The sequence below is a fragment of the Cherax quadricarinatus genome, chromosome 89 (assembly GCF_038502225.1).
Source record: "Cherax quadricarinatus isolate ZL_2023a chromosome 89, ASM3850222v1, whole genome shotgun sequence".
In the NCBI taxonomy this organism is placed as follows: Eukaryota; Metazoa; Arthropoda; class Malacostraca; order Decapoda; family Parastacidae; genus Cherax; species Cherax quadricarinatus.
The window spans coordinates 9,251,257-9,373,152 of NC_091380.1; the positions used below are offsets into that span (position 1 = coordinate 9,251,257).

The 121,896-nt window shown below is 39.9% G+C and overlaps 3 protein-coding genes across 8 annotated transcripts in view; 2 read left to right on the plus strand and 1 right to left on the minus strand.

Moving 5' to 3' along the window:
• Positions 1 to 45, minus strand: part of LOC128697229 (uncharacterized) — a 68,187-nt gene extending 68,142 nt beyond the window's left edge. For both annotated transcript variants that reach the window (XM_053788821.1, XM_053788820.1), the window contains exon 1: positions 1 to 45. This exon is cut by the window's left edge and continues 211 nt beyond it. The gene's annotated coding sequence lies outside the window, so the exon portion shown is untranslated.
• Positions 46 to 6,134: 6,089 nt separating this feature from the next.
• LOC128697231 (cell division cycle 20 protein fzy) lies at positions 6,135 to 37,964 on the plus strand. Of its 5 annotated transcripts, none has more exons than XM_053788822.2 (13): positions 6,135 to 6,255; positions 8,389 to 8,580; positions 10,627 to 10,734; positions 11,186 to 11,294; positions 12,574 to 12,691; positions 15,604 to 15,703; positions 21,456 to 21,584; positions 23,005 to 23,157; positions 25,664 to 25,881; positions 26,518 to 26,652; positions 30,273 to 30,398; positions 35,608 to 35,725; positions 36,536 to 37,964. In XM_053788822.2, the coding sequence occupies exons 2-13, from the start codon at positions 8,445 to 8,447 to the stop codon at positions 36,712 to 36,714; spliced, it is 1,629 nt and encodes a 542-aa protein (XP_053644797.1). In that variant the 5' UTR covers positions 6,135 to 6,255; positions 8,389 to 8,444; the 3' UTR covers positions 36,715 to 37,964. The 5 variants fall into 5 exon arrangements, with proteins under 5 accessions (XP_053644797.1, XP_053644801.1, XP_053644800.1 ...); XM_053788826.2 differs by having other exon boundaries at positions 12,592 to 12,691; XM_053788825.2 differs by having other exon boundaries at positions 10,627 to 10,722.
• An 8,928-nt stretch (positions 37,965 to 46,892) lies between these two features.
• On the plus strand, positions 46,893 to 121,263 carry Cand1 (Cullin-associated and neddylation-dissociated 1). Its single transcript, XM_070104165.1, has 20 exons — positions 46,893 to 47,015; positions 53,040 to 53,209; positions 55,061 to 55,274; positions 57,333 to 57,625; positions 58,389 to 58,551; positions 62,751 to 62,900; positions 63,586 to 63,694; positions 64,082 to 64,221; positions 77,984 to 78,144; positions 80,287 to 80,492; positions 82,006 to 82,160; positions 82,901 to 83,161; positions 85,278 to 85,446; positions 86,460 to 86,596; positions 89,441 to 89,601; positions 91,642 to 91,840; positions 101,384 to 101,641; positions 115,770 to 115,958; positions 117,789 to 118,033; positions 120,449 to 121,263. Exons 1-20 carry the CDS (start codon positions 46,974 to 46,976, stop codon positions 120,717 to 120,719), a joined length of 3,693 nt encoding a protein of 1,230 aa, XP_069960266.1. The 5' UTR covers positions 46,893 to 46,973; the 3' UTR covers positions 120,720 to 121,263.
• Positions 121,264 to 121,896: the final 633 nt, after the last annotated feature.

Here is a 121,896-nt window from a genome sequence, read left to right on the forward strand (position 1 = left end):
TTAAATCTCCACAAACCCCGGGACCGAGCTGTTACACTCCGCCATTTTCGTTGCTCTCCTCCAATACATCTTATCAATTTATTTAATAATAATTCCAGGTGTGAACAACATTTTCATTATTGCAATAATAATTTCTTTTCAACTTTATAAAAAGTATGTTTTACTTAGTTAACTGATTACCATTAAAAAGAATAAATTATAGGGGATGTTGGGTCCTCTATGGCATAACATCTTTTAAAAGTCACATAAACACTATACATTACGTTATAAATATTATTATATTTTTCAATTATTTCATTAATTACAGGAAAAAACATAGAAACAATTCCAGACATACAGTCACTTTGGTGTTTACCTGGAGAGGGTTTCGGGGGTCAACTCCCCCGCGGCCCGGTCTGAGACCAGGCCTCATGGTGGATCAGGGTCTGATCAACCAGGTTGTTACTGCTGGACGCACGCAAATTGACGTACGAACCACATCCCGATTGTTTAGGTACTGACTTTAGGTGCCTGTCCAGTGCCCTCTTGACGACAGCCAGGGGTCTTCAAGACAGCCAGGGGTCCTGAAGACAGCCAGGGGTCCTGAAGACAGTCAGGGGTCCTGAAGACAGTCAGGGGTCTTACAGACAGCCAGGGGTCCTGAAGACAGTCAGGGGCCCTGAAGACAGCCAGGGGTCCTGAAGACAGTCAGGGGTCCTGAAGACAGTCAGGGGCCCTGAAGACAGCCAGGGGTCCTGAAGACAGTCAGGGGTCCTGAAGACAGTCAGGGGTCCTGAAGACAGTCAGGGGTCTTACAGACAGCCAGGGGTCCTGAAGACAGCCAGGGGTCCTGAAGACAGTCAGGGGTCCTGAAGACAGTCAGGGGTCTTACAGACAGCCAGGGGTCCTGAAGACAGCCAGGGGCCCTGAAGACAGCCAGGGGTCCTGAAGACAGCCAGGGGTCCTGAAGACAGTCAGGGGTCTTAAAGACAGCCAGGTGTCTTGAAGACAGCCAGGGGTCTTCAAGACATCCAGGGGTCCTGAAGACAGCCAGGGGCCCTGAAGACAGCCAGGGGCCCTGAAGACAGCCAGGGGTCCTGAAGACATTCAGGGGTCTTAAAGACAGCCAGGGGTCTTGAAGACAGCCAGGGGTTCTGAAGACAGCCAGGCGTCCTGAAGACAACCAGGGGTTTTGAAAACAGCCCGGGGTCCTGAAGACAGCCCGGGGTCCTGAAGACAGCCAGGGGCCCTGAAGACAGCCAGGGGTCCTGAAGACAGTCAGGGGTCTTAAAGACAGCCAGGGGTCTTGAAGACAGCCAGGGGTTCCGAAGACAGCCAGGGGTCTTGAAGGCAACCAGCGGTCCTGAAGACAGTCAGGGGTCCTGAAGACAACCAGGGGTTTTGAAGACAGCCCGGGGTCCTGAAGACAGCCCGGGGTCCTGAAGACAGCCAGAGGTCCTGAAGACAGCCAGGGGTCCTGAAGACAGCCAGGGGTCTTGAAGATAGCCAGAGGTCTTGAAGATAACCAGGGGTCTTGAAGACAACCAGCGGTCCTGAAGACAACCAGGGGTCCTGAAGACAACCAGGGGTCCTGAAGACAACCAGGGGTTTTGAAGACAGCCCGGGGTCCTGAAGACAGCCCGGGGTCCTGAAGACAGCTCGGGGTCCTGAAGACAGCCAAGGGTCCTGAAGACAGCCAGGAGTCTTGAAGACAGCCAGAGGTCTTGAAGATAACCAGGGGTCTTGAAGACAACCATGGGTCTTGAAAACAGCCAGGTTTCTTGAAGACAGCCAGGGGCTTTGAAGACAGCCAGGGGTCTTTAAGACAACCAGGAGTCTTGAAGACAACCAGGGGTCCTGAAGACAGCCAGGGGTCCTGAAGAGAGCCAGGTTTCTTGAAGACAGTCAGGAGCCTTGAAGACAGCCAGGGGTCTTTAAGACAACCAGGAGTCTTGAAGACAACCAGGGCTTTGAAGACAACCAGAGGTCTTGAAGACAACCAGGAGTCTTGAAGACAACCAGGGGTCTTGAAGACAACTAGGGGTCTTGAAGACAACCAGGAGTCTTGAAGACAACCAGGAGTCTTGAAGACAACCAGGATCTTGAAGACAACCAGGGGTCTTGAAGACAACCAGGAGTCTTGAAGAAAACCAAGGGTCTTGAAGACAACCAGGAGTCTTGAAGACAACCAGGGGTCTTGAAGACAACCAGGGGTCTTAAAGACAGCCAGGGGTCTTGAAGACAGCCAGTAGTCTTGAAGACAGCCAGGGCTCATGAAGACAGCCATAGGTCTATTGGTAATCCCCTTTATGTATGCTTGGAGGCAGTTGAACAGTCTTGGGCCCCTGACACTTGTTGTGTTGTCCCTCAGTGTACTCGTGGCGCCCCTGCTTTTCATTAGGGGAATGTTGCATCTCCTGCAGAGTCTTTTGCTTTCGTAGGGAGTGATTTTCGTGCGTAGGTTTGGTACTAGTCCCTCTAGAATTTTCCATATGTATATAATCATGTATCTCTCACGCCTGCATTCCAAGGAGTACAGGTTCAGGAACTTCAAGCGTTCCCAGTAATTGAGGTGTTTTATCGCAGTTATATTAGCCGTGAAAGTTCTCTGTACATTTTCTAGGTCAGCAATTTCACCTGCCTTGAAAGGTGCTGTTAGTGTGCAGCAATATTCCAGCCTAGATAGAACAAGTGACCTGAAGAGTGTCATCATGGGCTTGGCCTCCCTAGTTTTGAAAGGTCTCATTATCCATCCTGTCATTTTTCTAGCAGATGCGATTGATACAATGTTATGGTCCTTGAAGGTGAGATCCTCTGACATGATCACTCCCAGGTCTTTGACGTTAGTTTTTCGCTCTATTTTGTGGTTGAAATTTGTCCTATACTCCGATGAAGTTTTAATTTCCTCACGTTTACCATATCGGAGTAATTGAAATTTCTCATCGTTGAACTTCATATTGTTTTCTGCAGCCCACTGAAAGATTTGGTTGATGTCCCCCTGGAGCCTTGCAGTGTCTGCAATGTCTGCCTGGAGCCTTGCAGTGTCTGCAGTGGAAGACACTGTCATGCAGATTCGGGTGTCATCTGCAAAGGAAGACACGGTGCTGTGGGTGACATCCTTGTCTATGTCAGATATGAGGATGAGAAATAAGATGGGAGCGAGTACTGTGCCTTGTGGAACAGAGCTTTTCACCGTAGCCGCCTCAGACTTGACTCTGTTGACTACTACTGTTTGTGTTCTGTTTGTCAGGAAATTATAGATCCATCTACCAACTTTTCCTGTTATTCCTTTAGCACGCATTTTGTGCGCTATTACGCCATGGTCACACTTGTCGAAGGCTTTTACAAAGTCTGTGTATATTACATCTGCATTATTTTTGTCTTCTAGTGCATCTAGGACCTTGTCGTAGTGGTCCAGTAGTTGAGACAGACAGGAGCGACCTGCTCTAAACCCATGTTGCCCTAGGTTGTGTAATTGATGGGTTTCTAGATGGGTGGCGATTTTGCTTCTTAGGACCCTTTCAAAGATTTTTATGATATGGGATGTTAGTGCTATCGGTCTGTAGTTCTTTGTTATTGCTTTACTGCCACCTTTGTGGAGTGGGGCTATGTCTGTTGTTTTTAGTAACTGTGGGACGACCCCCGTGTCCATGCTCCCTCTCCATAGGATGGTAAAAGCTCGTGATAGGGGCTTCTTGCAGTTCTTGATGAACACGGAGTTCCATGAGTCTGGCCCTGGGGCAGAGTGCATGGGCATGTCATTTATCGCCTTTTCGAAGCCATTTGGCGTCAGGATAACGTCAGACAGGCTTGTGTTTACCAAATTCTGTGGCTCTCTCATAAAAATTTCATTTAGATCTTCGACTCTCAGTCTGGTTAGCGGCTTGCTAAAAACTAAGTCATATTGGGACTTGAGTAGCTCGCTCATTTCCTTGCTGTCATCTGTGTAGGAACCATCTTGTATAAGTAGGGGCCCAATACTGGATGTTGTTCTCGACTTTGATTTGGCATAAGAAAAGAAATATTTTGGGTTTCTTTCGATTTCATTTTTGGCTTTTAGTTCTTCCCGCGATTCCTGACTCCTATAAGATTCCTTTAGCTTAAGTTCGATGTTTGCTATTTCTCTGACCAGTGACTCTCTATGCATTTCAGATATATTGGTCTCTTTTAGCCGCTCTGTTATTCTTTTCCGTCGCCTGTAAAGGGAGCGCCTGTCTCTTTCTATTTTACATCTACTCCTCCTTTTTCTTAAAGGAATAAGCCTTGTGCATACATCGAGTGCCACCGAGTTAATCTGTTCTAGGCATAAGTTGGGGTCTGTGTTGCTTAGTATATCTTCCCAGCTTATATCGGTTAGGACTTGGTTTACTTGGTCCCACTTTATGTTCTTATTATTGAAGTTGAATTTGGTGAATGCTCCCTCATGACTAATCTCATTATGTCGGTCTGGGGCTCCGCGCATACATGACTGAACCTCAATTATGTTGTGATCTGAGTATATTGTTTTTGATATGGTGACATTTCGTATCAGATCATTGTTAGTGAAGATGAGGTCTAGTGTATTCTCCAGTCTAGTAGGCTCTATTATTTGCTGGTTTAAGTTGAATTTGGTGCAGAGATTTAAAAGCTCGAGTGTGTGTGAGTTTTCATCAGAGCTGCCTCCTGGTGTTATTACTGCAACAACATTATTTGCTATTTTCCTCCATTTTAGGTGCCTTAAGTTGAATTCCCCCAGGAGCAAGATGTTGGGTGCAGGAGCTGGCAGATTTACCAGACAGTGGTCAATTTTCAACAACTGTTCCTGGAATTGTTGGGACGTTGCATCCGGAGGCTTGTAGACTACCACAATGACCAGATTTTGGTTCTCGATCTTTACTGCTAAAACTTCAACTACATCATTTGAGGCATTTAGCAGTTCTGTGCAAATAAGTGACTGCGATATGCAGGCCACTAACACTCAGGATGTGACCCACACGGTCACACCAGTCCACTAACACCCAGGATGTGACCCACACCAGCCCACTAACACCCAGGATGTGACCCACACCAGTCCACTAACACCCAGGATGTGACCCACACCAGCCCACTAACACCCAGGATGTGACCCACACCAGTCCACTAACACCCAGGATGTGACCCACACCAGTCCACTAACACCCAGGATGTGACCCACACCAGCCCACTAACACCCAGGATGTGACCCACACCAGTCCACTAACACCCAGGATGTGACCCACATCAGTTCACCAACACTCAGGATGTGACTCACACCAGTCCACTAACACCCAGGATGTGACCCACACCAGTCCACTAACACCCAGGATGTGACCCACACCAGTCCACTAACACCCAGGATGTGACCCACACCAGCCCACTAACACCCAGGATGTGACCCACACCAGCCCACTAACACCCAGGATGTGACCCACACCAGCCCACTAACACCCAGGATGTGACCCACACCAGCCCACTAACACCCAGGATGTGACCCACACCAGTCCACTAACACCCAGGATGTGACTCACACCAGTCCACTAACACCCAGGATGTGACCCACACCAGTCCACTAACACCCAAGATGTGACCCACACCAGCCCACTAACACCCAGGATGTGACCCACACCAGTCCACTAACACCCAGGATGTGACCCACACCAGTCCACTAACACCCAGGATGTGACCCACATCAGTTCACCAACACTCAGGATGTGACTCACACCAGTCCACTAACACCCAGGATGTGACCCACACCAGTCCACTAACACCCAGGATGTGACCCACACCAGTCCAGTTTGAGGTCATCAGCCTTGAGTCGAAGTGTTTAGTCCATCAGTCTTGACATTTGGAAGATTTATGCAGTGTTGTCTTTGCTTTCATAACCTTTATTTAATTATAGTGTATATGTTTCTTTAAATATTATTTAACCATAAAACAATAACATGAATTTCTAATATTTTGAATTTCCCGCGAACATCAAGCGAGCATCACAATAAATTACCCTCCCCACTTAAGAGCAATTTATAAAATATATAAACTAAAAGTTCCTAAGTTAGAGATAATAAATAAACAACATAAAGCAACCTACAGTACAATTTTTAATAAATAATAATTTTTAAAGTTATAATAGGTTTTGAGTTGATTGTTTACAACAGCTGGTGAAGGTTGATGGAGGATCATTTAAACAGTTGCTCTGCTGCCTCTCCTACGTTATTATCTGGAATTACCTTCACTTGAACACAGTTTTTGGTTTATTCTGATTGTGTTATATAACAAGAGGTTTGTTAATATTTACAATAGTTTGAATGGTAGTTTGTGGTTTATTTAAACCATTATAGTCGAGGTTTAAGTATAAACCTGACGTATGATGATTATTTAGTTATAATTTATGGATGATTGTGATTGTTTTACACAACAGTAATTGTGTAAATATTTACAATAGTTTGAGTGAGGGTTTATGGACCTCCCCCCAGGCGCTGCATAATCATACGGGTTTAACGCTCCCCCTTTATTATAAACGAAGGATCGTAAGTTTAAGTACAGTTATTATTATTATTATTAATAATTAATATTAATAATCCAACAACAGTAACTCTTATAGTTAAAAAATTGTTATTGATGAGTTTTACATATAACCCCAGTCAAGGTAGGGTCCTTGATGCTGGTGAGGGGCTCTTGATCTAGGTCCCTTAAGGTAGGTTCATTGATGCTGGTGAGGGGCTCTTGATCTAGGTCCCTCAAGGTAGGGTCCTTGATGCTGGTGAGGGGCTCTTGATCTAGGTCCCTCAAGGTAGGGTCCTTGATGCTGGTGAGGGGATCTTGATCTAGGTCCCTCAAGGTAGGGTCCTTGATGCTGGTGAGGGGCTCTTGATCTAGGTCCCTCAAGGTAGGGTCCTTGATGTTGTTGAGGGGCTCTTGATCTAGGTCCCTCAAGGTAGGTTCATTGATGCTGGTGAGGGGTTCTTGATCTAGGTCCCTCAAGGTAGGTTCCTTGATGCTGGTGAGGGGCTCTTGATCTAGGTTCCTCAAGGTAGGGTCCTTGATGCTGGTGAGGGGCTCTTGATATAGTTCTCACAAGGTAGGTTCCTTGATGCTGGTGAGGGGCTCTTGATCTAGGTCCCTCAAGGTAGGTTCCTTGATGCTGGTGAGGGGCTCTTGATCTAGGTTCAAGGTAGGGTCCTTGATGCTGGTGAAGGGCTCTTGATCTAGGTTCAAGGTAGGGTCCTTGATGCTGGTGAGGGGCTCTTGATCTAGGTCCCTCAAGGTAGGTTCCTTGATGCTGGTGAGGGGCTCGATCTAGGTCCCTCAAGGTAGGCTCCTTGATGCTGGTGAGGGGCTCGATCTAGGTCCCTCAAGGTAGGGTCTGATGCTGGTGAGGGGCTCTTGATCTAGGTCCCTCGAAGTAGGTTCCTTGATGCTGATGAGGGGTTCTTTATCTAGGTCCCTCAAGGTAAGTTCATTGATTCTGGTGAGGGGCTCTTGATCTAGGTCCCTCAAGGTAGGTTCCTTGATGCTGGTGAGGGGCTCTTGATCTAGGTCCCTCAAGGTAGGTTCCTTGATGCTGATGAGGGGTTCTTGTTCTAGGTCCCTCATGGTAGGTTCCTTGATGCTGGTGAGGGGCTCTTGATCTAGGTCCCTCATGGTAGGTTCCTTGATGCTGGTAAGGGGCTCTTGATCTTGGGAATTGGATCTGTGCTCCAGTTCCCTTTATTTAGCCTAAATGCCTGCTATCCCCCGCCACATGTGCTGTGTAGTCCTACGGGTTTAGCGCTCCCCCATGATTTTAATAATACACAGATAACCCGCTCATAGGTGAAAGTTTATATTTCAGTTCCACTTGGATCATTTATTATCCCTTAAACTGTCCAAACAGATTGACGTTCACATCTGTAGTGCTCCAAAAGTAGGTCTACGTTTTTTTTACATATTTTCAAATAAAAAAAATGTAGATAAGTTTTTTACACTTTTTCAAATGTAAAAAAAAAAAAATTACTTTTTTTTACATACTTTCAAATGTTGAAAAGCGTAGATCTACGTTTGGACAGTTTAAGGGTTAACTAGTCACACTGTGACTAGTTAATGGTCCAGGTTGGGTTAATCCTTAAACTGTCCAAACGTAGATCTACGTTCGTTTGTGTAGTGCTCTGAACGTAGATCTACGTTCGTTTGTGTAGTGCTCTGAACGTAGATCTACGTTCGTTTGTGTAGTGCTCTGAACGTAGATCTACGTTTTTTCTACATTCTTTCTTATGGGGAAAATCAAGGTCAGAGCGCTACGCGTGAAGACGTAGATCTACGTTTGGACAGTTTAAGGGTTAAAACAACATAAGTTACATTCTCTTACGTGTATTGTGTATTGTTCCACTTGTGGTATTGTGCCTTTTTATTTTTCATGAGTTTCATTTATTACAGATATTACATCGGGTTAGCCGCTTACGAGGATTGCACTTTTATTGCCCAGCAAAAACATGTCCCACCTGCAGTTTGAGGCTAACCTGATCGAAGCGGTGAGGATGGATGGGGAGTTGACACGAGGTCCTCCACCTCGGTGGCAGCGGAAGGCACTAGAACAAGGGTTGCAGTCACTCTCCATTTCTGAGAATGGTATGTTTGTCACTGACATGCGCTATTTTTTCAAATTTGAAAGAATCTTAAAGTTTTTCTTTTTGCTTTCATGAATTTTTGAGCAACAGTGAATAAAGTTTGGGAGCATCTCTCAAAATTCATAGAACAAACCTCAAACCTTAAGAACAAATTCTGAAGTTGAATAAGCCTCAAACCTCGAGAATAAATTCTAATTAATAAGCCTCAAACCTTAAGAACAAATTCTAAATTAATAAGCCTCAAACCTTAAGAACAAATTCTAATTAATAAACCTCAAACCTTAATAACAAATTCTACAGTTAAATGAGCCTCATTTGTAGAGCAAAGATTTTTCCAATTAACAATTAAATTTTTGGTCAGTACATTCGAGGTTTCCAAATCTATTAAACTGCTATAACACACACGATGCCTAAGAAAGAAATATGTGGGTGGATTGAATTTAACCCTTTGACTGTCGCGGCCGTATATATATGTCTTACGAGGTACCGTGTTTGACGTATATATACTCATAAATTCTAGCGGCTTCAAATCAAGCAGGAGAAAGCTGGTAGGCCCACATGTGAGAGAATGGGTCTGTGTGGTCAGTGTGCACCATATAAAAAAATTCCTGGAGCACACAGTGCATAATGAGGAAAAAAAAACTCCGACCGTTTTTTTTAATTAAAATGCCGACTTTGTGGTCTATTTTCGTATAGTATTTATGGTTGTATTCTCGTTTTCTTGGTCTCATTTTATAGAATGGAAAACATATTATAGAAATAGAGGTGATTTTGATTGATTTTACTATAAAAAGAACCTAGAAATGGAGCTCAAAGTAGAGGAAATGATTGATTTTTGCCAATGTTCAAAAGTAAACAAATGATGCCAATTTCCAATAAATGTCCAACTAGCCATTCTAATATGCAGTCATGAATGGGTTGATGTTATTTATACAATTATTACAGTATTGCAGTAGTCTGCATAATAGTAAGTCTTCAATTTTTTGTTTGAATAAAAATTCAAAATAGAAAGCAAGAGTAATATCAGAGGGGCCTGGAGACATGACTGATGAGCAAAGAAAATGTTATTTTAGAGCCAGGAATGTCTGCATTGTTCATTCTGGACCTTATTTTGAAATTGTCATATTTTTTAGTTTTCGTGAAATTGGCCAAATTACAAATTTCTGACCACATTATTAGGTAGTTGAAATCGGTAAATGGTCAGTTTCTTGTACTCAATCGATAGAAAAAATGGAGTTCTAAAGAAATAGCTATGAGTTTGGGCAACTGGAACAATGGAATTAGCCGAAAATAGGGCTCAAAGTGGGCGAAATCGCCGATTTGTAAACAGCGCCGAGGTCATTAACTTTGCGAGAGCATAATTCCGTCAGTTTTCCATCAAATTTCGTTTGTTTGGCGTCATTACAATCGGGAAAAGATTCTCTATCATTTTATAAGAAAAAATAATTTTTTTTTTTTTTTTAAATTTTGCGACACCAGGAGACACCTCAGGATTGGGGGTTGCGACAGTCAAAGGGTTAATCTACATTTCTAGAAAGCTTACAATAGGTGTCACGTAATGGAAACGGGTGACAAGAGAAACAAACCACATGAAAAATATGCACACCACGGGACATCCATGACTGTGTTTAGTGCAGAAGTGTTGTGGAGGGCTGCGTGTTAGTCTCAGTACCTATAATCATACTTTAATTTACAACTTTTGCATTGTATATATGTTGGTAGAATTACCGACAGTATGTAAAGTAAAAGGACACAAGTGCCACAATAAAATATCACATTAGTTGCACTTGTGTCCTTTTACTTTACAACTTTTGCATTGCATATTGCAAAGTGTTTTCCCGTTATATGTTGAAAGCATTTTTCTTCCCTTTTCAAATCCCAGAAGGTAGGTTCCTTCATGCTGGTGAGGGCTCTTCATCTAGGAAATTGGATCTGTGCTCCAGTTTCCTAAATTGAGCCTGAAGGCCTTCCATTTCCCCCAATAGGTGCTGTATAATCCCTGTGGGTCTAGCACTCCCCCATAATAATAATAATTCCTTTTTGAAAGCATCTGCAGGACTTTTAAATATATCTGGAGTAAGCAGTCCATGGTCAGCTAAAACTCCACACAGTGGCTCCTTCGTAGATAAAAGCCCTGGTAGGGGTAAGTCTCCAGGTAAATATTGATGTACTTAGTAAAAATAAATGGTAGCATGTTGCAATGTAGTAGATAATTCAAGTATAGCACTGCAATCGGTAGTTTAAATTTCCCTATCTACTGTAAATCATGTTTTATTTTTCCTTATCAAGCACGTAATATTTGTAAGTTAACCATTCAGCTAAAATTGTAGTTTGAATATTAACAATGTAGTGAAATTGACAGTTATAAAATTTATTTGTATACTGTAATTAAATTATTAATGTCCACCATATAGCTTTGCTGAGCATATTTCTCCCACATTTAGTTTGCAAGTAGATGAGTCTCAATGTCTCTAATACATGGTTTTTAAAGATTTTGTTGTAATATGTGACCAAATTCCTTCCCATTTCTGTGATATAGGACTTTTGTGTGGTTTTTTAAATGATTTTGTTGTATTGGTTGGGTTCACAAAGATTATATATGTCAGGCAGAGGTAAATCCCCTGGACGTGCAATTCCCAAGCTGTCAATACGAGGTCCAGGACAAAAAACACCCAGCCGCAAGACGCCCTCGACTCCACTCAACCAGCAGGACAGGTCAGTTAATAGAATTATAATACATTGGACCATCTTTTATGTGATGATTGGTTATTAGACTTCCAACTTTGTCTGGCAGTCTTGTTCATTTTGGCACCGAAACCAACACTGCAAAAAAAGAGAAATGTAGAAAACAGGGACAATAAAAAGATGTAGAAATGTGGTGAATCTTTCTCCTTCATCTCCCTCCATAGCGGCTAGATAATAGATGAACTACTGTACATGTAAAAAACTTGTTGTGTGAAACCTGTTTAAGCATTTTCTGTGTGTGTGAGAGACCTAATTCATGTCTGCATAAATAACTCTTACAATTGTAACCAGATATAAGCTTGTAAACATTTCATTACCACTATAGGAGGGCCTCGCTTATCCCTTTCGGGGTGGGTCCTGTTGTAGTACAGCTTTAAAGCACGGGTCAGTCCTATTGTTCTACGCCATGAGCTCAGCTCACTCAGATAAGCTGTGAGCGGTAAATTTGGGCCTAGATATGAGAGAATAGGTCTATGCAATAAATGTACACCATATTAAAAAATCCTACAACAAGCAGTGCATAATGGGGAAAATAACTGCGACAGTGTTGTTGGTTTAAAACAGCGACTTTGCGGTGTACATATTTTCATATGGTTTTTATTGTTTTATTCTCGGTTTCTTGGTTTCAATTGATAGAAGGGAATATATGTTATAGAAATAGAGATGATTTAGATTTGTTTCAGGACTGAAAGTAGCTTGAAATTGAACTCAAAGTAGTGGAAGTTTTCGATATTCCAAAGTACGCAAATTACGTCACTCATCCAATATGTGTCAACTGGTCTGTCTAATGAGTTTCCACAAATGCGGTGACATTATTTATACAATTATTACAATAATGTAGTGGTCTGCATAACAGTAACAATAATTTTTTTATGCGAATAAAAATTCAGAATGGAAAGCAAGCGTAATATAGAAGAGGCCTCAGGACATGACTAATGAAAAGAGGAAATGTTGTTTTAGTGTCAGGAATGTCTACATTGTTTATTTTGCATCCTATTTTGAAATTAGCAAGTTTTGAATTTTGTGAGAAATTGGCCAAATTACCGAATTCTGATCACTTTATTGGGTAGTTGAAATAGGTAAATTGGTGATTTCTTGTGCTCACTTGATAGAATAGAAGGAATACTAGTGAAATAGCTATGAGTTTGGTCGACTAGAACAAAGGAATTGGCTGAAAATAGGGCACAAAGTAGATAAGTACATCATTGTAGGATTGCAAATGCCATGAAAGATATTACAAATTTTTCAGATTTATCCCCAACCGCAGCACGACAGATGTGGAGCGATCACACCACCTGTTGGTAACCAGTATGGAGGCTTCTGGAGGGGAAAAGCAAAGCGATGATGACGAATTGTCACTCCAACAGGTTGGCTCATCTTTGCTTCCTGTAGTCTTGTAGCTGCGAAAGTGATTTTATATTTAATTGTTATGTTGGCATGCATCTGGCAAGACAGTGATGGAGTGAGTGATGATGAAAGTGTTTCTTCTTTTTTTGGGGTCACCCTGCCTTGGCGGAAATTGGCCACTTTGTTAATTAAAAAAAATAATGATTTTTTACATTGCATGGACTGTATTTTCATTATCTTTTATATAAATATTTGCTATGTAACTGATTTATTTTTAACACCAAATAGAACAGTAGGTCAGTTGAGAGGAATCAGCTGTGTAAATGCTACCAACCCACGAGGTCTGGTTTCAGACCGGACCGCGGGGGCGTTGACCCCCGAAACCCTCTCCAGGTAAACCTATCACACAAGTATGACACAGAAGCCTTGCAAATATTTTGCCCACTGGTAGGATTGCCAGCCTTTCTTTTTATTTTTTTTCTTACAAACTCTGTGGCCCAGAGTACAGTGGACCCCCGCTTAACGATCACCTCCAAATGCGACCAATTATGTAAGTGTATTTATGTAAGTGCGTTTGTACGTGTATGTTTGGGGGTCTGAAATGGACTAATCTACTTCACAATATTCCTTATGGGAAAAAATTCGGTCAGTACTGGCACCTGAACATACTACTGGAAAGAAAAAAGTTCGTTAACCGGGGGTCCACTGTATATCTGAGCTGTGAATTTTCTTGTAAATGTCGTATAAAAAGTCCAGTATAAAAATCAGGAAATTTTTTTATTTTTTATTTTTTTCAAATGTTTTAGAGCTAATATTAACATAACCCTTTTTGGTTATGGTAAGAATTAATATTTATTGGTACACTAAAAATTCATAATGTGCGAGGGTCTTATGTATATGTCAGTTTTTTAGGTATTTGAAAAATTTGATGTCTATTTTCTGGTCACTGTTTTAAGTAGTTCGAGATAGTTGCTAGTTGTTGTATGGTGAATAGTCTTAAGATTAATGGGAGAAGCATAGCATTGATAGTACAGGTAGGATTCAGCTTTGTGAAAAGGATGATTGCTTCAACCATAGGATAGTTTGAAGGATGATTGTATAAACCGTAGAAGTGCATGATGGATGCTTGAATCATTCCTAGGATGATACGGAGAATGCTTCTAGTGTCATCTATTGGATGGCTTAATGCATTCTTGCTTACGATATACTTGCAAGTGCTTCCTTATTATCTTCATTTGTTTTACTGAAGCACTGGTCTTTTCTCAAGAAAGTAGGGTAACCCAGAGGAAAAAAACACTAACCCTAACTTTTTTTTAACTATCTTTGAAAGACAAAGACATCACGGCACAGTGGTACCTTGAGTTTCGAACACTCCCAGCTCGAACAATTATGTAAGTATTTTTTTTGTAAGTGCTTTCGTAAGTGTATTTTTGGGGGTCTGAAACAGACTAATCTAATTTACATTATTCCCTGTGGGAACAAATTCGTTCAGTATCGGCACTCAACCTTCTGGAACAAATTAAGTTCGTAACTCGAGGTACCACTATATAATATTGACCTACTAAACTGTAATATCCATAACAGATGTTAGACTTATTTTTTCAGTCATTTGTGATAGTGTATATGGACTTCAATAAGGCTTTCAGTAAAGTTCCACACCAGAGGCTATTGAGGAAACTTAAGGCACACGGAATAGGAGGAGAAATTTTTTCCTGGGTAGAGGCATGGCTGACAAATAGGCAGCAGAGAGTTTGCATAAATGGGGAGAAATCAGAATGGGGGCACGTCACAAGCGGTGTTCCTCAGGGGTCAGTGTTGAGCCCGTTGTTGTTCGCAATTTACATAAACGACATAGATGAGGGAATAAATAGCGACATAAGCAAATTTGCTGATGACACCAAAATAGGCCGTCCAATTCATTCTAATGAGGACACTAGAGCATTCCAGGATGATTTGAATAGACTGATGCAATGGTCGGAGAAGTGGCAGATACAGTTTAATATTGACAAATGCAAAGCTCTAAATGTTGGACAGGTAAATAACCATGCCACATATGAACTAAATAATGTAGATCTTAATACTACTGATTGCGAAAAGGATTTAGTAGTTCTGGTTAGCACTAATCAAAAACCAAGACAACAGTGCATTAGTGTTCACAATAAAGCTAACAGAATTCTTGGCTTCATATCTAGAAGTATAAATAATAGAAGTCCTCAGGTTGTTCTTCAACTATATATATCCTTGGTTAGGCCTCATTTAGACTATGCTGCTCAGTTCTGGTCACCGTATTACAGAATGGATATAAATGCTCTGGAAAACGTACAGAGGAGGATGACAAAGATGATCCCATGTATCAGAAACCTTCCGTATGAGGATAGACTGAGGCCCTGAATCTGCACTCTCTTGAAAGGCGTAGAATTAGGGGGGGATATGATCGAGGTGTATAAATGGAAAACGAATAAATAAAGGGGATGTAAATAGCGCGCTGAAAATTTCCAGCCAAGACAGGACTCGCAGCAATGGTTTCAAGTTGGAAAAATTCAGATTTAGGAAGGATATAGGAAAGTACTGGTTTGGTAATAGAGATGTGGATGAGTGGAACAAACTCCCGAGTACAGTTATAGAGGCTAAAACGTTGTGTAGTTTTAAAAACAGGTTAGATAAATACATGAGTGGGTGTGGATGGGTGTGAGTTGGACCTGACTAGCTTGTGCTGCTGGGTCTGGTGCCGTGCTCCTTCCTTGAGTGGAGGTGGCCAGACTGGGTGGGTCATTGGGCTAATCCGGGGGGGGGGGACATGGACCTGCTCCGCATGGATCAGTAAACCCGTTGCAGTGTTCCTTCTTTCTTATGTTCTTAACTTATGCATGAATGCATTAAAATATATTTTTATAGACTGATATTTTTTGATGTGGTATTAAAAACTTTGCAGAAAGAATACCAGGAAAAGATGACTGAGAATCTTAATGATGGCCAACCACCAAAGATTAGAATATTATCCTTCAAGAGTAAGGCACCTCAAGCAAAGGAAGGCAAGTGGACTAGTATTGTTGTTTCATAATTCACAGAATACTTAACACTACTTTGTTAATGCCATTCTTCTTTACACTGTAATGAATATACATGTATATTTTTAACATGCTGCCGTCTCCCACTGAGATTTTTTTTTTTTTTACGTTTAGTAATTTATACAAAAGGGGTTACTAGCCCTTTCGTCCTGACATTTTAGTCTCCTTTTACAACACAAATGGCTTACAGAGTAAGACTTTTACAACACAAATGGCTTACAGAGTAAGACTTTTACAACACACATGGCTTACAGAGTAAGACTTTTACAACACACATGGCTTACAGAGTAAGACTTTTACAACACACATGGCTTACAGAGTAAGACTTTTACAACACACATGGCTTACAGAGTAAGACTTTTACAACACACATGGCTTACAGAGTAAGACTTTCACAACACACATGGCTTACAGAGTAAGACTTTCACAACACACATGGCTTACAGAGTAAGACTTTTACAACACACATGGCTTACAGAGTAAGACTTTTACAACACACATGGCTTACAGAGTAAGACTTTTACAACACACATGGCTTACAGAGTAAGACTTTTACAACACACATTTCTTACAGAGTAAGACTTTTACAACACACATGGCTTACAGAGTAAGACTTTTACAACACACATGGCTTACAGAGTAAGACTTTTACAACACACATGGCTTACAGAGTAAGACTTTTACAACACACATGGCTTACAGAGTAAGACTTTTACAACACACATGGCTTACAGAGTAAGACTTTTACAACACACATGGCTTACAGAGTAAGACTTCTTCCCAACTTCCAATGGAGTATACTAAATAAAGAATAAAGATTATTTCTTTTCAAAAGTTGCAATGTTTAATTACGATTTTGATTTGTTAAGTACAAAGAAAGTCACTGTCATGCTGGGATATTTCAGGCAGACTAATCCTAGTACATAATAACTACTTGAGTCTAGACAAGATCAGAATGGTTAACTTTTTAATAAATCTTTGTTTTATCAATATTAATGTGAGGTAGTCAAGGTGGAGGCTTATAAGAATAATTATCTTGGAGTTGCACATAATAAAAATAATAATACCATGGTTCAAACATTAATATTTTATGGATTGGCAGATGTTTTAATAGACTAGAGTCGTATAATAATTGGGAGAGTTGCTTCAAACTGATTACAAGTTGTTTTGGTTAGTATTTAGAGATGAGATGATTTTTAAGTAACAAAAAAAGGCACAATACCGTGACTGGAACGATATTTGTGTATGATTTTTAAGCATAGCCCTAAATATGTATGTAGCCAGGGGATCCTATACCCGTTCAGGTAGTGAATTCCAGATCTTTGGGGATTGCATTTTTGCATAGTGAGAGACTGAAACGAGGGATGTCGAAGAATACCTTGTACAAGAAGATACATAGAGGTCCTGTATTAAATTAAATAATGGAGTTAGATCTGCTAGTGAGGGCCTCTAGCAAGGATATACTACATCTCTCACTTTCATGTTTAAAAGTGGGTTTTTCTGCACCTATTACTTATCTGACACATCTTTAAGTATTTTAGATTGGGAGAATAAATTTTTAAAACCATTGTGGTGAATTATCGTAAATCATTGTTAGGCAAGTTCTTTCTTTCAACACACCGGCCGTATCCCACCGAGGCGTTAGGCAAGTTGTTTTAATTTATTATGATCAATACCCTGGTTCCAATGAAGCTTAAGTAGTAGCTGGCTCTTGTAAATTATTGCTCAAAATACTTTAGGGATGTGATTTGTTTCCTAGTGAGTAAAAGTATTTGTGAGGAGGAAGTATGTGAGAGCCTGTTAGACATTAGTGAGTGGAGGCAAGGAGCTTTTAAGACTTCTTGTGCTGTTGGAGTGTGAGTAAGGTAACATTTATGAAGGAATTCAGGGAAACCAGTTAGTTGGTCTTGAGTCCTGGAGGTGGGAAGTACAGTGTCTGCACTCTGAAGAAGGGATGGGGATATTTGCAGTTTTTGAACTGGTATCGGCACACCTCTGACAAGACGATGATGGGGTGACTGATGGTGAAAATGTTTCTTCTTCTTGTGTCGCCCGGTCTCAGTGGCAGACGGCTGGTGTGTTAAAAATAAATAATGATTTAGTGACTGTAGTACAACCAAAGACTTGTGAGATGTATATAGACAGCGACAAAGCAAAGAAAGTTTGATTATGGATGTAAAATGAAAATGACAATGGCTAGTCATGCGTGATTTTTATGCATTTTACCAAGTTATGAGATTTAAACAGAGGCATTTGTTTTCCCTTCTATATGAAATGTTTTGATTTAATAACCCTAGAGAAGGTTTGTAATAAAAACTAAAACAGGTACATTATTGGAATTTTTTTTTTTTTTTTTTTTCAACAAGTCGGCCGTCTCCCACCGACGCAGGGTGACCCAAAAAAGAAAGAAAATCCCCAAAAAGAAAATACTTTCATCATCATTCAACACTTTCACCACACTCACACATTATCACTGCTTTTGCAGAGGTGCTCAGAATACAACAGTTCAGAAGCATATACGTATAAAGATACACAACATATCCCTCCAAACTGCCAATATCCCAAACCCCTCCTTTAAAGTGCAGGCATTGTACTTCCCATTTCCAGGACTCAAGTCCGACTATATGAAAATAACCGGTTTCCCTGAATCCCTTCACTAAATATTACCCTGGTCACACTCCAACAGATCGTCAGGTCCCAAGTATCATTCGCCTCCATTCACTCCTATCTAATACGCTCATGCACGCTTGCTGGAAGTCCAAGCCCCTAGCCCACAAAACCTCCTTTACCCCCTCTTTCCAACCCTTTCGAGGACGACCCCTACCCCTCCTTCCTTCCCCTATAGATTTATATGCTTTCCATGTCATTCTACTTTTATCCATTCTCTCTAAATGACCAAACCACCTCAACAACCCCTCTTCTGCCCTCTGACTAATGCTTTTATTAACTCCACACCTTCTCCTAATTTCCACACTCCGAATTTTCTGCATAATATTTACACCTTAAACAGGACATCTCCACTGCCTCCAACCGTCTCCTCGCTGCTGCATTTACCACCCAAGCTTCACATCCATATAAGAATGTTGGTACTACTATACTTTCATACATTCCCTTCTTTGCCTCCATAGATAACGTTTTTTGACTCCACATATACCTCAACGCACCACTCACCTTTTTTCCCTCATCAATTCTATGATTAACCTCATCCTTCATAAATCCATCCGCCGACACGTCAACTCCCAAGTATCTGAAAACATTCACTTCTTCCATACTCCTCCTCCCCAATTTGATATCCAATTTTTCTTTATCTAAATCATTTGATACCCTCATCACCTTACTCTTTTCTATGTTCACTTTCAACTTTCTACCTTTACACACATTCTCAAACTCATCCACTAACCTTTGCAATTTTTCTTTAGAATCTCCCATAAGCACAGTATCATCAGCAAAAAGTAACTGTGTCAATTCCCATTTTGAATTTGATTCCCCATAATTTAATCCCACCCCTCTCCCGAACACCCTAGCATTTACTTCTTTTACAATCCCATCTATAAATATATTAAACAACCATGGTGACATTACACATCCCTGTCTAAGACCTACTTTTTCCGGGAAGTATTCTCCCTCTCTTCTACACACCCTAACCTGAGCCTCACTATCCTCATAAAAACTCTTTACAGCATTTAGTAACTTACCACCTATTCCATATACTTGCAACATCTGCCACATTGCTCCTCTATCCACTCTATCATATGCCTTTTCTAAATCCATAAATGCAATGAAAACTTCCCTACCTTTATCTAAATACTGTTCACATATATGCTTCAATGTAAACACCTGATCTACACATCCCCTACCCACTCTGAAGCCTCCTTGCTCATCCGCAATCCTACATTCTGTCTTACCTCTAATTCTTTCAATTATAACCCTACTGTATACTTTTCCTGGTATACTCAATAAACTTATTCCTCTATAATTTTTACAATCTCTTTTGTCCTCTTTCCCTTTATATAAAGGGACTATACATGCTCTCTGCCAATCCCTAGGTACCTTCCCCTCTTTCATACATTTATTAAACAAAAGTACCAACCACTCCAACACTATATCCCCCCCTCCTTTTAACATTTCTGTCATGATCCCATCAGTTCCAGCTGCTTTACCCCCTTTCATTCTACGTAATGCCTCATGTACATCGCCCACTCTTACATTCTGCTCTTCTTCACTCCTAAAAGATGGTATACCTCCCTGGCCAGTGCATGAAATTACCGCCTCCCTTTCTTCCTCAACATTTAAATGTTCCTCAAAATATTCTCGCCATCTACCTAATACCTCCCTCTCCCCATCTACTAACTCCCCTACTCTGTTTTTAACTGACAAATCCATACTTTCCCTAGGCTTTCTTAACTTGTTTAACTCACTCCAATTTTTTTTTTTTTTTTTTTTTTTTTTTTTTTTTTAACAAGTCGGTCGTCTCCCACCGAGGCAGGGTGACCCCAAAAAAAAAAAGAAAGAAAATCCCCAAAAAGAAAATACTTTCATCATCATTCAACACTTTCACCACACTCACACATTATCACTGCTTTTGCAGAGGTGCTCAGAATACAACAGTTTAGAAGCATATACGTATAAAGATACACAACATATCCCTCCAAACTGCCAATATCCCAAACCCCTCCTTTAAAGTGCAGGCATTGTACTTCCCATTTCCAGGACTCAAGTCCGACTATATGAAAATAACCGGTTTCCCTGAATCCCTTCACTAAATATTACCCTGCTCACACTCCAACAGATCGTCAGGTCCCAAGTATCATTCGTCTCCATTCACTCCTATCTAACACGCTCGTGCACGCTTGCTGGAAGTCCAAGCCCCTCACCCACAAAACCTCCTTTACCCCCTCTTTCCAACCCTTTCGAGGACGACCCCTACCCCTCTTTCCTTTCTTTTCGTTCATCAATATTGGTTAGGTTTGATTATTAGGAGCCATGCCTAGAGTATACCTGGAGAGGGTTTCGGGGATCAACGCCTCCACGGCCCATAAGACTGAAGCAGTAAAAGGGGCCCTTCTGTACTGTGGCTATAGCAATTCACACTTAACCCACAAATTGTCATTCAATTTGTGAGTTACAGTCCATCCCAGACTATAAGCAAACCATGACTAATAAGATGGATGGATTGAAACACAATTTGGTTTTTATCTCCACTATGTGAGACAGTTGAGACTCAGATCAGGTAGCAAACTGGGGATTTGCTACCAACACTGGGTAGTATATTCATATCCTGTTCATACATTATTTCTCTAGTTCTAAAGCTGTTATGATTGTATCAACTCAACATTTTATATATCTAAGAGTAGAAAAACTTTCAGAACATATCAAAGGTAAAGAAGGCTATTATAATGTAATTAGTACCTTGTACTCTAATTTATGGATTACAGTGGACCCCCGGTTAACGATATTTTTTCACTCCAGAAGTATGTTCAGGTGCCAGTACTGACCGAATTTGTTCCCATAAGGAATATTGTGAAGTAGATTAATCCATTTCAGACCCCCAAACATACACGTACAAACGCACTTACATAAATAAACTTACATAATTGGTCGCATTCGGAGGTAATCGTTATGCGGAGGTCCACTGTATGTGTCTTTAGTAAGCAGGTAAAATGATGAAACCAAAGGTTTTCCCCATAATGCAAACTGATCCATATTTTCTCCACAGATCACGTAAATAACCTCAAGGTGTTGTACAGTGCAGGAAAGGTAGCTGCACCCAAAGCTGCATCCACACGACACATCCCTAATGTTCCCGAGAAAGTCTTGGATGCACCTGAGCTCGTAGATGACTATTGTAAGCTATTTTCATCTCTTATTAGCCCTTAAATGGTCCAAACATATATATACGTTTTTTCAACATCTGAAAGTACGTAAAAAATGTAGATCTTTTTTTTTTTGTTTTACATGTGAAAACGTGTAAAAAAAACTTTTATCTACATTTTTTTTTGTTATATTTGAAAATATGTAAAAAAAAGTAGATCTACTTTTGTAGCTACGAATTTGAACGTCGATCTGTCTGGACCGTTGAAGGGTTAAATAAATTTCATGCAGTATAATACTGATACACCATTGTTTGTGTTTATTATTCGTGTATCCAGATTTCTTTTTGTTTATGCAAATAGTTGGTAGGTATCAGTATCGGCTTGAAGTTGAGAATCTGTGTTAGTGGATATTGGCTCGTCTTGATGGTATCAGTACGTATTAGCAAAAATTTTAGTGTTGTCCCATCTCTGTCTCATACACTGTTGTATTCTTGATCACAATGTTAGCTGTGATATTATCCAAAATGCTGTAAGTAATTTACATTTGTATACCATGTACCTTCTTGAAGTATGCAGCACCAGTATGGAACCCACACCTGAGGAAGCATGCTAAGAAACTGGAGAAAGTGCAGAAGTACGCAGCAAAGTTTGTTACTGAGTTAAGAGGCATGAGCTATGAGGAGAGACTAAGGAAATTGAATCTAAAGACATTGGAGGACAGGAGAACCAGGGGTGATATATCATACAAAATACTCAGGGGAATTGATAGGGTAGACAGGGACAGGATATTTGTGAACAGGGACAACTGGAAATTAAAAACATAGTTAAGCCACAGGGATGTCAGGAAGTACTTCTTTAGTCTCAGGATGGTTGGGAAGTGGAATAGTTTCAGTGATGTAGTGTTGGCAGGCCCCATAATTGGTTTTAAGAGCTGGTATGATAGGGGCCATAAAATTAGGAGGAAGCAAACCTGGCAAGTTGCAAGGCTAGACCACAAGCCCTGCAACCACATACAGGCAAGTACTTGTGTTTGTGATCATGTCCCAGCACCATCAGTCTTCACCCCTCCCTTCTCTATGCTTCTGCTTATGAGAATTAGTACATAGTCCAGTAAATCAGAGTTGGCTAATTGCCTTTCTTGAAATGTGCTCTTGCTTTTACTAAACTGATTTTCCTATTTTTTGTAACATTTGTTGATGTTTAGAGGATCATAACATGAACACAAAAATAAAAAGATGAAATGTTGTTGCAAACTTAAAAACTTTTAGGGGGAATTATTTATTTACTTTTCAAACCCAGGTAGCAATAACTACAAGGTATCTTGACTCGTGAAATCATAATGACATGATTGCAAACGGTGGCTTATGCGCTAGCCTGGAGTTTTACAACTCAGTCGCTACGAGTTCAATCTCCGCCCATGGTATGATTTACAAGGTAGCTTTTTCTTCTCAGATCTCCATCTGCTGGACTGGAGTATAAATAACCACTTGGCAGTTGCACTCAGTAGCTCCATCTACATCTGGAATGCAGGAGATGGCTCTATCACCCCCTTAGCCCAGCTTGATGACCCAGATTATGTGTGCTCATTATCCTGGATCAAAGAGGGTGAGTCTGTGTGTAAGTCTGACAGGAAAACCACTGAATTTGTATAGGTAAACCTCTCTATATGCAACTGATGAGAGATTCTGCATGGTTTTCACTTCCATAAAGACAATAATTGGATTTTTCTGAAAGGATAAAAAGGCACAATACTGTGACGAACTGTACACAAATAACTTGCAAGCCAGTCAGACTTTTATTTGATTTTCCTGTTCAAGCCAAAAAATTTCTCATGCATCCACCAAGTTTTTAATTTGGTCTTTTTACTGACTTTAGAGTAGGTAATTTGCTAACTTTGTGTTGAACCATTCAGGGAAACTGGTTATTTTCATATAGTCGGACTCGAGTCCTGGAAATGGGAAGTACAGTGCCTGCACTTTAAAGGAGGGGTTTGGGATATTGGCAGTTTGGAGGGATATGTTGTGTATCTTTATACGTATATGCTTCTAAACTGTTGTATTCTGAGCACCTCTGCAAAAACAGTGATAATGTGCGAGTGTAGTGAAAGTGTTGAATGATGATGAAAGTATTTTCTTTTTGGGGATTTTCTTTCTTTTTTGGGTCACCCTGCATCGGTGGGAGATGGCCGACTTGTTGAAAAAAAAAAGTGTTGAACCATACTTATTCATTACTACCCCCCCCCCTTTTTTTTTTTAACAAGTTGATCGTCTCCCACCGAGGCAGGGTGACCCAAAGAGAAAGAAAAAAAAATCCCCAAAAAGAAAATACTTTCATCATTCAACACTTTCACCTGACTCATACATAATCACCGTCTTTGCAGAGGCGCTCATATACAACATTTCAGAAGTCCCTCCAAACTGCCAATATCCCAAACCCCTCCTTTACAGTGCAGGCATTGTACTTCCCATTTTCAGGACTCAAGTCCGGCTAACCGGTTTTCCTGAATCCCCTCGCAAATTATTACCCTGCTCACACTCCAACAGCTCGCCAGGTCCCAAAAACCATTTGTCTCCATTCACTTCTATCTAACACGCTCACAAATCCTTGCTGGAATTCCAAGCTCCTCACCCACAAAACCTTCACCCCCTCCCTCCAACCTTTTCAAGGACGACCCCTACCCTGCCTTCCTTCCCCTACAGATTTATACGCTCTCCAAGTCATTCTACTTTGACCCATTTTCTCTAAATGACCAAACCACCTCAATAACCCCTCTTCAGCCCTCTGACTAATACTTTTAGTAACTTCACACCTCATCCTAACTTCCACACTCTGAATTCTCTGCACAATATTTACACCACACACTACATCTGTGAAAAATGACTAACTGTCGTAAGACACTACAGTCTCTAGGGAGGAGGTTTATCCTTTATATTTTATAAACAAACTATTCCATTTTCAGTGTTGTCTTTGACAATGAAGAGTTAAACTTTGTCGCAGTTAGCCAGTCGTGATGGCAGCTTGAATTTACTGAGATTATCTTGCATGGATAAGCTGAAAGAAACAGTAGTAATCTCTGATCAGCAAGTTTCACAGCTAATTTTTAAGAGATTCCATAAATTATTGTTCCAGTTGGGTTACCCAGCATCCTCGACAGTCATGATTCATTTTTTTTTTTTTTTTTTTTTTTTTTTTGAATAACTGATTTAGCTCTCAAAACCTTCATTAAATCCTAATCTGTTTCAGAATGCATGTGAAGATTACCCCCTTTTATTTTTGTTTAATTTTGTATTTCTTACCCTCAGTTTCAAATATTTTTTTTAATTTTGTTATTTGTTCTTAAGTGGGGTGGAGGATCTACCAAAATCCTAATATGTAATATTTGTCTTTTGCATTGGTAAGTCATTGGAAAGCCTTGATCAGATGACCAGAAATTTCTGCTAAGTCAATCATACTGTATGACTAATAATTGCATTAGGAGAAACTGGTTATTTTTGTATAGCCGGACTTGAGTCCTGGAAATGGGAAGTACAGTGCCTGCGCTCTAAAGGAGGGGTTCGGGATATTAGCAGTTTGGAGGGATATGTTGTGTATCTTTATACGTATATGCTTCTAAACTGTTGTGTTTCTGAGCACCTCTGCAAAAACAGTGATTATGTTTGAGGGAGGTGAAAATGTTGAATGATGAAAGTATTTTCTTTTTGGGGATTTTCTTTCTTTTTGGGTCACCCTGCCTCAGTGGGAGACGGCCGACTTGTTAAAAAAAAAAAAATGATGATCTTGGTCCACAGTGCCTCGCTAACACAATTGTCCAGCTCTTCATTCTTCCTACTCTCTGGTAAATTTACGAATTCTTGTTCCAGTGCCACAGTGGTCCTTAATTGCAGTTTTTGTACTCACGGCAATGTATGTTTTACGTTTAACTTTACAAGGAAAAGAATGGTTCAAATAGATGGAGCTTTTTTTTTGTTTATCTCCTAGAATTTAAAAGGGAATTTGTGTAATAGATTAGTGCTACTGAATGTATTGCACAATCTTCATGGGACACGTCCAGTGTGGTAAAATGTGACTTCTGTTCCGTGCAAGAAACCATTAAGTTGTTTATTTTACACAGGTAATGTTCTGGCCATGGGATTAAGCTCTGGTTTGACGCAGCTCTGGGATGTTGGGCAACAGAAGCTGGTACGCACCATGGGAGGCCATTCAAATCGTGTCACTACTCTCTCTTGGAATTCGTATATTCTTTCATCGGGGTCTCGCTCAGGACAGATTTTCCATCATGATGTTCGTATTGCAGACCACCATATTGCTACGCTGGTTAGTCACACACAGGTTAGTTGATCAAAGATTATTAAGGTTTTTTGGATTTAATTGTCTTCACCACAAAACGAATATTGCCTTAAAGCGAATCACAGCCTCTATTTCACTTGCTGGTACATATAAAAGCCTAAAAACATGTTTACATTATCATTTATTAAATGTACAGTAGTGCTAAGCCTAAAAGAAATGATGCAGCAGGAAAAATACACTTGTAAAAATATATTTTCGGTGGTGTCACCACCGAAAATGATAAACATGAATATGGCTGAAAAGCACTGTATTAGTGAAGCATTTTAAAGCAAAACACTGTATTAGCAAGGCGTGTCTGTATTAACAAAGACTTATACCCAGTATTATTGTGCTAATTTATAGTGCCTCTTTAGTTGGAATCCAGCTGATGAAGTCGTGTCATGTGGTGTAGAGGTAACGGGACGAGATATGTTGCAAAGATACTTGGTCCAAATCTTTGTTAATGGTGGTTTTGTGACATTTAAAGGTGAAAATTGAAGGAATTTAAGCCCTCGGCAAATGCCTCTTGCATGACAGTGATAGTGTGCAAGATGGTATTTCTTATCTTGGGTCACCCTACCTTGGTGGGAGATGGCCAACATGTTGATAAAGAAATTCATAATATAATTTTGTCACCAGGAAGTATGTGGTTTGAAATGGTCTCCTGATGGCAGAGTTCTGGCCTCTGGTGCCAATGACAACCAAGTGAACATCTGGGAGCAAGGTGCCACTACACCTCTACATACCTTCACTGATCATCAAGCTGCCATCAAGGTGAGAACAAGCACACCCACTTGTTTTACTTGCAAAACAGATGGATTACTAAAATAGATGGATTGCTATTGTATTCATTTATTTTGTCTACTGTATGCTGTGCTTACCTGTTTAGTGAAAGCTTGAGTGTAATTTCAGTTGGCTACTATGTATGCAATAGGAAACGTGAACATTTGCCCTACTTAGTAACCTCTTGTAGTGATTCGACAAGCCCTCCTCGGCCCTCTGAATTATACCTTTGGTAACTCACGCTCCATAGTCTAATTTCTATGCACCAAATTCTATGCCTAATATTCACACTACACATTGCTCTCAAACATAACATCACCACTGACTTTGTCGTAAATGCTGCAATATTTTAAGCATTCCTCACCCATAAAAAAGTGTTAGTACTTCTCTGCTATGGTACATTACTTTCTTGCCTCCCTAAACAAACTTCCATGGGTATACTCTCACTGTAGCTGCCACTAAATAATGACTTGAGTCCTGGAGATGGGAAGTACAGTGCCTGCACTCTGAAGGAGGGGTGTTAATGTTGCAGTTTTATAACTGTAGTGTAATCGTGCCACTGGCAAGACAGTGATGCCATGAATGATGGTGAACGTTTTTCTTTTTCAGGCCACCCTACCTTGGTGGGAAATGGCTGATGTGTTGATAATAATAAAAAAATATATATTTGTTGCCTTTCTAAAATCATGTACCTCTAGAAATCTACTTGACACTTTTCTTATCTACTTCATCTAGCACACTGTCACTGCACTCTGTAATCATATCTTGTGTACTTTTTTTTTTTTTTTTTTTTTTCCTCAACAAGTCGGCCGTCTCCCACCGAGGCAGGGTGACCCAAAAAAAAAAGAAAGAAAATCCCCAAAAAGAAAATACTTTCATCATTATTCAACACTTTCACCACACTCACACATTATCACTGCTTTTGCAGAGGTGCTCAGAATACAACAGTTTAGAAGCATATACGTATAAAGATACACAACATATCCCTCCAAACTGCCAATATCCCAAACCCCTCCTTTAAAGTGCAGGCATTGTACTTCCCATTTCCAGGACTCAAGTCCGACTATATGAAAATAACCGGTTTCCCTGAATCCCTTCACTAAATATTACCCTGCTCACACTCCAACAGATCGTCAGGTCCCAAGTATCATTCGTCTCCATTCACTCCTATCTAACACACTCATGCACGCTTGCTGGAAGTCCAAGCCCCTCACCCACAAAACCTCCTTTACCCCCTCTTTCCAACCCTTTCGAGGACGACCCCTACCCCTCTTTCCTTCCCCTATAGATTTATATGCTTTCCATGTCATTCTACTTTGATCCATTCTCTCTAAATGACCAAACCACCTCAACAACCCCTCTTCTGCCCTCTGACTAATGCTTTTATTAACTCCACACCTTCTCCTAATTTCCACACTCCGAATTTTCTGCATAATATTTACACCACACATTGCCCTTAGACAGGACATCTCCACTGCCTCCAACCGTCTCCTCGCTGCTGCATTTACCACCCAAGCTTCACATCCATATAAGAGTGTTGGTACTACTATACTTTCATACATTCCCTTCTTTGCCTCCATAGATAACGTTTTTTGACTCCACATATACCTCAACGCACCACTCACCTTTTTTCCCTCATCAATTCTATGATTAACCTCATCCTTCATAAATCCATCCGCCGACACGTCAACTCCCAAGTATCTGAAAACATTCACTTCTTCCATACTCCTCCTCCCCAATTTGATATCCAATTTTTCTTTATCTAAATCATTTGATACCCTCATCACCTTACTCTTTTCTATGTTCACTTTCAACTTTCTACCTTTACACACATTCTCAAACTCATCCTCGAACTTTTGTAATTTTTCTTTAGAATCTCCCATAAGCACAGTATCATCAGCAAAAAGTAACTGTGTCAATTCCCATTTTGAATTTGATTCCCCATAATTTAATCCCACCCCTCTCCCGAACACCCTGGCATTTACTTCTTTTACAACCCCATCTATAAATATATTAAACAACCATGGTGACATTACACATCCCTGTCTAAGACCTACTTTTACCAGGAAGTATTCTCCCTCTCTTCTACACACCCTAACCTGAGCCTCACTATCCTCATAAAAGCTCTTTACAGCATTTAGTAACTTACCACCTATTCCATATACTTGCAACATCTGCCACATTGCTCCTCTATCCACTCTATCATATGCCTTTTCTAAATCCATAAATGCAATAAAAACTTCCCTACCTTTACCTAAATACTGTTCACATATATGCTTCAATGTAAACACTTGATCTACACATCCCCTACCCACTCTGAAGCCTCCTTGCTCGTCCGCAATTCTACATTCTGTCTTACCTCTAATTCTTTCAATTATAACCCTACCGTATACTTTTCCTGGTATACTCAGTAAACTTATTCCTCTATAATTTTTACAGTCTCTTTTGTCCCCTTTCCCTTTATATAAAGGGACTATACATGCTCTCTGCCAATCCCTAGGTACCTTCCCCTCTTTCATACATTTATTAAACAAAAGTACCAACCACTCCAACACTATATCCCCCCCTGCTTTTAACATTTCTGTCATGATCCCATCAGTTCCAGCTGCTTTACCCCCTTTCATTCTACGTAATGCCTCACGTACCTTCACCACACTTACATTCTGCTCTTCTTCACTCCTAAAAGATGGTATACCTCCCTGGCCAGTGCATGAAATTACTGCCTCCCTTTCTTCCTTAACATTTAAAAGTTCCTCAAAATATTCTCGCCATCTACCCAATACCTCCATCTCCCCATCTACTAACTCCCCTACTCTGTTTTTAACTGACAAATCCATACTTTCCCTAGGCTTTCTTAACTTGTTTAACTCACTCCAAAATTTTTTCTTATTTTCATTAAAATTTCTTGACAGTGCCTCTCCCACTCTTTCATCTGCTCTCCTTTTGCACTCTCTCACCACTCTCTTCACCTTTCTTTTACTCTCCATATACTCTGTTCTTCTTATAACACTTCTGCTTTGTAAAAAACTCTCGTAAGCTACCTTTTTCTCTCTTATCACACCCTTTACTTCATCAGTCCACCAATCACTCCTCTTTCCTCCTGCCCCCACCCTCCTATAACCACAAACTTCTGCCCCACATTCTAATACTGCATTTTTAAAACTATTCCAACCCTCTTCAACCCCCCCACTACTCATCTTTGCACTAGCCCACCTTTCTGCCAATAGTCGCTTATATCTCGCTTATATCTACCTTATTTTTCTAAATACAAGTATTATGTATTACCAAACCTTGTTCTGTATATACGTAATTCAGTTAAGCCTCTTTGTATCATTTACCCCTTGCCTACTATGTCATCTACAAGCATTTCACTCTAACATTTTGTTCACCCACCACAAGTATTCTCTGACTTGTTGTAAACATACATTTGACAAATCCCCAGATCTCTGATGATAAATATACCATAATTGCCATAATCACTTCTCTGTTTTTCTTAATTTCAAAGGGTAAGGAGACATTGGCCAGGAAAACATAGAAAAGTATTGTATAAGGATTGTATTTTGTAAACAAAATTATGTTGTGTGTTCTGATAATGTGGTGTTGTATTTCAGGCAGTAGCTTGGTGTCCCTGGCAAAATAACCTCCTGGCTACAGGTGGTGGCACTGCTGATAGAACCATTCGACTCTGGAACTGTACCACTGGCATCTGTCTCAAGGATGTTCAAACCAATTCTCAGGTCTGCCTATGTATGAATTTGTATATCTTTTTTCTTTCAACACACCGGCCGTATCCCACCGAGGCGGGGCGGCCCAAAAGGAAAAACAAAAGTTTCTTCTTTCACATTTAGTAATATATACAGGAGAAGAGGTTACTAGCCCCTTGCTCCCGGCACTTTAGTCGCCTCTTACAACACGCATAGCTTATAGAGGAAGAATTCTGTTCCACTTCCCCATGGAGATATGAGGAAATAAACAAGAACAAGAACTAGTAAGAAAATAGACGAAAACCCAGAGGGGTGTGTATATATATGTTTGTACATGTATATGTTCTAGGTAGTAGGTTGGTAGACAGCAACCACCCAGGAAGGTACTACCGTCCTGCCAAGTGAGTGTAAAACGAAAGCCTGTAATTGTTTTACTTGATGGTAGGATTGCTGGTGTCCATTTTTCTGTCTCGTAAACATGCAAGATTTCAGGTACGTCTTGCTACTTCTACTTACCCTTAGGTCACACTACACATACATGTTTTTTTTTTTTTTTTTTTTCCAACAAGTCGGCCGTCTCCCAAAAAGAAAATACTTTCATCATCATTCAGCACTTTCACCACACTCACACATTATCACTGCTTTTGCAGAGGTGCTCAGAATACAACAGTTTAGAAACATATACGTATAAAGATACACAACATATCCCTCCAAACTGCCATATATATATATATATATATATACAGTGGACCCCCGCATAACGATGGCATCACATAGCGATTAATCCGCATACCGCTTACTTTAATCGCAAAAATTTTGCCGCGCATACCGATTAAAAACCCGCTCACCGATTTTCGTCCGAGACGCGTCCAATGTGCGCCCTCAGCCAGCCTCACATGTGCCGCCCGTGCCATTGTTTACCAGCCAGCCTCCGCGGTAACATCCAAGCATACACTCGGAATATTTCGTATTATTACAGTGTTTTCGGTGCTGTTTCTGGAAAATAAGTGACCATGGGCCCCAAGAAAGCTTCTAGTGCCAACCGTACACCAATAAGGGTGAGAATTCCCATTGAAATGAAGAAAGAGATCATTGATAAGTATGAAAGTGGAGTGCGTATCGCCAACCTAGTCAAGTTGTACAAGAAACCCCAATCAACCATCGCTACTATTGTGGGCACCAGAAAGACAATCAAGGAAGCTGTTCTTGCCAAAGGTTTAACTGTGTTTTCGAAACAAAGATCGCAAGTGATGGAAGATGTTGAGAGAGACTTATTGGTGTGGATAAATGAAAAACAGCTAGCAGGAGAAAGCGTCTCTCAAGCGATCATATGTGAAAAGGCTAGGAAGTTGCATGAGGATTTAATTAAAAAAATGCCTGCAACTAGTGATGATGTGAGTGAATTTAAGGCCAGCAAAGGTTGGTTTGAGAGATTTAAGAAGCGTAGTGGCATCCATAGTGTGATAAGGCATGGTGAGGCTGCCAGTTCGGACCACAAAGCGGCTGAAAAATATGTGCAGGAATTCAAGGAGTACATAGACAGTGAAGGACTGAAACCTGAACAAGTGTTTAATTGTGATGAAACAGGCCTGTTCTGGAAGAAAATGCCAAGCAGGACCTACATTACTCAGGAGGAAAAGGCACTCCCAGGACATAAGCCTATGAAAGACAGGCTTACTTTGTTGATGTGTGCCAATGCTAGTGGTGATTGCAAAGTTAAGCCTTTATTAGTGTATCACTCTGAAACTCCCAGAGCGTTCAGGCAAAAGAATGTCCTCAAGGATAATTTGTGTGTGCTGTGGAGGGCAAACAGTAAGGCATGGGTCACTAGGGACTTTTTCTATAACTGGTTACACCATGCATTTGCCCCCAATGTGAAAGATTACCTAACTGAAAAGAAATTAGACCTTAAGTGCCTCCTGGTGTTAGACAATGCCCCTGGTCATCCTACAGACGTGGCAGAGCGACTTTATGGGGACATGAGCTTCATTAAGGTGAAGTTTTTGCCTCCTAATACCACTCCTCTCCTGCAGCCCATGGACCAGCAGGTTATTGCAAACTTCAAAAAACTGTACACAAAAGCTCTGTTTGAAAGGTGCTTTGTAGTGACCTCAGAAACTCGACTGACTCTAAGAGAGTTTTGGAGAGAGCACTTTAATATCCTCAATTGTGTAAACCTTATAGGTAAGGCTTGGGAGGGAGTGACTAAGAAGACCTTGAACTCTGCTTGGAAGAAACTGTGGCCAGAATGTGTAGACAAAAGGGATTTTAAAGGGTTTGAGGCTAACCCTGAGAATCCTGTGCCAGTTGAGGAATCCATTGTGGCATTGGGAAAGTCCTTGGGGTTGGAGGTTAGTGGGGAGGATGTGGAAGAGTTGGTGGAGGAGGACAATGAAGAACTAACCACTGATGAGCTGATAGATCAACTTCAAGAGCAAGAGGCCAGACCTGGGGAAACTGGTTCAGAGGAGGGGAGAGAGAAATTGAAGAAGTTGCCTACTACAAAGATAAAGGAAATCTGTGCAAAGTGGCTTGAAGTGCAAACCTTCATGGATGAAAATCACCCTCACACAGCTATTGCAAGCCGTGCTGGTGATTATTACACTGACAATGTTGTGAAACACTTTAGGCAAGTCATAAAGGAACGAGAGGTACAGGCCACTATGGACAGATATCTTGTGCGAAAGAAGTCCAGTGACTCTGAAGCTGGCCCTAGTGGCATTAAAAGAAGAAGGGAAGTAACCCCAGAAAAGGACTTGCTACCTCAAGTCCTAATGGAAGGGGATTCCCCTTCTAAACACTAACACTCTCTCTCCCCTCCTCCCATCCCATCAATCATCACCAGATCTTCAATAAAAGTAAGTGTCATGTAATTGTGCATGCCTTTTTCAGTTTGTGTGTATTAAAATTAACATTTCATGTGGTAAAAAAATTTTTTTTTCATACTTTTGGGTGTCTTGCACGGATTAATTTTATTTCCATTATTTCTTATGGGGAAAATTCATTCACATAACGATTATTTCGCATAACAATTACCCCTCTTGCACGGATTAAAATCGTTAACCGGGGGTCCACTGTATATATATACACACCCCTCTGGGTTTTCTTCTATTTTCTTACTAGTTCTTGTTCTTGTTTATTTCCTCTTACCTCCATGGGGAAGTGGAACAGAATTCTTCCTCCGTAAGCCATGCGTGTTGTAAGAGGCGACTAAAATGCCGGGAGCAAGGGGCTAGTAACCCCTTCTCCTGTATAAATTACTAAATTTGAAAAGAGAAACTTTTGTTTTTCTTTTTGGGCCACCCTGCCTTGGTGGGATACGGCCGGTTTGTTGAAAAAAAAAAAAAACGTGTATGTAGTGTGACCTAAGTGTAAGTAGAAGTAGCAAAATGTACCTGAAACCTTGCATGTTTATGAGACAGAAAAAAACACCAGTAATCCTACCATCATGTAAAACAATTACGTACAGGCTTTCATTTTACATTCACTTGGCAGGACGGAATTTGTATATTATAGCCTTAAATTTATCCTTCACAGATGTGTATAATTTCTTTGGAATTGGGAATTTTTCTTAAGATTCAGAAAATATTTCACTTCTGTGTTGCTAGAGTACTACTCAGAGAGCCAAGTGCTTTACCAGGTAAACATATACATACCTGTATATTCTTATACCTGTGTTATATAACTGTACTGCCAAAGTTTTGAATAATAATCAGTGATGTCTTCAAGATACTCTAAATGAGCAGTTATGTAGGCCATTATATGTTTAAGTTCATTGTCAGTTAATTTTCATGACACATTTAAAAATAAAACATGGAATGGGTGGGGTTTGAACCCATGGCAAGTAGGTCCTAAAACTCCAGGCTGGTGCATGAACCACTGGGCCAGCTGCACTGGGCCAGCTGCACTGGGCCAGCTGCACTGGGCCAGCTGTCTACAGTAAGATTCATCTAGCTAGGTATATTTCTGTATGGGCATGGGCCACCACTGTGACCACAAATGCAAGTTTTTCAAGTGGGTCTTCCATGAGCTTGGCCGATGGTTTGTTTTTAATTGTCTTAGTATGATTTTGTGATTTATGACACATTAACAATAATACTTCTCTTATGTCTGTGGAAGTTCCTTTTCTACTTAAATTATTTATTTGATTCAGAATAAATTGTTTATTCAGTTCATTTCCCTGACTGTCGTCTTGAGTCTCCCACTGCAAAGATTGATCTTCCCCTTCCAAGTTCAGTAGACTTTGTTCCCTGGGAGGATTTGTTCAACATGGCGACTAAAAATAGGAAAGAAACTTTTTTTTTGACCTGAAATCCGTTTATGTAAGCATCTGATAGGGGATCTTAGTTGGAGGTCAAAATGTACAAACCTTATTACTAATTTTTGTCTTCCATGGGTTATATTCTTCCACTAACAAATGCTTATTACTCTTTGGTGCACCAACACTGTTCCCACTTGAAATGTAACAGGCCTTTGTTGCCCAAGTGGGCTGAGTACCTTTGTGATATACTTATCATATTTTATGGCGTCGGACTATTTTTTTCCCAAAATAAGTCAAAAATTTACTCAACATCTTGGAGGCCTAAGTATCGTTTATTTTTATTTATTTATTTTTTTTTTCCAAAATTTAGGCAATCAGAATTAGGGGAGGCATCTTTGACAGGTTAGCCGGACTTGAGTCCTGGAAATGGGAAGTACAATGTCTGCACTTTAAAGGAGGGATTTGGGATATTGGCAGTTTGGAGGGACTTCTGAACTGTCGTATCTGAGTGCCTCTGCAAAGACAGTGATTATGTATGAGTGATGATGAAAGTTGAATGAGGATGAAAGTATTTTCTCTTTGGGGATTTTCTTTCTTATTGGATCACCCTGCCTTGTTGGGAGACGACTGACGTGTTAAAAAAAAAAAAATCCTCAACACCGGAGTGTCTTATTCATCAGAAATTATTACCAGGAGATTGACTGACTAGTAGGAGGGTGATCAAGCATCTGCCACCCATTGAACTGAATGACCCATAGGTTTTCTGTGAAGTTCTGTATGCGTGGGAGATTTTTTTTTTTTTTCACAATGGTTCTCCCCCACCGAGGCAAGGTGACCTGAGAAAGAAACACTTTAACCATCATTTACACTATCACTGTCTTGCCAGTCTTGTCTTGCAAGACAGTGATATTAGTTTTGTAGTTATTAAAATGCAATAAAAAATGTACTTTCAGAAGTTCTTTGATAGATATTGTACTTCAGGTGTCCTCCATATTATGGTCATCCCACTATAAGGAATTAATCTCTGGACATGGCTTTTCCAACCACCAACTGACCCTCTGGAAGTATCCCACCATGTGCAAAGTGGCAGATCTTACAGGTGAGTTAGAAGCCTCAAACACTAACATTGCCTTTGATCCTTTAACCCGTAAACGGTCCAAACATATATACAGTGGAACCTCAAATATCGAACTTTCTTTGGTCCAGAAGGCTGTTTGAGTGCCTTTACCGAATGAATTTATTCCCATGAGGAATAATGTAAATTAGGTTAGTCCATTTCAGACCCTCAAAAATACACTTATAAAAGCACTTACAAAAATACACTTACATAATTGGTTGTGTTGGAAGCAGTTCGATTTTTGAGGTTCCACTGTATACGTTTTTTCAACGTTTGAAAGTATATAAAAAAGTAGATCTTCTTTTTGTTTTTTTACACTTGAAAATGTGTTAAAAAAAACTTTGATCTACTTTTTTTTTGTTTGAAAATATGTAAAAAAAACAAATATCTACTTTTGTAGCACAACACATGCGAACGTAGATCTGCTTGGACCGTTTATGGGTTAAAAGTTAATAACAAATTCTTTTAGTTCATCCTGTCTAAACCACCTGAGTTCTAGTGTATTTAAAAGTGCAATGTATTACTTAAAATATGACTGATTATTGATAGTCTTTTGAAATTAATTATAAAAAAGTGGGTTACCTAATTAGAGGATGTTGCCAGCTTACACATCCACACTTACAACTGGGGCTCTTAGAAAGCATTTAAAGTTTGAAAACTACCTAGCTGTACAATGTATTGTATAAAATGTACATAATTCAATGGGGAAAAAACCAAAATACAAATGTTTGGTCATGTGGAAATAATGGAGCGTTATAATTTGTATTTCATACAATGTGTGTATGTTTTCAGGTCACACTGGTAGAGTTCTAGAACTGTGTTTATCACCTGACGGGCAGATGGTGGTCAGCGCAGCTGCTGACGAGACTATCCGTATGTGGAAGTGTTGGGCTGTTGACAAGAAAGATAAAAAACAAACAAATGGCAACAAAGGTCACCCAATTTCAATGCTGGCTCGTACTATTCGTTAAAATTGTTCGGTAGATTTTATTTTTTGCTAGTTTACATTTCTAATTTGGAACTTCCTTGGATATGTAATGTATTTTAACATTGTTTTTAGTCTTGCTTCTTATTTATTTCCCCTGATAATATATGACAGGAAATTGTTACTTTGACTAGATTTACAATGTAATAATGTTGGTAGAATTACCAACAATATGTTAGGTAAAAGGACACACGTACAACTAATGTGACATTTTACTGTGGCAACCTTTCGCTCTACAGGAGCTTTATCAAGCTGTAACGGCTTGACAGAGTTCCTAGAGATCAAAACATTACCAAGAAAATGTTGCATTAATTGCACTTGTCTTTTTACCCAACATAGATTTACACTAGCAAATTTTTATTAAAAAGCCACAGAGATTGTTGGCTAGATCTGGTGGGAATATAGATTCAAGGATGCTGCTGGATTTGTGATTCCTCAGAAATTACTTTTTTCCTTAGGCAGTTATGCCAGGTTTCTGTGATAATGTAATCAATTTTTTAGTCCCAAGTCTAAATATAAATACAATAACATAAGCCTTAGTTTTTCTTGAACACTGATAGTTAGGAAAGTGGGTCGGAATTACAGTGGACCCCCGCATAACGATCACCTCCGAATGCGACCAATTATGTAAGTGTATTTATGTAAGTACGTTTGTACGTATATGTTTGGGGGTCTGAAATGGACTAATTTACCTCACAATATTCCTTATGGGAACAAATTCGGTCAGTACTGGCACCTGAACATACTTCTGGATTGAAAAAATATCGTTAACCGGGGGTCCACTGTATTTCCTATTAAGCTATGTATGTTATTAAAGACAAAAGAAAGGAAGATAGGGAGTAGATAAATGAAACATTTATGTAACATTTCGGTATCTTTATTCTGGAAATGTTTTTCTGTGCAGTGGCTTCTTCAGTCCAATACAGAGAAAGGTGGAAGATGAGTAGTAGTGTGAGGTAATCAGTCAGGGACTGATTATCTCAAACTCTTTAGTCAGGGACTGATTATCTCAAATTCCTCCTCACCTTCTGCCCTTCTCTGTATTGGACTGAAGAGGCCACTGCATAGCAAAACATTTCCAGAATAATAATACCCAAATGTTGCACAATATCAGTTTCGTAAACCATTTATTCACAAGATAGGAAATAGTTGCTCCTTCCCTTGCAATTAATAATCATTTCCAGCAAGAAAGATGCACATCTTTAAGAAGGTTGAAATTACACTCTACGAAGGCATCCCAGGGTCTTAACATTCAAGGTATAACTTAATCATATTATATATTATATGCCCTTATATTCTTTACGAAGATTGTAGAGAGTTTATAATTACCTAATTGAGTGTTTTGCTCAGTATCAGCACTGAGAGGAATTTGAGTAGTTATACCTTGAGAATATTAATTAATGGACACTCGGGTCTTTAATATATGTAGTAGGGAATACAGTGGACCCCCGGTTAACGATATTTTTTCATTCCAGAAGTATGTTCAGGTGCCAGTACTGACCGAATTTGTTCCCATAAGGAATATTGTGAAGTAGATTAGTCCATTTCAGATCCCCAAACATACACGTACAAACGCACTTACATAAATACAATTACATAATTGGTCGCATTGGGAGGTGATCGTTAAGCGGGGGTCCACTGTACGTATTTGGTCTATTTTTCCTCTATATAGTGTTTAATGAATACATGTGCAGAGTTTCTTCTTTTTTTTATGTATTTTTACTAAAATAAATTTTTAATCATTATTATTATTATTATTATTATAACCCAATGTCTTTGAAATAAATTTTTTCTTAATTCATTTGTGGTTCTCACGGTTTTCCTCTTACCTTTATTTTCACTACTGCTTGTTCACATCCCGTCAAGGAAGGTTCCTTGAGGGGAACTGGATCTGTGCTTCGGTTTCTGGAATTAAGCCTGAATACCTTCCACAACCCCCCTGCAGGCACTGCATAATCCTACGGGTTTAGTGCTCCCCCTTGATTATGTTAATAATAATACTGCTTGTTTAGACAAGGGTTCGCTCAAACACCGAGGTTCCACTGTATTGTGTGAGGTTTAGGTAATGTAATTAGCCATGCTCAGACACTCACCATTCAGCTGTCAGAATTCATATGTTTGAACCTAATGGAGTTATACATTGTTTATTATTGTACAACCTTTGGATTCACAGCATTCAAAGGAAGCCGGGTGCCTTGATGTTACCAAGGGGTTCTTAATCCAAGGGAATTGAACTGCCCTTCCCATTCTTTGATGTACTCTGTTTGCCTTCTATTTCCCATGTGCTGTGTGATTTTTGTGAGTTTCTCTCTCTCCCAGGTATGCAGTAATAAAATTGAGAAGAAAGTTGGGGGTGAAGGCAAAGGTATCAACACAGCTGGAGAAATAGTTTTATAATAAGGGATGAAATGTGCCGGGATAGTGTGACTAGTGGAGGTCAACAAAGGTCAATTCCTAGTATTGTAAATCAGCAAAATTATTTACAAAGAGGTAGTAATTCCTACAGCCACTTACAACTTTAAAAAACATTGATAGCATAAATGAGGATGATGGGGCACCAAAAGTTAAGCTGTGCTTGTGTAGCTACAAATAGGTAATAACATTTTCTTGTTTTCAATTGTTGCAAAAAATAGAGAACACAAACTAGATGATGAAACAAGGTTTTAACCCTTAAACTGTCCAAACGTAGATCTATGGTTACATGCGTAGCGCTCCGACCTTGATTTTCCCCATTTGAAAGCATGTAAAAAAAAAAAACGTAAATCTACATTCGGAGCCCCCTGCACATGGACGTAGATCTACGTTTGGACAGTTTAAGGGTTAACCTGAGAAAACCAGTTATGAAGCTATGGCACTTGCAAACAACAAAAACAAGAGCATTAGTAAAGAATAAAGTCATAATAACGGGGCTGGAACACCCCACAAGGGAGGTTCCCTGATGCTGGAGAGGGGCTCTTGATCTAGAGCCCCTCCAGGTAGGTTCCTTGATGCTGGTAAGGGGGCTCTTGATCTAGGGCCCCTCAAGGTAGGTTCCTTGATGCTGGTAAGGGGCTCTTGATCTAGGGCCCCTCAAGGTAGGTTCCTTGATGCTGGTGAGGGGTTCTTGATCTAGGGCCCTTCAAGGTAGATTCCTTGATGCTGGTGAGGGGCTTTTGATCTTGGGCCCCTCCAGGTAGGTTCCTTGATGCTGGTGAGGGGCTCTTGATGCAAGGTCCCTCAAGGAAGGTTTCTTGATGCTGGTGAGGGGCTCTTGATCTAGGGAATTGGATCTGTGCTCCAGTTACCTGAATTAAGCTTAAATACCTTCCATCCTCCCCACAGGTATACCTGGAGAGGGTTTCGGGGGGTCAATGCCCTCGTGGCTTGGTCTGAGACCAGGCCTCGTGGTGAATCATTGTCTGATCAACTAGGCTGTTACTGCTGGCCGCACGCAAACTGATGCATGAACCACAGCCTGGCTAGTCAGGTACTGACTTTAGATGCCTGTCCAGTGCCTTCTTGAAAACAACCAGGGGTCTATTGGTAATCCCTCTTATGTATACAGGTGCTGTATAATCCTATGGGTTTAGCACTCACCCATGATTATAATAATAATTGACTGGAACAATATACACATACAACCCTCACATAGGAGAATAAAATCTGTAACATTACAGTCCGGCTCGGACCATTAAATAATCACCAGTTAATGGTCGAAGATTGACTGAAACGGTGTTATAAGTTTGTCTCCTATGTGTGGATTTTTTTTTTTTCAACAAGTCGGCCGTCTCCCACTGAGGCAGGGTGACCCAAAAAGAAAGAAAATCCCCAAAAAGAAAATACTTTCATCATCATTCAACACTTTCACCTCACTCACACATAATCACTGTTTTTGCAGAGGTGCTCAGAACACAACAGTTTAGAAGCATATACGTATAAAGATACACAACATATCCCTCCAAACTGCTAATATCCCAAAACCCCTCCTTTAAAGTGCAGGCATTGTACTTCCCATTTCCAGGACTCAAGTCCGGCTATATAAAAATAACCGGTTTCCCTGAATTCTTTCACTAAATATTACCCTGCTCACACTCCAACAGATCGTCAGGTCCCAAATACCATTCGTCTCCATTCACTCCTATCGAACACACTCATGCACGCCTGCTGGAAGTCCAAGCCCCTCGCCCACAAAACCTCCCTTACCCCTTCCAACCTTTTTGAGGATGACCCCTACCCCGCCTTCCTTCCCCTACAGATTTAGATGCTCTCCATGTCATTCTACTTTGATCTATTCTCTCTAAATCACCAAACCACCTAAACAACCCCTCTTCAGCCCTCTGACTAATACTTTTATTAGCTCCACACCTTCTCCTAATTTCCACACTCCGAATTTTCTGCATAATATTTACACCACACATTGCCCTTAGACAGGACATCTCCACTGCCTCCAACTGCCTCCTCGCTGCTACATTTACAACCCAAGCTTCACACCCATATAAGAGTGTTGGTACTACTATATTTTCATGCTTTCATTTTTTGTGTACCTGAGTAAAAACAGTAAATAGGCACATTTGAAGGTTTTCGAATACAGCCTCTCCTCACTTAACAACTGAGTTCTGTTCCTAAGAGTAGGTTGGTAAACAAATTGGTTAAGCAAAGAGCATACTGTGCTGGTAGTGGGTTTGTGTCAACCATCTTCACATTTTTCTTAATGTCACCTTTGCATCATTTATAACATTTTTAGTATACATATTTTTAATTGTTTATACAATAGTGTACTGTATATTTTTTAACAAGTCGGCCATCTCCCACTGAAGCAGGGCGACCCAAAAAGAAAGCACATATTGTGTACTGTAATAAACAGAATAGAGGAAATCAGCTCTAATATACAATACTTAGGTTTGCATATCGGTCAGACAGCTGGTCGTAAGTCTGAGCAGTCAGTAAATGAGTATGTCGCTAAGTGAGGCGAGGCTGTAACTATTATCCTAAAAGTTCATTTTTTAGAATCTTGGCAAATATTCATTCACAGTACTTTACCTTATAAACAAGACATTATTAAACATACAGAAGCTGTATAACCCATATGGGTTTAGTGTTTTTTTTTAATATGCAATGCTGATTTGGAATACTCATTAACAAAATAAAAACAGGAAGTACAAGAGTGGGCATTTAGACTGGTACCTGGCATTTTGAGAGAAAAGAGATATGTCGACTTACAGTGGCATCTTTGTGCTAGTCGATATAGGTACCTTGAGGGGTCCCTATATCCAAGGTTCACTGATGCCAGTGAAATTTTCTTGATCTAAGGAATTGAACCAGTGGTCCCCTTCCTTGTATCAAACCCTAATGTCTCTCATACCCCCCAGGCACTATATGACCTGTAAGAGTTTAGAGCTCCCTCAGGAGTGTAGTAATTGGATATTAAGAAATAATTTTTAGAGAAATTAAAAGCATATCTAACCAAGATAGGTGTCTTGATGCTCATGAGGGGTTCTTGATCCAAGGAATTGTAACCAATTTCCTCTTCCTTAAATCAACCCTGATTACATTATCAGGCCATGAGGGGTTCTTGATCCAAGGAATTGTAACCAATTTCCTCTTCCTTAAATCAACCCTGATTACATTAACAGGCCATGAGGGGTTCTTGATCCAAGGAATTGTAACCAATTTCCTCTTCCTTAAATCAACCCTGATTACATTATCAGGCCATGAGGGGTTCTTGATCCAAGGAATTGTAACCAATTTCCTCTTCCTTAAATCAACCCTGATTACATTATCAGGCCATGAGGGGTTCTTGATCCAAGGAATTGTAACCAATTTCCTCTTCCTTAAATCAACCCTGATTACATTATCAGGCCATGAGGGGTTCTTGATCCAAGGAATTGTAACCAATTTCCTCTTCCTTAAATCAACCCTGATTACATTATCAGGCCATGAGGGGTTCTTGATCCAAGGAATTGTAACCAATTTCCTCTTCCTTAAATCAACCCTGATTACATTATCAGGCCATGAGGGGTTCTTGATCCAAGGAATTGTAACCAATTTCCTCTTCCTTAAATCAACCCTGATTACATTATCAGGCCATGAGGGGTTCTTGATCCAAGGAATTGTAACCAATTTCCTCTTCCTTAAATCAACCCTGATTACATTATCAGGCCATGAGGGGTTCTTGATCCAAGGAATTGTAACCAATTTCCTCTTCCTTAAATCAACCCTGATTACATTATCAGGCCATGAGGGGTTCTTGATCCAAGGAATTGTAACCAATTTCCTCTTCCTTAAATCAACCCTGATTACATTATCAGGCCATGAGGGGTTCTTGATCCAAGGAATTGTAACCAATTTCCTCTTCCTTAAATCAACCCTGATTATTCTCTATAAGGATTCTCTGTAAGGATTACAATGCTGAGTTTACAGAAATTTGGTTATTGTTTGGTTTAACATGTAGTAAAATTGAGATTACAGAGTGTACCACTAGAACGCTTAGCATGGCTAGGCATTTCGGGCATACTTAGTTTTATTCTTAAATGTAAAATATTACAAATTATGAGGTAAGTTGGTATTATGGCTAAGTGACTAAATACTATTTTGTGAGTTTAGCAGTGTGAATGCTTTTGTTTTGGCACAGTACATAGTTTCAGTATTGGAGTATCACAGGATTCATTATATTAAGACTGAGATTAATATTTCTGTTTATGGTCAAATGAGTGTGCGAGTGTAAGTGTGAACCACCAGGTGGTATTCGTGAAGTTAGTTGACGGGGTGTATCAGGGAGATAAGATGTTTTCTAATGGTAGTTTTGAAGGTGATGAATGTGTCTGCATTTCTAGAGTTCTCAGGTAGGGTATTCCAGATTTTAGGGCCTTTGACATACATTGAATTTTTGTAAAGGTTTAGTCGGACACGGGGAATGTCGTAGAGATGTTTGTTTCTGGTGTTATGCCTGTGGGTTCTGTCACAACTATCAAGAAAGCGTTTAAGGTCAAGGTTGATATTAGAGTTTAAGGCCCTGTAGATATAGATTGCACAGTAGTAAGTGTGGATGTACTGAACTGGGAGTAAGTTTAGATCTTTGAAGAGTGGGGGGGTGTGCTGCCAGGGATGGGATTTAGTGATTATTCTTACTGCAGCTTTTTGTTGGGTTATTATTGGCTTTAGGTGTGTTGCTGCAGTTGATCCCCAAGCACAAATAGCATAGGTGAGGTATGGATAAATAAGCGAGTGGTATAGTGTGAGAAGGGCATTTTGCGGCACGTAGTATCGTATCTTGGAGAGGATCCCAACCGTTTTGGATACTTTTTTGGCTATATGCTGCATATGGGTGCTGCAATTCAGGTTATTGTCAAGGTATAAGCCTAGGAATTTTCCCCCCATTATTTCTGGTAATTAGAGTGTTGTCAATCTTAATGTTAATTTGTGCATCTCCTGCTCTGCTACCAAACATAATATAGTAAGTTTTGTCAGTGTTAAGCGTAAGTTTGTTGGCTGTCATCCAAGTCGATATTTTAATCAGCTCCTCATTCACAATGGTGTTAAGGGTGGCAAGATTAGGGTGAGAGATGACATAAGTCGTGTCATCAGCAAAGAGAATGGGTTTTAGGTGTTGGGATACGTTTGGTAGGTCATTGATGTATATGAGGAAGAGCAGGGGACCAAGGACACTTCCCTGCGGAACTCCAGTATCAAGTGGCCGTGTTGTTGATGCTGTGTCTTTAATGGTGACGTACTGATACCTATTAGTAATGTAAGATTTGAAATAAGCAAGCGCATGGCCTCTTATACCGTAGTGGTCAAGTTTGTGGAGTAGGATTTCGTGGTTTACTGTGTCAAAAGCTTTTCTTAGGGGTTCTTGATCCAAGGAATTGTAACCAATTTCCTCTTCCTTAAATCAACCCTGATTACATTATCAGGCCATGAGGAGTTCTTGATCCAAGGAATTGTAACCAATTTCCTCTTCCTTAAATCAACCCTGATTACATTATCAGGCCATGAGGGGTTCTTGATCCAAGGAATTGTAACCAATTTCCTCTTCCTTAAATCAACCCTGATTACATTATCAGGCCATGAGGGGTTCTTGATCCAAGGAATTGTAACCAATTTCCTCTTCCTTAAATCAACCCTGATTACATTAACAGGCCATGAGGGGTTCTTGATCCAAGGAATTGTAACCAATTTCCTCTTCCTTAAATCAACCCTGATTACATTATCAGGCACTGTATGACTTATGAAAATAAGTTAGTGTGACTTGACATATCATTCAACTGAGAGTTACAATACAAGACCTGGGACTTGATTCCTTCTTAAATAGGTAATGACTAATTACAGATTGGTAATTAACTGCAGATAGTTACTGATTACTGATAGTCACTAATTAGTGATAAGTAAGTACTAACTACTGATAGGTAATTACTGACAGGCAATTGCTCATTGCATAGGTAACTACTAATTGCAAATAAGTAATTACTAATTGCAGATACTAGGTCGACGGGAAAAAATGTACTGTATAAGACTGACACTTTCGGGTTTAGTGCTAAACGTGATGTGTGTTAACCACGTGATCAAGGACGAAATGTTCAAACAGCAGTCTTGAACACATCATAGACCCCAATGGAAATACAAGGACCAGTAAGTAAGTAAGTTTATTCAGGTATACACAAATACAGTTATATAGAATTATCATACATAGCAGCATGTGTGTAGAGAACCTGAAATAACCCAAAAAAGTCAGTCAAAGTGACTTATTTCCATTGGGGTCCTTTACCACAATGGAAATAATCCAAGGACTCCAGTGGAAATACAAGGACCACAGTGGAAATAATCCAAGGACTCCAGTGGAAATACAAGGACCACAGTGGAAATAATCCAAGGACTCCAGTGGAAATACAAGGACCACAGTGGAAATAATCCAAGGACTTCAGTGGAAATACAAGGACCACAGTGGAAATAATACAAGGACCACAGTGGAAATAATCCAAGGACTCCAGTGGAAATACAAGGACCACAGTGGAAATAATCCAAGGACTTCAGTGGAAATACAAGGACCACAGTGGAAATAATACAAGGACCACAGTGGAAATAATCCAAGGACTCCAGTGGAAATACAAGGACCACAGTGGAAATAATCCAAGGACTTCAGTGGAAATACAAGGACCACAGTGGAAATAATACAAGGACCACAGTGGAAATAATCCAAGGACTCCAGTGGAAATACAAGGACCACAGTGGAAATAATCCAAGGACTCCAGTGGAAATACAAGGACCACAGTGGAAATAATCCAAGGACTTCAGTGGAAATACAAGGACCACAGTGGAAATAATCCAAGGACTCCAGTGGAAATACAAGGACCACAGTGGAAATAATCCAAGGACTCCAGTGGAAATACAAGGACCACAGTGGAAATAATACAAGGACCACAGTGGAAATAATACAAGGACCACAGTGGAAATATTCCAAGGACTCCAGTGGAAATACAAGGACCACAGTGGAAATAATCCAAGAACCACAATGGAAATACAAGGACCACAATGGAAATACAAGGACCACAATGGAAATACAAGGACCACAATGGAAATACAAGGACCACAATGGTAATAAGTCACTTTGACTTTTTGTGTTTATGCAGGTGGGTAATTTACAATATGTATGGTAACTATATTTATGTGTACTTGTACATAAATAAACTTACAGCATACAATTGACATTAACTATCATGTAAATACGTTAGTAAGTTTACAGGTACACATAAGTACAATTATCATTCATGGTAACTTGTGTGTAAATTACCAACCAGAATAACCCTAAAGAAAGTCAGACCAAGTGACTTATTTACATTGTTACATTAGTTAGGGCTTAATCCAAGGAACTGGAGAGAATAGTTCCGTCCTCGTATCAAATTAGTTTAGCCCCCACCCCTCCAGGTTTAGCACTTCCTCATTAATTGAAATTTTTTTTTTCCAAATTTTTCAAAATTAGCGCCAGTGCGGCGGACCAATCAGAAGCCTCTGTTTTGTGGTTGTGATGAATTAAGAAATACACTTACAAAAATATTAAAACTGGCGAATAACTACTAACTAATGAATTAAACTAATTGTAATTAACACTATTGATGGCCTAAGTAATTAAGAAAGTTAAATTGGTAGTAATAAGCCACATGTATGTAATTATTATGAATATTGTTAAGAAATGCATGTCATCGGCATCGAGGAGGAGGTTGGACAGTGGCTGGATCACTTCGCTCTTATTTTACTAAATAAACCACCAAAATGGCGAGTGTTTCCTACCACATCGCCAATCTTCTGGAGAAGGTGAGCTTGGGCAGCGTGGCATGAAGAGTTGGGTAGGAGTTACTTACGTGGGAGGGAGAAATAAGCAGTAATGGAGCCCAGGAGGCAGCCACTACCAATGTTATTATTTATTGTGTTAACATCATGGCTCTAATTTATCCATTTAATTATCATAGTTACTGTTTTACTTCAGTATTTGTGGTGGATATTATGTAGATGAGGAAGTAGTGTGTGGTGGAGCTCGGGGGTCAGATTGATAGATTATCTTGCCCACTTCTAGCTCACTTACCCCTGTGGGTTTACCGCTTACCCATGAATGTAATAATAACTAAGTGTATTTAACTAGTAATTTGTGGTTAATGGCCCCTCAAGGGGGGGCGCTGTGATGCCAGTGAGGGAGGTTCTTGATCCAAGGAATTAACCCCCTCCAACCCCACACAAGATCACAACTACAATAATTATAATAAATCACTAATTTTTTTTTTGGGGGGTCACCCTGGTGGGTAATTTACATATAACAAGAGTACTTCCGCGAACCTGTACCTAAATAACGAACACGAACATATTTATTTCCTCGCGAAGCTTACGATGTTATATTTACAAATTATAAGATATTAATTATAACCCCTCAAGGAAGGTTCCTTGATGTTGGTGAGGGGCTCTTGATCTAGGTCCCTCAACCCATCAAGGAAGGTTCCTTGATGTTGGTGAGGGGCTCTTGATCTAGGTCCCTCAACCCATCAAGGAAGGTTCCTTGATGTTGGTGAGGGGCTCTTGATCTAGGTCCCTCAACCCATCAAGGAAGGTTCCTTGATGTTGGTGAGGGGCTCTTGATCCAGGTAATTGGATCTGTGCTCCAGTTCCCCGAATTAAGCCTGAATACCTTCCACCCCCCCCCCAGGAGCTGTATAATCCTCCGGGTTTAGCGCTTCCCCCTTGATTATAATAATAATAATAATACAAACTCTAACATATTAATTACAAAAAAAGCCACTAGCGTACCTGGGTATTTCGGGCAGACTTAATTCTTAATTCTGGCCCGGTGGCCTGGTGGCTAAAGCTCCCGCTTCATACACGGAGGGCCCGGGTTCGATTCCCGGCGGGTGGAAACATTTCGACACGTTTCCTTACACCTGTTGTCCTGTTCACCTAGCAGCAAATAGGTACCTGGGTGTTAGTCGACTGGTGTGGGTCGCATCCTGGGGGACAAGATTAAGGACCCCAATGGAAATAAGTTAGACAGTCCTCGATGACGCACTGACTTTCTTGGGTTATCCTGGGTGGCTAACCCTCCGGGGTTAAAAATCCGAACGAAATCTTATCTTATCTTATCTTATCTTACCATCTGTGGGTTAAATTATTATTATAATCAAGGGGGAAGCGCTAAACCCGTAGGATTATACAGCGCCTGGGGGGGGGGATGTGGAAGGCATTCAGACTTAATTCGGGGAACTGGAGAACAGATCCAATTCCCTAAATCAAGAGCCCCTCACCAACATCAAGGAACCTTCCCTGAGGGGACTGTGAGTTAAAAATTCATAGGTGGATCGGTAGCGCACTCACTCCGCACACTGGGGTTAGAATCTCCTCCGGTACGGCTGGAAAACATTCGGGACGTGTTTCCTTAACACACCTGCTGTCTATGTTCACCCATTAGTAAAATAGTTACCTGGGTGTTAGTGGACTGGTGTGGGTGGCATCCTGGGTGTTAGTGGACTGGTGTGGGTCACATCCTGGTGTTAGTGGACTGGTGTGGGTCACATCCTGGTGTTAGTGGACTGGTGTGGGTCACATCCTGGGTGTTAGTGGACTGGTGTGGGTCACATCCTGGGTGTTAGTGGACTGGTGTGGGTGGCATCCTGGTGTTATTGGACTGGTGTGGGTCACATCCTGGGTGTTAGTGGACTGGTGTGGGTCACATCCTGGGTGTTAGTGGACTGGTGTGGGTGGCATCCTGGTGTTAGTGGACTGGTGTGTGTCACATCCTGGGTGTTAGTGGACTGGTGTGGGTCACATCCTGGGTGTTAGTGGACTGGTGTGGGTCACATCCTGGGTGTTAGTGGGCTCGTGTGGGTCACATCCTGGGTGTTAGTGGACTTGTGTGGGTCACATCCTGGGTATTAGTGGACTGGTGTGGGTCACATCCTGGGTGTTAGTGGACTGGTGTGGGTGGCATCCTGGGTGTTAGTGGACTGCTGTGGGTGGCATCCTGGTGTTAGTGGACTGGTGTGGGTCACATCCTGGGTGTTAGTGGACTGGTGTGGGTCACATCCTGGGTGTTAGTGGACTGGTGTGGGTGGCATCCTGGTGTTAGTGGACTGGTGTGGGTCGCATCCTGGGTGTTCGTGGACTTGTGTGGGTCACATCCTGGGTGTTAGTGGACTGGTGTGGGTCACATCCTGGGTGTTAGTGGACTGGTGTGGGTGGCATCCTGGGTGTTAGTGGACTGGTGTGGGTGGCATCCTGGGTGTTAGTGGTCTGGTGTGGGTCACATCCTGGGTGCTAGTGGACTGGTGTGCGTGGCATCCTGGGTGTTAGTGGACTGGTGTGGGTCACATCCTGGGTGTTAGTGGACTGGTGTGGGTCACATCCTGGGTGTTAGTGGACTGGTGTGGGTGGCATCCTGGGTGTTAGTGGACTGGTGTGGGTGGCATCCTGGGTGTTAGTGGACTGGTGTGGGTCACATCCTGGGTGTTAGTGGACTGGTGTGGGTCACATCCTGGATGTTAGTGGACTGGTGTGGGTCACATCCTGGGTGTTAGTGGACTGGTGTGGGTGGCATCCTGGGTGTTAGTGGACTGGTGTGGGTGGCATCCTGGGTGTTAGTGGACTGGTGTGGGTCACATCCTGGGTGTTAGTGGACTGGTGTGGGTCACATCGTGGGTGTTAGTGGACTGGTGTGGGTGGCATCCTGGGTGTTAGTGGACTGGTGTGGGTCACATCTTGGGTGCTAGTGGACTGGTGTGTGTGGCATCCTGGGTGTTAGTGGACTGGTGTGGGGCACATCCTGGGTGTTAGTGGACTGGTGTGGGTGGCATCCTGGGTGTTATTGGACTGGTGTCGGTGGCATCCTGTGTGTTAGTGGACTGGTGTGGGTGGCATCCTGGGTGTTAGTGGACTGGTGTGGGTCACATCCTGGGTGTTAGTGGACTGGTGTGGGACACGGCCTGGGTGTTAGTGGACTGGTGTGAGTCACATCCTGGGTGTTAGTGGACTGGTGTGGGTGGCATCCTTGGTGTTAGTGGACTGATGTGGGTCACATCCTGGGTGTTAGTGGACTGGTGTGGGTCACATCCTGGGACAAAACTGACATAATTTGCGGGAAATGCTCAGCATAACAAGGAACTTTTTATATAGTAGTATGTCACTGATGTCAGCTATGGTTTGTATACCTTGTACATGTACTTGTATACCTTGTACATGTACTTGTATACCTTGTACATGTACTTGTATACCTTGTACATGTATACCTTGTACATGTACTTGTATACCTTGTACAAGTACTTGTATACCTTGTACATGTAGTGGTATACCTTGTACAAGTACTTGTATACCTTGTACATGTAGTGGTATACCTTGTACATGTATTGGTATACCTTGTACATGTACTTGTATACCTTGTACATGTAGTGGTATACCTTGTATATGTACTGGTATACCTTGTTCATGTACTTGCATACCTTGTACATGTAGTGGTATACCTTGTTCATGTACTGGTATACCTTGTTCATGTACTTGCATACCTTGTACATGTAGTGGTATACCTTGTACATGTACTTGTATACCTTGTACATGTAGTGGTATACCTTGTACATGTACTTGTATACCTTGTACATGTAGTGGTATACCTTGTACATGTACTTGTATACCTTGTTCATGTACTTGCATACCTTGTACATGTACTGGCATACCTTGTACATGTACTGGCATACCTTGTACATGTACTGGCATACCTTGTACATGTACTGGTATACCTTGTACATGTACAAGGTATATTTAGTGGCATATTTAGTAGAAAACATTTCGGTCCCAGGACCAAATCGTCTTCCATGTGTCTTTCTAAACCAACTTGTCGGTATTTATTACCAAGGTTTATACCATAATTGACAATTTTCACTCAGAATTATTGCCTTAGCAATAGGAGTTCTGTTGCTTGTGCTGGTATTAATAGCACTGTGATGAAAATGGACCAAAATGGAAATCAAGTCACTTTGACTCTTTTGGGTTATTCTGGTAGGTAATTTACAGTATGTATGATGATTGTACGTATGTCTTCCTGAACCTAAATAAACTTATTTGCTTACTGGCACCTGCAAGTGTTTGTGTTTTGACATTGGTGGGTTGTGGCTCACTGGTAGTATTTTCAGGAGACCTAGCAGTAAGTAGGAACCTTGATGTTAACTGACTGCTGTGGGTGGCATCCTGGGACACAAACAGAAATAAGCCACACTGCTTGACTTTCTTAGTTATCCTGGGTTATTAACTCTGTTAATAATAAGAATAACAATAAAGAATAAGCTTCAGGCCAAATGTGCATTGTCAGGTTCGTCTCCGCAGTGACAGTTCATCTGTATTGTCTGGTTCAACTTTCACCACTCCTGTCACTACTGTCTTAAACAATGATAAACTTTTTAAACTACAAACTCGCTCAATAATTTAAAGATCTAAATACTGTTTAGTAGTACAACCAACTAAATAAATGTGAAAATAAACAATACACAAGTTGAAAATAGAAAATAAACTTGATATTAATATCCAACACTTTCAAAGATGACAATACTTTCTCTTGAGGTTTTGCTATCATGTGACTGAAGTCGGCTGATTTACTCTGGTAAGTCACATTGAATGTCACTTCACTTGAACTTGTACTCTGTCATAATCTCCTGCTTTATGTCATTTCTTTGTGAATAATCTCTCCTTATGCTAGACAGGATGTGAAAGCCTATAAAAAATTTGATACATGCCAGCACTTTTTTGGGGGCCTGGGAAAGAGTGTCACTGGCAGTACCTGGTGGCTAAAGCTCCCGCTTCACACACGGAGGGTCCGGGTTCGATTCCCGGCGGGTGGAAACATTCGACACGTTTCCTTACACCTGTTGTCCTGTTCACCTAGCAGCAAATAGGTACCTGGGTGTTAGTTGACTGGTGTGGGTCGCATCCTGGGGGACAAGATTAAGGACCCCAATGGAAATAAGTTAGACAGTCCTCGATGACGCACTGACTTTCTTGGGTTATCCTGGGTGGCTAACCCTCCGGGGTTAAAAATCCGAACGAAATCTTATCTTATCTTATCAAGCAGACCCTTTATTAAATACGATGTTTCACCTGCAAGAAGCCTTATTCTTGATAAAGCTTCTTGTAGGGGAAATGTCCTACAGTATTTAATACAGTAAAAGGCTTTTCTTGCTGTACTTTTTTCAGCACTTGTCTGCCCCCTCTTTACTCCAACAACCTTGGGCTGAGCAGTGCCGTCTCATAATGTATAAACTCAAGTGCTTACCAGTATACTCTATACTACGTATTGTCTGTTCGTCTGTCAGTTGATGTAAAGGTTTGACTCCCAATATAACACCCACCTTAGGCTACATTTATAATCAGTTTGTTACACTTTGAGGATAAATTATACTCATTGAGTCACTTAACATCAATTATCATCTTTTTAACAGGATTCATAAGTATTAAATACAGTGAACCCCCGGTTTACAACATTATTTCATTCTAGAAGTATGTTCAGGTGCCATTACTGAACGAATTTGTTCCCATAAGGAATATTGTGAATTAGATTAGTCCATTTCAGACCCCCAAACATACACGTACAAACGCACTTACATAAATACACTTACATAATTGGTCGCATTGAGAGGTGATCGTAAAGCGGGGGTCCACTGTATTCACTGTGCATATGGCTATATTCTTTTGATAATAATGCTGGGTAGCTGCCAGTGTTAGTGCCTTAATTAAGTTCCACAATAATGCATCTGGTAGTATACTGGACTCATATTTTTTCTTTGGTATGATATGTTATATGCAGATATTTACTTACAGATGACAAGTACGGACAAAGATTACCGCTTTATGGCCACAAATGATTTGATGACAGAACTGCAGAAAGACTCAATCAAGCTGGATGACGAGTCGGAGCGCAAAGTTGTAAGAATGCTTCTTCGACTACTGGAGGATAAGAATGGAGAAGTACAGAACCTCGCTGTCAAGTGGTAAGCATTGTTGAGGTGTTCTTATCCCTTCCTCAAACCCCCCTTCCCCCCACACACACACACAGAGTACTTCTTGCCACTTAGTCATATACATTGGTACCTTGAGATACGAGCAGCTCTCAACTCGAACAATTATGTAAGTGTATATGTGTAAGTGCCTTTGTAAGTGTATTTTTGGGGGTCTGAAACAGATTAATCTAATGTACATTATTCCTTATGGGAACAATTCGTTCAGTATCATCACTCGAACAGCCTTCTGGAACAAATTAAGCTCGTAACTCGAGATACCACTGTACAAAGTTCTGTTAAAAGTCAAGACCGATGACTGTTGAATGAGAGTGAATTATTTAAGCAAGCTTAATGTTCTGAACAGTCTTAAATTAACATGTAATGGTATTGAGCATTCTTATGCCTTTTATTTTTTATAATTTGCCATTTCATTTAGTAAATTTATAATTTTATTGATGGTTTAAAAAGACACATGAGCAAACATTGCCATTTTTATTAGAAAACCTTAGTCCGAGTCTCGGAACCAAGTTATTTTCTGATATAACTGATATCAACCATATGTTGATATCAGTTACCAAGGTTTATACAGTACCACTTTTGTTAATGTTACATGCTCTGAACAGATATTAAACCCTAAATTTAAGGGACTTTGGAAATACGGGACAAAATCCTCTGGGTCAGTTCTTTGGAAACAACGGACTAAGTCTGTTGGTTACAGAATTGCCGTTTTTGTTTAAATCAGCAACAAAATTTCCTCTCCACTACAATCATCATTACTGGCCACCTGCTACCCCCTGATAGTTTTCCCAAATAGAGTGCTTATTAATATCCAAAATTTTTGATGCTGTAGAAGCTAGAATACAAATTTAAGTACAGTATCTAATTTAGTTATTGCTAATGGATGACAGAGTGGTCATCATACTGACCTAGCAGTATGAAATATAATTTTTAATAAGATTCTTGCTTAAGAAGCCTTGTTTATTTTTGTTAAAGGTAGTTTATCAAGTACAGTGGACCCCCGGTTAACGATATTTTTTCATTCCAGAAGTATGTTCAGGTGCCAGTACTGACTGAATTTGTTCCCATAAGGAATATTGTGAAGTAGATTAGTCCATTTCAGACCCCCAAACATACACATACAAACGCACTTACATAAATACACTTACATAATTGGTCGCATTGGGAGCTGATCGTTAAGCAGGGGTCCACTGTACAACCATGCTTTAATACCTTGGTGTAAAAATCTATTTGTACTCACATATATCCAGGAATATAGGTGCGTACAAATAGGACACATGTCTGTCTGGCACTCGGCAGGTGGAGGATAAAGCCTCCACCATGTCTTGCACTGAATAACCCACTTGGGTTTAGTGCTTAGCATGAATTAAAAACTTCATAAATGTTCAATTAAATGAAGAAGCTATCTGTATCCTCTGGTCTCTTTTGGTATGTGGGAGCAACACCAGGTCTGTCAGCAGGTTCAGTCATAAATATTAATTTTATCCTTGTGCTGTTGAATATGCAACTTGACCATGCTAGATGTGATTTCACAACTTTTGGTGTAGGAAATAGTGAAAGTTGCTAGTAATTAGTAATATTACCACAATACTAAGTTTTTCAGTAATTAATGTGTATAAAAATTATGCAGGACGGGTGTTAATGTTGCAGTTTTATAACTGTAGTGTAAGCATACCTCTGGCAAGACAGTGATGAAGTGAATGATGATGAAAGTTTTTCTTTTTTGGGCCACCCTGCCTTGGTGGGAAATGGCCGATGTGTTAATAATAAAAATAATAAAAAATTATGCAATATACGTGTTCCTTTTATTTTTGTAATTTGCAGTCTGGGTCCTTTGGTCAACAAAGTGAAAGAATTCCACGTGTACTCAATCGTGGAGTCACTGTGCGACCACATGGTGAGCGACCGGGAACAGCTGAGAGACATGTCCTCCCTTGCTTTGAAGACAGTCATCAATGAACTACCAGCATCATCGACGGCACTGGTGGCCAACATCTGCAAGAGAGTCACTGATAGACTGTCAGAAGCTATTGTTAGGGTTAGTTTCATGAACTGGATATTTACAAGAATTTTATACCAGTACACCTACTGCTCAGTCATTAGAGGTGTAGTGTTCAGATTCTTTTGGGAATTACCGTATTTTGCTGCCTATTAGATGCATATTTCCATAAAATGTCTCCAAAAACCACCCTGCGTCCTATAAACTGAAAGTCAGTGACGGGAGCTATAGTTTGGGGTGTGGGGTGGGTTGTAGCTCTCCCAGTTATGTATGATGTCGAGCCATTGAAACTAAAGCAAGTCTTATACGCCGCAAAATACGTACTGTAATTTGTATCCTTACATTACGTGACCTTCATGTCTTGATACAGTGGACCCCCGCCTTACGATATTATTTCATTCCAGAGGTCTGTTCGGGTGCTGTTATAGACCAAATTTGCTCCCATAAGAAATATTGTGAATTAGATTAGTCCGTTTCAGACCCCCAAAAATACATGTACAAAGCAATTACAAAAATACACTTACACAATTGGTCAAATTGGAAGCTGATCGTAAGGCGGAGGTCCACTGTACTTCAGTCCTCAACTGATGTTGTATACCCTGAACATTATTTCAAGCTTGGTTTATCCTGAGTCAAATTATTATACAACACATTACTTACATTCAACTTGCTGGTTTCTCTGTATCATAAAAGTGGCATTTTCCTAGTTTGAATATACTACAATAATTTAGTTTGTTAGATTTTATATTAACTGCAGTATATATGATAATTAATGGTGTGTTTGTGACAACTCATATAGAGTTCTTTACACCCAGTGTGCCCTTCAGAAAATGTCTTCTTAATGAGGGGCTCTTGATCCAAAGAACTGGACCTCTCCTCCCCTTCCTTAGATGAAGTCTGATTGTCTCACATTCCTTAGGTACTAAATGTCCAATACAGATTTAGCATAATCCCCACCTTCATAATACACCTAGTCTTTTACATACTTAGTTATTTTTCAACTCAACCTGAAGTTCTAGACTTAAAGGTAGAAGAGATATTATCATCTTATGTTGCAAATATATCATAAAATTTGGCAGTGCATGCAGTTTTTATGCAAGAATTGTAATTTACTGTTGCAACATATTTTATTTGTAAGATCTGTACTGCAGTTTAAAAGTCAGTCTTTTATTTTGAACAAGTAATTAAATTAATAACTATAGCATATCTTTTAGTCTATAAAATATATTAAACTTCATAGTAAACTTGGAAATATAGTAAACTTGCAAATTTAACTGAAAAATATACCTTCCAGTTTGTACATACTTTTACATCAATTCATAGTAAACTTAGAAATATAGTCTACTTTCCTGTTTGTAAACCTGAGTGGGGATAGTTACAATTTGGAGGACCATCTGAACTGTAGTATTGGCATGCCTCAGGCAAGACAGTGATGGATTGAATGATGGTGAAGGTGTTTCTTATTCGGGTCACCCTTCCTCGGTAGGAGACGACCACTGTCATAAGGAAATCTTAGCTTCTTAACTTGAGAACATATCTTTCAGTCTGTAGTCAAATTAATCCTGTACTTTATTATAATAATTTGGAAATTTATTTTCATGTTTATAAACACGTGTTATGCTCCAGTTGATGATAACGTATGTGAAGAATTAGACACATGTGCAACATCTGGGTATCTATCTTGTAGACATTTTGCTATCCATTGGCTTTATCAATACAAATTCAAGGATGTAATGGGAAGACAGTACTGTCTTCCCATTATGTCCTTTGATTTGTATTAATAAAGCCACTGGATGGCAAAACATCTACTATGAAGATACCCAGATGTTTCATGTGTCTAATTCTTCATCTTTTTGGTATTGTGTACCATGGTATAAACCTTGGTAATAAATACCGACAAGTTGGTTTAGAAAGACACGTAAGCAAACACTGTAACATATTTATTAGAAAACGTTTCGGTCCTGGGACCTTGATCACTTGATCAGAAGTGATCAAGGTCCCAGGACCGAAACGTTTTCTAATAAATATGTTATAGTGTTTGCTTAGGCATTGTGTACCATACATGTACAATGTGTGATGTTTCTATATCTTCCTCAGCAAGAAGATGTTAGTGTGCAGCTGGAGGCCCTGGACATCCTGGGTGATTTATTAGCTCGATTTGGATCTCTCCTCATTTCCTTCCATCCCAATATATTAGATGCGCTGTTGCCCCAGTTGGCATCTCCACGGCTCGCCGTCAGAAAGCGTACAATAGTAGCTCTCAGTCATTTAGTGGTGTCGTGCTCACCACAGATATATGCAAGACTCATGGACTTTTTGATTGATGAACTAGCTAAGAACACATCTATGTCTACCACAAGAACGTATATCCAGTGTATTGCAGCTATTAGGTAAGCAGTTTTCACTACTGTAGTATTTTAATATTTTGGTTTAATTTTATTCAAGATATATTTCATATGTGTCTTGCCTCATAACCTCCACCAGCTGTGATTGAACCAGGTCCTTTAAGGTGGTGTTTTACTTGTTAGTGCTTTTATCAAATTGTTTTTATAAAGCCTTTACATTTCTATATACTGTAGATGTGAAAAAGATCAGACACTGTATTTGCCAAAGATTCCATAGCTAGATTTTGCCATGTTTTGAAATGTTTGAAGGTTTGTATTGTATGTTTAACTTAAAACAGCTTGGGGATTACATAAAAGCAAATTTGTAAATACTGCTTGAAGGAAGTTGTGTTTCTATTATACATTTATGATTCTCTTAATGATGTAAGTGGCAATAACTTCTGTTACACAATTGCTAAACAAAAATGCTGGTTTCCTTATTAAATGTTTAAGTTGTTTTTGAAAAATCTTCAATGTTTGAAAACCTCCGGAATGCCTTCCAAGGTTTCTAAGTAATTCTCCCTTCAGACAAAGAATATGTTCTTTTTTATGTAAGAGAATGTTTGTGAAAAATGTGTCCTCTACTAATGCCCAATTAATATGTTCAGTAATATTTTTACTCTGGTTGCAGTCGTCAGGCGGGGGACCGGTTTGGGGAATAATTAGAGCGGGTACAATAATAGTTTTACTCTGGTTGCTGTTGTCAGGCAGGTCGCTGGTTTGGGGAATAATTAGAGCGGGTACAATAATAGTTTTACTCTGGTTGCAGTCGTCAGGCGGGTCACCGGTTTGGGGAATACTTAGAGCGGGTAATGCCACTCATTACTCAATACGTGGCAGTGGATGACGACGAGTTACGAGAGTACTGCATCTCTGCCTGCGAAGCCTTTACACTTCGCTGCCCAAAAGAGATCACCCACCATTTACCCACGGTATGTATGTGACCTTGCAGCAGTTCGGTCATTTATATATCTTGGCCATTGTACAGTAGGACCCCTGAATCTCTGGGTCCAGTTTCCATGGTTTCAGTTATCTGCAGTTTACCGTGGCCAGAAAAATAACCCTTAATTTTGCTTAATAATGGCCTGAAAGTGCAAAAGTAGTGATGGCAGTTCTGTAAAGCCTAAAAGATGCCATGAAAAAGTCTAATTCTCCACTTATTGTGCATAATTTATCAATTGAACTTCATCGAAGGTATGTATTTAACGGAAAAGCAATTTACATGTAAGGTTCACCACTAGCTGCAGCAGGTTCTTGGAACGTATCCCCCATGGATACAGGGGTCCTATTGTATATGCACTGGGGCCACAATTTAGGATGTTAATGCATTCTTGGAAATTCATAGCAAGTCTGTTTTGTACTCTGAATGAATGTACACAAAGTAAAGAGTGCATTTGGTAAAATAAAATAAAAACACATGGAAGTTCTTTTTACGCACAAAAAGAACGTGCATAAAATATGAATGCATTTAGTGAAAAAGCTTGCCAAGAATAATTATATTTATAAGTGAACTACTAGCTGAAGTGTAAATATAATTTGTAAGTACTGTACACTAGTCCCACCATCAGGTTTTATCACATGTAAGTAATTGGTCCTAAAATGGCAGTGTTGTAAAAGTGGAACACAGCAAGTCAACTAATTTGTCAGTTTACATATCAGTTGGTTACGTGTTTGTTATTCTGCTTACGTCCTCCATGATGAAAAGCAGCAGTGACTTTGCTTCAGAAATACAGTGGACCCCCGCTTTACGATCACCTCCCAATGCGACCAATTATGTAAGTGTATTTATGTAAGTGCGTTTGTATGTGTATGTTTGGGGGTCTGAAATGGACTAATCTAATTCACAATATTCCTTATGGGAACAAATTCGTTCAGTGCTGGCACCTGAACATACTTCTGGAATGAAATAATATCGTAAACCGGGGGTCCACTGTACTGACATAATCTTAACCTATTGCAGGAGGGTAGGGTTTTTAATGCAAAATTTTTTACATCTCGTTATAGGACTTGTATTTACTCTTCAAGTATTAAAGGAATTAGCAAAACAAATATTGGTCAATATTTTTTCATCAGGTTGGGGAGGATTGTAAAATAAAACATTAGTTAACAATGCTACATGGATACCTGTCGTGGCTACTCCCCTGTGGAATAATTCTGGAGAAGGGGAAACAGCATATTAATGATATAGATAATGTATCTATTTTTTTAACACATTGGCTATCTCCAACCAAGGCAAGGTGACCCAAAAAAGAAGTAACAATCTGTTCTTTTTACTTATAGTAAGTAATACAGGAGAAGCGGTTACTAGCCTTTTGCTCCTGGCATTTTAGTTGCCTCGTATTACACTGCCTCTTATGACACACAGCAACGTTTCGCCGAAACGTTGCCAATAAAGGATCACATTATACTGCTTAAGTATTTATACAGGTCTCCCTCAACATTCACGTTTTCAACTTTCACGGGCTTCACACATTCGCGAATTCCCAACCGCCAAATTCCCAGCCACCAAATTCCCAGCCGCCAAATCATATTTAAGTTTCCCGCCACCTGCGAGTCCCTACTACCCTCCCTCCGACCCCCACAACTGGCAGCCAGCCCTCCCACCACTCAGTGTGGCGAGTGTTTTGTTTGTTCATTATTTGCTATTAAACTACAGTATAAATAATGTCAACCCATTCATGACTGCATATTGGAATGGCTATTTGGACAGGTATTAGACGGTGACATCATGTGTTTACTCTTGAACACAGCAAAGAATTAAACATTTCTGCTACAGCTAATAATAAAATAGTAATAATAATAATAAATATGATATAATTGAAGAAGGAAATTGTACAAAAATACGAGGGAGTGGTTGACACATCATCAGTGTGACTTTGTTTATGCTGGAGTGAACAGTCTCCCTGCTCTTCCAAACATTTCACAATAATTCATTTTGTTTGGTGCTTGTAGATTGAGTGCGACTGGAGTGGTAGAGGCGGTGATTGAGGCAATGATATTTAATAACATACATGTTAATAATAATACATGTTATTAATAATATGTACTATTATTATTTATAACATATGTTATTCAATACATACATGTTAATAATAATACATGTTATTAATAATAACATGTACTATTATTATTTATAACATATATGTTATTAAATACCACTGCCTCAACCGCTGAGTTATTGTGAAATGTTTGGAAGAGCAGGGAGACTAATGTTCACTCCAGCATAAACAAAGTCACACTGACGATGTGTCAACCACTCCCTCGTATTTTTGTACAATTTCCTTCTTCAATATCGTATTTATTATTATTATTATTATTATTATTATTATTATTATCATTATTATTATTATTATTATTATTATTATTATTATTATTATTATTATTACTATTGTTATTATTAGCAATAGCAGAAATGTTCGATTCTTTGCAGTGTTCAAGAGTAAACACATGATGTCACCGTCTAATACCTGTCCTAATAGCCATTCCAATATGCAGTCATGAATGGGTTTACATTATTTATACTGTAGTTTAATAGCAAATAATGAACAAACAAAACACTCACCACACTGAGTGGTGGGAGGGCTGGCTGCCAGTTGTGGGGGTCGGAGGGAGGATAGTAGGGACTCGCAGTGGTGGAGGCAGTGGTGGAGTCAAGATAAGATAAGATTTCGTTCGGATTTTTAACCCCGGAGGTTTAGCCACCCAGGATAACCCAAGAAAGTCAGTGCGTCATCGAGGACTGTCTAACTTATTTCCATTGGGGTCCTTAATCTTGTCCCCCAGGATGCGACCCACACCAGTCGACTAACATACATGTTATTAACATACATGTTATTAAATAACATACGTTATTAAAGCATAACATGTATGTATTTAGTACAATTTACGACGTTTTCATGTACTTTATGATTGTTCATGGTTCAACAAGTTAAGGAGGCAGTATTGTAATATATTTCCCTACAATATATTGGGGCACCAAACATTCACGGGTTTTCAACATTTGCGAGGCTCTTGATCCCCTAACCCTCGCGAATGTTGAGGGAGACCTGTATTAACACACTGGCCATTGAATTTTTTTTTTTATTTAGTAATTCATACAGGAGAAAGGATTAGTAGTCCCTTGAATATTAGTCATACAGGCAGGAATGCTGATAGAAACTATGAGTGTTAAAATTTGACCATAAATATAATTAAGTCATTATCACCATGTAGAAAGAACGGAAAGGCACAATGCAGTGACTGGAACAATACACAGGAGAAAGTAATTTATGGTGACGTTTCAGTCTGACTTGGACCATTAACTAGTCACATACCAAACCATTGTCATTAGTTTCTTTCTCCTATGTGTGGGTTATTTGTTTTGTGTATCACTACCTGTTAAGATGAAGGAATGTAAGAAGAAACGCGGTCAATGGGTAAAAAATAGTCACTTGGGAAAGCAATGCTGAAAATGTAACTAAGTAAGCTTACTTTGACAATATGTTACTATTTAAGGTGTTTTTATTGTTACGTGAATTTTAGATTCTACTGGTGTAAATTGGTAAGAAATTGTTGAGTTACTCTCCAAAACTGGTGACTGGAAAAAGAATATCCTGGAATGAAGAAACTCGGTATAGCAAATACATCATTGCAGCTCGAGTTACCATTATAGATTACAAATGATGAGGCTTTTTTTTTTTTCTGTTGGCTTTTCAAAAATAACCCACAATTTGGAGAGGTAATTTGAGAGAGAGTTTCATGTGTGTCCTGGACCATTATAAAGTCGTGTTTACTTAATGGTCCAGGACTGAAACATTGTCTTAAGTTTCATTTGTTAATTATCACTTAGTTGTGAATTATTCCAGTTATGACAATGTGGCTTTTATTCCCAATGACTTTGATATATTTGTGACTAGAAATGGTTATTCTTAAATCTCTCAAAGTTGACACCATGTTATATTTCAGTTATCTAAGTACATGTAGCAGTGCTGTATGACCCTTGTAGGTTTAGCACTTATTTTTGATGATAATAAGTACGTGTAACTTTTACTAGTACTCAAAAACATTTCACTGAGTACTACTACAAAACCATAACATGCATGTTGACAGCTATTGATAGAGTGGTTTGACTGTTTTGATTTGGCAATTTCAGATTGTAGCGCTTTGTCTAAAGTACATAACACACGACCCCAATTATAATTATGACGATTATGAAGATGATGAGGGCCAGATGGACATGGATGAAGATGATGATGGTGAAGAGGATGATGAATATTCAGATGATGATGACATGTCTTGGAAGGTAGGTGATTTTTTATTTTGTTTTAGTGTGGTTTACTCTTATAGATTTTTTTTTTTTAACATACCGACTATGTCCCACCAAAGCAGAGTGACCCTCAAAAAAAATTTTTTTATAGATTTTCTTTTTAATTTTAGTAATTTATACAGGAGAAGGGGTTACCAGCCCCTTGCTCCCGACATGTTAGTCACCTCTCACGACACGTATGGCTTACGGAGGAAGACTTCTGTTTCACTTTCCCATGGGGATAAGAGGAAATAAACAAGAACAAGAACTAGTAAGGAAATAGAAAACCCAGAGGGATGTGTGGGAGCCTGCTGACTTGTTGAAAAAAAAAAAAAACTATATATGCTTGTCTATGCATGTGCAGTGTGACCTAAGTGTACATAGAATTAGCAAGACGTATCTGAAATCTTGCATATTTATAAGACAGAAAAACGATACCAGCAATCCTACCATCATGTAAAACAATTGCAGGTTTCCATTTTACACTCACTTAGCATAACAGTAGTACCTCCCTGGGCAGTTGCTGTCTACCAACCTTCTACTTAGGACTTAATCATTTATAAAACCTTAGCTTCTTTTGTAATAGTGAAGAGCTGTCATTAAAATATTTTTTGGTTTTGTGAGAAAAAATTGCCAGAACTGTTAAGGCAAAGCCCTGATGTCAGTTTTCCTGTGTACCCAGGTACGTCGATCATCAGCAAAATGCCTGGAAGCTGTAATCTCAACCAGACATGAAATGCTTGTGGATTTTTACAAGACAGTATCTCCACAGCTCATTACCAGATTTAAAGGTTTGTATCACAGTGTAAAGAAATTTTTTTTTTTTTTTTTTGGGGGGGGGGAAATTGCTCAGAATATTTTCATTCTTGATACACTGGTAGTTTGTAAATATTTTAATGTAAGGAACAAAAAGGCACAATACTGTGACAAAACACACATAACCCGCACATAGGAGAAAGAAGTTTACCTGGAGAGAGTTCCGGGGGTCAACGCCCCCGCGGCCCGGTCTGTGACCAGGCCTCCTGGTGGATCAGAGCCTGATCAACCAGCTTATAACAAAGTTTTGGTCCAATTTGGACCATTTACAAGTCACACTATTTTGTGAAAGTTAACAACACAGAGATAATATATGCTTGTATATGTTAATAATTAAACTTTCATTTGTTCCTTGAATGCAGAGCGGGAAGAAAATGTCAAAGTTGACATCTTCCATGCATATATGGCTCTCCTGCGACAGACTCGGCCTTCTCTGAATTTGAGCATTGATCCAGACGCCATGGAGCAGGAGGAAGGAACCATCTCCATATTGAAGCAACAGGTAACAAATTTGATCACTTGAAATATTAATTTGCTAGGAACTTGATCCGTGATGAAACTTGGGAGAAGGGACTTGGTGCACGTAAGTGTTCTCTAATTTGCTTGCTTACTGTTTTCAACTTGTAAAAGAAAGGAAGTTACCAGTTTGCAGAGCTAAAATTCCTGTAGTTCAGGAAGTTAGTATTAATACACAGTTAATTATGATCTCTCTAAGACTTTGTCTCTTTCTTTAACACAATAGACTTTGTGTTTCCTCTGTATTAGATGTACAAAAAAAATTATAGATTTCTTACACAAATAACCTGCACATAGAAGAGAGAAGCTTAGGACGACGTTTCGGTCCGACTTGGACCATTTTGAGTATGATCATTCTTAATTTTTTTCTATCTACCTTAATTTCTATCCAGTATTATTTGTATTTTTATCTTTTTACCCTTTGTGTAAATTTAGAGGAAGCTCTCATTACTGCATCTACCCAGTATTTGTAATTAATTACAAACATTAGATAAGCTTCTTCTTCTTCTTTCAACACACCGGCCATATCCCACCAAGGCGGGGTGGCCCAAAATGAAAAACAAAAGTTTCTCTTTTTAAATTTAGTAATTTATACAGGAGAAGGGGTTACTAGCCCCTTGCTCCCGGCATTTTAGTCACCTCTTACAACACACTAAAGTTTCTCCTTTTACATTTAGTAATATATACAGGAGAAGGGGTTTCTAGCCCCTTGCACTTGTCATTATTATGCTGTTCTATAGTGAGCATCTTCAGTGTGTAGGCATCCTGCTTGATACAACAATAACTGGCCTCAACCAACCATCCTGATGATTATATTTTTGTATCTTTTATTTTTATATTATAGCATACTTAGATAATTTTAACATCATTCATTCATAAGACCAGTAGGTAGATGATGTGAAGGCCTTTTTTTTTTTTTTTTTTTTTTAAAAAGTCGGCCGTCTCCCACCGAGGCAGGGTGACCCAAAAAAAGAAAGAAAATCCCCAAAAAGAAAATACTTTCATCATCATTCAACACTTTCACCACACTCGCACATTATCACTGTTTTTGCAGAGGTGCTCAGAATACAACAGTTTAGAAGCATACACATAAAGATACACAACATATCCCTCCAAACTGCCAATATCCCAAACCCCTCCTTTAAAATGCAGGCATTGTACTTCCCATTTCCAGGACTCAAGTCCGACTATATGAAAATAACCGGTTTCCCTGAATCCCTTCACTAAATATTACCCTGCTCACACTCCAACAGATCGTCAGGTCCCAAGTATCATTCGTCTCCATTCACTCCTATCTAACACGCTCACGCACGCTTGCTGGAAGTCCAAGCCCCTTGCCCACAAAACCTCCTTTACCCCCTCTCTCCAACCCTTTCGAGGACGACCCCTACCCAGCCTTCCTTCCCCTATAGATTTACATGCTTTCCATGTCATTCTACTTTGATCCATTCTCTCTAAATGACCAAACCACCTCAACAACCCCTCTTCTGCCCTCTGACTAATACTTTTATTAACTCCACACCTTTTCCTAATTTCCACACTCCGAATTTTCGGCATAATATTTACACCACACATTGCCTTTAGACAGGACATCTCCACTGCCTCCAACCGTCTCCTCGCTGCTGCATTTACCACCCAAGCTTCACATCCATATAAGAGTGTTGGTACTACTATACTTTCATACATTCCTTTCTTTGCCTCCATAGATAACGTTTTTTGACTCCACATATACCTCAACGCACCACTCACCTTTTTTCCCTCATCAATTCTATGATTAACCTCATAGTAAAGTAAAGTAAAGTAGACAGTTAACTGAAGGATAATATGCAAATTAAAACAGGCAGTTAAGGTAGGGGTTCCACAATTTGTAAACTGGATGTTTGAGCTAGGAAATTATGCTAATCAGAAAGTGCCCTGTTAACCCATACATCATTAGCCATAAATAACAAAAAAAAAGGCACATACCATGACTGGAACGATACACAAATAACCTGCACATAGAAGAGAGGAGCTTACGACGACGTTTCGGTCCGACTTGGATTATTTACAAAGTCACACTGTGACTTTGTAAATGGTCCAAGTCGGACCGAAACGTCGTCGTAAGCTCCTCTCTTCTATGTGCGGGTTATTTGTGTATCATTAGCCATATCAGAAATTGGTCAGTTGATTTTGATTCTGAATGAAGGCAAGTCAGATAATTGAGCCTCTACTGTATTTGAGTTCTGTTAATTACACAAGCCAACAAGACTGAACTGAGTTCAAAAAACAAATTGGTTACTTTAAGTTAACTTTGATGCATTGATCACGAATCTGAGCTTTAATCTCTGTCATATAAATTTATTTTTTTGAACCATATGGTCACTGTTTTGAAAAACCACACGATTAAATCTTTTTTTTAATGCGTTGGCCGTCTCCCACTGAGGCAGCGTAACCCAAAACAAGAAACATGTTCACCATCATTCATCATTTTCACTGTCATTCAACACTTTCACCATCATTCAACACTTTCACCATCATTCATCACTTTCACCATCATTCATCATTTTCACTGTCATTCAACACTTTCACCATCATTCATCACTTTCACCATCATTCATCACTTTCACCATCATTCATCACTTTCACCATCATTCAACACTGTCACCATCATTCATCATTTTCACCATCATTCAACACTGTCACCATCATTCATCATTTTCACCATCATCATTTTCACCATCATTCATCATTTTCACCATCATTCATCATTTTCACCATCATTCATCACTTTCACCATCATTCATCATTTTCACCAGTCATCACTTTCACCATCATTCAACACTGTCACCATCATTCATCATTTTCACCATCATTCAACACTGTCACCATCATTCATCATTTTCACCATCATTCATCACTTTCACCATCATTCATCATTTTCACCATCATTCATCACTTTCACCATCATTCAACACTGTCACCATCATTCATCATTTTCACCATCATTCATCACTTTCACCATCATTCAACACTGTCACCATCATTCAACACTTTCATCATCATTCAATGCTTTCACCATTATTCAACACTTTCACCATCATTCATCACTTCTTCCATTCAGCACTATCACCATCATTCAACACTTTCACCATCTTTTATCACACTCACCATCATTCATCACTTCCATTCAACACTGTCACCATCATTCAACACTGTCACCATCATTCAACACTTTCACCATCATTCATCACTTCTTCCATTCAACATTGTCACCATCATTCAACACTTACCATCATTCAGCACTATCTCTATCATTCAGCACTGTCACCATCATTCATCACTGGCATCATCATTCATCACTGGCATCATCATTCATCACTGTCACCATCATTCATCACTGTCATCATTCATCACTGTCACCAGCATTCATCACTGTCATCATCATTCATCACTGTCACCAGCATTCAACACTTTTACCATCATTCAGCACTATCTCCATCATTCAGCACTGTCACCATCATTCATCACTGTCATCATCATTCAGCACTGTCACCATCATTCATCACTGTCACCAGCATTCATCACTGTCACCAGCATTCATCACTTTCACCATCATTCATCACTGTCACCAGCATTCAGCACTTTCACCATCATTCATAATTTTCACCATTCATCACTGTCGCATTGGTATTAAAAGAGAATAACATCAAAGCAGCCGTCATAGAAAACCTGGAAGCATTCTATAACAGATGGGAAAATAAAAAGTCTGGGCTGGATGGTGCTATCGCCCTTGGTGCGGATGATGTCGTGGCTGACAGTAACTGTATGTCTGGAGGTGCTGGCCAGGTAGTCAGGAACTGTAAGGCTGGAGGTGCTGTCCTGGTAGACAGTAACTGTATGCATGGTGAAATGCTTATTAGTGGCCTCGAGGGAGACAGGAGCTGTAGTGGGGAAACTAAGTGTAGTCAAGGACAAGATAAAACCAATATTACAAACTAGTAATACCACAGGAGATAGCAAACAAGGGGACTCCACTAGCAATAGTGAGGATATATTACCAGAAACAACTAGTGAGAGCTCCATTGTTAGTACTAGTGAGGATAGGAATGAGACAGGAAAATGTGCCCCAACAGGGAATACAGTCACAAAAACCCAAGGCAAACGGAAACCAAGCCTGTGCATATATTATGCACTTGGTAAACCATACCCCCGGCCGGGATTGAACTCACGGTCATAGAGTCTCAAAACTCCAGCCCGTCGCATTAGCCACTAAACCAGCTAGCCACAATAAGATTCATCCAACTAGGTATATTTCTACAACTATTGGACCACTACGACAGGTCCTAAATGCACTAGAAGACAAAAAGAATGCAGATGTAATATATACAGACTTTGCAAAAGCCTTCGACAAGTGTGACCATGGCGTAATAGCGCACAAAATGCGTGCTAAAGGAATAACAGGAAAAGTCGGTCGATGGATCTATAATTTCCTCACTAACAGAACACAGAGAGTAGTCGTCAACAGAGTAAAGTCCGAGGCAGCTACGGTGAAAAGCTCTGTTCCACAAGGCACAGTACTCGCTCCCATCTTGTTCCTCATCCTTATATCCGACATAGACAAGGATGTCAGCCACAGCACCGTGTCTTCCTTTGCAGATGACACCCGAATCTGCATGACAGTGTCTTCCATTGCAGACACTGCAAAGCTCCAGGCAGACATCAACCAAATCTTTCAGTGGGCTGCAGAAAACAATATGAAGTTCAACGATGAGAAATTTCAATTACTGAGATATGGTAAACATGAGGAAATTAAATCTTCATCAGAGTACAAAACAAATTCTGGCCACAAAATAGAGCGAAACACCAACGTCAAAGACCTGGGAGTGATCATGTCGGAGGATCTCACCTTCAAGGACCATAACATTGTATCAATCGCATCTGCTAGAAAAATGACAGGATGGATAATGAGAACCTTCAAAACTAGGGAGGCCAAGCCCATGATGACACTCTTCAGGTCACTTGTTCTATCTAGGCTGGAATATTGCTGCACACTAACAGCACCTTTCAAGGCAGGTGAAATTGCCGACCTAGAAAATGTACAGAGAACTTTCACGGCGCGCATAACGGAGATAAAACACCTCAATTATTGGGAGTGCTTGAGGTTCCTAAACCTGTATTCCCTGGAACGCAGGAGGGAGAGATACATGATTATATACACCTGGAAAATCCTAGAGGGACTAGTACCGAACTTGCACACGAAAATCACTCACTACGAAAGCAAAAGACTTGGCAGACGATGCACCATCCCCCCAATGAAAAGCAGGGGTGTCACTAGCACGTTAAGAGACCATACAATAAGTGTCAGGGGCCCGAGACTGTTCAACTGCCTCCCAGCACACATAAGGGGGATTACCAACAGACCCCTGGCAGTCTTCAAGCTGGCACTGGACAAGCACCTAAAGTCAGTTCCGGATCAGCCGGGCTGTAGCTCGTATGTTGGTTTGCGTGCAGCCAGCAGCAACAGCCTGGTTGATCAGGCTCTGATCCACCAGGAGGCCTGGTCTCAGACCGGGCCGCGGGGGCGTTGACCCCCGGAACTCTCTCCAGGTAAACTCCAGGTAGGAAGGTTAGCACAGGCACCTCTGTGACCACAAATGCATTTGTGGTCACAGAGGTGCCTGTGCTAACCTTCCTATGGTGTAGAAATATACCTAGTTGGATGAATCTTATTGTGGCTAGCTGGTTTAGTGGCTAACGCAACGGGCTGGAGTTTTGAGACTCTATGACCGCGAGTTCAATCCCGGCCGGGGGTATGGTTTATTTGCAATCGTGTCATTACGATTTCTTAAGTTATGCACTTGGTATCTGCAGACATGGGAAATCTGGAAAAACAGATGGGACGTGCAACTTTGACCACCCTAGAAAATTCCGTGCCCATATGACAACAGGAAAATGCAAACTCCCTTCCTGTAAGCTTTTTCACCCTGAAATGTGTCCCTCTTCAGTACAGGAAAGACACTGCTATAACTTATATTGCCAGACACACCATCTAAAGGGTACAAAAAGATACAAAACATCCAGGCCATGGGAAAACCTGGGTAGCCACAGCCACTCAAGAGGGAGAGGTTTTTTAGTGCCAGGAAGGAAAAAAAACTGGCAGGAAATGGCAGAAATCGTACACCAAACCCAGTCATTTATGGAGTGGAATCACAGTCGATGGCCTCCACTCCAAACCAATAGATACAGATATTAGTGCCGGAAAAAAAAGTTCCCCCCCAGTACCACCAATACCACCAATCAGATGACATTCTTCTTTGCAAATATACAGGGTCTAAAGCCAGCAACGAACAACAAAATACCTTTCATCCGTGGACTGCTTGCAGAGGCAAATGCAATGTTTGCGGCTTTCACTGAGACCCACATAAAGGATCACTTGGACAATGAAATATGGATCCTAGCTTACAACCTATACAGATGTGACAGAGTGAACAGGCAAAAGGGGGGGGGGGGGTTGGCCTGTATATCGCAGAGTCACTTATTTGCACAGAACTGCTAAATGCCTCAAATGATGTAGTTGAAGTTTTAGCAGTAAAGATGGAGAACCAAAATCTAGTCATTGTGGTAGTCTACAAGCCTCCGGATATAACGTCCCAACAATTCCAGGAACAGCTGTTGAAAATTGACCACTGTCTGGAAAACCTTCCAGCTCCTGCCCCCAACATCTTGCTCCTGGGGGATTTCAACTTAAGGCACCTAAAATGGAGGAATATAGCAAATAATGTTGTTGCAGTATTAACACCAGGAGGCAGCTCTGATGAAAACTCACACTCACACGAGCTTTTAAATCTCTGCACAAAATTCAACTTTTTTTTTTTTTTTTCAACAAGTCGGCCGTCTCCCACGGAGGCAGGGTGACCCAAAAAAGAAAGAAAATCCCCAAAAAGAAAATACTTTCATCATTATTCAACACTTTCACCACACTCACACATTATCACTGTTTTTGCAGAGGTGCTCAGAATACAACAGTTTAGAAGCATATACGTATAAAGATACACAACATATCCATCCAAACTGCCAATATCAACTTCAATATCAATTCAACTTAAACCAGCAAATAATAGAGCCTACTAGACTGGAAAATACACTGGACCTCATCTTCACTAACAATGATGATCTGATACGAAATGTCACCATATCAAAAACAATATACATACTCGGATCTCAACATAATCGAGGTTCAGACATGTATGCGCGGAGCCCCAAACTGACAAAATGGGATCTGTCATGAGGGAGCCTTCACCAAATTCAACTTCAGTAACAAGAACATAAAGTGGGACCAAGTAAACCAAGTCCTAAATGAAATAAGCTGGGAAGATAGACTAAACAACACAGACCCCAACTTATGCCTAGAACAGATTAACTCTGTGGCACTCGATGTATGCTCAAGGCATATTCCTTTAAGAAAAAGGAGGAGTAGATGTAAAATAGAAAGAGACAGGCGCTCACTTTACAGGCGATGGAAAAGAATAACAGAGCGGCTAAAAGAGGCCAATATATATGCAATGCGTAGGGAGACACTGGTCAGAGAAATAGCAAACATCGAACTTAAGCTAAAGGAATCTTATATCAGTCAGGAATCGTGGGAAGATCTAAAAGCCATAAATGAAATCGAAAGAAACTCAAAGTATTTCTTTTCTTATGCCAAATCAAAGTCAAGAACAACATCCAGTATTGGGCCCCTACTTAAACAAGATGGGTCTTACACAGATGACAGCAAGGAAATGAGCGAGCTACTCAAGTCCCAATATGACTCAGTTTTTAGCAAGCCACTAACCAGACAGAGTCAAAGATCTAAATGAATTTTTTATGAGAGAGCCACAGAATTTGCTAAACACAAGCCTATCTGATGTTATCCTGACACCAAATGACTTCGAACAGGCGATAAATGACATGCCCATGCACTCTGCCCCAGGGCCAGACTCATGGAACTCTGTGTTCATCAAGAACTGCAAGAAGCCCCTATCACGAGCCTTTTCCATCCTATGGAGAGGGAGCATGGACACTGGGGTCGTCCCACAGTTACTAAAAACAACAGACATAGCCCCACTCCACAAAGGGGGCAGTAAAGCAATAGCAAAGAACTACAGACTGATTGCATTAACATCCCATATCATAAAAATCTTCGAAAGGGTCCTAAGAAGCAAGATCACCACCCATCTAGATACTCATCAGTTACACAACCCAGGGCAACATGGGTTTAGAGCAGGTCGCTCCTGCCTGTCCCAACTACTGGACCACTACGACAAGGTCCTAGATGTACTTGAAGACAAAAAGAATGCAGATGTAATATACACGGACTTTGCAAAAGCCTTCGACAAGTGTGACCATGGCGTAATAGCGCACAAAATGCGTGCTAAAGGAATAACAGGAAAAGTTGGTAGGTGGATCTAAAATTTCCTGACAAATAGAACACAAAGAGTAGTAGTCAACAGAGTCAAGTCTGAGGCGGCTACGGTGAAAAGCTCTGTTCCGCAAGGCACAGTACTCGCTCCCATCTTGTTCCTCATCCTCATACCTGACATAGACAAGGATGTAAGCCACAGCACCGTGTCTTCCTTTGCAGATGACACCCGAATCTGCATGACAGTGTCTTCCATTGCAGACACTGCAAGGCTCCAGGCAGACATTGCAGACACTGCAAGGCTCCAGGCAGATATTGCAGACACTGCAAGGCTCCAGGCAGACATTGCAGACACTGCAAGGCTCCAGGCGGACATGAACCAAATCTTTCAATGGGCTGCAGAAAACAATATGAATTACTCCGATATGGTAAACATGAAGAAATTAAAACTTCATCGGAGTATAGGACAAATTTCAACCACAAAATAGAGTGAAAAACTAACGTCAAAGACCTGGGAGTGAACATGTCGGAGGATCTCACCTTCAAGGACCATAACATTGTATCAATCGCATCTGCTAGAAAAATGACAGGATGGATAATGAGAACCTTCAAAACTAGGGAGGCCAAGCCCATGATGACTCTCCAGGTCGCTTGTTCTATCTAGGCTGGAATATTGCTGCACACTAACAGCACCTTTCAGGGCAGGTGAAATTACTGACATAGAAAATGTACAGAGAACTTTCACGGCGCGCATAACGGAGATAAAACACCTCAATTACTGGGAACGCTTGAAGTTCCTGAACCTGTACTCCCTGGAACGCAGGCGGGATAGATACATGATTATATACACCTGGAAAATCCTAGAGGGACTAGTACCAAATTTGCACACGAAAATCACTCTCTCTGAAAGCAAAAGACTCGGCAGACGATGCAACATCCCCCCAATGAAAAGCAGGGGTGTCACTAGCACGCTAAGAGACAACACAGTAAGTGTCAGGGGCCCAAGACTGTTCAACTGCCTCCCAGCATACATAAGGGGGATTACCAATAGACCCCTGGCTGTCTTCAAGCAGGCACTGGACAGGCACCTAAAGTCGGTACCTGATGAGCCGGGCTGTGGCTCGTACGTTGGATTGCGTGCAGCCAGAAGTAACAGCCTGGTTGATCAGGCCCTGTTCCACCATGAAGCCTGGTCACAGACTGGGCCGCGGGGGCGTTGACCCCCAGAACTCTCTCCAGGTAAACTCACTATCATTCATCACTTTCACCATCATTCATCACTGTCACCATCTTTCACACATAATCACTGTCTTTGCAGAGGTGCCTAGATATGACAGTTTAGATGTCATGCCAAACAGCCAATATCCCAAACCCCTTCTTTAAAGTGCAGACTTAGTACTTCCCATTTCCAGGACTCAAGTCTGGCTAAATAGTATCCCTGAATCCCTTCACAATATATTACCCTTCTCACACTCTAACAGCTTGTCAGATCCCAAAAACCATTCATCTTCATTCACTCGTATCTAACACACACAAACATGCCTGCTGTATGTCCAGGCCCCTTGCACATAAAACCCCACTTGTCCCCTCCCTCCATCCTTTCCTAGGATGACCCCGACCCCTCCTCCCCTCCACTGCAGATTTAACCCTTTGAGGGTCGACAGGCCCTCTCTGAGACTTGTTCTCAGGGTCAGCCAAATTAAAAAAAAAAAATTATTATTTCTTATGAAAAGATAGAGAATCTTTTCCCGATCATAATGACACCAAAAGTATGGAATTTGATGGAAAACTTAGGGAATTATGCTCTCGCGAAGTTAGTGGTCTCGATGTTTACGCATCGGCGATTTTGCCCACTTTGAGCCCTATTTTCGGCCTCAGAAATCATAACTATTTCTCTAGAACTCCATTTTTTCTATTGAATGAGTACAAGAAACCACCCATTTACTGATTTCAACTATCCAATACAGCGGTCAGAATTTAGCAATTTTACCAATTTCACACAAATTTCAAAAGATGCCAATTTCCAAATAGGGTACAGAATAAACAAGAAAGACATAACTGGCACTAAAATAACATTTCCTCTGTTCGTTAGTCACATCGCCAGGCCCCTCTTATATTTCTTTGGCTTTCCACTTTCAATTTTTATTCTTACAAAAAATAGAAGATTTACTGTTATGCAGACTGCTGCATTAGTGTAAACTCACCAGTTGACGTGTATTGGACGCTTGGCATGATTTGTTTACTTTTGAACTTTGTTAAAAATCGAACACTTCTGCTACTTTGAGCTCAGTTTCAAGGTACTTTTCATTGTAAAACCAGTCAAAATCATCTCCATTTCTGTAATATGTCTTCCATTCTATAAAATGAGACCAAGAAAACTAGAATACAACAATAAATACCATATGAAAATACAATGCAAAATCGCTGTTTTATTCCAAAAACACTGTCAAAGTTTTTTTTTTCTCATTATGCACTGTGTGCTGCAGGATTTTTTTTTTTTTATACTGCGCACACTGACCACATAGACCCATTCTTTCATATGTATGCCTACTAGCTTTCTCCCACTAGATTTGAGGGTGCTAGAATTTAGGCGTACTAGTACGTCAAAAACCCTTGGTCGTAAGCCGAACTAGTACGGCCGAAACCCTCAAAGGGTTAAGCACCCTCCAAGACTTTCTATTTTGCTCCATCCTCTAAATGACCAAACCATCTCAGTAACCCTTCTTTAGCCTTCTGTATAATACTGTTTGTAACTCCACACCTAATTCTCACACTACAAATTCTGCATAATATTTACACCACACATTGCTCTTAGACACGACTTCTCCACTGCTTCCAGCGTCCTCCTTGGTGCAGCATTTACAACCCATGTTTCACACCCCTATAAGAGCATTGGTACCACTATACTCTCGTACATTTTCTTTGCCTCCATGGATAATGTTTTTCGTCACCACAGATATGTCAGTGCACCACTCACCTTTTTTACTCCATTGATTTTATGGTTAATCTCATCCTTCATAAACCCATCTGCTGACAAATATACTTCTAAATATCTGAACACATTCACTTCTTCCTTGCTCCCTCCCTCCAGTGTGATGTCATTTTTCTTTATGTAACTCATTTGATACCCTCATCACCTTTTGCTTATGTATGTGCACTTTCAATTTTCTTCTTTTACACACCCTCCCAAACTTGTCCACTAACCTTTGCAACTTCTCTTTAAAATCTCTCATTAGCACAGTATCATCAGCAGAAAGTAACTGTGTCAATTCCCATTTTGTATTTGATTCCCCATTATTTAATCTCACCCCTCTCCCCAACACCCTAGCATTTACTTCTTTTGCAACTCCATTTATAAACATGTTAACCATCATGACATTACACATTACTGTCTAAGGCCCACCTTTACCGGGAAGTAGTCTCCCTCTCTTCTACACATGCTAACCTGAGCCTCACTATCCTCATAAAAACTCTTTACAACATTTAGTAACTTACTACCTATTCCATACACTTGCAACATCTGCCACATTGCTCCCCTATCCATATGAATCCATAAATGCAATGAAAACTTCCCTACCTTTAAATATTGTTTACTTAGGTGCTTCAATATAAATGCTTTCTTTCTTTCAACACACCAGCCATATCCCACCGAGGCGGGGTGGCCCAAAAGAAAAAACGAAAGTTTCTCCTTTTACATTTAGTAATATATACAGGAGAAGGGGTTACTAGCCCCTTGCTCCTGGCATTTTAGTCGCCTCTTACAACACTCATGGCTTACGGAGGAAGAATTCTGTTCCACTTCCCCATGGAGGTAAGAGGAAATAAACAAGAACAAGAACTAATAAGAAAATAGAAGAAACCCAGAGGGGTGTGTATATATATGCTTGTACACGTATGTGTAGTGTGACCTAAGTTTAAGTAGAAGTAGCAAGACGTACCTGAAATCTTGAATGTTTATGAGACAGAAAAATGGACACCAGCAATCCTACCATCATGTAAAACAATTACAGGCTTTCGTTTTACACTCACTTGGCAGGACGGTAGTACCTCACTGGGCGGTTGCTGTCTACCAACCTACTACCTATAATATAAATGCTTATTTTTTATTATTTTTAATTGTCTTCTATTTCCAGTTATTGTGAAATTATGAAGATGTGTATACTGGACCTAGGTAGTAGGTTGGTAAACAGCAACCGCCCAGGGAGATACTACCGTCTTGCCAAGTGAGTGTAAAACGAAAACCTGTAATTGTTTTACATGATGGTAGGATTGCTGGTGTCTTTTGTCTGTCTCATAAACAAGCAAGATTTCAGGTATGTCTTGCTACTTCTACTTACACTTAGGTCACACTACACATACATGTACAAGCATATATATACACACCCCTCTGGGTATTCTTCTATTTTCTTTCTAGTTCTTGTTCTTGTTTATTTCCTCTTATCTCCATGGGGAAGTGGAACAGAATTCTTCCTCCGTAAGCCATGCGTGTTGTAAGAGGCGACTAAAATGCCGGGAGCAAGGGGCTAGTAACCCCTTCTCCCGTATAAATTACTAAATTTAAAAGAGAAACTTTCGTTTTTCTTTTTGGGCCACCCCGCCTTGGTGGGATACGGCCGGTGTTGAAAGAAAGAAGAAAAGTGTATACTGGAGGTTTGTGGGAATATGTTAAATATAATTGCATGGGAATAAGTAATTTTTATAATGGAAGTGCTGTTGGATTGTTAGCAATGTTACTTTTATGAAGGGATACAGGGAAACTGGTTAGCTGGAATTGAATCCTGGAGGGAAGAGGTGGGAAGGTTGCATCTGAATGTGATGTTAGCACACTTCGGGAAAGATGGCAAGCAAGTGAATGTTGGTGAATGTGTTTCCTTCTTTGGGTCACACTGCCTTAATGGGAGATGACTGATTTTAAAAAAAAATGTATACCGCACCTTTAAGTGCCCTTATCTCCAGGGAAAGAATACATTTTGTAAGTTGTCCTTCACATTTTGGGATATTATGTGTAGTAATTATTATCATATTATCACACCGGCCGATTCCCACCAAGGCAGGGTGGCCCGAAAAAGAAAAACTTTCACCATCATTCACTCCATCACTGTCTTGCCAGAAGGGTGCTTTACACTACAGTTTTTAAACTGCAACATTAATACCCCTCCTTCAGAGTGCAGGCACTCTACTTCCCATCTCCAGGACTCAAGTGTAGTAATATTTGATAAAATAAGATGGCATGATCACACATCTACAAGAGAATATTACCCTGTACTTGAAGGTCTTGTCATATTTTTTGTACGGAGTTTATACATTACATTGAAAAGTAGTGTAGGCCAATCATGTATGATTCGTGGAACTTGTCTCACCCTTGCAGGTGCCGGCTTTAGTCAAATCTGTGCACAGACAAATGAAAGAGAAGAGTATCAAGACTCGCCAGGGATGTTTTGCTCTCTTGACAGAACTTGTCCAAGTATACCCAGGTGCCCTCACGCATCACATCCCAGTACTTATTCCTGGCATTCAGTTCTCACTGGGGTAAGTGTTCAGAGTTGTACTTAAAGTGACTCACGGAACTGTAATAAGATTGCAAACAAACCACGGTACTGGTGGGGTTAGAACTCAGCATAGCCAGGCTGTTAGGAGATTCATTTGTAAAACCTTGCATTTGTGATCATAGTGGGGCCCATGCTAACCTCCCTATGGTGTAAATAAATGGTATAAAATACCGACACAATGGAAATATAAACACAAATGCAGTATAATGTGATCCTTTATTGACTATGTTTCGCCCACACAGTGGGCTTTTTCAAGTCACAAACAGAACTACCTGAGGTGGAAGGAACGCGAGTATTTATAGTCCGGTTCAGAATGCTGAGGTCAGGTGAAGAATGTTGCATCTGATGATGTACCGAGTGGGGTTATAGAGTCTAAAAACTTGGGTAGCTTGGAAAGTAGAAGGTCTGCTCACAAACTTGTTCAATCTCCTTTCCAAGCTACCCAAGTTTTTAGACTCTATAACCCCACTCGGTACATCATCAGATGCAACATTCTTCACCTGACCTCAGCATTCTGAACCGGACTATAAATACTCGCGTTCCTTCCACCCCAGGTAGTTCTGTTTGTGACTTGAAAAAGCCCACTGTGTGGGCGAAACGTAGTCAATAAAGGATCACATTATACTGCATTTGTGTTTATACCTCCCTATGGTGTATAAATATAGATAGTTGGAGGGATATTATTGTAACCAGCTGGCCCAGTGGCTTATGCACTTGCCTAGAGTTTTACCACTCACTTGCCATGAGTTCAAGCCCCCACCTGTTCTGTGGTTTGTACTTGAACAGTTTGTGGTCTTGCTTTGGTAGTGTATTTGCTCCTTGTTTAGGTAAATGTTGCACTTGCTACTTGCTTGGGCAGTACACTATTCTATTTCTCACATGGGTGCTTCAAGTCTTGCTTAGGTAAGCATTGGTCATTGCTTGGGTGATCGTTCATAGTCTCTCTCTTGGATAAGTGTTACACCTCTTGCTGGGTATGTGCTTCGTTTCATGTTTAGCTTAGTACACCATTACTTTTCTTGCTTTGGTTTTTCAGTTGTTGCTTAGTGTTTAAATATCCTGCTAGTTTCTGCATTTTTCTCAACTGGGTTAGTTCTTCTAGTTTAACTTGAGTATGTTGATTCATTCTTGCTTGAATCCTACATCTGTTTATTGTTTGTCTTCACACTAGGGTAAGTATTTCTGTACTTGTGTGCATGTGTTTTCAATTTCTCACTTGGTCCACTGTTCAGTTTCTTATTTGGTCCAGTGTTCAATTTCTCACTTGCTCCACTGTTCAGTTTCTCACTTGGTCCAGTGTGTGCTCATGCTTTAGCAAGTTTCTGTACATGTTTGGGTAAATGTCTTATTTTTCACCAGCAACAGTTTCATTTGTGCTGGGTATTTTATTTCTTGCTGTGGTAAGTGTTGCAAATTTTTTTAGGTAAACGTTTAAGTTTAGTTTGAAGTACGTATAATTATTTGTTTATATTATAGATAAGTGCTTTACTTCTCTCTTGGGTAAGTACACCTATGAATAGTACATTTGCTAAAAGCTTACAAGGAATTTTTATCTGGGTTGCTTCAGTTTACTGCAGGTGTATATAAATGAACGATATTATTGTACCCATGAACGAGTGGTATTGATCAATAACAACACTGCGACTAGCCAGGGAGTTGAACTCATGCTGCTTTGGCCCATCTCATGGTGAGCGAAAGACACACAATGCTCTAGCCCATGGGACCACACACTCGATTCACGAAGTGTAATAACACTGGCCTGTGAGATTTAGGACTTGCTTGTCTTGCATTCAGGCCTCACCTGTTCCGTGATGAGATATTTGATTTTACAATACAGTATTTTTGATACAAAATGGTATTGAATTCTGAGTATAAGGTGGAATCTGTTAAAAAGTTGTAGATAAACTGCTGTAATTGTTACATTTATGTATTTTTGATATGTTAGGTCAATGGGCACAGATGCAGCTAATGTGACATTTAATTGTAGCAATAAAATGCCACACTAGCTGTCCATTTACCTAACATTTTTGTTGGTAATTCTACCATTATTACTAGTTTTTGGCAAGTATTACATTGTAAAGTATAATCTAATTTTTTTTTTTTTTTTTTTTTTTTTTTTTAGTGATAAAAACAGCAGCAGCAACATGAAGATTGATACTCTGGCCTTTGTGCACTGCCTTTTAATCCATCACAGTGGGGAAGTGTTTCACCCTCACATTAGTGAGTTGCTTCCTCCAGTGGTGACATGTGTTGCTGATCCATTTTATAAGATAACAGCCGAGGCATTGCTCGTCTTGCAACAGATCGTCAAGGTCATCAGACCTCTAGGTACGTCATGTATTTTATACAGTATTTGCAATTTTAGTTTGAAAGGTCCCATGGCTCATATGACAGTGCACTCACCTCACATACTGAGTGTGTATGGTTCAATCTCTGGCAAAGGTGGAAAAGTTCTTAGCCTATAACAGGCCAGAGCCCATGTCTTTGAGCGGATGGCTTGTCACACCTTCTGCCATAGTTAATAAATAGAGGTAATAATAATAATACATATTACACTTTGACATATTAAACATCATTTGAGCTATGGCCCTGTTGGCTGGATCTGGCCCGTGGGCTGTAGGTTGCCGACCCCTGGCCTATAAGAATGATTTGCGTAAAAAAAAAGAGAGAGAGCTCCTGAAAGTATTCACACACATGAGAGAGAGAGACTATTCTTTTATCGCAGTTAACTTGCAGTACCATTCCCAGTTTAAGGCCTGTCACTGAGAGTGTAGATAGCTGAGTGTATGCACCTCTAAGGAATTGAGTTGCAATACATATTGGCAGATAGCAATGTCACTGGAATGTAACAGCATTCTAATGACAGTCTCTTCTATTTTCCTTACTGTTACTCTTGCTTGTTTATCTTACATTCAAACAGAGTGGCTGATTTTGGGATGAAATATTAGGAAAAATAAATAGGAGAAAGTTCTTTTAAAAATGAAAAGAATTGCAAAGAGGTTGATGGAAATACAGTGGACCCCTGCTTAACGATCACCTCCAAATGCGACCAATTATGTAAGTGTATTTATGTAAGTGCGTTTGTACGTGTATGTTTGGGGGTCTGAAATGGACTAATCTACTTCACAATATTCCTTATGGGAAAAAATTCGGTCAGTACTGGCACCTGAACATACTACTGGAATGAAAAAAGTTCGTTAACCGGGGGTCCACTGTAATTGTAGTTTTTTATTTTTGAACACATTGGCTGTCTCTCATGGCAGCAGGGTGACCCTTTCCAAATAAAAAGGAAACATCCACTATCATTCATTTAATAATTCTTGTCAGAAGTGTGCGGACAGTATAATTCAAATAACCATCCAAGCTGCTACATTCACTCCCCTCTTCAGAGTGCAGGTACTGTACTTTGCACCCACCTCCAGGACTCAAGTCCAGTTCACCCATTTCCATGAATTCTTTCACAGATGTTACCTTGCTCTCACTCCATTAGCACATTACCAGTAAAAATCACTTGTCTCCAATCTGATTTTGCACACTCAACAGTCTGCTAGATATCTTAAGTGCGATGTGATTTATGGTCTTGTTACAGTGAATTTAGAAATCTGAGGACATTGTGTGATGTGAATGTTATGTATAGGAGCCTGGTTCCAGGACCTTGTCATGGTAGTGTTGACTCTGGAATCAACAACAATCAGATAGGTAGAAAAGAGGGGATTTAGAAGCTTGAAGATGGTATGATAGAAGGAAATATTTTCAAAATTTCAGCTTAATTTTTTGCATTAGTTTTGAGTTATTTCAACTGCTGTATTGTCATTTTTCTCATATTTAATTTTTCACCTAGACTTGGCTTCATCATTTGACTTCACTCCATACACTGGTGACCTGTATCACTGTACGCTGGCAAGATTAAGAGCTGCAGATCTGGACCAGGAGGTGAAGGAACGTGCTATTGCTTGCATGGGACAGATCATCTCCCACCTTGGTGATCATCTGCAGGTAAGAATATGTGCATGCATTATCTGGGTGCCAGTATTGTTGTTGTGGCTCTTTGGTGCCCCTTTTTATTTTCAATGCCAATAGCTTTTCATGCATTGGTGGGATACGATTGGTGCGTTGAAAGAAAAGAAATCTTTCATGCACTTAAAAATAGTAGAGAGCAACTACCTAGAAGGCACTGCTGTCTTCCCTTATGAGTGAAAAACAAGAACTTACCTAAATAGGTAAGTCTTCTAGCACTTACATTCAGTAGATGATGGGTAAATCTTGCCACTGATACTTAATTCAGTAGATGATGGGTAAATCTTGCCACTAACACATTCAGTATACACTACACATAAAGGATCGTCCATGTAGACATATATTTTACACATCTGAGACGAGAGTGAGTAAGATATAGTGTAATTACTTTTATATAGGGCTTTATTATATAGGGCTTTAAATATTGCAGCACATAGAAATGTGGAGACAAGGGAGATGTCATGTTTGTGAATTGGGCCACCCCACCGAGGTGGGGTGGCCCAATAGGAAAAAACGAAAGTTTCTCCTTGTACATTTCGTATTATGAACAACGTGTAGGGCAAATATCATAAAGAGTATTTGGAGCATAGAATTTAGAAGGTGGTGTGGGGTTGCCTGAAGGTATAACTCAGAGTTCTGTGGATTTTGAGTGAACTCTTAAAATATGGGATGGCAGCAGATACAATCTTTGACTTATAGATCTCTTAATTCTTTCTCAGGGCGAACTTGGGACTTGTCTACCTATCTTCTTGGACCGACTAAGGAACGAGATCACACGCCTTACCACGGTTAAGGCACTCACCAAAGTGGCAGCTTCTCCTCTCAGAATTGACCTGCGACCCATCCTTGGCGACGCTCTGCCAGTATTAGCCTCCTTCCTTCGCAAAAACCAGAGAGCATTGAAGCTGGCAACACTGACACTCCTAGATACACTAGTCACTAATTACTCTACAGCTCTCAGTCCTCAAATGCTTGATAAGGTAAAAAGAGAAAGTATTTGATGTTTGGCCATAATTTATGACTTTTTATGTCTGGTCATGATGTTTTTTATGGTAGGTGACAAAGCATAAGAATTTTTTTTTTTTTTTTTTTTTTATCACACTGGCTGATTCCCACCAAGGCAGGGTGCCCCGAAAAAGAAAAACTTTCACCATCATTCACTCCATCACTGTCTTGCCAGAAGGGTGCTTTACACTACAGTTTTTAAACTGCAACATTAACACCCCTCCTTCAGAGTGCAGGCACTCTACTTCCCATCTCCAGGACTCAAGTCCGGCTGCCGGTTTCCCTGAACCCCTTCATAAATGTTACTTTTCTCACACTCCAACAGCACGTCAAGTATTAAAAGCCATTTGTCTCCATTCACTCCTATCAAACACGCTCACGCATGCCTGCTGGAAGTCCAAGCCCCTCGCACACAAAACCTCCTTTACCCCCTCCCTCCAACCTTTCCTAGGCCGGCCCCTACCCCGCCTTCCTTCCACTACAGACTGATACACTCTTGAAGTTATTCTGTTTCGCTCCATTCTCTCCACATGTCCGAACCACCTCAACAACCCTTCCTCAGCCCTCTGGACAACAGTTTTGGTAATCCCGCACCTCCTCCTAACTTCCAAACTACGAATTCTCTGCATTATATTCACACCACACATTGCCCTCAGACATGACATCTCCACTGCCTCCAGCCTTCTCCTCGCTGCAACATTCATCACCCACGCTTCACACCCATATAAGAGCGTTGGTAAAACTATACTCTCATACATTCCCTCTTTGTCTCCAAGGACAAAGTTCTTTGTCTCCACAGACTCCTAAGTGCACCACTCACTCTTTTTCCCTCATAAGAATGTGTGAAAGTATATTTAGCTTACATGAGAATGAAAAATTGCCTTAATAAATGTGGAGGACTTTATATATTTTGATTATTAAACTGCCATTATATATTTTTTTTTAACAAGTCGGGCGTCTCCCACCGAGGCAGGGTGACCCAAAAAGAAAGAAAATCCCCAAAAAGAAAATACTTCCATCATCATTCAACACTTTCACCTCACTCACACATAATCACTGTTTTTGCAGAGGTGCCCTAAACTGTTGTGTTCTGAGCACCTCTGCAAAAACAGTGATTATGTGTGAGTGAGGTGAAAGTGTTTGAATGATGATGAAAGTATTTTCTTTTTGAGGGTTTTCTTTTTTTGGGTCACCCTGCCTCGGTGGGAGACGACCGACTTGTTGATAAAAAAAAATGTTAGAACGGTGATACTAGTGTTCTATTGTATTATAGTTTTGAAAATATTTAAAAGGTGGGATGTCTCTCTTGGATATTCTTTACTTTTAATAGTTTTCTATCCATTAGCTCTTTTATGTCTTTTTTATAGTATACTTTTGCACAATGTAGTATAAAAATTTTAACAAAATGACATATTATGTTATGAGGATTTACCCCTTTTGTAATAAAAATCGTAAAAAAAATTTTTGTTCTTTAAAATGTACTGTTCTTTAGAATGTCATTGATACAACATAGAAGCAGTTAGAGTATATTCTTTTGTCAGTGTTGAGTTTACGCATCACATTTTATTCGCCTGTATAGGTACTCGGAGAGTTGCCACCATTAATCAACGAGTCTGACCTTCACATTTTATTCATCTGTATAGGTACTCGGAGAGTTGCCACCATTAATCAACGAGTCTGACCTTCACATTTTATTCACCTGTATAGGTACTAGGAGAGTTGCCACCATTAATCAACGAGTCTGACCTTCACATTTTATTCACCTGTATAGGTACTAGGAGAGTTGCCACCATTAATCAGTGAGTCTGACCTTCACATTTTATTCACCTGTATAGGTACTAGGAGAGTTGCCACCATTAATCAGTGAGTCTGACCTTCACATTTTATTCACCTGTATAGGTACTAGGAGAGTTGCCACCATTAATCAACGAGTCTGACCTTCACATTTTATTCACCTGTATAGGTACTAGGAGAGTTGCCACCATTAATCAATGAGTCTGACCTTCACATTTTATTCACCTGTATAGGTACTAGGAGAGTTGCCACCATTAATCAGTGAGTCTGACCTTCACATTTTATTCACCTGTATAGGTACTAGGAGAGTTGCCACCATTAATCAACGAGTCTGACCTTCACATCGCTCAGCTGTGCCTCACACTTCTCACCTCCACTGCCAAGCTTCACAAATCATCTCTAGCAAACTTTCTCCAACTCATCATGCCTGATGTTATGGCTCTTGTTAGATCTCCTCTACTTCAAGGTGAGTCCTTGTTTCCCTATATGCATGGTGGGTTCAAATTGTTCATTTAGTATATTGCTCTAGGCAACTCATACAGTGTATCAATATTGGTAGACTTACCGACAATATGTTAAGTAAAAGTACACAAATGTAACTAATGTGACATTTTATTGTGGCAACGTTTTGTTCTCCAGGACCTTGGTCAAGCTGTAATGGCTTTACGAAGCTCCTGGAGAGCGAAACGTTGCCACAATAAAATGTCACATTAGTCGCACTTGTGTCCTTTTACTTAACAACTCGTACAGTAATCTACTTGATAAATTAAACACATATGCAGCACTTAGGTGTTTTTATTGTGGCAATATTTTGACACAGTGGCCTCATCAGTCGAATACTAAGAAGAATAGTGAAGATCAGAAGGAGTCTGAGGTAATCAGTCCCTCAGCCTGGAGTTGATGTAATCAGTCCATCAGTCTTGAAAAAGTTTGTAGATGAATGGTTCAGAGAACTGACATGTTGATAAATTAGACACATGTGCAACTCTTGGGTATCTTTATTGAGGAAACGTTTCACCACACAGTGGCTTCATCAGTCCATACAAAGGAGAATCTTGAAGAACAGGAGGAGAATGAGGTAATCAGTCCCTCAACCTTGAATCGATGTGGTCAGTTGATGGACTGATTGTGTCAACACCAGGCTGAGGGACTGATTACCTCAAACTTCTTCTGATCTTCATCATTCCTCTTTGTATTGGACAGATGAAGCCACTGTGTAGTGAACTGTCAGGATTTATATACAATAACCTGGTTCAAAATAGTGACAGTAACTTTTTTTTAATAATAGTTATTGTTCTTTTAAGCCTTAAACTGTCCAAAAAAGATCTATGTTCAGGTGTATAGCACTCCGACCTTGATTTTCCCCATTTGAAAGCATGTAAAAAAAACGTAGAGCTACGTTTGGAGCCCCCCGCACGTGGATGTAGATCTACGTTTGGACAGTTTAAGGGTTAAACTGACTTTACAATGTTTTTTCAGGGGGAGCATTGAAAGCCATGCAGGATCTGTTTGAATCTGTTGTACGTGCTGGGCTTCCTGGTCTTGGCTACCAGGACATCCTCAACCACCTCCTTGCACCTCTCGTCTCACCTCAGGCTGCTAATATACACAAGCAGGTAGAAAAATGCAGTGCAATATTTTTTTAAATATTCTGGCTATCTCCCACCGAGGCAAAGTGACTTGTAACAGAAGGAACTTCTTTTCACATTTAGTAATATAAACAGAAGAAGAGGTTAATAGCCAGTTTCTCCTGGCATTTTAGTTGCCTCTTACGACAGGCATGGCTTATGGAGGAAGGATTCTAGTGCAGTATTATTTTTTTTTTTTTTTTTTTTTTTTCAACAAGTCGGCCGTCTCCCACCGAGGCAGGGTGACCCAAAAAAAAAGAAAGAAAATCCCCAAAAAGAAAATACTTTCATCATCATTCAACACTTTCACCACACTCACACATTATCACTGCTTTTGCAGAGGTGCTCAGAATACAACAGTTTAGAAGCATATACGTATAAAGATACACAACATATCCCTCCAAACTGCCAATATCCCAAACCTCTCCTTTAAAGTGCAGGCATTGTACTTCCCATTTCCAGGACTCAAGTCCGACTATATGAAAATAACCGGTTTCCCTGAATTATTACTGTTATTATTTTGGATATAGGTTCTTAAGAGTACTTATTGCTAATTTTTCAGTATGAAATTAAAAGAAATTATATTTCACTATATGATTTGTTTTTTTTTAACATGTCAGCCATTACCCACTGAGGCAGGATGACCCAGAAAGAAAACAAAACTTTCAACCTGATTCATCACTTTCACCATCACTCGTACATAATCACTGTCTTTGCAAAAGTGCTCAGTTACGACAGCTTAGATGAAAATATATATTTTTAAAGTTTATAGACAGCATGTAAGCTTGGCGTTTTGTTTCATTTTGACTCTTGAAATTGTAAAACACGATTGCAAACTAACCATGGAACTGGTGGGGTTTGAACCCATGATGAGCGAGTCTTAAAACTCCAGGCCAGTAAGCCACTTGTCCAGCTGGCTCAAGTAAAATTCATCTTAGCTGGATGAATCATAGAACCAGCTGGCCCACTGGCTTACTGGCTTGGGGTTTTAGGACATTTGCCAAGGGTTCAAACCCCCTCCTGTTCCATGGTTTGCTTCATTGATTTGTACCATTTGGTAAAGCATCACTTTCTTAGAGTACATATACATACTGCACAACCACAACCAATGTAGAAGCTTTGTATGCTGCAACTTTAAGCATCAAACTGTTGGTATAAGCAAAGTGTCATATGGACTTGAATCAGCATATGCTGGGTGGCATCTCCATACCTTCCGCACCTGCATCCTGCAGGTGTAAAAGTGTTGGGTTGCAACAGCCTGCTTGACCAGGCAAGCACCAGACAAGCCTGGCCCATGGCTGGGCTTGTCTGGGAGTAGAAAGACTCAGAACTCATCAAACCATACCGCGGGTTCAATCCCGTCCGTGGTATGGTTTGTTTGCAATCGTGTCATTACGATTTCGTGAGTCAGAACTCATCAGTGGTATATCAAGGGTAAAGATATAACCTAGAACAGGTTTGAGCTTACATGATGTCTTGCTTACAGTCATCACATTCACCATAATGTGAAATCTTGGTGTATTAAACAGCTGTTCATTGGAAACTATCCACAGAGTTTGTTTCAAATTATATTTGTTCTTTCCCAGTTTTAACAATATTCACAATTAAATAGAAGTGAGATAATATTTTGGTCTGTCGTGGACTGTTATCAATTTGCAGTTGAGGAAGAAAATGGAAGAAAGCCATAAGTTACATCAGACCAAATGGACGTGAGGAGGTAGCCAAGGGCAGATCAAGTCACAAATGTTCTGAAGATTAAATCATATGATAATGTACTGTAGTCAAATGTAGTGGGGCTGTTTGTTGTGCTCAAAACTCTGGCTATCTATTGTCTTTCTTCAACAGCAATGGGTTAGTACACAGCAACTATCCTTTGAGGTACTACCATCCTGTCATATGGTCTTTTCTTTCTTATGATTAAGTAAGATAGTAGGCAAATTTTACAAACTACTACTAACATTTAATATACATTTACCTTTACTTTCCTAAGTGTTTTTAAATAGTTCTTAATACCATATATTTTTTATCCAGTTTAGGTCTGCTCTGAGACCAGACTGCAAAGGTGATGATTTCTGAAATTATTAATAAATACAGTGGAACCTCAAATATCGAACTTTCTTTGTTCCAGAAGGCTGTTCGAGTGCCATTGCTGAACGAATTTATTCCCATCAGGAATAATGTAAATTAGATTAATTAATTTCAGACCCTCAAAAATATACTTATAAAAGCACTTACAAAAATACACTTACATTACTGGTTGAGTTGGGAGCAGTTAGATATTTAAGGTTCCATTGTATAATATAACAGATATGTACACAACAGTTAGGGGACATTATTTGCTGGATAGATATCATTATGGATTAGTGGAAGGATGGAAAATTTTTAAGAAATAATTGTAAGCCAGCAGAAGGCCTCGGTCAGATGACCAAAAGCTCCAAAGGTGGGCCATCATCTGACTAAGACCCACGTCAGGAAACATTTGTCCTGTTTCATGACGAACCTTACCTAACCTAACCTAAGCTGGATTAGCACAGTTGAACTTTACTTAAATATTTACTCTACATTTTTATCCTTCTGTAAGCCATGTGTGTAGTAAGAGGTGACTAAAATGCCGGGAGCAAGGGACTATTAACCCCTTCTACTGCATAAATGAAAAGAAAACAGAAACACTTTCGTTTTTCTTTTTCGATCGCCTCGCCTCGATGGGAGACAGCCAGTGCACTGAAAAAATATATTAAGTCATGTAAAATTAATAGAATAAATCTGATTCAAAAGTCTAGGTATGGCAGGTAATAGCATTTCCAAGGTATTTACTGGCCAGATTTTTCTCAGGCTTACCACTCCATGGCAAAGTGTGTGGCTGCTCTGACCTTGACGCATCCCAGTGAGGCTGTTGGTGTTGTTGACAGATTTCTAATGGACGTCACGAATCCTCGGTCACCGACAGTTCAGTCCTTCTCACTTCTTGCCATTGGAGAAATTGGGAAACATATGTAAGTCTGGTTTTAACAGGTGGTTCCTCATTAAATGAAGCTTATTGCATTCTTAGGCATTGTGTGGTGAGATCTGAAATGTGTGTTAAGAGGGTTTATACAGTGTTATGTGAATAACTAAATTATAATGAACACTTTTCACTGCTCTATAACAATCCACATGGAGACAGTTTCTGTCTCCATGTGGGTTATTATTGAATACAGTATTATGTTTGACTGTAAGTAGAAATGCAGTAATTAGGGAAGATGGTGTAAATTATTTTCATTCTTTTTCATTTTTCTGTTTTCATCAGTGGAGATAAATGGTATAAAATACCAACACCATGGAAAACAAAAACAGGGAGTACGTGCTCCCTATATGTACTTGTGTACTTTCTGTTCAGGTAGTTCTGTTTGTGGCTTAAAGCCCATTGTGTGGGAGAAATGTAATCAATAATGGATCGCATTTTGCTGCATTTGTGTCCATTTTTCCATTTCTCTTCAACAAATCCCTACTCTTTTTATTACTTAGCAGTATTGAGGTATACATTAAATGTTGTTGTAAACTGATAATTTTAAAATTGCCTGGAAAAAACTGTGTACCACATGCAGAAAATTGCTGACGGGTAACATATTTCATTTCTGCTGCTTTTTTTATAAACAAGTTTAAGTTTAATGTTTTGCATGCATAATTTCAGACCTGACCAACATGTCATAACTTAAAAAAATGTAATATGTACTGTATGTGTAATAATGTATGCAAGGGTAATATGAGCTCCCTCTATATGTATTCCCAAGGAATGTGACCTCTTGGATGGTAAATTCACCTACACCAAGCTTAAAATTATAAACATTACTGGGTGCTTGACTAGAGGATAAAGCCATAGTGATAAGCAAAATACAGTTTCAGAACCCAGGCACAAACAGTGGCTATTAAAACATGCTGAATTTGTAAATACAGAAGTCATGGAGGTGCAGTGCTTTTACTTGAGGGATGGGCAGAGATGTTTCTATTTGAAGAGTTTCTTGATGTCTGGACACTTAGGGCAAGACAGATGTTGAATGGATAATAATGAATATGTTTCTTCTTTGGCCATCCTGTCTTGGCGAGCTGCCAATTTGGTAAAAAACTTGTGGATTTGAAAGCAGTACAGTACAAATTTATAATGGAGTATTGTAAACGCTTTTGTACATGTTAAGGAAAAGGATGCAAGTGCAGCTAATGTGACCTTTATTGTGGGAGTGTTTTGCTCTCCAGGAGCTTTGTCAAGCCTTTACAGACAATACATGGGCACAGAGAGGTGTGTATAGGTACAGAGTAGGTGTCATTGTAGGTAGTATTGGTGGTAGTAGTAGTAATGCTTGTGGTGGTGGTAGTAGTAGTAGTAGTGGTAGCAGCTGTGTGATGGCAGGGTTTATTGCAGTGAGGAGAATTCTTGCCAATACTTCAGAGATGAAGCTGGCTTTTTTTTTTTTTTTTTTTTTTTTTTTTTTGTTAGAAATAGCGATTAATGATGATGATTCAAGGCATTTATGTCAACGAAAATTAAATTCTTTAATCACTAGGCAGGTGTCATTGAATTTTATCAGGTGTCTGGCAGAATTCCAGTGTTGCATGCAGGCATTGTTCAAGTTATCGCTCCTACTTGCAATAATATGTTTATTGAGATGTGTTTCAAGGTTTCTTGTTTCACCTACATATATTTTGTCACAGTCTCCACAGGGGATAGTATAAACCCCTTTTTTGATTGGTTCAATGATTATATTATGTTTTGCACCTCACTCTGTACCTATATATACCCTCTGTGTCCCTGTATTGTTTATGACAGCTTGACAAAGCTCCTGGAGAGTGAAAGTTGCTACAATGTCACATTAGTTGCACTTGTGTCCCTTTACTTAACATACTGTCGGAAATTCTGCCAACATTATTGCAGTGGGGACGAAGATCCTTGAAACCATTAACATTTAACCATTTTTGGGGAGTGTTTTATTTTATTTAGAGTTCATAAATATGTATGCCAAATATACTTAGACTATACTAAGTGTATTTTTTTGTTACAGTGATCTTAGTGGCATCCCACAACTGAAGGATGCTGTGGTGGCATCATTCAGTTCTCCTTCTGAGGAAGTCAAATCTGCAGCTTCTTACGCCCTTGGTCACTTAAGCTGCGGCAACTTGCAGGAATATCTTCCGTTTGTCTTAACAGAAATAGAGGCTAACCCCAAAAGACAATATCTTCTTCTACATTCATTAAAAGAGGTAAATGTAACAAATTGTAGGTCTTGTGAATAGGATGTTTAATTAATACAGGATGGTGTCATGCACAAGAGTACATGTTATTTTTATCCTGCCTGCACTCTGGAGGAGGAGTGAGGATGTTGCAGTTTGGTGGATCATCTGAACTGTGATATTGGCAAGCTTTTGTCAAGATTGCTGTTGAATGAGTGACAGTGAATGTATTTCCTCTTTTTTTGGGTCACCTACCATGGTGGAAGGTAGACATTGCCTTGCAAAATAGGTTGGGATATACAGTGGAGCCTCTACTTACGAGTGCATCCACGTGCGAGTTTTTCCAGGTATGAGCAGTTGCTCGGTCAATTTTTTTCTGCTAGAAGCGAGCAAAATTTCCAGATGTGAGCGGGTCTCAAGGGAGGTTCCTTGATGCTGGTGAGGGACTCTTGCTCTTGATCTAGGGAATTGGATTTCGTTTGTTTGTTGGACTATCTTATTGAAACTTTGGCAATGTATGATGGAAAGATGCTTCTTAACGTATACCAAATTGAAAGAAATGGGACCATAAATAACGGAGTTCACTTCTCAGCCATTAGCCGCCCCTTAACGGTATATTTTCCTATGTTTTTTATGGTTGTATTCTCGTTTTTTTGGTCTCATTTCATAGAATGGGAGATATGTTACAGAAATGGAGATGATTTTCATTAATTTCACAATGAAAAGTACCTTGAAATTGAGCTCAAAGTAGCAGAAATGTTTGATTGTTGCCAATATTCAAGAGTAAATAAATGACGTCACTGTCCAATAAGTGTCCAACTGGGCAATCTAATACACAGTCACAAATGTGTCGACATTGTTTATACAATTATTACAATAATGCAGTAATCTGCATAACAATAAATCTTTTATTTTTTGTGTGAATAAAAATTCCAAATGATAAGCAAGAGGTATTATTATAAGAATACGCACATGCTAATTAATGTCTTGGATTATGTGTTGGTAGATAAAAGACTGTTGAGTAGACTTCAGGATGTACATGTTTATAGAGGGGCCACAGATATATCAGATCACTTTCTAGTTGTAGCTACACTGAGAGTAAAAGGTAGATGGGATACAAGGAGAATAGAAGCATCAGGGAAGAGAGAGGTGAAGGTTTATAAACTAAAAGAGGAGGCAGTTAGGGTAAGATATAAACAGCTATTGGAGGATAGATGGGCTAATGAGAGCATAGGCAATGGGGTCGAAGAGGTATGGAGTAGGTTTAAAAATGTAGTGTTAGAGTGTTCAGCAGAAGTTTGTGGTTACAGGAAAGTGGGTGCGGGAGGGAAGAGGAGCGATTGGTGGAATGATGATGTAAAGAGAGTAGTAAGGGAGAAAAAGTTAGCATATGAGAAGTTTTTACAAAGTAGAAGTGATGCAAGGAGGGAAGAGTATATGGAGAAAAAGAGAGAGGTTAAGAGAGTGGTGAAGCAATGTAAAAAGAGAGCAAATGAGAGAGTGGGTGAGATGTTATAAACAAATTTTGTTGAAAATAAGAAAAAGTTTTGGAGTGAGATTAACAAGTTAAGGAAGCCTAGAGAACAAATGGATTTGTCAGTTAAAAATAGGAGAGGAGAGTTATTAAATGGAGAGTTAGAGGTATTGGGAAGATGGAGGGAATATTTTGAGGAATTGTTAAATGTTGATGAAGATAGGGAAGCTGTGATTTCGTGTGTAGGGCAAGGAGGAATAACATCTTGTAGGAGTGAGGAAGAGCCAATTGTGAGTGGGGGGGGGGAAGTTCGTGAGGCAGTAGGTAAAATGAAAGGGGGTAAGGCAGCTGGGATTGATGGGATAAAGATAGAAATGTTAAAAGCAGGTGGGGATATAGTTTTGGAGTGGTTGGTGCAGTTATTTAATAAATGTATGGAAGAGGGTAAGGTACCTAGGGATTGACAGAGAGCATGCATAGTTCCTTTGTATAAAGGCAAAGGGGACAAAAGAGAGTGCAAAAATTATAGGGGGATAAGTCTGTTGAGTATACCTGGTAAAGTGTATGGGAGAGTTATTATTGAAAGAATTAAGAGTAAGACGGAGAATAGGATAGCAGATGAACAAGGAGGCTTTAGGAAAGGTAGGGGGTGTGTGGACCAGGTGTTTACAGTGAAACATATAAGTGAACAGTATTTAGATAAGGCTAAAGAGGTCTTTGTGGCATTTATGGATTTGGAAAAGGCGTATGACAGGGTGGATAGGGGGGCAATGTGGCAGATGTTGCAGGTGTATGGTGTAGGAGGTAGGTTACTGAAAGCAGTGAAGAGTTTTTACGAGGATAGTGAGGCTCAAGTTAGAGTATGTAGGAAAGAGGGAAATTATTTCCCAGTAAAAGTAGGCCTTAGACAAGGATGTGTGATGTCACCATGGTTGTTTAATATATTTATAGATGGGGTTGTAAGAGAAGTAAATGCGAGGGTCTTGGCAAGAGGCGTGGAGTTAAAAGATAAAGAATCACACATAAAGTGGGAGTTGTCACAGTTGCTCTTTGCTGATGACATTGGTCTCTTGGGAGATTCTGAAGAGAAGTTGCAGAGATTGGTGGATGAATATGGTAGGGTATGCAAAAGAAGAAAATTAAAAGTGAATACAGGAAAGAGTAAGGTTATGAGGATAAAAAGATTAGGCGATGAAAGATTGGATATCAGATTGGAGGGAGTGAGTATGGAGGAGGTGAATGTATTCAGATATTTAGGAGTGGATGTGTCAGCAGATGGGTCTATGAAAGATGAGGTGAATCATAGAATTGATGAGGGGAAAAGGGTGAGTGGTGCACTTAGGAGTCTGTGGAGACAAAGAACTTTGTCCTTGGAGGCAAAGAGGGAATGTATGAGAGTATAGTTTTACCAACGCTCTTATATGGGTGTGAACCATGGGTGATGAATGTTGCAGCGAGGAGAAGGCTGGAGGCAGTGGAGATGTCATGTCTGAGGGCAATGTGTGGTGTGAATATAATGCAGAGAATTCGTAGTTTGGAAGTTGGGAGGAGGTGCGGGATTACCAAAACTGTTGTCCAGAGGGCTGAGGGAGGGTTTTTGAGGTGGTTTGGACATGTAGAGAGAATGGAGCGAAACAGAATGACTTCAAGAGTGTATCAGTCTGTAGTGGAAGGAAGGCGAGGTAGGGGTCGGCCTAGGAAAGGTTGGAGGGAGGGGGTAAAGGAGGTTTTGTGTGCAAGGGGCTTGGACTTCCAGCAGGCATGCGTGAGCATGTTTGATAGGAGTGAATGGAGACAAATGGTTTTTAATACTTGACGTACTGTTGGAGTGTGAACAAAGTAACATTTATGAAGGGGTTCAGGGAAACCGGCAGGCTGGACTTGAGTCCTGGAGATGGGAAGTAGAGTGCCTGCACTCTGAAGGAGGGGTGTTAATGTTGCAGTTTAAAAACTGTAGTGTAAAGCAACCTTTTGGCAAGACAGTGATGGAGTGAATGATGGTGAAAGTTTTTCTTTTTCGGGTCACCCTGCCTTGGTGGGAATCGGCCAGTGTGATAATAAAAAAATAATAAAAAAAAAAAAAATTCAGCCGCCTTGTGGTCCGAACTGTCAGCCTCACCATGCCTTACCACACTGTGTATGCCAGTACGCTTCTTAAATCTCTCAAACCAGTCTTTGCTGACCTTAAATTCACTCACATCATCACTAGTTGCAGGCAATTTCTTTACCAAATCGTCATGCAACTGCCTAGCCTTTTCACAAATAAGTGACGTCATAAGACTATCTCCTGCTAATTGTTTCTCATTTATCCACACCAATAATAACTTCTCAACATCTTCGAGTACTGGTGATCTCATTTTTGTCAGCATATTTACCCCCTTTGCAACAACAGCATCCTTGATTTCCTTTTTCTTGGCTATGATGGAAGATATGGTTGTACGGGATTTGTTATACATCCTGGCCAGTTCGCCCACACTTACGCCACTATCATATTGTTCAATGATGTTTTTCTTAAATTCAATCGTATTTCTCACCTTCTTTACCAAAGGCTTGGCACTAGGAGCTTTCTTTGGAGCCATAGTAGCTTATTTAGCACTTAAATAACTTGTAAGCACTAAAATAAATGGAATATTATGAAATATTTCACTGGAGCATGTGAGGGGACCGTCGCTCACTGGTAAATAATGGCACACTGGCTGGGAAGTGAAGGCCCAGGCGGCTCAGAGCATGAGTACGCATCCGGGACGAAGGACTATTAGCGAGTTACCGGACCATTTGTGAGCCAATATTTAGATGAAAAAACAGTACTATTTCCGAAATGGACGACTTTCAGGCCGGACGATTATTGAGGGACCACTGTACTGTAGTTTCCGGCATATAAGGTGCATGGCAGAAGTATCTTAACAGTAAATCAGTAATCGTATTCAAGGGTTATCTACCCTCTTACTTTATGCTAAATCCTAAATCAAGGGTAGGCTTTCTACCCTTGACCCTGACCTGAACCCTTTGACTGTCGCAACCCCCAATCCTGAGGTGTCTCCTGGCGTCGCAAAATTTAAAAAAAAAATTATTTTTTCTTATGAAATGATAGAGAATCTTTTCCTGATTGTAATGACACCAAAAAAACGAAATTTGATGGAAAAGTGACGGAATTATGCTCTTGCGAAGTTAGCGACCTCGGCGCTGTTTACAAATCGGCGATTTCACCCACTTTGAGCCCTATTTTCGGCTAATTTCATTGTTCCAGTCGCCCAAACTCATAGCTATTTCTTTAGAACTCCATTTTTTCTATCGACTGAGTACAAGAAACTGCCCATTTACCGATTTCAACTACCTAATAATGTGGTCATAAATTTGCAATTTGGCCAATTTCATGAAAACTAAAAAATATGACAATTTCAAAATAAGGTTCAGAATGAACAATGCAGACATTCCTGGCTCTAAAATAACATTTTCTTTGTTCATCAGTCACGCCTCCAGGCTCCTCTGATATTACTCTTGCTTTCTATTTTGAATTTTTATTCAAACAAAAAATAGAAGACTTACTATTATGCAGACTACTCCAATACTGTAATAATTGTATAAATAACATCAACCCATTCATGACTGCATATTAGAATGGCTAGTTGGACACTTATTGGACAATGACATCATTTGTTTACTTTTGAACATTGGCAAAAATCAAACATTTCCCCTACTTTGAGCTCTATTTCTAGGTTCTTTTTATAGTAAAATCAATCAAAATCACCTCTATTTCTATAATATGTTTTCCATTCTATCAAATGAGACCAAGAAAACGAGAATACAACCATAAATACTATACGAAAATAGACCACAAAGTCGGCATTTTAATTAAAAAAACGGTCGGAGTTTTTTTTTTCTCATTATGCACTGCGTGCTCCAGGATTTTTTTTATATGGTGCACACTGACCACACAGACCCATTCTCTCACCTGTGGGCTTACCAACTTTCTCCTGCTTGATTTGAAGCTGCTAGAATTTATGAGTATATGTACGTCAAACACGGTACCTCGTAAGACGTATATATACGGCCGCGACAGTCAAAGAGTTAAGCATAGAAGGCACAGGGGGATTTTCAAAATTTTTGCGGAGAAAAAAGGAACACCTTATATGCTGTAATAAAGTTGGTAGAATTACCGACAATATGTAAAGTAAAAGGACACAAGTGCAATTAATGTGACATTTTTATTGTGGCAACGTTTCACTCTCCAGGAGCTTTGTCAAGCCGTTACAAACAGTACATGGACACAGAGGGTATATATGGGCTCAGAGTGAGGTGCAATACTAGTAGTAGTAGTAGTGATGTAAGTTGTAGTAGTGGTAGTAATACAATATGTGCAAGTTAATTGTTCTAACATATTGTATTACTACTACTACAACTTATGTCACTACTACTACTACCACTAGTATTGCACCTCACTCTGAGCCTATATATACCCTCTGTGTCCATGTATTGTTTGTAACGGCTTGATAAAGCTCCTGGAGAGCGAAACGTTGCCACAATAAAAATGTCACATTAGTTGCACTTGTGTCCTTTTACTTTACACCTTATCTGCTGGAAAATATGGTATATATTAAACATTAGTAGGCCTCTGTTTAAATACAGCCTCTCCTCACTTAGCAAGTATGTACTCGTTTACCAACAACTTGGACTTACGACAGATTCTCTGACCAGTATGCATTTCTAAATAATGTATAATAGAGTGGATTTCCTCTATTCTGTCTATTGCATTATACAGTGCACTACTGTATAAACATTTAAAAATACTAAAAATGTTATAAATGGTGCAAATGTGACATTAAAATAATATAAAAAATGATTGACACAAACCCACTGCCATTATAGTATGCTCCTTGCTTAGCGACGAATTCGTTTACCAACGTGGTCTTAGAAACGGAACTCCGTCGTTAAGCGAGGAGAGGCTGTATTCTTCACAACTTCCATTCATATTCTAGACAACACTGTCTTACTCTTTGAGACATGTGAATTGCTATTTGGATTTTGCTACTTACCCAGATGGTCTTATTCACTACAATGAAGATTCTTAGAAGTGCCACTGCTTCTGGGTGGTTTTGTGAGCTTAAACTCCCTCCTTAATCTCCAGGAACTTTTCCAAAGCCACAAAGAATGTTATCCATGGAGGCAGAAAAGGGAATGTATTTTATTTTATTTTAATTTATTTATTTTATTTATTTAATGTCTTTGCAAACAGTACATTGAGATTGTGTATATACAATAGTTGGTTGCAATACAAAGAGAGCCTCTATTATGCCTTGGCATTATGGGCCAACTTAACATTATTGACTTAGTCTACTTAATACTAAGAAATAGTATATCATAGTTGTACAGTAGGAAAGTAATTATTTCATAGTTGTACAGTAGAATATTAATTATAAATGAATCAAAATTTGTATAATACAAAGATATACGTATTTATATTCTAAAATGCTTTTGTGAAAAACAATGATTCAATTATATTCCTGTCAACAATGGATAAAAGGTTCAATGTGATTGTTTCAGTTATGATGTGGGAGTACATAGGTGAGTAAATGTACACTGAGTATTTAGCATTTAGTCTAGGATGATTAAGTGGCTTTTGAGAAGAGTCTTAAATTGATTTTCAGACTGGGTTACTTTATTATCTTCTGGTAATGAATTCCATATTTTGGGGCCCTTTATGTGCATAGAGTTTTAACACTGTGTGATATGGACATGAGGTATATCAAAAAGAGATCTGTGTCTTGTGTTGGGGTCATTTGTCCTGTTTAGGTTGGTGAGGAGAAGTTTGAGTGGGAGGTTTATATTTGCGTGTATTGTTCTGTGTATGTAGTAGGCACATGAATAAGTATGGATGTTCTTAATGGTAAGGAGATTCAGACTTTTGAAAATTGGTGGAGTATGCTGGCAGGAGTGGGAATTTGTTATCATTCTTACTGCTGCCTTTTGCTGGGTTATTAGGGGTTTTAGGTGATTGGATGTTGTTGATCCCCATGCACAAATTCCTTATGTAAGTTAAGGGTATACGAGTGAATGGTACAGTGCCAGGAGAGCTGATTGTGGAACGTATTACCTTATCTTTGATAGTATGCCTACAGTCTTGGAGATTTTCTTGGTGATTTGTTGTATGTGTGTCCGGAACTTAAGGCTACTGTCAGGGTTGATATCTAGGAATTTTCCCTCTGTGAGTCTTGTGACTGATGATTCATTTAGCATAATGTTAATTGGATCATTTGCAGCTTTGTTTCCAAACTGAATGAAATAGGTTTTATCAGTGTTCAAGGTAAGTTTGTTAGTCATCATCCAGGCAGATATTTTCTGTAATTCAGCATTGACTGTGTTTGCTAGTATGACTGTGTTTGGGTGGGAAAATACATATGTAGTGTCATCTGCAAATAATATGGGTTTGAGTAGCTGTGATGCATTCGGTAGATCATTGATGTAGATGAGAAAGAGGAGTGGTCCAAGGACGCTTCCTTGTGGGACTCCTACTGTGATTGGTTGGGTGGAGGAGTTTGCATCATTTGCATACACATATTGAGTTCTGTTACTAAGGTATGACTTTAGGTAGTTGAGGGAGTAGCCTCTGATACCATAGTGCATTGATTTGGAGTACAGTAGCTCATAGTCGACTATAGTGCTTCCCCACCTATATTGGTAATTTTTAGTTCCTTTGGCATTTACATTGACAGATGTATGTTTATACCCTAGCAATTTCCACATAATCATTATCAGTTCTTCTAACCTAGTTTTTTTAATAAATGTATGAGAGTATAGTGGTACCAATGCTCTTCTATGGGTGTGAATCATGAGTTGTGGTTGTTGCAGTAAAGAGGCTGGAGGCAGTGAAGATGTTGTGTCTAAGGGGAATGTGTTGTGTAAATATTATGCAGACAATTCATAGTTTGGAGATTAGGAGGAGGTGCAGTGTTACTAAAAGTATTATCCAGAGGGCTGTGAAGGGGTTGTTGAAGTGGTTTTGGACATTTAGGGAAGCTGGAGCCAAGTAGGATGACTTGGAGGGTGTATAAATCTGTAGCGGAGGGAAAGCAGGTTAGGGGGTTGCTTTGGAAAGGTTGGAGGGAGGGGGTAAAGGAGGTTTTTGTATGTGAGGGTTTTGGAAATGCATCAGTGGTTTTTTATGACTTGGCATGCTGTTGGAGAGTGAGAAAAGTAACATTTATGAAGAGATTCAAGGAAACCAGTTATCTGGACTTGAGTCCTGGAGGTGAGAAGTACAGTGCCTGCACTCTGAAGGAGGTGTGGGGATATTTGCCATTTGGAGGGGCATCTGAACTGTAGTATCAGCATGCCTCTTGTAAGACAGTGATAGTGTGAGTGATGATAAAAGTGATTCTTCTTTTTTGGGTCATCCTGTCTTCGTGGGAGATGGCCAGTGTATTAAAAGAATAATAATAATAATAACAATAATGATAATAAATTGGCAAAGCAAGTGGTTAAAATCCTCAGGCTTATGGTTTATCTGCTTAATTTGCATTTAAGAAAAACGTAAATGTAAAATACTCATTTACAAAAATAATTAACTACGGCACTGTCTGTAATCTGCTGTTGGAACGTGTCATACTAAGAATTGTTTTTTTTATTTCTTGCTGTAATGTCACACTGTAAAAACACTGCGTTTACTCTGTAAATATAGCTTCAAGAAAAGCATCAAGCCCCTGATCCACCAAGATTGTCACCCCAAGCCTCTTCTGTATAGAAGTTCTGGAGCCACCACTTCTTGGTTGGTTGGTAGAGATTTACCTGGTGTTTACCTGAAGTTTACCTGGAGAGAGTTCCGGGGGTCAACGCCCCCGCAGCCCGGTCTGTGACCAGGCCTCCTGGTGGATCAGGGCCTGATCAACCAGGCTGTTGCTGCTGGCTGCACGCAAACCAACGTACGAGCCACAGCCCGGCTGATCAGGAACTGACTTTAGGTGATTAGGAGATTTGCAGCATTTTGCAGTTTTTCTATGCAAAAATTCCAGTTATTTCTTTTACTCCTTTGTTATTTTCTAAGAATAAAATTTTGGGCTAGGAACTCGTAAAATCTTTGATTTTTTATTTTTTTTATTTTTTAGATCATCAGTCTACAAAGTAAGAGTGTGGAAGGTGTTAAGGTTCTTCAAGGTTTTGTAAGCGACATCTGGGCGCAGCTCTTCCGACACACGGAATGCATCGAGGAGGGAACCCGTAATGTTGTTGCAGAATGTTTAGGGAAATTAACGTTGATTAATCCCTCTGCTCTTCTTCCTAAATTGCAAGAATCATTAAAAACAGACTCGCCAATGATGAGAACAACAATTGTAACTGCAATCAAGTTTACCATCTCAGATCAGGTAAGAGTTTTGTGCTTGAAGTTTTCCATGTGGCTTGCTCTCTTGATCTAACCTGATTACCTTCCATTTCCCAGCCACTCTATGACCCCTTTGGTTTTTTTTTTTTTTTCCCAAGAAAATAATGACAATACTAATGCTGGAATTTTCTTTGATTTGTTTACGTTTCCTGTAAATATCCTATACAGTGGACCCCCGGTTAACGATATTTTTTCACTCCGTAAGTATGTTCAGGTGCCAGTACTGACCGAATTTATTCCCATAAGGAATATTGTGAAGTAGATTAGTCCATTTCAGACCCCCAAACATGCACGTACAAACGCACTTACATAAATACACTTACATAATTGGTCGCATTCGGAGGTAATCGTTATGCGGGGGTCCACTGTATTACAAATAAGAGAGTTGCAGGAAAATGTTTCATGTGGTTCAGGATCCCATAGCCATAACCTTTGGTAAATACTTAACCCTTAAACTGTCCAAACGTAGATCTATGTTCGCTCGCCTAGCGCTCCGAACGTAGATCTACTTTTTTTTTTACATGCTTTTAAATGGAGAAAATCAAGGTCGGAGCGCTATGCACATAAACATAGATCTATACATTTGGACAGTTTAAGGGTTAATGCTGTCTCATAGTCAGAAATTAAAAGGGATAAAAGCTTGTGTCATAAGAGTCAGCACAAATGTAACATTCAGTTACATTAGCTCTTTCACTATCTTTGCCCTCAAAATTGATAGTGCTGACAGTGTGGAGATTTTTTTTTGTATTATCTTCTGAAATGGTAATGATTTTTTTTCTAATGGTAATGACAGCAAAAAGGCAAAGTTTGATGGAAATTTTAAGGAATTACACAGGCATGATTTTTGAGGCCTTTTAATTTAAGCCAATTCTATTGCTCAGTTTGATCCATTTCTTAGCTGTTAGCTAGTATGCCTTCTGTTCTGTCTATTGAGCTAAAGAAATTGCCCATTAAACCATGAGAATTATCCTATAAAGTGCACACAACTGGGAAAATTTGCCCATTTTACACACAATTCATCAAATTGCATTTTAAAAATAGACTCCTAAATTAACACTGTAGACATTCCAGTCACCAAAGCAATGTTTCCTTTCTTTATTAATCATATCCCCCAGGCCTCTCCTCTATAACACTGGCCCTCCAAGAGTAGGCCTCTCCTCTATAACACTGGCCCTCCAAGAGTAGGCATCTCCTCTATAACACTGGCCCTCCAAGAGTAGGCATATCCTCTATAACACTGGCTCTCCAAGAGTAGGCATCTCCTCTATAACACTGGCCCTCCAAGAGTAGGCATATCCTCTATAACACTGGCCCTCCAAGAGTAGGCATATCCTCTATAACACTGGCCCTCCAAGAGTAGGCATATCCTCTATAACACTTGCCCTCCAAGAGTAGGCATCTCCTCTATAACACTGGCCCTCCAAGAGTAGGCATATCCTCTATAACACTTGCCCTCCAAGAGTAGGCATCTCCTCTGTAACACTGGCTCTCCAAGACTAGGCATCTCCTCTATAACACTGGCCCTTCAAGAGTAGGCATCTCCTCCATAACACTTGCCCTCCAAGAGTAGGCATCTCCTCTATAACACTGGACCTCCAAGAGTAGGCATCTCCTCTATAACACTGGCTCTCCAAGATTAGGCATCTCCTCTATAACACTGGACCTCCAAGAGTAGGCATCTCCTCTATAACACTTGCCCTCCAAGAGTAGGGATCTCCTCTATAACACTGGCCCTCCAAGAGTAGGCATCTCCTCTATAACACTGGCCCTCCAAGAGTAGGCATATCCTCTATAACACTTGCCCTCCAAGAGTAGGCATCTCCTCTGTAACACTGGCTCTCCAAGACTAGGCATCTCCTCTATAACACTGGCCCTTCAAGAGTAGGCATCTCCTCCATAACACTTGCCCTCCAAGAGTAGGCATCTCCTCTATAACACTGGACCTCCAAGAGTAGGCATCTCCTCTATAACACTGGCTCTCCAAGATTAGGCATCTCCTCTATAACACTGGACCTCCAAGAGTAGGCATCTCCTCTATAACACTTGCCCTCCAAGAGTAGGGATCTCCTCTATAACACTGGCCCTCCAAGAGTAGGCATCTCCTCTATAACACTGGCCCTCCAAGAGTAGGCATCTCCTCTATAACACTGGCCCTCCAAGAGTAGGCATCTCCTCTATAACACTGGCCCTCCAAGAGTAGGCATATCCTCTATAACACTGGCTCTCCAAGAGTAGGCATATCCTCTATAACACTGGCTCTCCAAGAGTAGGCATCTCCTCTATAACACTGGCCCTCCAAGAGTAGGCATCTCCTCTATAACACTGGCCCTCCAAGAGTAAGCATCTCCTCTATAACACTGGCCCTCCAAGAGTAGGCATCTCCTCTATAACACTGGCCCTCCAAGAATAGGCATATCCTCTATAACACTGGCTCTCCAAGAGTAGGCATCTCCTATATAACACTGGCCCTCCAAGAGTAGGCATCTCCTCTATAACACTGGCTCTCCAAGAGTAGGCATCTTCTCTATAACACTGGCCCTCCAAGAGTAGGCATCTCCTCTATAACACTGGCTCTCCAAGAGTAGGCATCTCCTCTATAACACTGGCCCTCCAAGAGTAGGCATCTCTATAACACTGGCCCTCCAAGAGTAGGCATCTCCTCTATAACACTGGCCCTCCAAGAGTAGGCATCTCCTCTATAACAATGGCCCTCCAAGAGTAGGCATCTCCACTATAACACTGGCCCTCCAAGAGTAGGCATCTCCTCTATAACACTGGCCCTCCAAGAGTAGGCATCTCCTCTATAACACTGGCCCTCCAAGAGTAGGCATCTCCTCTATAACACTGGCCCTCCAAGAGTAGGCATCTCCTCTATAACACTGGCCCTCCAAGAGTAGGCATCTCCTCTATAACACTGGCCCTCCAAGAGTAGGCATCTCTATAACACTGGCTCTCCAAGAGTAGGGATCTCCTCTATAACACTGGTCCTCCAAGAGTAGGCATATCCTCTATAACACTGGCCCTCCAAGAGTAGGCATCTCCTCTATAATACTGGCCCTCCAAGAGTAGGCATATCCTCTATAACACTGGCTCTCCAAGAGTAGGCATCTCTATAACACTGGCTCTCCAAGAGTAGGCATCTCCTCTATAACACTGGCCCTCCAAGAGTAGGCATCTCCTCTATAACACTGGCCCTCCAAGAGTAGGCATCTCCTCTATAACACTGGCCCTCCAAGAGTAGGCATCTCCTCTATAACACTGGCTCTCCAAGAGTAGGCATCTCCTCTATAACACTGGCCCTCCAAGAGTAGGCATCTCCTCTATAACACTGGCCCTCCAAGAGTAGGCATCTCCTCTATAACACTGGCCCTCCAATTTGAATCCATCGTCACACGCAGAAAATAAAAGTTTTCCCTATTTCTTGGCTATTAAAATATAACCCAAGAATGATTGGTCATAGTTTATGCAGCCTCAATAATTGAAGCAGATCTAATATAGCCTATAAAAGAGACTGAGGAGGGGCCTACCTTTCCACAGGAAAATCATCAAAAATCTAACAATTTCTGCCATCTTGAGGCATATTTCATGCCTCTTCAAATCTGAAACCCACCAAAATTACCTCTGCTTAACTAGTAAGTTTTCCATTCTATCAATTGTTTCCAAGAAATAGTCAATAAAACAAAATCCACCTTTGAAAATGCCTCAAAGTCACTATTTTAATGCAAGCACAATGTCAAAGATTTGCTTTTCCCATCATGCAATGTGGGGCAGGATTTTTTTTTTTATATTACACTGCACACCCATAGCACTGGCCCATTGTTTCATGTCTAGGCCAAAATTTACTGCTCACAGCATATTTGAGGGCGCTGTGATTATGACGAAGATCCTGCGTGAATGACACTGACCTCGGTAACATAGCTGTGTGAGGCGACACTAAAAGAGTGAACACTTGACAGATTAATATTTAAAAATAAGCCCTGGGGCAAACGTGATGAGATTTAATTTTACCAATTTGAGATTATCAAGGGATGGGGAAGGGGGTTATTTTAAGCTCTTATTCTTGCTACTTTTTAAAATGGAAGTGAATTAGCATTCCTACCTTTTTTATGAGTTTTTGTGTGGAATCTGCTTCCATTAAGTCATTTTTAGGCTCATTTCACTTTAGCACTTTTTGGTTTAGAAAGTGTTTTTTGATATCCCATTAGCTCATATGAGTGTCAAGTGTACAGCAATTCCCTTTCATTCTTGTATATCATGGTCATGTCTCTCTTGTTACTTACTCCTCGAGTTACATAGGCTTAGTTCTCTCCTTTCCTTGTAAGTCGTTCCCTTTGGTTTAGCATAGTTAAGGGTAGAGTCCCTGATTTTGCCAACTCTTTTATTTTTCAACCAATTTTTTTTATTTTTGGTGTACATTTAGAGGTTCATATGTAGAAGAATGTGACAAAGTTTCAGTATGATTGGCCAACAAACAACAGAGAAAAAAAATATTTCAGTGACTTCATGTATGGCAGCAAAGTATGACAAAATGGCACTTCGAGTGGCACTTCCGACAATCCCAACCGTTAGAATACATCTGACACTAATTTTGGATGCACATGTTTCATCTAATATATCTTATTATCATGGAAAAAAAAAATACATTTGATAGACTTTTTTGCATTCACCAAAATATCAAAAATATTTGAGGAATTGTTAAATGTTGATGAAGATAGGGAAGCTGTGATTTCGTGTATAGGGCAAGGAGGAATAACATCTTGTAGGAGTGAGGAAGAGCCAGTTGTGAGTGTGGGGGAAGTTCGTGAGGCAGTAGGTAAAATGAAAGGGGGTAAGGCAGCCGGGATTGATGGGATAAAGATAGAAATGTTAAAAGCAGGTGGGGATATAGTTTTGGAGTGGTTGGTGCAATTATTTAATAAATGTATGGAAGAGGGTAAGGTACCTAGGGATTGGCAGAGAGCATGCATAGTTCCTTTGTATAAAGGCAAAGGGGATAAAAGAGAGTGCAAAAATTATAGGGGGATAAGTCTGTTGAGTGTACCTGGTAAAGTGTATGGTAGAGTTATAATTGAAAGAATTAAGAGTAAGACGGAGAATAGGATAGCAGATGAACAAGGAGGCTTTAGGAAAGGTAGGGGGTGTGTGGACCAGGTGTTTACAGTGAAACATATAAGTGAACAGTATTTAGATAAGGCTAAAGAGGTGTTTGTGGCATTTATGGATTTGGAAAAGGCGTATGACAGGGTGGATAGGGGGGCAATGTGGCAGATGTTGCAAGTGTATGGTGTAGGAGGTAGGTTACTGAAAGCAGTGAAGAGTTTTTACGAGGATAGTGAGGCTCAAGTTAGAGTATGTAGGAAAGAGGGAAATTTTTTCCCAGTAAAAGTAGGCCTTAGACAAGGATGTGTGATGTCACCGTGGTTGTTTAATATATTTATAGATGGGGTTGTAAGAGAAGTAAATGCGAGGGTCTTGGCAAGAGGCGTGGAGTTAAAAGATAAAGAATCACACACAAAGTGGGAGTTGTCACAGCTGCTCTTTGCTGATGACACTGTGCTCTTGGGAGATTCTGAAGAGAAGTTGCAGAGATTGGTGGATGAATTTGGTAGGGTGTGCAAAAGAAGGAAATTAAAGGTGAATACAGGAAAGAGTAAGGTTATGAGGATAACAAAAAGATTAGGTGATGAAAGATTGAATATCAGATTGGAGGGAGAGAGTATGGAGGAGGTGAACGTATTCAGATATTTGGGAGTGGACGTGTCAGCGGATGGGTCTATGAAAGATGAGGTGAATCATAGAATTGATGAGGGAAAAAGAGTGAGTGGTGCACTTAGGAGTCTGTGGAGACAAAGAACTTTGTCCTTGGAGGCAAAGAGGGGAATGTATGAGAGTATAGTTTTACCAACGCTCTTATATGGGTGTGAAGCGTGGGTGATGAATGTTGCAGCGAGGAGAAGGCTGGAGGCAGTGGAGATGTCATGTCTGAGGGCAATGTGTGGTGTGAATATAATGCAGAGAATTCGTAGTTTGGAAGTTAGGAGGAGGTGCGGGATTACCAAAACTGTTGTCCAGAGGGCTGAGGAAGGGTTGTTGAGGTGGTTCGGACATGTAGAGAGAATGGAGCGAAACAGAATGACTTCAAGAGTGTATCAGTCTGTAGTGGAAGGAAGGCGGGGTAGGGGTCGGCCTAGGAAGGGTTGGAGGGAGGGGGTAAAGGAGGTTTTGTGTGCGAGGGGCTTGGACTTCCAGCAGGCATGCGTGAGCGTGTTTGATAGGAGTGAATGGAGACAAATGGTTTTTAATACTTGACGTGCTGTTGGAGTGTGAGCAAAGTAACATTTATGAAGGGATTCAGGGAAACCGGCAGGCCGGACTTGAGTCCTGGAGATGGGAAGTACAGTGCCTGCACTCTGAAGGAGGGGTGTTAATGTTGCAGTTTAAAAACTGTAGTGTAAAGCACCCTTCTGGCAAGACAGTGATGGAGTGAATGATGGTGAAAGTTTTTCTTTTTCGGGCCACCCTGCCTTGGTGGGAATCGGCCGGTGTGATAATAAAAAAAAAAAATTTGATATATTCCAAAAAAAGAAACATCAGATTTTCAAACACACCTTGTTTTATATTGTCAGTGAAAATCATTTCAATACAATCATTAATAATGGTGTACTTTAGCGAAATATGTGAAAAAGTTACTTCCGAGATATAGGCCTAGAAAACGTCGGCAGGCCTACCGTCTCAAAAAAATTTTTTTTTGCGTGGAAATCGGGTTTTTTTTGGTGTATTTCTTAGTAAACTGATGTTCTAGTGCAGTTATCCTCTTCAAAACACCGTTTTCTATCACTCACATACCAAACAATAGAACAAGGAGACCAAGAGTAACACATTTATATCGAAATATTGCTGGTGGACTCTCGCTATATTATGGCCTATTTTATTCAGTCTAGAGTATATAACATGTTTGTTTGTTATTTATAGTGTTTATTATATCATATTAGATCAATTCTGATAGATAAATAAGCCGTATAGTTGATATATAAGCTGATATAAACGTAATAATGAAGTGATTTCACCTGGCACCATCTGGAGGGGGAGTACTGCCGAGTGTTCTCAGATGGCTCCCTATTGGCTGGCACTCTACTGATAAGCTCCACCTACTCTTATATGATGCCAAATAATCAATTATTATATTAGAAAGAATAATGCAAAGAAAAAGCAATAAAAAACAAGGAAAAAATTCCAAAAAATACATGGGTTGAGAACAGACGCGCTACCTACATCGTCGTTACCATACCTGATATAAATGACTATAATTTCTTGTAGAAACGTCTTAGAACATTGATTCTTGTACCATTGTGTTGCCAAAGAGTTAAGCTATTTTTTGGTATATATAACTCAATTTCCATAATTTTTCGATTTTTGGTTGAGCGCGCGCGGAAAATTGCCCACATGCTCCCTTAAAGCCACTGATTTAAAAGTAGTGTGATGACTGTGCCATTTCTTGTTTAATTATGTGTGTGACCTGTACCATCAGCATATTACCTTATAGTGCAGTAAAAGTAAAAAATTAAGATTGAAGCAGGTTGGAATACATGTATACCATGTGTGACAGTGACTCTTAGAACTTGTACTTTGCTCAGTATACCATGTGTGACAGTGACTCTTAGAACTTGTACTTTGCTCAGTATACCATGTGTGACAGTGACTCTTAGAACTTGTACGTTGCTCAGTATACCATGTGTGACAGTGACTCTTAGAACTTGTACGTTGCTCAGTATACCATGTGTGACATTGACTCTTAGAACTTACTTGTACTTTGCTCAGTATACCATGTGTGACATTGACTCTTAGAACTTACTTGTACTTTGCTCAGTATACCATGTGTGACATTGACTCTTAGAACTTACTTGTACTTTGCTCAGTATACCATGTGTGACAGTGACTCTTAGAACTTGTACTTTGCTCAGTATACCATGTGTGACAGTGACTCTTAGAACTTGTACGTTGCTCAGTATACCATGTGTGACAGTGACTCTTAGAACTTGTACGTTGCTCAGTATACCATGTGTGACATTGACTCTTAGAACTTACTTGTACTTTGCTCAGTATACCATGTGTGACATTGACTCTTAGAACTTACTTGTACTTTGCTCAGTATACCATGTGTGACATTGACTCTTAGAACTTACTTGTACTTTGCTCAGTATACCATGTGTGACATTGACTCTTAGAACTTACTTGTACTTTGCTCAGTATACCATGTGTGACATTGACTCTTAGAACTTACTTGTACTTTGCTCAGTATACCATGTGTGACAGTGACTCTTAGAACTTGTACGTTGCTCAGTATACCATGTGTGACAGTGACTCTTAGAACTTACTTGTACTTTGCTCAGTATACCATGTGTGACAGTGACTCTTAGAACTTACTTGTACTTTGCTCAGTATACCATGTGTGACATTGACTCTTAGAACTTACTTGTACTTTGCTCAGTATACCATGTGTGACATTGACTCTTAGAACTTACTTGTACTTTGCTCAGTATACCATGTGTGACATTGACTCTTAGAACTTACTTGTACTTTGCTCAGTATACCATGTGTGACAGTGACTCTTAGAACTTGTACGTTGCTCAGTATACCATGTGTGACAGTGACTCTTAGAACTTACTTGTACTTTGCTCAGTATACCATGTGTGACATTGACTCTTAGAACTTACTTGTACTTTGCTCAGTATACCATGTGTGACATTGACTCTTAGAACTTACTTGTACTTTGCTCAGTATACCATGTGTGACAGTGACTCTTAGAACGTACTTGTACTTTGCTCAGTATACCATGTGTGACAGTGACTCTTAGAACTTACTTGTACTTTGCTCAGTATACCATGTGTGACATTGACTCTTAGAACTTACTTGTACTTTGCTCAGTATACCATGTGTGACATTGACTCTTAGAACTTACTTGTACTTTGCTCAGTATACCATGTGTGACAGTGACTCTTAGAACTTACTTGTACTTTGCTCAGTATACCATGTGTGACATTGACTCTTAGAACTTACTTGTACTTTGCTCAGTATACCATGTGTGACAGTGACTCTTAGAACTTGTACTTTGCTCAGTATACCATGTGTGACATTGACTCTTAGAACTTACTTGTACTTTGCTCAGTATACCATGTGTGACATTGACTCTTAGAACTTATTTGTACTTTGCTCAGTATACCATGTGTGACAGTGACTCTTAGAACTTACTTGTACTTTGCTCAGTATACCATGTGTGACAGTGACTCTTAGAACTTACTTGTACTTTGCTCAGTATACCATGTGTGACAGTGACTCTTAGAACTTACTTGTACTTTGCTCAGTATACCATGTGTGACAGTGACTCTTAGAACTTACTTGTACTTTGCTCAGTATACCATGTGTGACAGTGACTCTTAGAACTTACTTGTACTTTGCTCAGTATACCATGTGTGACATTGACTCTTAGAACTTACTTGTACTTTGCTCAGTATACCATGTGTGACAGTGACTCTTAGAACTTACTTGTACTTTGCTCAGTATACCATGTGTGACATTGACTCTTAGAACTTACTTGTACTTTGCTCAGTATACCATGTGTGACATTGACTCTTAGAACTTACTTGTACTTTGCTCAGTATACCATGTGTGACAGTGACTCTTAGAACTTACTTGTACTTTGCTCAGTATACCATGTGTGACAGTGACTCTTAGAACTTACTTGTACTTTGCTCAGTATACCATGTGTGACATTGACTCTTAGAACTTACTTGTACTTTGCTCAGTATACCATGTGTGACAGTGACTCTTAGAACTTACTTGTACTTTGCTCAGTATACCATGTGTGACAGTGACTCTTAGAACTTGTACTTTGCTCAGTATACCATGTGTGACATTGACTCTTAGAACTTACTTGTACTTTGCTCAGTATACCATGTGTGACATTGACTCTTAGAACTTACTTGTACTTTGCTCAGTATACCATGTGTGACATTGACTCTTAGAACTTACTTGTACTTTGCTCAGTATACCATGTGTGACAGTGACTCTTAGAACTTACTTGTACTTTGCTCAGTATACCATGTGTGACAGTGACTCTTAGAACTTACTTGTACTTTGCTCAGTATACCATGTGTGACAGTGACTCTTAGAACTTACTTGTACTTTGCTCAGTATACCATGTGTGACAGTGACTCTTAGAACTTACTTGTACTTTGCTCAGTATACCATGTGTGACAGTGACTCTTAGAACTTACTTGTACTTTGCTCAGTATACCATGTGTGACAGTGACTCTTAGAACTTACTTGTACTTTGCTCAGTATACCATGTGTGACAGTGACTCTTAGAACTTACTTGTACTTTGCTCAGTATACCATGTGTGACAGTGACTCTTAGAACTTACTTGTACTTTGCTCAGTATACCATGTGTGACAGTGACTCTTAGAACTTACTTGTACTTTGCTCAGTATACCATGTGTGACAGTGACTCTTAGAACTTACTTGTACTTTGCTCAGTATACCATGTGTGACAGTGACTCTTAGAACGTACTTGTACTTTGCTCAGTATACCATGTGTGACAGTGACTCTTAGAACTTACTTGTACTTTGCTCAGTATACCATGTGTGACATTGACTCTTAGAACTTACTTGTACTTTGCTCAGTATACCATGTGTGACATTGACTCTTAGAACTTACTTGTACTTTGCTCAGTATACCATGTGTGACATTGACTCTTAGAACTTACTTGTACTTTGCTCAGTATACCATGTGTGACAGTGACTCTTAGAACTTACTTGTACTTTGCTCAGTATACCATGTGTGACAGTGACTCTTAGAACTTACTTGTACTTTGCTCAGTATACCATGTGTGACAGTGACTCTTAGAACTTACTTGTACTTTGCTCAGTATACCATGTGTGACAGTGACTCTTAGAACTTACTTGTACTTTGCTCAGTATACCATGTGTGACAGTGACTCTTAGAACTTACTTGTACTTTGCTCAGTATACCATGTTTAACATTGACTCTTAGAACTTACTTGTACAGTGGACCCCCGCATAGCGACCTTAATCCGTGCAAGAGGGCTGGTTGTTATGCGAAATAATCGGTATGCGAATGAATTTTCCCCATAAGAAATAATGGAAATCAAATTAATCCGTGCAAGACACCCAAAAGTATGAAAAAAAAAATTTTACCACATGAAATATACATTTTCCTACACACAAAGAGAAGGATACATGCACAATAGTAGAGTAGTACATGCACAATATATATTGTGCATGTACTAGTCTACTAAATGAAGAATAAATGACACTTACCTTTATTGAAGATGCAGCAATGACTGATGAGACACTGTGTCCTGGGAGTGCCTTTTCCTCCTGAGTACTGTAGGTCCTGTTTGGCATTTTCTTCCAGAACAGCCTTATCACACTGTGTATGCCACTACGATTCTTAAATCTCTCAAACTAACCTTTGCTGGCTTTAAATTCACCAATATGAGCACTAGTTCCAGGCATTTTCCCTGTTCACCTGGGTGTTAGTCGACTGGTGTGGGTTGCATCCTGGGAGACAAGATTAAGGACCCCAATGGAAATAAGTTAGACAGTCTTCGATGACACCGACTTTTTTGGGTTATCCTGGGTGGCAAATCCTCTGGGGTTAATTGTTTCTTGGTATTCTCAATAAGCCACACCAACAACGGTGCTACAGCAGCAGCAGCAGCTGACGGTGGTACAGCAGCAACAGACGATGCTACAGCAGCAGCAGACAATGCTACAGCAGCAGCAGACGATGCTACAGCAGCAGCAGACGATGCTACAGCAGCAGCAGACGATGCTACAGCAGCAGAAGACGATGCTACAGCAGCAGCAGACGATGCTACAGCAGCAACAGACGATGCTACAGCAGCAACAGACGATGCTACAGCAGCAGCAGACGATGCTACAGCAGCAGCAGACGATGCTACAGCAACAACAGACGATGCTACAGCAGCAACAGACGATGCTACAGCAGCAGCAGACGATGCTACAGCAGCAGCAGACGATGCTACAGCAGCAGCAGACGATGCTACAGCAGCAGCAGACGATGCTACAGCAGCAGCAGACGATTCTACAGCAGCAGCAGACGGTACTACAGCAGCAGCAGCAGCTGATGGTGGTACAGCAGCAGCAGCTGACAGTGCAGCAGCAGCTGACGGTGGTACAGCAGCAGCTGTACCACCAATAGTAGCGATGGTTGATTGGGGTTTATTATACAACCTGGCCAGCTCGGAGACACGCACTCCACTTTCATACTTATCAATGATCTTTTTCTTCATCTCCATAGTAATTCTCACCCTTATTGCTGTAGGGTTGGCACTAGAAGCTTTCTTGGGGCCCAGGGTCACTTATTTTCCAGAAAAAATCACCAAAAACACTGTAATAATACGAAATGTTCCGATTGTATGCTTGGATGTTACCGCGGAGGCTGGCTGGTAAACAATGCCACCGGCGGAACATGTGAGCGTGGCTCAGGCCGCACATTGGACGCGTCTCGGACGAAGGGCGGTGAGCGGGTTTTTGGGCGGTATGCGAGGCAAAATTTTTGCGATCAAAGCGTCCGGTATGCGGATTGCACGGTATGCGATGCGTCCGGTATGCGGGGGTCCACTGTACTTTGCTCACTGCTTTTAAATATTAGTTATTGTATAGAACTGTGCCAGGATTTAAAAACAATATAATGCAAAGTTGCGATTAACCCTTTCACTGTTGAGACCTCTGCTTACAAACTTGCTCTCAGTGTCACAGAATTTAAACAGAAAATTTGTTTTTTTTCTTATGAAATGATAGAGAATCTTTTTCTTATGGTAATAACACCAAAAGTATGAAATTTTATTGAAAACTTGTGGAATTACGCCCTCGCAAAGTTAGTGGTTTTGGCGATATATACGCATCAGCGATTTCACCCACTTTGAGCCCTATTTTCGGCCAATTCCATTGTTCCAATCGACCAAACTCATAGTTATTTCACTAGGACTCCATTTGTTCTATTGACTGAGTACAAGAAACTGCCCATTTAGCAATTTCAACTACCCAATAAAGTGGTCAGAAATTGGCAATTTGGCCAATTTCACACAAATATCAAAAGATGCCAATTTCAAAATAGGGTCCAGAATAAACTAGACAGACATTCCTGGCACTAAAATAACATTTTTCTCTGTTCATTAGCTACGTCTCCAGGCCCCTCTTATAATACTCTTGCTTTCCATTTTGAATTTTTATTCACGCAAAAATAGAAGATTTACTGTTATGCAGACTACTGTATTACTGTAATAATTGTATAAATAATGTCACTGCATTTGTGGCTGTGTATTAGATTGGCCAGTTGGACACATATTGGACAGCGACGTCATTTGTTTACTCTTGAACAATGGCAAAAATCGAACATTTCCGCTACTTTGAGCGCAATTTCAAGGTACTTTTCATTGTGAAACTAATGAAAATCATCTCCATTTCTGTAATATATCTTCCATTCTGTGAAATGAGACCAAGAAAACGAGAATACAACCATAAATACCATATGAAAACACACCTCAAAAATCCACAGTCTGATTTTTTTTTTCTCATTATGCACTGCGTGCTGCAGGAATTTTTTTCATTGTCCACACTTACCATGCAGACCCCCTCTTTCACATGTAGGTCTACCAGCTTTCTCCCGCTAGATTGGAAGCTGCTAGAATTTTGGCTTATTAATACAGCACCAACATTGGCTAGTAAGCCGTACTAATAAGACGCCGACAGTGAAAGGGTTAATATGTTCTTTACCATTATTATTTCTGTAAGTAACTCATTTTTCTGTATAAATTATTACATGTAAAAAGAATAAAAATTTTAAGAGTTTTCTTTTTTTCTGGTTATTCTGCCTTGGTGGGAGATGGCCTGTGTTGTGAAAAAAAGCTTATTGTATTTTTAGTTTAAAGTTTGCCTGAAGCGCTCTGCATAACCACAGGCTTTTTCTTGTGTATTATTAAATGTTCTCTTATTTTTGTACAAATAGTGTATCATGTGGAAATAAAGAATTTAAATTAAGTTATGCTGCCTCTTTTATTTTCAGCCAACGACCATTGACAGTTTACTCCGACACTGCATCGGTGACTTCTTGTCTACTCTTCAAGATCCTGATCTCAATGTGCGACGTGTAGCCCTTGTTGCGTTTAATTCAGCAGCCCACAACAAGCCCTCCCTTGTTCGTGATCTTCTTGATACCATTCTCCCTCAACTCTACAATGAAACTAAAGTTAGAGTACGTATACAGTGGTCTCAGACATGACACTTGAATGAACTAAAGTTAATATACTTGATATGATGTTGGAATGTGAGCAAAGTAACACTTCTGAAAGAATTCAGGGAAACCGGTTAGCCAGACTTGAGTCCTAGAGGTGGGAAGTACAGTGTCTGCACTCTGAAAGAGGGGTGTTGATGTGTTGTAGTTTTTAAACTCTAGCAAAGGCACACCTCTAGTAAGAGTGATGGAGTGAATGATAGAAAGTGTTTCTTCTTTTTTCTGGTCGCCCTGCCTTGGTGGCAAACAGCCGATGTGTTAAAAAAAAAAATATGCAAGCGTTGATTTTACAGTATCTGTTTTTGTTATTAGTGGCAGGAATGACAGAAGTTATGCTTCATAGTTCTCCATATATTCTAATTGACAAATCTATATACAAAGAGGTGTGTATATAAATTAAAAATTTGCTTTTTAATTTCTAATTAGCAGTTAAGTATTTTTAATGTTTGTATTTGGGTACATTGGTCCTCATCTCATTTAACCCTTAAACTGTCCAAACATAGATCTACGTTCACATGTGTAGTGCTCCAAAAGTAGCTCTACGTTTTTATACATATTTTCAAATATATATAAAAAAACGTAGATCAGAGTTTTTTTACACGCTTTCAAATGCAAAAAAAAAAAATTACGTTTTTTACATTCAAATGTTGAAAAAACGTAAATCTACGTTTGGACAGTTTAAGGGTTAACAGCCTAGTGTTCATTTAGCAAAAAATGCATTAAACAAATTGCAATGTTATTCCTTGAAATGAGAAATGGGATGATTTTTTTTTTCCTTGTGAATGTTTACCAAAAATTTGCAAGCTTACCACACATATATAAAGAAATGCATTTGGTCCACAAACAACTTTGAAAAAAAAAAAAAATATAAAATTGAGTCATATTTTGTCTGGCCAGATGTTCATTTTGGTTTTTTACTTAAAGCATAACATTGACATTGATAACCAACCATAGAATGTGTTCAAAATAGGCTCATTGAATTTCCCTCACCCACATCACTCTTCCGTTACTTCAGCTGTTCCTATGGGCATAATTATAAATCACTTTAAATGATATTTGAAAAAATATTGCTAAAAAAACAAGTAAGCTTGAGACAATAATACTCTTATCTCCCATTGACTTTCCACATCCCACATTTTTTGACAAATTTTACTGAAACAACATGAGGTTACCACATACCAAATGATTATATATAAAAAATTAATAAAGTTGGTCTAAAAAACTAAGAAAAATAAATATTTCAGTCATTTATCATTTGGTGCAAACTATGTGTATTCTTTAGTTAGTCGTGCAGCCAGTAAATTTGACTGTTAAAAGAGAAAGTAGGTTGCTAAGCAGAGGAAGGGTCCTAGGGTGTTTTTTTTTTTTGGGGGGGGGGGGGTATTCAAAATTTTGTTAGGTGAGAGATTACAGGTGCTCCTCGACTTACCATGGTTCGACTTAGGATATTTCGACTTTACTATGGTGCAAAAGCATTAACTTGGAGGTGGAACTTAAGATAATAACCCAGCATGAAGGCTGCAAGTCCATAACTTTTTTGTTTTACTTTTCATTACTGGTGTTTAGTTACAGTAATTATTTGTTTATTTACTTATTCAGTGACAGTAGTTATTTATTTACCTATTTATTTATCATATCATATTCATATTTGACTTAAGATATTTTTGACTTGTGATGCGTTCGTTGGAACGTAACCTCATCGTAAGTCAGCGAGTACCTGTGCTTTTAATTGTAGCCTTAATGAGCCTCAGGCAAGAGCATAAACTAACCTACTTATTCTTGCACCCTCAGAAAGAACTAATAAGGGAAGTGGAAATGGGCCCATTTAAACACACTGTTGATGATGGCTTAGATATTCGCAAGGCAGCATTTGAATGTATGTACACACTTCTTGAAACCTGTCTAGACAGGATAGATATCTATGTGTTTTTGGAACACGTAGAAGGTGGTCTGCGCGATCACTACGATATCAAAATGCTCACATATCTGATGCTTACTCGACTGGCGCACTTATGTCCTCAAGCTGTGCTACAAAGGTAAGTCAAAATATTTACAAAGTATTAAAGTTTAAGACATTGCCTTCATCAACACATCCTGAGATTTAATTTTCTCTGTTTGGCACATTGGAGGTTGCTATTGCCTGCTGTACATATTATCTAATGCAAGCTGTAAACTTTTCTATTTTAGTGGAAATAATTGGAGATGCTGTCTACACATAGCAAACTTTCACCATGGCTAGGTTATTTACTGTTGTATTTGAAAAGAATTATGAGAGAAAGGGGTAGCCTCTAATAGTGACCTATACTGTTGGTGAGTTGAGATGGCTTCAGATGAATGATATTGGGTAGCAGCAATACAATATACTTGACTTGTTATGGGTTTATTGAAGAATGGGTTTCTGCTTGCTCTGGTGCCATGTTCATTAGTAATGATGAGTGTGAAGTACCAGTAGAACTTGTGGGTAACAAATAATTATGAACATTTGATGTATAACCAACTTTTTCAGAAATTTAAGTGTATTTAAGCTACATTTCTTTCGCTGCAGCAAGTCATGAAAGAGTATAAATTTAACCCTTTCAGGGTCCGTCCCGTAGATCTACGGCTTTAAGTTCAGGGTCCAAACCGTAGATCTATGCCATGAGCTCAGCTCACTCTGATAAACTGTGAGTGGTACATTTGGGCCTAGATATGAGAGAATACATCTATGTGGTATGTGTGCACCACATAAAACAGATCCTGCAGCACACTGTGTATAATGAGAGAAAAAAAATGAAATCATGATTTTTCGATTAAAACAGCAAATTTGCAGTGTTTTTTCGTATGTTTTTTATAGTTGTATTTGTGATTTCTTGGTCTCATTTGATAGAATGGAAGACATATTACAGAAATAGAGATGATTTTGATTGGTTTTAGCACTGGAAATGGCGTGAAACTGAGCTCAAAGTAGCAGAAATGTTAAATTTTTGCCGATATTCAAGAGTAAACAAACGACCTCACACGTCTAATACACACCAGCTGGTGGGTCTAATATACATTCACAAATATGGTGATGATATTTATACAATTATTACACTATTGCATAACAGTAAATCTTCTATTTTTTGGTGTGAATAAAAATTCATTATGTGAATAAAAAATCAAAATGGAATTTATTTGTAAAGCCTCAAAACATAACTAATGAACAGAGGAAATGTTAGTTTAGTGCCAGGAATGCCTACATTGTTCATTCTGGACCCTATTTTGAAATTGGAATATTTTGAACTTTGTGTTAAATTGGCCAAATTAACAATTTCCGATCACTTTATTTTGTAGTTGAAACAGTTGACTTGGCGATTTCTTGTGCTCAATCGATAGAATAGAAGTAATACTAGTGAAATAGCTAAGAATTTGGTTGATTGGAATAATGTAATTGGCCTAAAATGGGAGTCAAAGTCGGCAAAATCGCCGATTCGTAAATATCGCTGACACATCAAAATTCGCGAGAGCATAATTTCGTCAATTTTCCACCAAATTTCGTACTTTTTGTTTTATTACCTTCACAAAAAGATTCTCTACGATTTCATAAGAAAAAATAACAAATTTTTTTTTTTGAAAATTCTTGGACACTGGTGCGTGACTCCAGATTTGGGCCTTGGACCCTGAAAGGGTTAATTAAAAAGGTCAACAATATTTAAGCAACTTTTTTTTTTTTTTTTTTTTCTCAACAAGTCGGCCGTCTCCCACCGAGGCAGGATGACCCAAAAAAGAAAGAAAATCCCCAAAAAGAAAATACTTTCATCATCATTCAACACTTTCACCACACTCACACATTATCACTGTTTTTGCAGAGGTGCTCAGAATACAACAGTTTAGAAGCATATACGTATAAAGATACACAACATATCCCTCCAAACTGCCAATATCCCAAACCCCTCCTTTAAAGTGCAGGCATTGTACTTCCCATTTCCAGGACTCAAGTCCGACTATATGAAAATAGCCGGTTTCCCTGAATCCCTTCACTAAATATTTCCCTGCTCACACTCCAACAGATCGTCAGGTCCCAAGTATCATTCGTCTCCATTCACTCCTATCTAACACGCTCATGCACGCTTGCTGGAAGTCCAAGCCCCTCGCCCACAAAACCTCCTTTACCCCCTCTTTCCAACCCTTTCGAGGACGACCCCTACCCCTCCTTCCTTCCCCTATAGATTTATATGCTTTCCATGTCATTCTACTTTGATCCATTCTCTCTAAATGACCAAACCACCTCAACAACCCCTCTTCTGCCCTCTGACTAATGCTTTTATTAACTCCACACCTCCTAATTTCCACACTCCGAATTTTCTGCATAATATTTACACCACACATTGCAACATATAGTGACATATTGAACGTATTTTTTTTGACTTCCAGTTAGAGTGTATTGTACTTAAAGTCTCACAGTTGTTAATACAGTTTATCTTTGATTTCAGACTTGAGAGATTAGTTGAACCTCTACGTACAACTGTGACTACCAAAGTCAAAGCCAATTCAGTTAAGCAGGAGTACGAAAAGCAGGACGAGCTCAAGCGGTCAGCCATGAGAGCAGTTGCAGCGCTCTTGACCATCCCAGATGCAGACAAGAACCCCCAGTTATCTGAATTTGTTGCTCATATCAAATCTACTCCTGAACTGCAGTCTCTCTTTGAGTCAATCCAGCGTGATGCATGCCCCACACACGATGCCATGATGGATTTGAGTTGAATGACGCTGTAACGTGTGTAAGGCGTTAATGATGGTGGGTCGAACTCCGTTGAATTCACATATGCATACTGGCTTACTCCTGAAATGAAACTTGAATGGGAAACCGTATGCATGTTGTTAAAATGGATCCAAGTTGAGTGAAACAATGGCTGACATGCATATGTTTGATCTTTTGTTCATGTGGATCCACGTTGAATTAGGCAGAGTCAAGTTATATTACTAAATATGTATGGAGTAATCATGTGCATTTTGCTGTGCATGCTCTAGTGATACATTTACCTGAACTAATTCAGGAGTGATTGTTTTGTTGACAGTTAATTAGGGTGAAAAACTGCCATGCTGTACTCCCCAGTCTGTTAAGGCCATTTGGCAACTTCAGTGTTCACCACCTGTTGTCTTCATTTGTTTGAAAATCTTCCTGGTGAATCCATTGTTCTGGCCTAGAGAAAAACAAGTAAAAAGATTCCATAACTGAAAAAATTAGTAGCAAGAATTAGATGAACAATGTACAGTTGACAGCTTCAGTATGAAATCATGTTATTCAGTATGAAATCATGTTATTCAGTATGAAATCCTCTGTGTGAAATATTCACGTATTTGGGCCCTTTGGAGGTGAGCTTTCCTAGGTACCATCTTTTGGATGCAGGTTTGCTGATGTACAGCAAATTAAGCTCCGTAAAACAGCACCGAGAAGCCTGTGATGATCCCAGCTTGCTGTGTGCTAGAATGCATCTGTAGGCTTTTTATTAATCCATATTTTTTTTCTTTCTGCATTGGTTCATAGGCTGAAATCAAGAGATTTTATGTGGCAGCAATGGTTCTGATTTATTGCAAAAGTTTCAGATTAGGAAATTTGCTAATATGAAATTTTTAAGTTAGAAGTGAATTCAGTACCAGTGGTAGGTATTTAAATATGGTGGGTATTACTTGCTGTAATGCCCATAAGTACTTGGGGGCATAAGGACTGCAGCTGCCTTTTATCACCTCCATTGTCAGCTGCACTCATCTCACCCCAATTACAATCCTCAAACTTTAAACAGAGTGTAAATCTATTTTTCCTTTTCTTTTTTGTTTTCCCAGGATTGACATCTTAAACCTCAGAGTATCCCGGACCTTAATTTCCCATCCAGTTTCTCTGTTTGATGTTGGTAATTGGTCTGTTTATATCTACATTTAT

What these genes read in the sequence shown, in the direction of transcription:
- LOC128697231 (XM_053788822.2), top strand. Translation starts at nt 8,445, where the DNA reads ATGTCCCACCTGCAGTTTGAGGCTAACCTGATCGAAGCGGTGAGGATG. An exon ending in ACTCTCCATTTCTGAGAATG is followed by an intron (nt 8,581 to 10,626) that starts GTATGTTTGTCA and finishes CCTTTTTGAAAG; the next exon opens with CATCTGCAGGACTTTTAAAT. An exon ending in CCACTCAACCAGCAGGACAG is followed by an intron (nt 11,295 to 12,573) that starts GTCAGTTAATAG and finishes CAAATTTTTCAG; the next exon opens with ATTTATCCCCAACCGCAGCA.
- Cand1 (XM_070104165.1), top strand. Translation starts at nt 46,974, where the DNA reads ATGGCGAGTGTTTCCTACCACATCGCCAATCTTCTGGAGAAG. An exon ending in CAGAACCTCGCTGTCAAGTG is followed by an intron (nt 53,210 to 55,060) that starts GTAAGCATTGTT and finishes TGTAATTTGCAG; the next exon opens with TCTGGGTCCTTTGGTCAACA. An exon ending in CAGTGTATTGCAGCTATTAG is followed by an intron (nt 57,626 to 58,388) that starts GTAAGCAGTTTT and finishes CTCTGGTTGCAG; the next exon opens with TCGTCAGGCGGGTCACCGGT.